This window comes from Notolabrus celidotus, chromosome 17 (assembly GCF_009762535.1).
Source record: "Notolabrus celidotus isolate fNotCel1 chromosome 17, fNotCel1.pri, whole genome shotgun sequence".
Taxonomy (NCBI): Eukaryota; Metazoa; Chordata; class Actinopteri; order Labriformes; family Labridae; genus Notolabrus; species Notolabrus celidotus.
Genome location: NC_048288.1, coordinates 17540279 through 17667266, shown reverse-complemented (window position 1 = coordinate 17667266; position 126988 = coordinate 17540279). Strand labels below are relative to the sequence as shown.

Here is a 126988-nt window from a genome sequence, read left to right as displayed (position 1 = left end):
AACCCTAAACCTACTCATAACCCTAACCCTAATCATAACCCTAACCGTAACCCTAAACATAACCCTAATCCTAACCCTAACCCTAACCCTAACAATAATCATAACCCTAATCCTAACCCTAATCATAACCTTAACCCTAACCCGAACCCTAACCCTAATCATAACCCTAACCCTGATCCTGACACTAACCCTAACCCTAATCCTAACCCTAACCCAAATCATAACCCTAAACCTAACCCTAACCCTAACCCTAATCCTAACCCTAACCCTAACCCTAATCATAACCCTAAACCTAACCCTAATCCTAACCCTAACCCTAACCCTAATCATAACCCTAACCCTAATCATAACCTTAACCCTAACCCTGTCCTTAACCCGAACCCTAACCCTAATCCTAACCCTAATCATAACCCTAACCCTAATCATAACCCTAACCCTACTTCTAACCCTAACCCTACTCATAACCCTAACCCTAATCATAACCCTAACCCTAATTCTAACCCTAACCCTACTCATAACCCTAACCCTAACCCTAATCATAACCCTAACCCTAACCCTTAACCCTAACCCTAATCATAACCCGGTCCCTAACCCTAACCCTAACCCTACTCATAACCCTAACCCTAATCATAACCCTAACCGTAACCCTAAACATAACCCTAACCCTAATCATAACCTTAACCCTAACCCAACCCTAACCCTAACCCTACTCCTAACCCTAACCCTAACCCTAACCCTAATCCTAATCATAACCCTAACCCTAATCCTAATCATAACCCTAACCCTAACACTAATGGGCTGGGCACCTCAAGGTGCACGACACGATGAATAATAAATAATCTTAACTGAACTAAACTATAAGAAAAAGAACCATGAGAAAATAAATGGCATGGCAGATGTCACCCGGCTTTTACTTTGAAAGTCCAAAGCGGATGTGTTGTGGCACAGGCGCATTGATGCTAGCCAGATTCCAAATCAAGTAACGGAACCGGGCAGCGGCGGCCGGTTGGCAGAAAGTTGTTTTGACGAAACTGTTCAGACACCACGAGACGTTTTTGAGTGTTTAAAGTAAAGAGGACAGATTAAACCTGTGTCCTCGAGGAGGGACGGCTGTTTTTGACTTGTAGACTGAAGTTTATTTCACTGTGCGTCATGATCTCCAAACACAGGCCGACTGACAGAGGGAAAGTTCTGGACCGGGTCAGACTAACTGAAATGAATGGAGCCGGACTCACTCTCTAAATGCCGAGATGAATTTCGGTGTCCCCGCAAATTCCCTGCTGCTCTTCCGTGCCTGCGACGAAGGGGACTATGACACCGCCCGGGGGATCCTGGAGCCCGGAGCCCCGAAAGAGTCCGGGCGGCAGAGCAGGCTGCGGTCCGAGGCTGGTTCGGAGTGCAGCCCCGCGGACATGTTGTCTCTGGTCCCCGTGGACTGTACGGACGAGGAGGGGAACACAGCACTACAGTTCGCTTCGGCGAGTGGTCATGAGAACCTGGTCCGGTTTCTGCTACGAAAAGGGGCTTCGGTGGACAGCCGCAATAACTACGGCTGGACCCCGCTGATGCAGGCTGCTAGGTGGGGCTGCAGGCTGGAGCTCACCGCACACCAGAGTCCATTCAGAAATCTATCAATTTAATATTACACTCTACAGATGATTGTGAACCCCATGACAATACAACTCAGGGACTATTAGAACACACTCTCATATTCGTCTCACAGAAACACACAACTAGGGGAAAATACCCTGTAGGGTTTGTAAGTTTTAATCACGAGCATTTCATATTTTTTGATGTCAAATGTTTTTTCCTTGTGTGAGAGAGTGTGAAAATCCCTGGCTTTTACTTTTGGCCTGTAAATCAACCAATTGAATGTAGAATATTTTGTTATTCTCTAAAATAAGATCTATACGGAAGATTATTAGGGCCACTAGAAAAAATAAAATAAATTAAGGTCAATTTTTCTTTAAATTATTAATATTCTGAGAAAAAAGTCAGAATTCTCAGATAAAGAAACTCAGACTTTTTTCTAAGAATTCTGACTTTAATCTCAGAACTCTCACTTTAATCTCAGAATTCTGACTTTAATCTAAGAATTGACTTTAATCTCAGAATTCTGACTTTAATCTCAGAACTCTGACTTTAATCTGTCTTTAATCTGAGAACTCTGACTTTAATCTCAGAATTCTCACTTTAATCTCAGAACTCTCACTTTAATTTCAGAATTCTGACTTTAATCTCCAGTGGCGGTTCTGGGGAGGGGCCAACAGGGGCCAGTGCCCCTGTAAAACTGAACCTGGACCCCCCTGTGCCCCCCCCACGCCAAACAAATGTTATACAATAAAAAAAAAAGCTTCGGTATCACGCCGATGTTACAGGCGGAACACATGCGTGTGGCACTTGGTTCCAGTCCCTTCGAGCGCTAAGGGACTCATGTTGAGTGTAAACAGCCAAACAGCTGCTGTCAGTATTCATTTTGATATAGTACACAGTAGTATATATGTCTAGTATATAGGGATGCACTGATGTTTTGCCAGTTTGTTCTCAGAACAATAATAATAATAAAAAAAAAATTGGACCTTAATTATTATTATTTTTTTCAGTGGCCCTAATCCTCTTCCGTACGTCTACTTATGTTGACTGTTATGAAAATATTAGATCCCTTCACTTCCTACATGATCATCAACACAAGGTTAAAGCAAGGGTCTGTATTTTATTCCTGTCTGCAGCTGTGTAGTATGTGTGTGTGAGGTTTAAATTTGAGGATACATCTCCCAAGGACTATAAAACCTCATCCAGTCAAGAGTTGATTCATGTCAGAGAAGACTCCCCGAATGTTCTATCTCTGCATCATTCTTTTTTTTTCTGTGTTTCTCCACCCAGGTTCGGTCACCTGACTGTTGCTCACATCCTGCTGGAGAATGGAGCGGAGATAAACGGGCGTAACAGGCTGGGAGCGAGTGTCCTAAGTATGGCCGCTCGTGGGGGGCACGCTCATGTTGTGAAGCTGCTCCTAGAGAGCGGTGCTTATGTGGATGACTACGATCACCTGGCTGTTGCTGCAGACTCGGTCTCTAATGGCAACAACAACAACAGCTGCAGGTTAGACTCTAAGCATTACACTCAATCTTTATCATTTCTATAACATCACTAGTCTGTTTTAAATCCTCATCCTGGTTCATCTCGGCCCACAGTGGGTCTGGTTTTGGAGCTGCTGAAGGCTGTCCAGGAGGAGGAGGCAGAGAGTTCATGGACATAATAGCGCTGATGGTGGCTGCTCAGTTTGGACACGAGGCCACAGTGCGTCTGCTGCTGGAGTGGGGCTCTGATGTCAACTTCTCCCAGAAGACCACTGGTTGGGGACCACTGATGATTGCAACACTTAGTGGGAAGGTGGGCTCAATGGATGGCTAAAATTATATTACATCTTGAACATGAATGTAATGGTGCTTTGCAAGAAAGTTAAACATGGGTACAGATAGGGAAATTAATTAATCCTTTTCTAGTAGCAGTTTGACACAGCAGGCGGCAGCATGTGAAGATGAGGATGCTCCGCCAGTGTTTCCCACACCTAGACGATACCTGGGCGGCCCGACGAGGGAGATTAGACCAGCTTTAACTTTTTCTTTTTCTTTTTATTTTATCCATATATGACTGACATTAGGGTTGCAAAGGGGTGGAAAATTTCCGGAAAGTTTCCGGTAAATTTCCATAGGAAGTTAAGCTGGGGAATTTTGGAAATATTCCAAATTGGAAACTTTCCATGGGAATTTATCCAAATTAACTGGGAATTGAGGGTAATTTAATGGAAAGGTATCATATCCAAGCATAAATATTTGTTTTGTTATAAGCAGACATCCATCCAAAATAATACAATTAAAACAGATTTACTTGTAAGTAGAACTTTATCAAGTGTTAAATATTTTTTTGAACAATCAGTTATTTCATTGAAGAACAAAAACATGAATGTTGAGTTAAATATTACTCATCCCTCCGACCCAACCCATTCAAAAATTAACAAAAATGCAAGCCCAACAAAGTCCCATTCAACATGCAAATAAAAAAGCATCTTCCCTCAAGCTTCTCAGGCCTCTGGAGGGTTGTAGAGATCATCTGTGCATGTGATGGAGGAATGCACAGTGCATGTAGGGGGTGTGGTCTCAATAGCCCTGCAGTAAGCAGTCTGCTATGTGCATGTGATTTAGGAATAGCATAGGTATTCAACTGTACTTGCATGAAATCTTGTTGTTTTAGTCAGGATTATGCTAAAATATATTTTCCCCAACTGTACTGAAGTTCCCTAATAAGAGATAACCTTCAATTTGGTAAATTCCTGGTTTATTCCCATAAATTCCCATTAATTCCCATGGAAAGTTTCCAACTTTGAAAATTCCCAGAATTTTGCATCCCTAACTGACATACATTGGTAACTTAGTGGATGATCTCTTTCTCTCTTCTCCTGGTGTGCGTGTGGCTAGTAGTGTCTGTAAAACTGCTCCACAGATAACAGAGAGATTGTTAGAGAGAGAGCAAGAGAGCGTGAGGGAGAGATGTAACATACAACTTTAAAGTGTGTCTCTACAAGTGTCATCAATGCAACATTTTCTACTGCTGATGATTCTTTGACCTGTTTTCATTTGCTCCTGCTACTTTACTGTATAGCAGATGGACTTTTTCTGTCCTTTCAAAATCAAAGCAAGTTTGTTAAGTAGGTAAACTGGATCACTTGCATCCTTATTTTGAACCCAGCATCAAGAGTCTGTATCTCTTATCTTGACGCATCAGTTTGTTTAAAAACACAACTCCAGCTAAATGACATATGGAGTGATTGGTGGTTGAAAAGCAGCTGACACATGAAGTAATGTGTTTTTGAAGGTGGCCGTGGCTCAGCAGCTGGTGGAGCGAGGAGCTGACCCTGATCGAATCAACGTCCTGTCAAAGACGGCATTTGAGCTCGCCATGCAGCTGAAACAGAGAGACATCAAGGCCTACCTGGACTCCATCACCACCGTCCGACCTCAGACAGGTCAGACTCCCCTCTGTGTGAAAGTCAAGTTTGCTTTATTGATGATGATGATGATGATAGTAACAAAATACACTACAGCTTAAACTTCTTAAAAATGGTGAACGATGTAGGTGGGATGACTTTTGTGGTACAGAGAAAGAAGCATCTTGAGCAGTTTGTAATCTGTGTGAGAAAGTTTTCTTAAACTAAGGTAAAAAGAGAATGTTGATCTCTGCCTTGTTTTCTGTAACAACAGTCTGTCTCTGTCTCTGTGGGTGTGGGCGTCTCTGCACTGCAATTAACACTCATGTGAGAGTGAAACCAACAGTGGTGGCTCTCAGCCTTTTTCATGTTTGTTGGCTCTTCTCACCAGTACTTTAGATTTAAGCTAGGTGTTCCTGCAGAAATCAGGTGGAGCTTTGTTTGAAAAGTGCTCTGTTTGTTGTTTTTGAACTCTCTTCCCATCGTCGTCTAAGTGAGACCTGAGTTTTCACATATGCAGCTCAGCGAGTAGTTTCACGTACATATTACACCCATACCTGCCAACATTGAACTGTGAAAACTAGGGAGATTTTCTGGAGTATCGTAAAATCAGCCTATATCCAGCAACCCTGTCCTTATATAACCCTAAACTGCAGATTAATACATTTAATAAACAGATATGTAAGTCAAATACTTTAAATGTCTCTTAATTTCATGGTTTGCAGTAAAACATGGCAATGAAAACATGCTAAATTTAAAAAATCCACGTCTTAAAAATATGACAAAAGTCATAAACATGTTAAAGAGTGAGAGTAGAGTGAGCCACTGCAGTGAGGACTAACCATAGGGAGTAACACACACATGTTCCAGGTAGAGTGGTTTGTGTTGACACCATACTTTGATGTTAATACCATTATAGTATTATGTCAATACAGTTTTGAATGCAGGAGTCTCTGTAACATTAATCTACATCTCTTTGTGCTTTTGAAAGTAATTTATCTGGGTCCTTTAAATCATATTTATTACCTACAGCTAAATGTTATCTGACCTAAAGTAACCTCTGCATCCTCAGCCTCAGCTGCTTTCTGCTCTTTATTTAAAGAAGGAAGATATTTCCTCTGCATCTCCACCTGAGGTTATCAGGTAGAGTTTAGTGATGTAATAACTTCACCTGTGATATTGTGATAGTTACACTGTCAGCACTCTGTCATCACATTCACACAGCTCTAAACTCTCCTTATGAACTTTGAGGAAGATGCTGTGTTATTGCACGTCACAACTTGAGTTAGCTAACAAGAACGGGGCTAAACCACTTTAATGAGGGATCGATCAAATGTTTAAACAGTGCAGAAGTTTGTTGAACTCAGAACAACTCGTCTAATGAACACTTCAGCTCCCGGTGTCACACAGCTACCTGTCGCTCGGTGTCTCTGTTTACCTGCTGTCAGAAACCATCTCATGCAGTGTCTTTTGGATCAAACCATCTACAGGGAGGGGCACTGGTGGCCTAGCGGTCTAAGCACCCCACATACAGAGGCTTCAGTCCTCGTTGCAGTGGTCGCCGGTTTGATTCCCGGCCGGTCGAGCATTTCCTGCATGTCTTCCCCCACTTTCTACTCCCCATATTTCCTGTCTCTCTTCAGCTGTCGTATCAAATAGGCAAAAAGTAAGTAGGCAAAAAGGCCCAAACTACAACTTAAAAAAACCCAACATCTACAGGGAGAGGAGGGCTGGACGTTTAGAGGGGTTTGAATATCAGGCTCAAGTAGAGTGCTTCTTGAAAAAGAAGTTGAGGGACACTCATTTGATTGACATCAACGTGAAATAGGGAGATTGTCGGGGGAAACAACAACTCGGGAGTACAGCGGGAGAATAAGTTAAAAAGCCGTAGACTCCTGCCTAAATCAGGAGTGTTGGCAGGTCTGTACACCAGAACTGGAAATATGAAAGGGCCTACCTACCCCCATCGTGGAAATGGCAATAATTCTAATACAGTTCAATCTTCTTTGATAAAAAAATCCCTCCATTCTTTCTAACTGAGTTTCTGGAGTCTGTCTTCAGAGTGTTGTAGTTACAGCAGTGTTTCTCATTTTTCTCACAGATCTCTGCTTCGTCTGGTTTCTTCTTTCTGTTCACAGTACTCTGTTATTAGAGCGAGTGTGATCCCCACAGTGATTATTTACACAACCCCTCCACTCTAACAGATGATACTGGGCTGCAGTATGTGGAGTCTTTCCAAGTAGGACTGTTGTTTCAGAGAATATCAGAAGTCCTCTGTACTCAGACTTCTTCTTTTCCTCACAGATGATGAGAGAAGAAGACCGGATGTGTTTAGTGCCCTGAAGCTGGGTGAGTTTGATTATTATATGTCAACATTCACCAAAACTACAAGAACATCCTGATTGATTCCACTGATTCAATCAAATCACAATAGAGTTGCATTTGAAAGTATCCTTTGTCTTATATGAGTGTGTGTTTTTGTTTCAGGAAACTCCCAGCTGGTCAAAGAGATCCTGGAAGAGGATCCGACTCAGGTGAATTCATCCAATCAGGAGGGAGCGTCCCCTCTCATGATAGCGGCAGTGAGCGGTCAGTTGGAGGTGGTGCAGCTGATGGTGGAGAAGAAAGCAGACATAGACAAACAAGATGGCGTCCATGGGTGGACCGCTTTAATGCAGGCCACCTATCACGGGTCAGAAAGAGATGATGTTTTACATGAAGTGGGATTGATTTCTTTTCCAGTCTGAAATGATAAAAACACATCTGATGATTTGTTTTCTCTTCTTCTCTACCTTGTACAGCAACAAAGACATCGTGAAGTACCTGCTGAGTCAGGGAGCGGATGTCAACCTCCGAGCCAAGAACGGATACACAGCATTTGATTTGGTGATGTTACTGAACGACCCAGGTACACCAAATATTATCACCCTGTTTAAAGTCCTTTAGGGAAAAACACTCTCTTCTTAATGCAGTGACAAACAAGTCCAGACTTTTTATTTTAATCAATATAATTTCAGTAGACGATTTTTTAAAAAATAGGTTCAAACTCTTCTAAAATCAAATCCTTAAGATTTAACTTTGACTTTGAATTAAAGGGCTGTAACAAACTCATCTAAAAATTTGACCAAAATTGAGTTTTTCATGATTTTAGATTATCATAAGTGGTGTAAATAATTTACTCTTTAAGTTTAATTCATAACTATGATCACTTTGGTAGTTCATTATTGTGATTTTGCCACTTTCTAAGGAAGTTAAATAAGTGAAGTAAGTTGTTGAAGGATTTTTTGATTTGATTTGATGTCTTTATTTCGAACATGTAAAAGTAAAATAGAAAAAAAAAACATACAAGTAGAAAAGAAGAAATAGTTATGCAAAAGAAACAAAATCAGTCAGTTCCATTAGCAAGCACTGAAACATTTTACTTTACATGTGCAAAAAGGAGTAGGAAGAAGTTAGAACTGATCTAATCCTACCCCTTTATTCACTATTATCTGGCATTATACTAGTGCACTCCCACAAGTCAAATCTTCATATTTACACCTACAATCAAAAGTAAACCCCTCGTGATTATCAACACTAGTCTTCCTCCTTGTACCTCATGAAAATCATTTCTTTATACCTCTTCTTGAACTGGATTATGTTCTGACATTGCTGTAGCTCCATATTGAGTCTGTTCCACAGTTTTACACCACAGACTGAAATACAAAAACTTCTCCTTGTGGTCCGAACACTCATCATCTTTAATGTTAACTTCCCTCTTAAGTTATAACCCCCCTCTCTTTCAAAGAACAATCTTTGAATGTTTCCTGGAAGGAGATTTTTCCTTGCCTTATACACAATTTGTGCAGTTTTAAAATCCACAAGGTCACATAATTTCAATATTTTGGATTTGAGGAACAATGAATTTATGTGTTAACGGTAATCAACATTGTGAACTTTTCTGATGGCTCTTTTCTGAAGTACTGACAGTGGTTGTTGTGAGGAGATTCTGTTTATGTGTGTTTGTGTCTTCTCTGGACTTCTGTCTCACAGACACAGAGCTGGTGCGTCTGTTAGCTTCAGTCTGTATGCAGGTCGACAAAGACAAGTCGAAACACCGCGGCAGAGCTTCAGTGACTCGCTCCAAAAGCCGACAGTCCCTAAACAATGTCCCCGTACCGCCTGATGACAAGGGAGGACTAAGGGTAAAGGAGAGACCAAACTTTAAATGATTACATCCATACCATGTCGCTCTGTTCCATTATTTGTGTATGATCAAACTGCAGTGTGATTAAAAATGATATATGACATAATTATAATGACTGGAATATATATACATTTCTTACTCCATAATCACCCAGGACCTCATTGTTTGATTTCACCTCATTCTAGTCCTGGTGGAGTCGGATGTCGAACCGTTTCCGGCGGCTGAAGTTGACTCACACCCTGAGACACGGCCTCTCGTCCAATCGCCTCGCTCCGTTTCCTGATGACGCTGAAACCTTGTTAGACGCAACAATGAAAGCAGAGAGGAAACCTGCAGCTGGGTCCAACGGGGCACTGGCACCAAGTCCAGCTCTGGGAGGGAGCGACATCAACACTGCCTGGGCAGTGAAGAGCAAAGATTCTGGTGAGAGTGATACATCATGTGCTTGTCTTCAAGGGAAACACTGCTGTTTGTACACATCCAAAAGCTCTTATGTGAAAAAAGTTGCGTATGGCTCCGGAGGAAGACGTTCCTCTGATTGTTTTTATAAATTCTTCAGAAACAGTCGGTGAGAGGGTCCGATTTTTCAAATATACAGGCTGATCATGTAAGAAAGATATTAAGGCGTTTTTCCACCGCAGGGACTTTACCCCTGAACTTTGTGCGTTCCGGCCGGAGGAACCAGGGTCTAAATTTAGTTCAGGGGTAGATAATCTCCCCCCTGAAAAGCCCCTGCTTGGGGGGTAGTACTTTTCAAAGGTCCTGGGACTTTCAGTTGAACGTAACGGTGTTTGTGGAGTTTACACAGTTGTTGAAACACAGAGGGAGTTCCTGGGAATGCATCCTAGTTTAGTTATTTATTAAGATTTCAAAATATTATTTAATATATATATATTTTCTCCATACGTCACTGGCCTGATTTGCACAATCTACCTATCAGCCTGCAGTTGAAGCGCAGACAACAATGGGGGCACAGGAACCTTTTAGTTCCGGGGAAAGTAGTTCTGGGGGCCAAAAGACCCAGGAACGCTTGGTCGAAATGCACCTTTAGTGGTTCCAGAGTTTTTGTGACTCCCTAATTAGTTCTGGATCAAATCAAGGAGATTTAGCTCATAAATTGTCTCCAGTTAAAGAGTTTGAAGCTGATGGGTACTTGTCCTAGAAATCTGGTTCTGTTTATGCCAGCCAACAGGTCTACAGAGAAGTATTCTGGTGGTCAGTTACTTGCAAGGATGGCGTAACGTGCACAGGGGTCTGAAGTTTGGCTTCAAGTTACCAAAGCAAAAGATAAGGAGGAGGAGAAATGCAATCCATGTTGTTGAATAGTTTCTTGCAGTGAGGGGACACCGCCTCCATGACCAAGATCATCAGCATTGTGCATCATATTTAACCAAAATGCAACTTTAACTGTCTTGGTGTTGAAATAACTCAAGCCAACACTGTCAACTCAAGCTGCTGTGGGACAGCCCTCCTCCTCCTCCTTTTCCTCCTCCTCCTCCTCCTCCTCAGCCGTGGTTATCACACCCACACTATTTATACAGTCTTGTTAGTTAAAAATAGTAATCGGATGTTAAAATGTGAGTTGAAATTAGCAGGATAAAAGCTGGTTAGCTAACTAAATAAGGTAACATTATGATATATTTAAAGTCAGGTCAGCAAAATCAGTGTTAGGCAAAGGTAAATAAAAAAAATCATCAAAGCATGCAAAGTTCTGAAAATGCATCTCTGTCTCGTCTTCTCACCAAGTAAGAGGAAAGTGTCAGTAGAGGAATGAATAAAGACTGGGATTGTTCAGGAGGCTCGATGATGATATCAATCAATGAAAATGCACAATCCCCACCCCTACTAGTCCGGCACGGGTTTCTCTGGTTTATAGAGTGGTGAACTCCTAAACATTTATGTTGTGTTAAAAAGTAGTAATACACAGAACATATTTTTATCTTTTTGACTAGGAACGAGCTGTTTTAAGCACACTAATCGTTAGGCTTATGAGTATGCATGGACTGCTCTCTTGGTTACTACTTTCAATGAAAAATGTACATCACTGTTAGCTTTCAATAATAATGAAAAGCTAAGTTTTGTTCTCCCAAGTCGGACACTTCTTTCAAAGACACTGTTTTAACCTTCGTCATGATTTTTAAAAACATTGAATGTGGGGCGCTGGTGGCTTAGCGGTCTAAGCGCCCCACGTACAGAGGCTACAGTCCTCGTTGCAGAGGTCGCTGGTTCGATTCCCGACCGGTCGACCATTTCCTGCATGTCTTCCCCTGCTCTCTGCTCCCCACATTTCCTGTCTCTCTTCAGCTGTCCTATATAATAAAGGCAAAAAGCCCCAAAAATATAACTTAAAAAAAAACAAAAAAACAAAAAAAAAACATTGAATGTGCCTCTAAAAATGATGCAAAAAACAAAATTTGTTAAGAAGAAAATGTAAATGTGACTTCATTTCCATTTCCAGGTCTTTGCAGAACATCCTCAGAAAAGGAGGACTTTCTTATAACCACTATGGTAAGACTATTTGATTTAATGTTAATAGTGTTAGGGGTGTTAGTTACTGAATTTATGAGCAGATTCACTCAGTGCTGTATAAATTGGTTTGTTGTTTCTACTTGTGTTGTGAGGATTCTGTTTTCCATCTCCTGTAGCTCAGAAGTGGTGCACCTTTGACCCGGCTGCCCAATGACAAGCTCAAAGCAGTGATTCCTCCCTTCCTGCCTCCATCCAACTTTGAGCCGTGGAACTCTGATCGCTCACGCCTCCTCAGAGAGGGAAAGAGTGAAGTCCCCCGCCTGCCGATGCCCCCCCAGAGGAAGCTCAACAGCAGTGGAAACTCAGATATTGTGAGTGAGAGGGAGGAAAAGTTTGTATTTAGGGTGAAACCTCCCTATATGATTTCAATCATTTTACACTTCTTTGCTCTCTTTTCCTCTTGGCTCTTTATTCAGACGTCTATCAGTCGTGTAGTCAGCAGGTCCATTAAGTTTCCCAGCATTCCTAAGGGGCCTTCATCCTCCTCGCCATCAAACTCTGGTCACTACCACTCCCCACACTCCTCAGGAGGCTCCAATGGAGTCGCCGGGATCAACCGGGATTCCCACAACCGATCAGGTTAACACAACGACTGATATGAAAATACCCTGAAACAACAGGAACACCAGAAAGGAGATTAAACACTCATACCTCTTTCTCTCACCAGGGGGCAGTGCAGACAGCGTTCTCTCTCAGATAGCAGCTCAGAGAAAACGAGCAGCAGGTCTAATCGATGTGAAGGCTCAGACTCCGGAGAAACAGCCGAGTCAGACACAGAACCAACCCTCCCTGCCTCCCTCAGCCCCCATCCTGCCACTGCCTGATATCAACCTCCCTGACATCCACTCCCACCCCAGCCTGGTTGCCTCTGACATCCACTCCAGAAGGGTATGTGTGTTCTTTCTGTCATGAAATGTATAACTGCCTCCTGTCATGTCATTGAACTGGTTTCACCGTTCTCTCTCATTTCTCTGTAGAAGATGGACCTGAAGAAGAGACCTCAGTCAGGGAACTCCTCCACCTCAAAGAGCACGTCGCCCACTCTCACCCCTTCCCCATCCCCAACACCTAAACCTCCCACTGGGCCTGGAGACTCCCTGTCCTCAGCCTCTTCTCATCCTCGCTCCAAGAGCAGCGGGGGCTCCAGCAGTGGAACCATTACTGATGAAGGTGATTCAATGTGAAAATGAAGCATTTCACTCCACGAAAAAGCTTGAATTCCAAATGAATTAAATGAACTTGTTTTGAAGATTTTAAGATGCAGTTATTAGGCCATGTAGCTCTTCCATCCATATTGCTTGAAATGCTCTCAAACATGCAACTGTTCCTTTGTATAATGATGACTGACGGATGACTTTCTCATACTTTTATGTTGTCCTATTTTTCAGACGAGCTGTCTGGTATCTTAAAGAAACTGTCACTCGAGAAGTACCAGCCTATATTTGAGGAGCAGGAGGTATACATACTTTGACCATATTCATTTAATTCCGCATTTTTCATCAGTGTTTCGTTTTTTTGTTTTTGCTTTGCTGCCTGACTTTGAGACACGTATCAAACAATAGAATTATGAAGTGATGACATTCCTTATTCAAGGTTTTAAATTATAGATACTGAATGTGAAGGAAACCACTTTTCCACACATGCATCACTCTGGTCTTCAAAGCTAAAAGGACATTACACTTCTGTCCCTTTTCTCTCTTCCTCCTCCAGGTGGACATGGAGGCTTTCCTGACTCTGACAGATGGAGACCTGAAAGAGCTGGGCATCAAAACAGACGGACCCAGACAACAGATCCTGGCTGCAATATCAGAGCTCAATGCTGGAAAGGTGTGTTTGGTTTATCATATATAAAACATCGCCCGTATGAAGTTTACTTTAGTTTGGTGTGTTTGGTTTATACTTTACTTACATTTGGAGTGTCTCCAGGGATGGCAGGGTTTGAGCTGTATTTTTACACTTCTTCTTCCACTCTACAATCTTACATTGTGTCTTGATAAAATGTTAACATTGTGAGCCTACAACATTTACATCGGTTACCAGAGGGACATGTGGAAGTTAAGTATGAGGAGCTGTTTTGTCAGAAAGTGTTTCTTGGTTTCTAAGAGTCATTGTCTGATGTTATCAGGGCAGAGAGAGGCAGATCCTTCAGGAGACAATTCACAACTTCCAGTCTTCCTTCGGTAGCAGCGCCAGTAACCCACGGCAACCAGGTGAACCACGATGTAAGTGTCAGAGGTCAAAACTCAGAAATCAACTCTCAGTTGCTGTACAGGTTCACACAAGACAATGTTGCAATCTTCAAGTGTTTTCTCTGTCTCCAATCTGTCTCCATCAGCGCCAACAGGTTGGATGAGACACCAGGTACGATCAGCCAACAAAAGGTAACCCAGCAGCACCTGATGCCAACCAGGAAGTCCACCAAAGGTACCGAGACTAAGAGTAAAATGCAGGTGACCTCTAGCCAAGGCACCAATAATACGGAGTGTTCTGGACGCCAGTGCCACAGGCCACTGACAGTTAGTGCAGGAGGAAGCTGCAGCACCACCAACCAGGCCAAGAACTGCTTCTGCAGGTCCCTCCACAACTGCCTCAAGTTTTCCTCTTATGGATCTTAAAGCAGGGTGTGTGTGTGTGTGTGTGTGTGTGTGGCAAGGCCGGTTGAGTCCAGGACCCTACTGCTGTTTGACAAAGCATGTGATGTGTGGCAAATTATATATTCTTTTGCCATTGTGGTACAGTTACATGGCTCTATGGTTATATCTACTGCTAATGCAGCACATGGGATAGAAAGAGAGATTAAGAGCAAAGAAGGACAAGATTGTTGAATAAGTGTGAGCAAAAAGAGAGATTATTTGTATTTTATTCAAACAAATGTGAGAAGTAGAGCAGATATATTGAAAGTAAGGACAATTAAGGTGTTTCTGTGTTTTTCATACAAGTCTATTTTTACATATACTGTGGTCTGAATTACTTGAGGGTACCAAAAGTTTTGTAACCGCTTGTTTCTGTAACTGCATTTTGCCCCCTTTTATGTTATTTTTGGGGCTTTGTTGCCTTTATTGTACAGGACAGCTGAAAAAAGACAGGAGGTGTGGGGAGTGGAGAGTTAAGGAAGTCATGCAGCAAATGACCGTGGCTGGGAGTCGAACCAGCGACTGCTGCAACGAGAACTATAGCCTCTGTACATGGGGCGTGCACTTAAATCGCTAGGCATGTCGCATTATTTAGCCAGAAACTGATGTGACATCGCTCACCTCAAAGCCACCAGATTTAATACAGTCTACAGTCTTCAACTCATGAAACACAGGAGTTACTGCTTTACCCATGTCTCAATCAGTCAAATTATATCATATCATGTGTCACACAAATATGTTTAATCTGAATCATTTAAAAAACAAAGTCTTCATCAAGTTAAAGACAAGCCTCTGTTGCCTCACTGTCTGTGTAAAAAGCACAGAGGCAGAATGGTGGGTAGAGTCGTTCAGCAGCTGAGTAGGTATGTGAGGTCTTAACAGGTGTGAAACAAAGGCAAAACTACTCCTCTGCAAACAGTGGAGAGACATTTGTTTACCTGTCTGCAACACTGTAAAGCAGGGGTGTCAAACTCATTTCAGTTCAGGGGCCACATACAGCCCAAGTTGATCTGAAGTGGGCCGGACCAGTAAAATCATGACATAATAACCTATAAATAATGACAACTCTAAATGTTTCCCTTTGTTTTAGTGCAAAAAAAGTACAAGTACATTCTGAAAATGTTCACATTTAATGAACTATCTTTGAACAAAAACAGCTGTTGTATTTTTTGCCATGATAAGTCTCATAGTGGGAAGAATATTTTACTCGTTAAGCCCTGAAACCTGCTGCCAACACACCAAACACACAGGTTACCCATTCACCTGACACAGAGTGTAATGTTTACAGCAAAAGAACAGAGATTATAATAATGAAGAAGGTAAAGTTGATTATTTTGGACCCCTGAGCTCCAGCATGAACAGTCTGCTTGCTGGGCAGTGTTGTATGCAGGGGTGTTGTGCTAGTGTTAGTAGTTAGTGGATCATCTTATTGTGCTCTCAAAAGTTTTTAGCAATCTCAACCGGACTATGCAAACAGCAAGTAATCTATTATCTCACATGGAGAAAAAAAGTCCCTGAAAAAAAAGCACTGTTATGGTGCGCTTCGTCAGCACTATGATTTTATGCGACCCCCAGAGGACAGATTTGAAATAGTAGATATTTTTATTGAAAAATTCCAGTTAATGTCTTCTCTGTAATTTTTTCACTGGCTGGATGTTTGACACCCCTGCTGTAAAGTCAATGTGTAAAATCACACACTGCGATACTAATATAACGCCCATACAAGGTGCAGTTTGAAAGTATGAAGGCCGTGTAATTGCAGAGCTTCATAACAGCACTGTGGTGAAATCTCTATGTAAAAAAGGCGCTAAAGTTGAAACTGTTCATCAAAATAACAGAAACAGTAGTGGACCAGTAACTCTAGTGTTCTGTGAGGTCAAACTTCCAGATTCTGATGCATTTGAAGAGTGATGTAATATTTGTTTCTGTTCGGTAATTTTTCTAAGGCTTTATGATCTGAGCTTGTTACTGACTATAAGAAGTTTCTTCTAATTAACATACTTTGATCTGGGACATTTGCTCCAAAGAATTACCTGGCAGCCATCACAGCTGGTTTGGCTACTGCCAGCTGAAGCAGTCTTCTGAAGCAATCCTAAACTTTTATACCAATTAGCAAATCAAACTACAAAATATTTAAAAACAGGGCCCAGCCAGGATGAAAGAAAAACGAACAGCATTTCCCTGCAAGACAGAGCTGGAGAGAGAGAGAGAGAGAGAGAGAGAGAGAGAGAGAGAGAGAGAGAGAGAGAGAGAGGATGAGAATGTAATAAAATAGGTAGAAGTTTTAAAGCGGTTGTGACTTTAAAGGTGCACTGATGAGGGAAGTAAAGGAAGGAGACAGGGGTATTGGTAAACTCCTGCGGTCTCTTGGACCACTTTCACTGGTGTGTCCATGTCTTTTGTCTCTGGCGCTTTGAGTAAACAGACTGAGCTGTCACGTTGTAAATAAACATTACAGTGATGCAATAACGTAATTCTTTGTAACATCTTATTGGATTTGGGATGAGAGGACATTGGCAAAAACATATGAGCAATATAAATTTATTTTGAAAGAGCTACATTGAGCAACAGTTTCCACTGATCCGCGTCTTTGTTTTTGTGTGTGTCTCCATTATTAAACAGGCAATCTGCCTGCAGACTGATGGAACGCTATAACATTTCAAAATATCAGGTACTTATGGTCCAAATCTGAAATCCAGAGTATGAGTTGTGAGTCCTCAGGTCAGAGATTATATACAATCGAATTCATTCATGTGCTGTGCAAGGACATGACTACACACACTGCACTCTGTTCAAAGAAGAAATCTGGATGATGAGTGAATCAAAGGGAAATAATACACGTCCAAAATGAAGCTGGTTCTTAGATTTAAAAGTTAGGAACAAGTCCAGCTCCAGCTTCCTTTGTTTAACCTAACCTTGAAGACTTCCTTCCATCCTTCTTTCTTCAATCTTCCACAAGATGGCGGTGAACTTCTGTTGATGTAATGCAGAGTTACAGTCCAGCTATTATGTAGGTTATGTTATTTAAAGGTCATGTTAGCCCTTTGACTCAGGTCTCTTCTTGAACTACAGAAGACACAGTAACACCAAACTGTGTTACCTTTAAAGGAAGAAATGTGATTTTGTTTTACCAATGAAAAGCAGAATGTTTGTGCAGTAAAACTTGAGCACATGTAGACGTTTGGCTGATTATAAAATGATGATACAAAATTAAAAAAACCAATGATGATGCAATAACACTTTAGGGACTTTCACACTGTGTGGTACAAATGACCTTGTAAAGGCAGCAAGGCTAAAAAGACACGTCCTATAATCATTGAGTTCTAAAGGAAATGATTACCAAGCTCTCTTACAATGGTGATTCATTGTAAACATCAGAAGTGACGCAGAGACAACTTGATCACATGTCCTATCAAATCAATCCATGTGAAAGAGTCTGGCAGATTTTTCCCTTTACCTGTTGACACTATGGTAAAAAAATTAGTGTCAGTCTCAGGCTGGTGATGAGAGTGGGGAATAATGACAGTGGAGCAACATCTTGTCCTGCAATCCAGGCAATGCTAGCAGAGCTGGTGAGCGCCATAGACATATAAAGAGTAGACGCCGCATTGGCTGCTGGGGCGCAAGAAATACGGCCGCCATCTTGGTCCGGTCATCCTACCTGTAAACGTAAACTGAAGCAGCAGAGACTTCAATATGCCAGAGCACTGTGCAGCAAAATACTTATCATACACCATATATATCACATATCAGAATATTCTATTACTCTTAAGCCCACTATGAATATTAAAATACACCCGAACCATGTGTCCTGTATCATACCTACATGTATGATGTTTGCAGAAAAAAAAACAAACGCTTGAAAATCAGTTTAGTGTTCAGCGAGTTATGATTGATTAAATGCGCTGACACTTAATTGCGCCTGCCAAACAGATTACACTCAGTGGAGCAGGTGACCGGACCAAGATGGCGGCCCCACAGCTCGTCAGCGCCTATACATAGTAGCAGTCAATGCAGCGTCTACTCTATATATGTCTATGGTGAGAGCATCTCTACAAAGTAGCTTAACCCATAAGCGGTAATGATGATAGCAACAATGTTAAATGTTCTCAGAAGGAGAGCTGAATGAGGCCCGAAATGTCATCACAAATATTCTTGCAGAAGTCCCACTCACCTTGTTTAACGTTACCTTCAATGGAAATGTTCACTTTAATGTGAATTATAACAAAGAAGCAGGGTCATGTTTCAACTTGTTTTTTTAATGTGAATTTATCCCACAAGGAGGCTGATAAGAATACAGCCATGAAATCAGAGGGACCGTGTTTTTTTTTTTACAGGTGTATAAATAAATAATTTCTAAATGAATAAAAACATCTTTGAATAAATATTTTGTGTCAGCTTGTTTGTCTTTAGAGCATAGCTATAGGCCGGATAATGTATAGTGAATAGGAGGTTGTGAGGAGTAGAATACCTTCAGGGTGAGACAGGATCCCTCCGCTTTGTGTCAGGTTATTGGATTTTTTTATTCTCTCAACCACCTGCTCACTTAACATTAACCCTTACTGAGATATAGCCTACTTCCACAGGTGCACTGGAAAAAATGGCCCACCCCCAAAAAGAAAAAAAAAAAAAAACATATTTCAAGGTACTTTTACCTTGAAGTAAGCAAAAAAATCTGCCAATAGAACAAGTGAAAATTTGCTCGGTAAGATTTCTTAAAATAAGACGTAATATTTAGAAAACTGTGATCTTAAAATCAGCAGGGAGAACTTCTTTTAAGCAATATTTTACCAGTATTTTAAATCTTAGTGTCTCAGAATAAGCCAGGAATGCTAACAATTAGTATTTTTTCACTCAAAAAATGATTTTTGCACTAATACATTTCATGTCAACTTCTTCATTTGAGATATATTCACCTTAATTTGAGTTGTATTATAGCAGCACTAAATAAGATTACAAAGTTTAATTTGAGCATTTTGAGATATAATGTCTTCTCATAGTGAACTGGATATACTAATATTCAGTCATGTTGTTTTTTAGGATAAGCCAGCTATGCTCAAAAGTAGGTGTTTCATTGTGTGTGTGTAGTTTGAGGATGTATATTTTTATCTTATTTAGAAGAAACTGCCTGAAAACTGTAACCCAGGCTTCTTTCTTTCTTTCTTTCTTTCTTTCTTTCTTTCTTTCTTTCTTTCTTTCTTTCTTTCTTTCTTTCTTTCTTTCTTTCTTTCTTTCATCAATGGAGCTGTTTTCTGATAGATTCTCCAATAAAATGCATTTACTTAAATCAATTGAAGAGTTTGTCTTAAATCAAGATTATCCGTCTTCTACAAATAAGATCTCAGCTTAAAAAAATGTATGAAATGTAAAATAAACCTTATTTCTTCTAAATTACAACTCAAAACAAGATCATTTAAGATTGTTTGACTTAACAAGATGCATTGTCTTAAAACAAGTCCCTCTATTTTGCTCAAATGTTACTTGTTAAGTAAATGTATCTTAAATCAAGTGGGATAAGACATTTTGACTAAAAAAGAGACAATTTCACTTGGTAAGATTTTGAGTTTTTGCAATGTACTGATATAGTGCTGTTGATATTATGAAATAAAAGCTTTAAAGATGAAATTGTACACTTTCCACTTTTCAGCTGTTGACACTAAATGATGCATGTACCGAACATTTGTCTTCACAGTACAGCTCAAACATTCAAGCAAAATAACAACAAAGGAAACACATTTTTAACAAGAGGGGGCTTAACAAAAACACATTTGGTGTTTACATCACAGTCACTGTATTGCTTTTGTTTTGTGAAGTCTCCATGTGAGCATGATGAGCTGAAAATTGTGTTTAGAGTGACACATACGTCAAACCACTTCCACCAAAGTTTAGAGCACAGACCATCCCCCCCAAACACGACCAAATAGCAACACAGCACGGGCGTTGTTGAAATGATTATTGATGACCTGGATCTGGACTGGGCCGACAGGCAGGCGACAGGGTTCCTGTAGAGTTTAATGAAAAGCATCACTCAGTGGAGGAAAGCTTTGCTCTCCAGACTTTGTGGCAGATTGAGTGCTCAGATTTTCAGTCTCATGTTAGGAACTGCAAGAGAGGGGGATACATTTGGAATATATTATCATCGCTGTGGCATGTGGGCAGCAAATGGAGTGACTCATTCAATTTCCTCCTAATTGATTTCACTCACAGAAGGTTTTGATGGATCGAATAATAATAACACTGTTTGTGTCTGTCAACACAGTAGTCATGCAGTAGGTAGAAACAACAGGCATAGATCATGGGTTCAAAGAGGTCACAAAAACAGTGACAGTTACTCAGAGAGAATGAATTATTTTCTTTCAAACTATGTTAAACTCCTCCTGCTGCTCTCGAGTCCGCACAGCCTCAGCCAAGATGTCTGCCTCGTGGGCTGAAAGCGGTCTCATGTCTGCGGTGAAACCAGCTGAGTGAAGAACCTGAGGAGTCTGTTTGAGGTAAAGCCAGGGTTAACATCCACAGGGGAGATTCATCTTCCCTATGTGCCAATTTTCCAGTCTTTATCCTTGTTTTCTTCTTCTCTTTATTTCATTTTAATTGCAAAAAAATATTTTACAAGGTAAATAAAAAAAAAACAGAAAGGAAGAACAAGTAACAAAAAGGAGCTGACAGAGATATTGAGACTTTTAAACGTAAACTAAAAACATATTTATTCAGTCTGGCTTTTATGTAGGGTTTAACAATCTTATTACTTACCTTTTGCTGTAATATTGATTTAAATGTTGCTTTATTATTTTAGTAATTTTAACTGTTATCTTATTCTATTTGTATTTATTTATTCATTAATTAATTAATTTTATTTATCTACTCAGTTTTATTAATATTTTTAGCCTTAGTTTTATTTTCAACTCTTATCCCTACACTTTTTAAATCTATTCATTTTAACTATTTGTATTCTTAATTTTGATGTTTTAACTTTTTTATCTACACATATTTAATTTTTTGTGTGCATTAGTCTCTATTTTATTTTATGTTAATTTTAATTATTATTATTATTAGTATTATTATTGTTATTATTATGATTATTATTATTATTATTATTATTATTATTATTATTATTATTATTATGTCTTGCCATTGTTTTATTTCTGCTTCTTTCTTGTTTTTAAATTGCTGTAAAGCACTTTGGGTTGCATTTGACTTGTATGAAAGGTGCTATATAAATAAAGCTTGATTGATTGATTGAAAAAATGGACAGGGATACACTACCAGGGGTTTGGTGAGAACAAAATATACACTGAACATATAAATAACTGGTAAAAGAAAATTAGCATAAATAAAATCAAGCAAATAAATCAAAATTAGAGCATATCTTAAGGTTTTAATTGCTTTCTGATACAGTCTTTATCCTTGTCCTATTTTAATAAATTCTGTTAACTTGACGTCACACCCCAGTCAGCCGCGGTACTAGCCGCCATTCTTATGTTGCTTCCGCTTCCGCTCACCGGTGGGTAGGGTGATACGACTTCCGCTATCTTGTGCGTAAGGATGGCTTGGATATCAGCTGTAAGACACACCAGCATCCCAAGGTCGCTATAAGTGTGCTGCAGACACTTTCATTACAGTAAGTGTCAAAAACGTAAAATAAATATGCTGTTCTAAAGCAGGTCACATTTTAGCAAATGCTTGGTTTGTTCTGTTCTCATGTGCAGAGGTGTAATGCTACATTCAGGCTGTGTTAGCAATTAGAAAAGTAATAATCACATGGTGGATGCATATTAACATTACAAGAGAAGAATGCTAATTCTAAAGCAACCTAAAGAAAAGATATGTAACTCATATCATTATGTATGATGTTTTACAGAGATTACTGTTGGATTAAAAATGCCACAAGATGATAGTACCATACTCGTTTTTTCAATAGCAATAGCAATAGCAATTTTATTTATAAAGCACATTTCATTTCATGTAGTTTTAATGTGCTTTATATGAAGAATTAAAAAAAAACAAAAAACATTTTTTCAAATAGAATAAATAAAAACAGGAAAACAATAAATACACCCAACATACATCAGACACAGCAATCAAACAAACAGAATTGTTGCAGCACATGCATCCAGTTGCAACAGTCATTATATATCATTCATATGCTTGAGAAAATAAATATGTTTTCTGTCTTTTTTTTAAAAGTGGACACAGTTGTGATGGACCTGAGGTCAATAGGCAGTTTGTTCCAAAAAGATGGACCACAGTAACTAAAGGCCCCTTCACCGGACCTTGATTTGACTCTGGGTACATTTAAAAGACTTCCAAGGTGATATATTACAACTTTTATGGGATGCTTTTTTCAGAGGCTTAAATGTTCATTGTATTAATGTTAGCACTACATGCTCAGTTAAAGCTCAGTATATTTTGTTCCAATGCAAAAAAAATAAATCACAAGAGCCAGTGTTCACTATTTTTTTTTTTTGCATTGGAAGCATTTATTTACTTAAACTCAATACAGTTCAGTGTTTTCAGTGCTCAGCGTCCTAGGCGTCAAAACGCCTACAGCGTCAGCTCCTTAATGCTGCTGCGCTCTCAGTTGAAAAAGGATGAATTTTGGAAGATATTCAAAATTAAGTCTTACTTTTTGGACAAAAATTCAAATAATTTTCAATGTCATTTATTCTTTAAAAAATAGTTTTAGTCTAGTTTTCAATTAAAAGTTGTTACATTTTAGTCATTACTTTTAGTCTTTTAGATGAATAAACTAACCGATCAGACATTGATTTTAGGATTGTATCAAGTGTTTAATTGTGCAACATTTCTCTCTCCTAACACATTTGCTTGTGTAATTTCTTGATTCCATATCTTAGTTGGATAATTTCCTCTAGACTCTCCCACGATATAATGCTGCTGTGCTGTCCTCGCTTATCTCCTAAGGTAAGGAAATGCATTATACACAGATTCAAGTGATGCTATAGAGAATAGATTCATACTCAAAATAAAAATAATACTTCCTTTGGCCAATTTATTTGACAACAGTAAGCGCTCGTGAGAAGCTCTGAAATTAAGGTTGTGGGTGTTGCAAGTAGGGTTGCAAAGGGATGGAAAGTTTCCAGTAAATTTCCATGGGAAGCTAAGCTGGGGAATTTTGGAAATATCCCAAATAGGAAATTATGGGAATTTATGCAAATTAACTGTGAATTTAATGCAAAGATATCATATCCAAGCATAAATATTTGTTTTGTTATAAGCAGACATCCATCCAAAATAATAAATTTAAAACTGATTTATTTGTAAGTAGAACTTTATCAAGTGTTATATTTGAACAATCAATTCTTTCATTGAAGACCAAAACATGAATCTTGAGTTAAATATTACTCATCCCCCCGATCCAAACCATTCAAAAATTAACAAAAAAGCAATCCCAACAAAGTTCCATTCAAAATGTTAAATGAAAAGTGCATGTAGGGGGCGTGGTCTCAATAGCTCTGCAGTAAGCAGTGCGCTATGTGCATGTGATTGAGGAATAGCATAGATATTCAACTGTACTTGCATGAAATCTGGTTGTTTTAGTCAGGATTATGCTAAAAAATATATTTTCCCCAAATTTATTTAAGTTCCCTATTAAGAGTCAACCTTCAATTTAGTAAATCCCTGGTTTATACCCATAAATTCCTGTTAATTCCCATGGAAAGTTTCCAACTTTGAAATTCCAAGAATTTTGCAACCCTAGTTGCCAGCACAAAAATGCTGCCAGTGGACACTGGCCCTAAGAGATGCAATTTGCTTCTGCTTTCAAATGTAGAACCTTTAATTCACAAATGTGCTGCAAAATCTGGACAGGTTAGTTGATAGATAATTTACAGAAAGTAAGAAAAAAACAATTTCAAAGTCTCACCTGTTTTCAAAAGTATTTGAATAACTAACAACCTCAGCACAGGGCAGAATCTGGGAATCCATCAATATCAGTCAGGATAACTGGCTGCTACGACTGATCTTGCATTAAAAAAACAAATTCTCACATAAAGAATTTGACTTGTTTAAAGAAAAACATGATTTCAGGATTGAAGCACTTGACTAATGTGGAGTTGAAAACTATGCGTTCCGATGCTGTTGTCTGTCCAGTGTGTGAAGATATTTAAGGTTGTAGTTATGTGTATTTTCTTAGTATTTTTGGTGTCTCTGTAAATGCTTGGCGCTGTTTCCAGGAAACTCAGTTTGTGGCCATTGGCCTCTGGCTGTACAAGCCAATGCGGTTTTCACATGTACATCACCTAGGGCTATGGCTTTACTTCAGTGCACGTGTGTGTACATGCGTGTGTGTGAGTGTGTGTGTGTGTGTGCTGTGATGCCTAGTAATGTTCAGACTGGGATTTGGTGTGTAGCAGAGATTGCAGAATTGAGCCCTCTGGAGCTTTTCACTCTGAGCACACTGACCACATATTTTACGCTCTCTCTCTCTCTCTCTCTCTCAGTTTATTTCTCTTACCCACTCTGCCCTCTCTGGCTGCAGACCCATCATCCATCACACTGAACAAGCTTTAAACAGCTGTTAATTAAACCTAAAGCAGGGCACATAACTGTCATAGCCCTGTGTATTGTTTGTGCAAATGATGTCCAAACAAGCAGTTGCTGCCTGACCTCACATCAGCATTCCTCTGTCAACATTCATCCTCGCTGAAGTGACTCAGATGCTCATTTCCCAGCATCCTCAGGGTTTCACAACACACTGCCTCTCTGCCTTCCTCTCCTTCTCCACATAAGCACAGACAGCATGGAGCAGTTAACAGACACACTGAGGGGATCACTGGGGGAGGACAACCGCCATCTGACCCTGAAATGACCCTTGGAAAAGCACAAATCCAAATGTCAACAGAAGATTATCCCTGCAGAATGCCAAGACAGTTTTCCCTCTCTCAGTGATTGACACAGCTCTTGATGCTTGAATCTTTTACAACGTGGGCTGTCAAATGATTGCTTTTTAAAATCATGATAAATGTTTGTATTTCAACAGCTAATCAAGATTAATCACATTTTAAATTGCATGTTTAAAACTACATTATTTTGCATTTCAAAACAGCTTTTAAATCCATATTAACAATGTAAAGCAACTCTTACCAGTGTAGATAGTTCTCATTACTTTGATGCAAAGTGATCCCTGGTTAATACAACAACATTTGCACTTTTCAGGAGTTCCAGTTATCTCTGTTTTATACAGGTCCTGTATGCGTGACAGTAAGACATATGACTGGTCACAACATGCCAACCTGAGGATGACCCATAGACTCAAGTCTTTCAGTTTTGACTGGTCTGCAGTCAGTTTATACCCATTTAGCAAGCACTGTAGTTAACTTTAATTTACTTTCATCCACAGGTCTGTGGTGATTCACACACTATAAAAGTAGCGCCCTGCAGGCTTTTGTGATGCAGTTACTTGCTGATATCAGTCTGATAAGCTGCTCCTGTCTGCTTACCTCATAGATGGTAGCTCAAACTCAAAGTACTTTGGTGATATATTAATTCTGTTCGACACAAAGTGCACATTACTCTTGATCTGTCAACTGAGCTGTCTGAGAGGTTTTTTTTAAAGTGAAATGTGCTGTTAAAAAGGGCAGTTCACTGTAATTTTACTGTATACTGTAATTTTAGACTGGCAGATCTAAACATTACAATGGCAAAGCACATGGTTGAAGTGGATTTTTTGTAGCATTTGAACGCTTCCCTGAATTCTTCTGAAAAGGAACGAAACAATCTTCATGTTACTCTCATCCATAATTGGTTGAAAAACTCTTGAATATGTCAGACTTACTTCATTTTTACGATTTAGAAAAAAGGGAGTATTGATGCTCTGATCATCCAGTTTATTGCCTCCCAGAATCATATGTCAAAAATTATATTTTTTATTCATTGCACATAATCCAGGGTAAGCACTGATTTAAAGCCCTGGTAAAACTGAGCTTAGAGAAAATAAGAGAAGCTAATGATCAGAGTCACGTTTTTACATATTTTGTGGTCTAAATGACTCTAAAATTTTGAATTTTCTTCAGTAGATTGGCTCTGCAGCTGTGAAACAAGCTGTCATTGCTGCAACCCAATCAATGCAAGATGCATGCAATTAAAGTTCAGCCCCTAAATGTTCTTGTTTTTTCCCTTTTGACCAGAGCTAGCTGTTGAATAAGCACTAGACCCTAAAAAGTCATGAATGTAACCTTCCATGTTGGAGTTACTTGGAGATGCCAGTACATCAGGTGGAGGCAAGGATTGGTAAAGAATGCTGTATGAGTGAGTAGATGGCCTGATTGTTAAGTCATGACTCAGTTTACTCAGGTTTTTTTTGGATACTTTGCTCACCATCTTCAGAGATACTCTGAGGTTGACATTTTACCTTTCACGAGAAGAAACAATATCACGCCTGGTGTTGTGGAAGTGATTTCTGGTGCTTAACCTTGAAGAGAAGAAATGCACTCATCTAAGAAACAGCTGTAAAAACCCTTTAGTCATTTATCTTGCAGAACTTTGGAGTTGTTGGTCTAACTGCTGCTTCCTTTGTTTAGTTAGCTTGTCTGTGCTTCTGTGTGGCCTGGGTATTTTGAAGATGTTGTGAGGAAGTGTCGATATTTGGTGCCTTCTGTGGGCAAAGATGTACATCTTATCACTCCTGATCTAGCCCTGAACATGCCAAGTGTGTCAGTATTTTCTGACACATACCTGCATGCAAAGTGCAGCTAGATTGTTCCAGATCAAAAAGTTCAACTTCAACATTTTCAGGCTCATACTGCTGAAGTAAGCCAGATTAAATCCTCTGTGTTACATAACGTCCACTGTTAAACTGAGGCCTCCTTGAAACGGATGAACAGGCAGTACTACGAGGGATTTAATGGACCAAGAAATGATGGGTGGTGTTTTTGTTGCAGATGCAACTGAGCACTGAAAATAAAGTCTTGGCTGGAAATTGTTTAATGCTAACTGGCTACACTTGAATAACTAAAAAGTTGGCATCTGTGCCCAGAGGCATATATGGCATGGTGTCTTCAGACAATGATTGCGGATGGGATGCAAGATTGGTTTAAAATGGATCAAACACAATATATGTTTACCAAACAAAATACCATCACATGCTTGTATTGCATACTTCTACTTCAAGGATTACGTAACAGTTTTTATAGGCAGTTTTTATTGGAGCAATTTGATTTTTGTAGTCAATAAGTCCCCAAAATATGTAAATCAAAGTATTGGATCCAGGTCTAAAACATCAGAATTAGCTTCTCAGAGTTGTACAATTCTCAAACCCTTATGAGTTCCAAAATGACATCATTTGTATATCCCCGTGGATAACTGGTGGATTTAAAATTTGTATAGTGATCATATTTTGTTTGCAAACTGTTTTTCTGCACAGCAGCTTTGTACCTCTTGAATTCATCATCTAATTTGTTCCAGGATTGAACTTTGATGGTCCCATGAGCTCAGAGCCGAGCTGTCCCTCGTCTCCAATAAAAACAATCTCTTTAAATGTGGAATTAAACACTTTGGGGTCACTGTGTCGATGTTGGCCGTAGCATTTGTAAAGTGGATGAGCGGGAACAGTAGCACTATTGTTGTAGTATGATAGGAAGTGTGTTCATGTACATGTATGTTCACAGTATTTCCTGACTGACCTTACAGGACCTCCTGAGCTGGTCTTGTCCATTAAGAACTTTGTGCTGTCATGGATTATACTCCAGCTTTACTAATCCTCCCAACACCATTCCTGCTTTACAACCACACCAGTGACGACAGTGAACTCATGGCCATTATTCACAGGCCTCCATCATACAGGTCAAATGTATACATGCTGACAGAGAAAGCATTGCACTTTTATGAAATATTTCCCTGTATTTTTTTTTATAAATTCAGACTTAAGTCATGTGTTTAATGCAAATGCTTGTGTTGCAACAATGATGAAACCACAGTTTATTGTGCAGTCCGACAATGAAGCTGTCTCTCCAATATCGACCACCCCATCAATAATGAACGTCCATTAGAATCAGACATGTCACAGCTCTGCACAGACATCTCAATCAATGAAAACCACACTATTGCACCTGCCAGATGGCTCTCAGAGAGGCCTGATGGGCTCTGTGGTCATTATTCTGAAATGTGTATTAGGCCACACACACACACGCGCACACACACACGCACACGCACACGCACACGCACACACTAACTGGTAGTGGACATGGGCATGCTCTCACCCACACATACATGGTTGCGTGCGAAGGTCTGCCCCCGCAGCGTTAGCACGGCTTTAAGCCCAGGCTAATCTGGATGGCAGCTTGGATAGGGTTTCTGGTGGATTTGCATTGATACCAAAGCTCCCTGTGGCTTTAATGGCAGCCACTGACAGTGTTAACGGGACCCCAGGACCGCTGCAGATCTTCGGCTCCACCTGTCACAACAAACAAACACATCACCCCTGATGGACGCCTTTAAACTAGCATAATCTTATTGGTCGACCTAATTTAAGGAGCTGCACTACATCTTGGACATGCCACTCCTCACTGTCTGTATGAGTGAGATTTAGTGGATGGAAACAGCATGTGGTAACTACAGTTAATCAAAAACATGTAATCATCCAGATATTGCCTTTGCTTAATCTATAATCAGATGAATTGCAGTTTTGGATGTGTTTAATCCTTAAATAGAATTATATTTATTTAATCTGCTGTAGTGTAATTGTAATTAGGGTTGCCCCTATTTGTTTTTGTTCAGAGATCTATCTTTATCATCAAATTAGAAATTACATTCAGCAAAAAAAAGGAGTTTATTTCTTTATTTTGATCCAAGTAGCCACATCCAAGGTAGCCACTACTGTTTCTGTACTTTTTTTTGGTGAGTAAAACATTCATACAGATCCTTTGATCATCCCCCTCCTTTACCTCCATTAAAGGTGTTTTCTTCTTACTTTGTTTGTAGATATCTGTGTTCACGTGTAACACACGACATCCCTGAGAGGATTCTCCTCTACTATGTCATCTTTATTTAAAGAAGAAGACGAAGTGAATCCCAGCCAAGAGCCTGCATGATTAAGTACATATAAATACACAATAAGCGTGTGCTCACTTGGGGAACACTTGATTGTTTGTAGTGTGTAAATTTGTACACTAGGGGGCGGTACATTAAATTGTCACACTCACTAAATGCTGTGCAGATATTCTCAGACATTACAGCAATGACAGGACACAGGGTATGAAAGTGGCATACTTTATTATTATATTAGAATGCACAAGAGAATACAACATGAACAATTGAAATTCAAAACAGTACAATTAAATCGTTCTCAAACTTTACAGAGGTAATATTTTAAAATCATGCATTTGCTTTAAAATTATTTAAATGCCATATCTGATTAGACATAAGCCAATCCTGCATTCTCCATGTAACACAATTTATTATAGTAAAAGTAGAATCATGTGGACATCATGAAAATATGCTGCTGATCATTTTTGCAGCTACAGATGATGTACTATACTGCACATAATACACTGATCCGCTATAGCTTGCATTTTTTAACCTGTATATATGAGCATTTACATATGTCGTTGTATGTAAAGTGACTATAATCCATGTTTTTCTTTGAACTATGTAGACAAACATTTCAATCGTTTCTCCTGAGGATTCAAACTCACCTTAAATGTAACCTACTTACACCTTTGTTTTCCACAGTGATGCTAAGCATGCTTTACTGTATAACCAATCGCTTTATTAGTCGATCAATAATTAAATGTAGTGTAAAATATTGAACAGTACCACAATCCAATCGTTCACCTGACTGTAGCAGCATTTCCTGTTGTAACTTTCAAAATAAAGCCGAGCACGTGAAGATTTAGCAGGTACACTTTATATTTTAAATTTAGCACAAATCTCTTTAAACAGATCTTCTTAATCCTCTGGATGACTAACAAAGCAGTGTGTGGCACACTCAACACCCAATGAAGCGTTTTTAGCTTGCCAGCTCACATGCGCCTTTTTATTCGGCTATAATAATAAGAATACATTTTATTTATAGGCGCCTTTCTGGACGCTCAAGGTCACCTTACAACATAGCAATAATTAAAGCAACACTCAACAGTGTATATGAAGGGCTGATCTGTTCACACTCACGATTGTGTTACAATTTATTCCAGTATGAAGAGATATGAATCCAACTACAATGCTCACATTAGATCCTTGAAATATTCATGCTTTAAGCTATTTAAAGGTGTATTTCCGGAGTATGTGCGTAATTTGACGCAGTTTAAAATATTTTTCCACCAAGCCAGCTTGATTTTCGAGAACTACAATCCATCGAGGTGGTTTCAAAGAATCTAATTCCCGTCCCAGGCAGTGAAATATTCAAGATAGAGAACCCTCCGGTCCGCGAGCTCCGTGTGCAGCGTGCAGCAGCCTCGGTGTAGGAACAAGGAGATTTGAGCCTCAGCTGCCCTTCGCGTGTGATCCCTCCTTCTCCCTCCTCCTCCTCCTCCTCTTCCTCCACTCGGGTCGGGCTGGGCTACAGCTGCTTTCAAGTTCCCCTCGTAAATACCAAAATGTATTATGAATTAAACGAGGCAGCGTTTAAAACATTATACAGGCAAAGGCAGTTTATATTGAGAGTGACATTATGCAAAGAGAAATTAAAATTGATGTACACAGTGAAAGAGGGATCATTAAGATAATCAAGATTAAAATCTTAAGCAAAAAAGACATTAGGTATTTTATAAAACTTATGAAAATAGAACATTCATTTAGTAGAAATAATAATTAATTTGGTCCAATCCAAACAGTGCAACAATTTATACTTACACTGAAGTCTCCTTTTCATTATATAAGTATAAAATCAGTTAACCTGCAATCTAATTTATTTTTCAGACATTCCAGAATTCTAATTGAAAGTGATAATAATAGTTATTGACAAAAAATAGTTTTAAGTTAAAGCTGCTGTGAGGAACTTCTGGTTTGTATCGACTCTTGCGCCCCCTTGTGGACAAAGTGATACCTCTTATCTCTTGTCCTGTAAATGCAAAATTAGTGTCATCAGACAATAACCTCATCCTGTTGTCTCTTAACATTTAGATTTATCACACAATGTGATTATTTGCCATGAAAACAGCCAAAAAAGGGTGTTTCTAAAGCAAGATGTCAATCATCTGTTCTGACACCTACCCCCTCGGAACAGTTTCAGGCATTAAAAATGACAACAGAGGAGGTCTCAGTGTTGTTGTGGATGGTCTTGTTTGCTTTTGAGGGTCATAAAGATGCATCAGTATCAATTTCAGTCTGTTTCTCAGCCAGTTAAAAACTCCTCATAGTGCCTTTAACTGGAACAGACTGTAGTGTCACAGTAAAGACAGAATTCCTTATAATTTTGTGTCTGGCTGATATTTGTGCGCAACAATAAATACAGGAAATTACAATTATTGTAATCATCTGTTTATTATAGAGCTACGGCAAATTGAAAGCACTATGAGGAGTTTTTCACCAGCTGAGAAACATACTGAAACCAACACTGATGCCTCTTTATGACCTTCAAAAAGCAAACAAAACCATAAACAACAACACTGATACCTTCTCTGTTGTCATTTTTAATGCCTTATACCACTCAGTTGGGGTAGGTGTCAGACCACATGATTGACATTTGACTTTAGAAACATCCTTTTTTGTCTGTTTTCATGGCAAATAATCACATTGAGTGATACATCTGGCTGTTAAAGTACAGCAGGGTGAGGTTTTTGTTGAAAACACTACGTTTGCATGTACAGAACAAGAGATAAGAGGTATCACTTTTTCCACGATGGGGCACCAAAATTGATATAAATCAAAAGTTCCTCACAGCAGCTTTAAATACTACAAATATTTAGGTCTAATGCATCCATGTCAAAATAATAATATGGCAACTCAGTTGAACAGGAAGTCCCTGAAAGCAGCACAGGCTAAGCCTCGCTTGTGTGTGTATGCCTGTGTGTGTGGTGAATGTGTGTGTGTGTGTGTGTGTGTGCATGTGTGTGTGTGCATGTGTATGTGTGTGTGTGAGAGAGAGCCGCTCCGCTGTTTGTGAGGCACAGAGTTGCGTGCGAAGAGCTCGACATGTCATTCAGAGGAATCCGCCACCTGAAACGCGAGGAAGTGAAGGCGACTCAATTGGGTATAAAGCATCAGCCAACATCTGCCCCGAGCAGAGCAAAGCTGATGAAAACATCAGCTCGGAGCTCGTACAGGACCTCTGCGCTTTATTTTATTTCTCTTGGATTTATCATTTGGCTTCACCGAGCCGGTGCACCGGGGAAGACGCATCTCTTTTTGTGCAACTTCAAATAAGTGTGACTCTACAGCAGCTCTATACTGGAATTAACTGGTAACCACCGAGATTTCGGGTCAGTGTTTTTCATTATTTGAAGCTTTATTTATGAAATAAATCACATTATTATTTTCGGGGATACAGCATTCCCAAAATATTGATTGGAGAAGTTGCAGCATGCCGAATTTGCTTTTTAAATTTGTAACTTTTCTTATAATTTTTAAGTTCTGTTGTGGGTTTCATTTGAATATTTTTCTAAATCACATGCTATATTGTTTACATTTAAACTGCAGATTTTTTTTGTAAAGAAAAAGGTGCACTTGCATGTCACTCTTAAACAACATAAGGTGCGCAAATCATTGTGTGAGTGTTTCATTCTTACATGCGTAAAGTTTGCTGTCATTAAAGCGAACGTGCTCTGTGTGTCTCCCCTGCAGGAGCGCACCTGTTACCTCCACGGAGCGCAGGATCATGATCCCTCCTGGAGACTGCATGTATGCGGGCAGGAAGAGGAGGAAGCCCATCCAAAAGCAGTTAAGAAACGCTGCTCATTATGACTGTTAAAGCAGTGCATGGTTATTATTGATGCAAGGGGAAACCTATACATTATATATTATCTAGAATATGAGGAGTGACTAAAGTTTGTAAGTGGCAGCAGCACTAAGGTGTGAGAATAACGGTGTAAGCCAGCAAGTTTTTAAAGTAGTGTGTGATATTTGCAAGAGTCACATACACCTTATCACAGAATGTATCCTTGCTTTTGCATTTAGCAGTACCAGTTATTTTTATTTATTTAACTTTGTATGTGTGTGTTTACAGTCAGAGTAAACAGCGAGTGTGCGTTTGATGGTGTTTTAGGTGTCTACACTTTTACAGGGCGACTTTTTTGGGGCAGTCTTGTCAGCTGATGTGATGAATAATAAATGGTTGGTTATATAAGATTTTAAAGGAGGTCGAGGTAATTTAACAAAGTCTGTGGCATTTATAAAGTTTTCATGTTTTTTTTTTACCTTTGCTGCTAATGTGAGAGGAAATCATCAAATTGTGTGTTTGCACTACACAGAAATCTATAATTGAAATTGTAGTGTGCCATTTTTGCAGATATTATAGGACTTACAGCCTCTAGTTAAACATTGATCATTCTTTATTAAGCATGCCATGGATTTTTTTGCTTGTTGATTTGCACAAGAAGTAAACTTGAGTTCCTGCAGAAGAAAATCTAAGCAAACGCTGAAACTCTACTTAATAGTTTTTCGAACTAGCAGATAAAATATTACCATATGAATAAAACGAAGTATGAAAGTCACTGTGATGGGCAGAACCACTCAACTGTGGAAACTGGAGCTGATCATTACGTGTACGGATCATGTTAGGTTCAGCTGACGAGCTGTGGAACAACTTATTAAAATACACAAATAACTCTGAATGTCAGAGGGCAGTTTAAAGTCTGTAGCGCCAAGATGAATAAACATATAATATATGAAATAACTCATATTATGAGTTTGTTAGAAGAAGTTAACAGCCACAAAGTATCATGTAGACACAGGTATAATATTTTATAAATGTGTGGAGATGTATCCTGTAAGTTATACAAATAAATGATTGTTTTTTTTCTTATGTGAAAGACAGAAATCATGTAAGGAGACATGTTATTATAAGAAATGTAAATCAGTGTGGTGCATGGTGTACAGTTTACAGAGTGAGGTTTATTTGGTTATATGTCTTTGTGCCAAACTTAGCACGAGTCACACAGAATGTGTTGCTTTGGTTATAAAGATGAGTTAATAATGACAGGCGTCTGTTTGGAAATTCTCTGAATTTTTTTGACTAGAAATACTGAAACTTTAACTACTTTGAATTTGCTCAATAATTACTATTATAATTATTTTTTCAATTAACTCTATTATTGAATGCTTGTCTTCTGTAAGTCATCTTTGAGAGTCGTAAAGTGGCCATCATGATGTTACAACTTTAAGAATAATCACACATATTCTACATCATGTTTATCACATTTTATAAATCTTGCCTCATGGACCAAACTTTATGTGGGATAGAGAGGTTTTAGTTTCTTGTGTCTTGGCACTGTTGTCCCAAATTGTTAACCCTTTTTTTGGAGTACCTGTGGTCTGGTAGATTTTGGCAGGTTGATAGTTTGAAGTCCTTTTTTTCAGAAATAAATAAAGAAGCATACATGCAGAGTCTTTGCCAGGGTTTGAATTCATTTGGGAAATTGATATGGCTGAAAATATTATCTTTTGGGCCTGGTGCGTTAAGGGTCTCAGAGCAGACTTTGTAAGAGTTTTAAAAAGTTTTTATTGCAGTTTGTAAGAATTTGAAATGAACCTTAAGATGAACAGAAGCTCCCAAAAGTAAAATAAAACAAGTAAATCCTTGTCCTTGTGCTGCTGTCACTTACAACCGGCTGTGGTTGTAAAATATGTGAAGGGAGAACTAAAAAGAGTTACGCTGAGGCCTCTTAGCTCAAACGATTCTTATTTTTACTGCTGAAAGCATGACTTCTGACTATCACGACTGTGTGTGTCTGTGTCTGTGTCGCTATCAGGAAGCCGTCCTCTGCCAACGAGAAAACCAACCCGTCCAAGCGGCACAGAGACAGGCTGAACGCTGAGCTGGACCGGCTGGCCAGCCTGCTGCCATTCCCCCCGGATGTCATCTCAAAACTGGACAAGCTGTCGGTGCTGCGCCTCGCCGTTTCCTACCTCCGCGTCAAGAGCTTCTTCCAAGGTAAAAGCCCAAATTTACCTTTTATCATTACAAATAAAGTCATAACAGATAGATGATGTTTATAGAGGCAGGTGAAAAAAGCTGTGAGGGGGGCTCAGAGTTACGTGTGTGTCTGTGTGTGTAACTGAAGAGAGTTGCTGACTTGATTTCAGTTGTCACATGTGTTGGGCTGATGTCGTGACTGTAAAGCTACATTAACACTCACAGGCTACCTCATTAGATACACCTGTACATTGTTTTGTGATCCTGTGCCCTGAATGCTTCTTTTAGGAAGCTTTTAATTTTTCAGTTTTGGTTGGAACACTCCTATTTCGGTTCATACTCCTACTCCAGCTCATACTCCTACTTCGTGTTTACTGTTGAGGTTGTGGCCAGTGTGAAATGTTGTACAGGACAGCATTGGATTGAAAGATGTTGGGTGATTGAAATTGGGTTGACAGCCCATTAGGTTATCCATGTGTTGGCCTTTTCTTGTGCATTAACTGTAAAACAGAACTTCTAGTTGCCTGTAATACATGTACGTTTGATTTTAAGACAAGATGCAACATAAATTTGGGAAAAAATATCTTTGTCTATATAGTGAGCAAGGCAGAACTGTGCATTTGGAGTCATAATAGCTCTAGATGTGTTAAAATCAAGATTTCATCTATTCATATTTTGCAATTAATCATACGTTTTTCATTTAAGGAAAATTACTTTTATGCTTTGCTTATTCGTATTCTTTAAAGGTCAAACCCTACTGTTGTGAATGAAGAGGTTTTTTAGGCTGATGTGTGTGGCGGTCAAAGACAATTAAGTTGTTGATATGAAAGGAGCATCTTTCAGTCTGCACTGTTCTAATTGTTGGTGGATAAAGGAGGGGACCTCTCAATTAGAAAGAGATTAAAGGGAGGAATAAGTCCTGGTCATACATCCCTGTTTAGTTATAATAATCTCTTGGAGTCTTAAATGATTATCGGATTCTCACTGACAGAACAGGTGCAAAAGACAAACAGCACAGTTTGTATGGTGTTTGTTGTGCAATTACATCTTTTCAGTCACGCCCAATTAACTTTAATTGCATAAAATGTGTGTTTAGTGATGTCTTAGTCTTCTGTGTTGTCCGCCTGCACTCTGTGGAGTGTCTCCTTGTTAAACTTTATAAGGTTATCAAAAACTGAAAAACAGTGTGATTCTTCTTGATGCTTTAAAACGAGACAGTCTCTGTTATTGTTACATTAGATAGTGAGCCAATGAGAGAGGGAAGCAGTGGTCGAAGTTCATTGAGATGAAGTAAAGAGAGCGGGTGCTGCTAATGAAAATGAAGCGGTGAAAAAGAAAGGAGGATGTGTGTCAAATATTGGTCTCTGTTGTATTGCTTTTTCTGAACTAGCACTCTCTGGAGTGTTGTAAGAAAAAAAGGATAACCCATTGTGGGTGGCTGTGAGTTTACATTTTGTTGCCATGGTATAAAACGGGTATCAATATTGTTTGATTTACTATCAATCAATCAATCAATCAATCAATCAATCAATCAATCTATCAATCTATCAATCAATCAATCAATCAATCAATCAATCAATCAATCAATCAAGCTTTATTTATATAGCACCTTTCATACAAATCAAATGCAACCCAAAGTGCTTTACAGCGATTGAAAACAAGTAAGAAGCAGAAATGAAAAATCTGAAAAATCTTGATCAGGAAGTTGTTGAAGGAAATTCCTTTTCAAGTTGTCGAGCATAATCAAGCAGAATAAGACACCAGTGAGTGCTTAATTATGACTAATAAAGAGTCAAATGCTTCTAATATTCATGCTAATCATCATCTATTTAATGGTGCAGTTTTTTATAATGAGAGTTGTATTCGTTTATTGACTATGATTTGAAAAAGTGTCTGTCAAAGCGTGTTGTTGGCCTATGAAACTTGAATCTCGATCGCCCCTTGTAGTCACATGTAATTAAGAGTCACAATGAAGCCCACACTTGTTTTCCCACCCTCCCGCCATCCGCTGAAAGCCTCCCTTCCTCTCCTCGTGCTGCTCCACGGTCTACTTCAAATATTCATGGGTCGCTTTAAAGCATGTGTTGTAGTCCAGCGGGTGCTTTTTTCTTCACAGAGCCCACTAGCACAGCTGGATGTAGCAGCCGGAAAGAGAGACAAAAGGTGGATGTTTAATGAGAATGGAGCAACTGCATTATTTCTCAGTTTTGGTTGGACTATGAGGAGATGGTGCAGAAGTCCTGTGACCCTCACTGCCTTCCTCGTCCTCTACAAATCCTCATGTAGAACGGTTTTCTTGGAGAATTTGCTGAGGGATTTGGGAGGCTCTGAAAGGCTGAAAGTGTTGCCGCCATCTTCCTCTCGACACATGTGGCTCTCCTCTTTCACTTCCTCTGATTCCTGCAGCCCCCCCCTTAATCTTCGTCATCTGCTGCCCTGCCATGGCATGGTGCCAAACAACTGGCATCCTGTTGACCTGAGTCATGCGACATGCAAGAGTCATACACACACATGTTAACTTGTTTTACCCTGAATGCTCATTTAGCTTAGCCATCACGCAGAGTCACAGGTGCTAATCGGACTTATTAAAAGTGCCTTTCCTGGATGAGGGATCACGCAGAGATAAACTCCACAACTGCTGCGTCGATGAAGAGTGATGCTGAGGAGGCTCAGTGCCAAGAGAGCGCTGTTACAGTCTTCTATATTGGAAAACAGGAGGTTCAGTCATGTGTGTTAAACTGCTGAAAGTGTTGAAAGGCGTGTTGAAAGCGAGATGTGATGTTGCTTGTGTGTTGTTGGACAGTGCTAATAGCTTCCAGAGGTACAGGATGTTTTTAGGCACCTATTTAAGATGTTCTTCTCTGAATGCTTTACTTAATGCCAAAGCCCTATATTTGTGCGCTCCACCTCTGCTGGATGCCTTGTTATCAGTGGCAGTAGTGACCAGCTTAACTGCTCTTTGATGCTCTGCTAATGAGATTAATCAGAGTGGAACATGAGGGATTTTGGCATGTGCAATCTCTCCCTCCCTCTCTCTCTCTCTCTCTCTCTTCTCTCTCTCTCTCTGTTTGGTCAGCGCACTCACTCCACTCGCACAGTTGCAGATTTCCAGCTGATCTTTGGACACGTAGTGTGGCCAAAGCCTGTTATGATAAATCTAAGAGGAGCAGCGAGTACATTTCCACATCCGTCCTGCGGTTTGGAACAACAGTCATACTTTTCTTATTTTTTTTAAACAGTGAGTCATTCACAAGATCTAGCTACCAAACCACAAAACCAGCAACCTTTAGTTTCATTTGCATTGAGGAAGAGTGAAGATGTTCCCCCTTCTTTCGTATGCACTTCTTCTTGTTGTCCACCAGGGGGGACTGAGTGTAGTCTCTGTGTCCAGTTATGACACACAGGGTTTGGCTGCAGGTTGCATTGTGCCGTTTGTATTGTGCTTTTATAAAACATAGATTTACAGACGTAACGACTCCTTTATAAGACATTAATCTCATGCACAGTGCAGAGGAAGAGCTAAATCAGGTAGCAGGTGTTGTCAGAGAATCTACCTGTACCTGTCTCGGTTGCGTGACTGCTCAAGGGTGGAGCGCAGTGAACAGTGTGTACCTATGAACTGTATGCAAATATCCCCCCAGGCTGTGTGTATCTGCCTCTGTGTGTGTGTGTAAATAAAAAGCAACATCAGACAGAGATTCAGCTGGTTTTCCCTTATTCATCATATTCCACAGGAGTCAGTTGTGATGTGTTTACGAGTGCAGTGAGAAACACAATAAATGGGAGAGGTACTTTACATGCATCTGGAGTAGAAAATAACAGAAACAAAGCTGTTCATGCACAGAAAGGATCAGATGTCATGTCCTTATTTTATAGAATGTAGTTCAGTTTGCCTGCAGGGTGCAAATATCCACAAGTGTGACATACATACTTTTAATATACTTGACATGTAACAATTAATTCCATGGTTGTCAGCAATAAAATGAATGGGGCATTTTTTATAACCCCAGTCTGAGTAATAGTCTTAAGGAAAAAGTGTCTCAAGTGTGATTATTTCCTGATTTCTTCCTTTTTTGAGACTTTTTTGATGCTGCTGAAACTGTTGTTGTAAATGTTTCTTTACTTTCCACTGAAGCTGCAGTACAGCAGAAGTAGGCTTGATTAAAAACCTCAGCAGTGTCACTGTTTGAGCCACAATCAGCTGCCTTGAGAGTGTCAAAGCCTTTTTAAAGACATTTTTAGCAACTAAAATGTGTTAAAGACGTATTAATCTGCGCCACTTTGAAAAGCACTTTGTGTTTAAATGTTTTTCTTCTACTCAGTCATTTAAATTCTGACAAACTGACTCATCTAACTGTAAGTAAACTCAGTGTACAATAACAAAAACACTGAAAACTGATCACAATTCAATCAACATGACTAAACAAAGGATCACAGAGTCTGCAGGTAAACAATGTCAAATTGGTTTATGGAGAACATTAGCAGAGCTAGCCCCACCAACCTTTAGTCCTAATTCCAGGTTAACATCCACATGCCTGAACTAGTTAGTGTTATGTCAGGAGCCTTTGACTAGAGCTAAAGCCTCTGCTAGTGTCACCCATCTGTTCATGAGGGCTGTTTTGAAGCCAGTCGACAGCGGCAGCCATATTGGAAATGCGGAACTCAACCAGGCAGAGTGTGACGTAAAGAGGCGGAGTTTGAGCCTCCTAGCCAACAGCTATGAGTTCCCATCTGGGAGTCAAGGCAGTCATGTCCTTATTTGGGCAAAAACTAGTAATTTTAATATCTTCTGAACCGTTGCGTTAGAAAAAATAGAGAAAGATAGATAAATTAGCTACGTAGAGCCGAGCCGTTTTTTGAACCAGGCTGTAAACATGTTTATTAATGCTGCAAAGATCGTCATTTTTGAATTGGTGTCTATGTGGTTTCCGTTGTTTCTGCAGCCAGCCTCAAAAGGATTCTCGATGAACTACAGTTTATAACACTTCAGCATGGGCTTCATAGTTTGAGACCGGAGTTTGCCACTTGGATTCAACATATTTGCAGCATTTCGGGCATTAGTATGAAAAAATTCATAAACTGGGAATATTTTTTCCCTTTTCTGACATTTTCTAGACACAATAACTCGTCGCCTTGATGATTTTTTTTATATTAAAATAAAAATGCATAGTTATAGATGGAGTGGCATCAATTCAAACTTTTATTTAGTTATACTTGCAGATAAAACATGAAACTTTAATTAAGCTTAAAGAAAATCTTTCCAATATCTGTATCCTGTCAGAGTCAGAGTCTTATTGTCAAGTCAGTTTTACATTCCAAGATGTGTGCGTTTGGTTTTGTTATGTTGACAGTAAACACAGAGAAAATTACAGCTTTCACCTGCCATCATAGAATGATCAACAGACACACTTGGCATCATCCTTTTTGTATACAATAAAAGTGAAAGTAATCATGTTTGAAAATTACCATGTCTCAGGTAGTTAAGGCTGTGAAAATGGGTCACATGTCCAGAGGGGAAGGACCACTCCCTTAAAATGAAAAATAAAATAATGATAATAAAACAGAAATCCGAATCATCAGTTTGTAGCCTGCAGCCTGTGTGGAGCTCTTTGTCCTGAGTTTTATTTTAGGTCATGAGATCTATACTTTCAGCATTTTTGGGCAATTCCTTAAGCGAGTGTGTCCATATGTGTGTATGCATGTACATGTATGTGTGTGTTGACAGCCCCCTCTCTTCCAAGTTATAGGTTGTAATTGCTGAGCTTGTTAAATATTTACCCTAAGGATTAACTTCACCTCGTCCTCGGTCTTTCTGCCCCGATTCTCTTTATTTAATCCAGTGTGTGTTTTTTTTAAGTCTGTTTTTGAGTGATTGTGTTTCACTGCCCGGTCTCATTATTTGAAACTAGACTCAAGCTTTGTTTTATAATCAGGTTATGAGCGTATTTCAGACAGGATCAGGTAATGAAAGGCACAGCTTCAAGGGAATATTTCCTTTTTAATGAATTTGTTTTAATTCTGCTGATGTGCTGACAGGAGGATGTTTCTGGATTTCACTCACAATCACCTCTGCTTTTCTTTCTCTTCTTTATTTCTAATCCTGTGGAAGTTAAAACAACCTTATTAGCTGTATTTGTCAGGCTTGTGGTAGGAATCAGAAGAAGTTTAATAAACTGCCTGGGGCTTGAAAAGAAGTTTGCCCCTTATGAAAAACAACTTCTTGAGCTAAATGGAGGATAAGGAGTGTACCGTCATATTGATCCCTCACAGTGTAATGTTGATGTCCAAGTGTGTGAATTTACATTGTGTTACATATTGTGGAAGCTTTGCATACACACACACACACACACACACTCGGCCATGCACACACACACACACACAGCACTGTTCCCCCCTGCCTGCTCTGCCGGCTCACAGTCATCCCGTCTTGCCTCTGTTACGACCTCCCATGCTTGCACAGCAGTGGGACACCTCTAAGACATTCATATTGAAGGTGAGATGTACAGAGCGGTAAATATAGTGCCTTTAAATTGTAATATGATAAGGGCTTTTGTAAAAGTACAAAAGGATGATGACGGCGTGGACATGTCTCTGTTGCAGACGTCCAATGTAAAAAGGCCGAATGACAACGTGCAGGAGGAACATCAACAGAAGTCAAGTTAAAATCTGGAGTTTCTATAAAATGAAATGTTGCTATAAAAGGTAGTTTATATTAACTTTTGGCTTGCTAGCTACAGAGTTGCTGGTGTGAATGTTGTTCTGAGAACACTGATTGCGTGTCAAGCTTTTAAGGTTTTATGCACCCAGGCCTTTTAAAAATTATATAGCTAGCACACCTGAGCAGACCTGTAATGTGTCAAATCTTCCTCCAAGATATTATCATTAAATCCTGACAGGTAAATAAGAATATACAGTATATAATATGTTTGCCTGCAGTGTCTGTGCGTGTGTGTGTTTGTGTACTTGTCCTTGGTGCTTTTTTCAGACTGTCTGGACTGTATTTTTGACGAGGTGCGACCGAGGCTTATTTTGACGGCGTCTGTAACCGTATCAAGTCTTGACCCTCATGGCTCTGTGATCAGATTTCTCATTACACCCCTGGGAAAAACGCAGCATGGGCACATGGCCACATGTATTTCTTTTTGCTCGTATGTACTTCTGTCCATCCTCACCGCCATTCTTGGATCACATACAAGGAATTTATCCTTCAAGTCTTCCTGCGGAACATCCTCCACTTAACCCTCAGTATTGACTTACAGGCATATATTTTTTTAAGTTGATCTTTTGACCATATTGTTGTTGTTTTTTTGCAGGTTTTCAATCTAATACTATTGGAAATTTGAATTTAAGTTGACTGTCAGGTTTCATAGAAGTTTTTCTCTTGAAGTTCATCAGATTGATTTAAGACAATGTTTCCTGTTGTCTTAATCTTGGGACATTATGTTACCAACATTGAGTTTTAGTGGTTGCAGAAAGATAATTAGATTTTAGAAGTGAAAAATGACTGTAATCTACAGTAAAAGCTTGTTTTTTCCAGTTTTTGTTTTTGTAAGTGCTACTTTGAAAACTTATGTGCTCAATGACCACCTTTTAGTTTTTTTTAAAGGGTTGTTATTTGAGATATCTGAAAACCCCCTAAGAATGTTCATTTGGAGCCTACAATCGTGCACGAGTTACATTTTAATTCAGAAAAATGTAGGGCCTGTGTCTTTAAACAATGCTTTCGTGCAGGCAGCGCCCACAACCTCAGTTTCAGAGCTCCTCTCACCGGCTGCTACGGTTGCAAGGTTATGAAAGTTGTCTTACTGAACTTCTATTTCCTGTGTAGTTACCGTTTAGTCTGTTTTAAAAATGCTCAGTATGCTTCAACTTTGCTTTTTTGCAACAAAATATATATATAGAAATTTTGTGGTAATGTTAGCAGCAGCTCTACATGTGAAAATTTTGAAAACTTTTGGAACTATTTTAAACTGATAGCACTGTTAATATAGCAACAAAAAAGGGGCTGAAGCTGAGGGTGTTTTGCACTTTTGACAGTGACTCAGACTCAGAAAACCATGAGCTGCAGCTGTTGTACAAAAGTGCCTAAAAAGACGTCAGTGGACACAGGTCCTAAGTTCTTACTTTTGTGGGATTGTTGTTTCACTGTTTTCATTTCTAGTTCTTTCTTACGGCATCTTTTTTTTTTTTTTAAGTTATATTTTTGGCCTTTTTGCCTTTATTTTATAGGACAGCTAAAGAGAGACAGGAAATGTGGGGAGTAGAGAGTGGGGGAAGACATGCAGGAAATGGTCGACTGGCCGGGAATCGAATCGGCGACCCCTGCGACGAGGACTGTAGCCTATGTATGTGGGGCACTTAGACTGCTAGGCCACCAGTGCCCTGTCTTTGGTTAAATGAAAGTGACCTTTAAATCTGTTTTGACTTATCATAATGTAATTCCTACATGTAAAAATGTGTTTGAAACATGTAGAACTTTTAAACAGGTACATCTCTACCACTTAGCCATTCTGAGTCAATTTTAAAACAGCTGCCAAAGCACATTACCTGTAGCACAACATCACAACAACAACGAACTGAAAACCATCTATGTAACTTTGTCTGCGTTGTTTTCAGTAAATAATCTACTCTGAAAAATCATAATATCTTGCAGAACACCACAACATCTTTTAAAGTTACCACCAAAACAAAACTCATGCCCAGAGATGCTTGTGGTGTGAATGAGCCCACATCACAGAGAGGTGTATTTATAAGTGTGTGTGTGTGTGTCTTGGAGCTCTCATTAAAGCTCCACCTTCCCTCATAGCTGTCAGGACAGTCAGGGTGATGACAGCGAGCGAGAACACACACACTGACGTGATGAGAAACTTCAGTATAAGTGTACTCATCCACGCCAAGTTACTGCTGCACACAATCCATACAGAAGTGTTTAAATCTACACTTTGCATTGGCAGAGCTAATCTGTGGACGCGTGCCAGCCACTTTCAATACATGTGTTGTTGTCTGCTTCTAACTGCTGTCTGAGCTATAATAAAAGAGGAAGAGAAAGACCACAGAGCCACAGACTCACGCCAGGCGTACGCCACTCGTGACGTCAGCTGGTAGACAGGAGACGGTTTTGAAACTAACCCTTCATCGTGCAATAGAGGAAGAAGGCAACACGACAACATGCAGTCTTCATCATTACTCTCTCATCTTTGAATTTTATGGGACTTCATAGATTTGAGCTGCCTCTCTCTGACTATTTGGGTTAATCCTTTTCATGTCAAATCTGTATCTAATCGAGTCAATACAAAGTTCAAGCCGTTGGATTTCCCAGAGAGGGAAGTGCTGCTGCGTGATAGCTGTTTCTGAATGGAGTCTTTGCTCAGGGGTGAAAATGGGTATCAGGTCACATTATAGTCGGACTTTGTGTTTACTAAACTCTAAGTGACCCCACTCTTTTTCCTTCCCCATACTGAGCAACCCAAAGGCAGACAAGACGGCAGGGCAGAGGCCAAGAAAAATCAGCAGGCTGCATACAGACCATAAATGAAGTGAAAAGGTTCAGCAGGAGAAAGGTCACCATGTGGTCAACGCTCCGTTGTTTTCCAAACAAATGTCTGAATCATTGCCTGCAACCCACAGTGTTCATATTCTTCAGACTCGGTCACCTTCTCTTAGACTTACACTCCAGTACAGATCCCTGCATGTTGTTGTCCTGAGTCATATTTTGGACACTCCTTAAGGAAAAATGTTCTTATTTATTCAGCTCTCCTTTTCTGAGCTTTGCTGTTGACACACCTTCAAACATAAATGAGGCAAATGTCACGACTTTGAACACTGTTGCTATTATCACTGTACTGCTCTCACTAGCTCTGCTGCCATTGCCTGGATTGCAGGACAGGATGTTGCTCTACTTTTCCCTATCAGAGATGGTTGGGGACAGGAGCTCCTCAGGCTGCTCTCACATCTGTGCCTGCTAACTGTCATTACTTCCCCACACTCAAGACCAGCCTTAGACGAACACTAACATTTTTGCCACAGTGTCAACAGGCAAAGAAAGGACAAATGTGATCAGGTTGGCTTTGGCATCACTTTTGCTGTTGAGAATGAATGACCGTTGTTGTAGGGGTTTGACCAATCAGAACCAGGTATGTAACACAGCTGGGTTTAAACCAAGCGGCAAACTCCGGTCTCAAACTATGAAGCCCATGCGCAAGTGCTGTAAACTGCAATACATTGAGAATCCGCTTGAGGCTGGCTGCAGAAACACAGGAAACCACATAGACATGAATGGGAAAAAGATGATCTTTGTAGCATTAATAAACATGTTTACTGCCTGGTTCAAAAAACGGCTTGGCTCTACATTGCTAATTTCTCTATCAGCACATACTGTACAGGGGGTGAATTTATTTCTAATGCAACGGTTCAGAAGATATTAAGATTACGAGTTTTTGCCCAAATAATGACATGACTGACTTGACTCCCTGTCGGGAACACATAGCTGTTGGCTAGGAGGCTCAAACTCTGCCCCTGTACGTCACACTCTGCCTGGTTGAGTTCCGCATTTCCAATATGGCTGCCGCCGTCGATTGGCTTCAAAACAGCGCTCAGGAACAGATGGGTGACGTCATGGATACTACGTCCATATTTTATACAGTCTATGGTTTAAACGTAGATATAGTTAGTAAGGATGTGATGGTAAACATCCTTCCATCACACTGCTGGATTCTCAAAACATGCTTCTTCTTGTTTTAGATTGTAAAGTAATCCAGTTTATGTTAAAGCTTTGAAGAGATTGCCTCTTATGAGTGTGGATTGTCACTCCCTGATGGTACCAAACGTGTACCAATATTCGACTGTCTTCCAATGAACTGTTTCATCCTTAATAGTTTGTGGTGCTGGTTTTTAGGGTTGGGTTCTTCCAGTTTTATGTCTTAGCTAAACTAAATTGAGCTAAACTTTGCTAAGCTAATTGTTTGTTTGCTTTAGAGTGGAATCAATCTTCTAACCTCTTACTAACTTTCTCCTGAAATGTGTATCCAACCTACCTGTTGACAGTGTAATTTTGGCCTGGGTGGCAGTTTGAGAAACACCTTTGTTGGCTCCATTAAAGTGATTAGCCACTGTTTCAATATTTATGTTTGCAATATGTTTGGACAGAGGGCAGAGCAGTAAGAGCATCATTAAAAATTCTTCATTGGTTTTAAACGACGTCATGAGTCCTAATAAAGATGTCATGAGTCCTAAATTAGGTTTAACACTGATATCAATCTTCTTAGTATTTGTTATGACATTGGTCCTGTCAGTTGGCCTGTAAATCTGCTGACCCATCTCTTTGCACCACTTATTTGCATCAGTTTGAATGCTAACAATGAAGGCTTTGCAGACATTTCAGCATTTATTTATAGACAATCATGAGGTCAAGTTATTTCTTTATCCAATATCTACTAAACTGCTGATGTTTCTCTTTGAGGTCTTTCAGGAAAACCCTTTAAGTTGACCTGTGGCACCAGTATCATCATAAGCTCTCAGGTTGTGACTACACACTGAGAGATTGACTGCACGGCTCATTAACCCATTTGTTACATCTGTCTATACCTTTTTTGAAGTGAACACTCAAACTCAGCGCGGGTCAGAACCTTTAACCTTTCCCTTCGCCCCCGTTGTTTGACTCAATCACAGTGTCAGAGAGAAGAATCAGTTAAACTTCTGGGGTAATTAGTCTCAACTAGGGGAGCGCCTAAATCAATGCTTACATGCTGATTTCTAATGCCGGACAATTGCATATTTGAGTCCTGCAGCACGCAATGCATCAGAGCCCAAAGGATGCTGGGACTTCAACTCACTCATCAGCCCATCATATCACTTAAATGTCATGTGTCACAACAAGCCTGGAGACGGATACAAGCAGACTGGCCAGCGCTTTTCTGGTGTTGGTGGCACGACATCTGCAGTTCACCCTGAGCTCTTACATTACTTTAACATTATGAGTACTACAAGGTGATGCTATGAATGACATTTAATGTAGCAGTATTCACCGCAGGTCTTATTTTACTGATTTCTTTTGACTATCAATATGATAGTTTTCATTTTCTTACCACCAAATACTCATTAGACCTTTGGATGCATATTGATTACGAGCATGCAGCCAGATGATGACTCCCAACGTCTCAGTCTGTGCGTGATGCTACTGAAGCAGATCAAATTTGCTCTTATGCATGATTATCATCTCCAAATGGCGGTACAGCATCACCCTGTCACCCCATTTAATACATTTCTTTCCCCCTCCTCCTCCTCCTTTTCCCATCTCCCTCCCTATGGGGTTCTGCCCTTCTGTTTGTTTCACTGACCCCTGTAGAAGAAAAAAAATCACCTCTCATCTCCATGTGCTTCATGAAGACTGCGTGATCAGGCTAAATGCCAGCGCTCAGGCTTTTCTCCTTCCTCTTTTCTACACATGCGATGTCTGTAATTCCGTGCAGCCAGTTCTGTATACAAAGGTAGATGTATGGCTGCTTAATACTTTTCCATTGTAAATGTTAATGTGTTCTCGTTGTTATGACTATAAGCTAATGCCAGTGCTCAGGGTCTTATCATTCCTTTCCTGTATTTTGGCATGTAAAAGCCCAGCTCATTTGTTGTCACTGGGGTTAGACAGGAATGGGTTAGTACGCTGCAGTAATGCAGATACTTATGATTGAAACCAAAGACAGTTAGTGCATAAATAACGTACATTTACCATTTTTATACTAAAATCACATGTTATGCTTGGCTGTTTTTCCCTGCATCGATGGATAAACCATTGGGTTACTAACCAGTCATTACTTAGAGCAGTGGTTTTCAACCTTTTTGAGCCAAGGCACATTTCATACATTAAAAAAATCCTGAGTCACACCACCAACCAAAAGTTTTACAAAATGACACATTTAGTCTCTCAATTAATTAATCTCTACTTATCTGAGAGAGGGACTTTGGCTACTTCTTTAACTGTGTCAGGGCGAAGCATCTTATTTACAATGGCTTTTGCAGGTAGTATTAATGTCTCCGCCACAATGTGTGGCTTTTTGGATTTGGCTACAAGTTCAGCTACTAACTAGCCAGCTTTGAGAGCTCCCTCAGACACCATTGTAGTTTTTCTCATAAAATTTGCCTTTTCCACCACACATATTACACTCTTCATTCAGGTTAGAATTTATCCAGGGCTCAGTTTGGAGTTTTCATTTTTCCTTTTTGAATATTTATCCATCGCTGTTGTAAGCCTACGTCTTGTCACATACAGTACATGGTCAGTACATGGACGAGTATTTAATTACTCTGACGGTCACTACACTGCACAGACGCACTCCATGGCAAATTATTTGCAGTATATGAATAATGTTTTTTGGGGAATAATTAAGTGAAATTCGATAATGTCCCACGGCATACCTGATGATCTGTCACAGCACACTAGTGTGCCATGGCACAGTGGTTGAAAATCACTGACTTAGAGAAACACTGGGTGGTTCCAATCCAATGGTTGTGTTATTTTTAAAGGCATAGTATGGATTTATCATCATCAAGACAAAGTTACACTGAAAATCTCAACATTTCATAAGCTGGTACCAGAAAAGTCTGACATTTTAGCTTGGAAATAGCTGACGCAAGCGTTCATAACTAAAAGGGGAGACAATCAATTTTCTTTAGTTGTCTAATAGATTGAACTACTAATTGTTGCATCTCTAACTCACAGTGAGTGATAAAAGTTCCTAAAGTAAGTCATCACAACCTTATAAATGAGCTCTAATTAGGACCCAATTGTTTTTCTACCTGTGGGTGTTTAGTAAAGATTACCAAGTGGGGAAGTTATGTTATTTGGATTAGAATTTAGGACTAGACTTTAAGACTCTTTTATGTCAAATTTGATCAAATTTTCCAGTCAGTCAAAAGCTGGCTTCAGCTGCTTGTATATTTGCGACTCAAATGTTGCATTATATTGTATGTCACAGCTAACATACAGTTATTACCCGCCTAATGATTCGTGCCAAATTACACATTAGTTGCATGTTGGCTCAGTCTCCCACCCTCTTGCATGTATGTTGGCCCCCTGCTGTAATGAGTCACACAATAGCTGTTAACTAGTGCGACAGGCCAGCCATGCAAATCCCTTGTATGTGTCGAGAAGCATGAATGGTGGAGCCGCCTTATGCGTTTAGGATCCTCACAGCTAACTCATTAGTTGCTTGAATCAAAGGCATGACACTGGCTTTGTCCCTGCCTGGCCTCTCGTGCCACAGACACTGAACTCGCTTGAGTGGAGTTGGACTGTGTTGGCCTGGGGGGCCTGTAGAGCCCCCTGGGATCACAAAAGGCCATAAGTGAATTACTCAAATCAGTGCTGAGGGGGGCCCACCGTTAGACGCTAACTGTAACAGCTAGTGGCGGCAGAGCGGCAACGGGAGGTGTGTTTGTGTGCAAGAGTGTGTGTGAACAGACGGGTAGAGTGTGTGTTTGAGTTTGAGTGAGTGTGAATAGACAGCCAGGACTCATGCGGAGGGAGCAGAAGCCTTTGTTGGCCCAACACTATTGTTGGAAGCTGTCTAGTGTAATTACTGCCACAGCTACCGCCTAGCGCGCTGCTCTGCGTGCACAGAGCACACAGGGACGGGGAGGGGAGCTACCAGCACTGAAAAGCCCCTGGAGTTTAACTTGAAAATTATATCATGGAAGCACTTTGAGCCCTCAGCAGTGCTACAAACACACTGACAAATCCCAGAGGATGTTTTACACTGTTTTTAATATCACTGAGTTTGGTTAAGAAAGCACAGATGCAGCTCTATAGTCGAATATATTTGTTGTCAGGCCTTAGAGATGATATGCCAAATGCTGATATAGACAATTACTTTTTTTACTCAATATGAACAGAAGGCTGACCCAGCCATTGGATGTCTTGATCTCAATCTGAGGGACAGTACGCGACAGCTCAGTGTGTAGCCCCCGAAGCCCCATCAGCTAGCGTCGGAGAGATTAATATATTCATTATGAACTACTTAATTGATTGTGTTCACTGGTTTTATCCTCTTGATCCCTTTGTTTTGGACAGGAGGAGACCATTGTGGATAAATTGGCTGCTGTCAGAATCACACTGAATTTCAAACACTGATCTTAAAGCCTAAAAACTGAGCTAATGTCAAAATTAGTAGCCCAGCATGAAGCTCCCTGGACTGTGAGGAGTTTTTATTAGGTTACGGGATGGACTAAATGGTAGTAGTTTTGCCTTGCCCTCTTTACAAGACCATCAGTGACAAGACTGCAAACAAGACCATCAGTGACAAGGCTGATTGTTCATTCATAGTTATTAGTGATGTCTAAAACTGGTGGCCGGGGGTAGGTGTCAGTCAAGCTAATGAACTGAAACTGAAACAGCCTAATTGTACATTTCCCATGGCCTAGATGTCCAATGTGTGATGGATTTTAGCGTTCAGATAATTCAGGGTGAGATTTCTATGTTAGAAAACATGACTTACACATGTACAGGACCACATCAACAAATAGAGAAGAGGTACATCTTTGACCAGAAGGGGCACCAGAATCAACACACAAACTGAAAGTTCCTCACAGGAGCTCTAATGGAAGAGAGGACCTCTGGGGATAATTCACAAGGAAACCCCAAAGCCCCCAACCTGAAAACTGTTTTATGGCAGCTCAACTTGCAGCCCCTCATGGTGGCTGTGTTCACCAAAAGCTAAGTGTTTTTATTCTATTGAAATACCCTTAAAACCTTAAAACCCTAAAAATAAATTGCAACCAACAACTTTAGCGCATGCAAGGTAATTCTAAAGTTTAACTAAATGATCCAGTGGTTTCTTTAGGCATTCTTCAAACTGGCATCATTATCATATGTTTTGTAATAAATATTGGTTATGATAAATAGACTAAATAGACCATGACCACAAATTTTAACTTCATACAGAGTGTGCACAAACTGTAGTCATTGGGTATTGGATGGAGCTGCTACAGTCCGACATATTTCCTACAACAAACATTTGTTCAGCTTCTGGTTTGCAGTGAAGCTGTTCTATTTTTAAAAGCACATCAATCCAGAATGCTTAAAGCCAACTACAGCCCTTTTGACTTAGATAAACTAATTTCACATTTATTCTAATTCCCCCTCACAACAAACAAATATACTTTGTTGATCTCCATGCGAACATGCAATATGGCTTGCAGATCCAGCTCCGCCCAAAGCCACATGTTGAGAGCACATTTGATAACTCATTAAGCCTCAGAACAGTAATTTTCTTTATTTGTTGTGACATGCAGGCAAAGAAACAGCTCCCTGAGCTTAGGGAACGTTTTTTGGGTCTGTTTATTGTGGGATTACTGAATATGAGAAAAGTGAATCCTTTTTTCAACAGAGCTGGAATGCAAATGAACAGCGGCTTATAATGTGCCTTGATTGGAATTTAGCATTGCAGAGCTAACCTAATCAATAGCAGCATCCAAGAAGTAGACTTTCTTTTCGCCAGGCCTGTCTGTGGCCCTCTGTTGTCCTGCTTGCATGCTTTAGAGACTGAACACAATGAGCTGATTGATAAAAGATTCACTCTCCTGAACCGAGCATTGGCTGTCATCCTGGCTCAAATGGCCACCAGTTTCCTCCCAGTGAACACCCAGGGCCTATTAGCTACAGCACAACCAATTTAACATGGCCACCCGCATAAAAAGCTCACTGGTGTCAGTAATGCGATCTGTTGATGGCTAAACCGAGTGGATGGAGAGACTATTCACAGTGGCTGATGAGTGAACCCAGTGACACTGCTGCTTTGACACAATGTGGATCAACACCACACACTGGCCACCAGTAGGGAGTTTAAAAGGGAATTCCTGTATTTTTAAGTTTGCAACCTATTATATAATCCAACTAAACATTTAGAACTGGTCCAGTAGATTACTTTAGCTAACAGCTGGAAAATTAGCTGTATTGGCTGCAGTGTATGTTGCAAAAACCTCAAATCTTTCCAAGAGTATTTGTCCAATTATTGGTCAAAATATCTCAATACTATTGATACCAGCTACCTTCACTTCCAGGTCAGATATTACATCTTATTTTAAGGTACTATGAGCATAAATTAAGACCTGAGTTGCGTGTGATGGGTATTCTTTAAATATCTGCCAGTGCAACAAGAACTCCAACTTACTGTTAAAAGTCAGTTTTACTTGTTGCACTGGCAGCTATTTAACTCATTACAAGCAGCCTAAGTGATCTTTTTCACTCAGAGTGTCTTGAAATAAGATGTTCTATCTGGGCTTGTGAAGTGAGGGCGGCTTATGTTCAGAGTAATGAGATATTTTGACTAGAAATTAAATGAGTACACGTTTTAAGATTTGAGTTTTTAGCAGTGTAACCTGAAAGTGTGTCCACTAAAAGCACTTATATTTTCACAGAAAGGTTCAGATTGTTATCCCAAGTGTCTAACATCTTAAAATAAAGGATTTTTACAGAGATAGACCTTGCAAATTAAGAGTATACTGCTTTATTTAATCAGAAACAGCTGTTACATCACTCTCTTGAGTGCTACCAAACTCCATTAACATAATCTGTAATTTTGCCTCTTAGTACACAGGAGTTGTTGCTCTACCCCTGCAGCATTTGGTTGGCTTTTAGGTATTTTGGTGGATTACAAAAACAATTTTTTTGAACTGGCATATTACAACACTAGTGTTACAGTAGACCAGCAACTCCTTTGTACTGCAAGGTTGAATTACCTTTACTGTCAGTGGAGTCTGGTGGCTTCAAAGATGTGATGTAACAACAGTTTCTGGTTTCAAAAAAAGGGAACACATAAACCCCAATCTGCAGCCTCACTGAAATGCATCATGATACTGCAACCTAACACCATCAGCTTAGCGAAAAAAATGTGCTAAGTCCTGAAGAAATCATGTCTTGTATTCACCTGTAGTTAGTGTTCACCTACGAACAACTGACAGATTGTATAATAGGATCATAGGAATCAGGTCATGGTTGTTCTCTGAAGGGTTACTCATGTACAACAAGTCTCAGTGTGTGCCTGCATTGACTACATGTTCTTACTGTACATCAGACCATTTGTTAACTCTGTCGCCTCCATTTATCTTAATTGCCACATGCCTCAGTGTGCAGCAGCAGCAGCAGCCGGTCTCTGCTGCTGTATCCTAATGTAAATCGATACGTTTCCATGTGGTTGGAAAGATCACTAAGCAAAGGTGGCATCTGACCCGATCCAGCTCGATACGCTAACTACTGTCAGCCAGATGAGGTCCCCTTTCATCAGTACTTGATATGGGAAAACAGGAGCGTGTTACTCGCCTGAGTAAAAATAGCTCCTTGGATCATGTCATACAAAGTTAGGGTTATTTAGAGCAGCTTTGTGAGGGGCGTTCTTTTTTATATTGGACAGAGTGCCTTGTTAATCCACTAAACATATTCTTACAGGTATTACCTAAAATATAATGATTTATTTCAGTGACAGAAGAGCTAATAAATGAGGACTTGAGGATGTGAGGCAAGCGTTTTTTAAAAGGGTTGGTGTGGTTTTATTGGCTGGCGGTTTCCGCTGCACCCGCCGCTCAGTCTGAACTTTGATTGAACCCCTGCTCTCCGCTGAATTATGATCGAATGAGTGAGTCTGACATTTTTTTAGGATGGAGGGAGATGCAAGCATAGGGTATACAACAGGAGGTAGAGAAAGTAAAGACAGTCCTTCCTTATGGTACATAAAGGCTTAAACTCAGGCACCACGGACAAAGACACAGTGAGGCCAAACATCAGTACGCAGCACGATGCTCTCTGACTTGACAGCGTCCAGGCACATTGTTAAAGAGGAGCGGCTCTGCAGGGCCAAATGTCTCACCCAGGCAGCCAGGTACCGAGTGAGTCAGGATGGAGAGAGGGAGTGTGTGTTTGTGTGGAGAGGAGACTGACTAAGACATGGAGAGAGAGAGGGAGAGAGAGAGAGAGACGGTTGCGTGACTTGTGCTTGGCTCAGCCCTTCAGCCCCCCCAGGCTTTGTTTGTTAGCCAGGAGAAAGGAAGGTATATCTTAAGTGTTCAACAGTAAATAGAGCCATGGCAGAGTCCTAACCCTAACTCAGATTTATTTGAGGTGTGTGTGTGTGTGTGTGTGTGTGTGCGTGTGCGTGTGCGTGTGCGTGTGCGTGTGCGTGTGCATGTGAATGTGTGTGTGTGTGTGCATCTGTTTGTGGGAAATGCGAAAAATAATGTTGGGACACAATCAAGCATTTGATATTGCACCACATTGTTTAATTTTGTGAGAAAAAAAACTCCTGTGGGGAGCAATGATTTAGAATAACCCCATATGTTTACACTGCATACACACTAACGCATTAAAGTAAGATCAGCAAAATGCTATTCAGCCATGAAACTCACTTTTGGAGTATTTCCTGTATTTATAAACGTGTTGATACTAGTTTATTCTGCTGAAAAAAACTTAGCGACAAACAGTTTTCATGATAATAATTAAAGTTTGTTATTTGTGTGTGTGTGGGGTTGTGTGTTGGATTGCTGGCCCTCTCTGGAGGGTTTCACAAACATCACCAGCAGCACTAAATGCTCTCTGGGGGAGTTTGTGGTAAAAGCTCTCTGAGGATTTCTAAGTGGCTTAAACTGTTAAAATAAAGGAGGAAAAAGAAGGAAAAAGATGCAGAGGGTGAATAATAGAGAAAAAAAACTTTTTAAAAGTTTAGCTGCAGCCCATTTATCTTGTGGTCGTTATTTGTGTCTGTTTGCAACATTTGGGGGCAGATTTCAGGCCCCAATGAGAGAAATCTGCACGAAACATGAAACACCTCAGTGAAGACATTTAACTTTTCCATGATGAGGTATTTAACTGATCGACTGTGACATCTATTTTAACATCTTAAACACAAACACACAGTTTCCAGTGCATTTTAGTATTATATTGGAAGTGTTCTAGTTACCATCTGTAACACTGGAAACATCATCTTCTTGCATTGTAGCGGCCATTTAGGTGGTACACAGGAGAACAGCCTGTGTGCAAAGCAAATGGGGCTGAACACAATCCAGCGTTACGCAAACCTAAAAACCTGTTAGCGCTCATCTGACTGCAATTCACCCTTAACCAATCTCTATCAGGTATCTGTGTGCAAGTACAGCTAACTCTGAACCACATCTCCATCCTCGCCTCTGAAGTTGCAAGTCAGACTGTAAACAAAGGCAACACACAGAAAATGATGTATTGGCTGGAAGTCTTTTTCCCTTAAGTTCTGGCTACACAAGAAGCTTTGAAAAGTTGTACCCATAGGGTATCGGAAAGATGATGGGTTCCAGGACTGAGATAGCACCAGGGGCAGCACCCAACTTTTTTGACAGGGGTGGCCCAGCTGGGGCATGACTTTTGCAGAGGTGGCATGAAATATGTGAGCACACATGCAGTTGGATGTAATTTATTTACCCTTTTAACTCCACTAATTGTATCTACTTTGACTTAGATGACTCAGATGTTATATTTACAGTGTTTTTCAGCTTTACAGGGTAACACAACAGACAGGCAATATTTAATTCTTAAAGGGCTAAGAAGAAAATGTTTGTCCAAAGTTTAAGACAACTTTAAGACAAAATAAAAAAAAAGATTTGCTACATTGACATGCAAAGAAGGCTACAAGCTGCCTGTTGAACACTGCACAAGTAGTTCTAACACAAGTCCAGCCGTGGCAAAGAAAATAGCCAATCACAGTTCAGGATTTTAGGATGGCCAAATCAGATTTTACGAGGGCATGGCCCGCCCTGTTTTCTCCCCTGGATACCCTTTTTCAGACTCAAACTTTATCCACCCCACTTATCCAGCCACACTAGTTGACATGTCCTCTACTTTCATGGCATGAAATTAAATCAGTCTTTAACTTGATTTAGTGCCAAGACACTTACACTTCAGCTGCTACCAGTCTTTTTGTTTTTATCTCCATCTCACCTCAACTCAAACTCCAGCTATCTTTACCATTGCAGCGTGTTACAGCTAAATATAACTTCTCTATTGCCAAAAAAGCTCCAAAAATGTCCAAGAGTTTCTTCCATTTGTCTGCAGGGATCTGTTGTCTGTCACCGAGGCTCTTTGTGTTTGTGACCTTATTAGAAAAGAAGCCTCAGGCACCGAGCCTCCGGACCTTTCAGAGACGAGCTCAGCGCTGATCTAATGACTTATTCATGGGGCACAATGGCACGACCTCTTAAAGACGCTACATGACAGGGAGCACAGGGATCCAGTCAGATCATCATATCAGGTGTGGGAGCTCATCACGGCTAATGCAACAAGATAAGTGAGCTTCTGTGCAGGCTGGGTGATGGATAACCTGGTGTTTGTTGAATTCAGAGGCAATGTAGCGGATATTTTTCAACAAAAGGAAGCAGAAATAGAGAGAGAGGGAGAAGTGGAGAAAATGACAGAAAGAGGTGGTGAAGAGAAGTGTCAGACTGTGTTTCTGTCCCAGAGGATCGTGTTTAAATTGGCATGTTGCAGGGAGAGCACTGTTAGACTGAATTTAAACAGCTGCCGGCTTCACCCACAGCAACGCACACACTAACTCACTCATGCACACATACACACACACATTCACTCATGCACACGCACACTGGGGCCCTCCCCTGCTCTAAGTTTGCGTGCGGAGCTGGGAAATTCTCCATGCTAATGTGCCAGGGTTTGTTTTCATCATCAAATTGCAAATGTTTTAAATATGCATCACACACACACTCTCACACACACACACGCACACACATACACACACACACTGACTCTACCCGCATTTATCCAGTCAGGGCATTGACAGTCTAATACTTGTTTTTGTACAGTTTTGTCTGTCAAATAAAAAGTTGAAGTGGCTTCCACCCATATTTATTTTTCAGACACCACTCCCATCATTTTCAGTCATATTTAATCTCCAACGCAGCACTTCCTCAATCTTTAGTGCATCTCAGTTCTTTCCCTTCTGGCGTAGTCTTCAGATTAACATGTGTGAGGGCTTTTCACAGAACAATGAGGGAACAGGGAGATTAAAGGAGAGTCTTAGTATGTTTGTACATGGACACAGTACAACATAGGTTTATAAAGCTTTCAAATGCAGGAATACACAAAAAGTAAAACTAAAAAAGGAGCAGTCATCACAATGCCATCTGGTGTTTTTAAAACAAGGCTGATTTTTTATATTTTTGGAACTGTGCAAGAGAGTAGAGGGGTCTTGTCTCACCCTTGTCTACCATCTAATAACATTCACAAGTTTACTCATAATACTGATTATCTCTCCTGTTATGTTGCGGGTCAAATTGACCCTTTCTAAAGTCTATTTTAGGCAATATATGCCTTCCAAACCAGCTAAATGCAGCATACAAATCTGGGCAGCATGTGACAGAAGAGGTTGTTAATTTATCAACATCACTTCATAAAAAAAAAATTCAAAATGTAAAATAAAATAAAATAAAATCTATGTCATGTAAAACTATTGTATTCATATTTAGCTCTTTCCAATGTACATTGAAAAAGTTTTAACATTAATTTTAATGAAAAAGGAGTGAGTTATCCTCATTGAACCATGATCTGTGAGAGTTAAAGAACACCAATGAACTAAATCTTGATTTAAATGGTTAGTAATGAAATTAAAAATTAGATTTAAAAAAATGTGTATTGGGATTTTTTGGGGTTCCGACACTTTTGGATAATTGAATTTGCCCCGGGTCAAATTGACCCAGGAACATTATTGATTTTCCAGAGAAACGAACATAACAGGAGGGTTAAAATATGCTTTAAATATACAGCTAAAGATAAAATAGTCCCCTAGTCAGTAATGCTTTCATGGCACAAAAATCATCCTCCTTAACATTAAGTTGAACATTTCCATCAAAGATAAGATAAACAGGACTTCTGTAGGAATATTGATGCTGACATTTCTGTCCTCATTCAGCTCCTCTTCTTCTCATAGCTTTGCAGTTGACACACCTTTAAACATAAATGAGGCAAATGTCACAACTTTGCACATTGTTGATATCACTACTGCTTATGGTTTGTAGAAATCAGAAACACAGAGATGCTGAAACCCCCCAGTTTCTGATCAATTGAATCCAACTCCCTCTCCATCTGTCTCTTCATCCACCCGAATGGTGTTATTTTCCTTTTATGAGTTTTATTCATCTGAAATACAAGATTTCCTAAATGTTTCTGGAATTAAAAATACACAGTCTCAAAAAAAATATGGCAGTGTTCATGTGGAACAATCCTCACCTCCATTGGCTCAAAAAATAAAAATAAAAATAAAAATAAAGTGCTGTTCAAAATCAGTCGTGATAATCTGACAAATTAAAAGTGATAAAATTGTCACTCTGGAGTCTAACCCAGTTTCTCTCTGTCAAAAGTTAGCGCTGGCCCAGCAAACACAGTGACACTGAAAAGATGTTGATGTGACAGCCTGTTCCGATGTTGAAAGGCGAGGTAAATATAGCAGCAAAATCAAACCTGAGTCACATCCACTCGTCGTCCATACAGCTGCCACCTGCGTCATTTTCACAAACCAGGACTTCGATATCTGTCTGATTTAGTTCAAAAAGCTGTTTCACATTTTTCCACTGTGCTGTACCATCATATTGTACAAACTTTGGGTTTGCAGGGATGATGCTGAACTTTGCTACCTCTTGCTGTCAAATATTCGCTGGGAGCTTTTTTTTTGATTTTCTGGGGAGAAACAGCAAATCTTGGCTTCAAGTTATGGATAACCCAGTTTAGGATGAAGGAGTGTGAAACGTTTGTTTGCCCAGGGTTTATAAAGTCCATGTAGAGTTATCACTACAAAAGTATTATAAGTCCATAAGTGTGGAGGCACTTCAGAGCTTTCTTACGCCCTGCAGATTAATCATTTTTTCCTTCCTTTCAAAAAACAAAGAATCATTTCTGCTTCCTGTCCTGAAAACAACACAACAACACGACAACTCCATCCTATGGCAGTTTTAAAAATATACAAAAAAATAAAACACAACAGCGAAGCACATTAAGCAGCTGCTATGTTGTAAACACATTACTGTACCTATTTGCAGTGCAGCTGGTCGCCTGCTTCTGGCCGCGCTACGATCTCTGTTTACTTTTCCACAGCGATTCAGAGCGTGTTATGTTAATCTACAGTTGATACATGTTGCTGTTTATCATACAGACATGATTACATGAAGAATAGAGAGGAGGAGATGAAATGAGCGAGGATCCTGGAAGAGATGTAAATGCGGGAAACACAATGCTGACGAGCAGACCAATCACAGGGCTTGCGGTCTGTGTCGATTCTACTGGTAGTTACATTTTGGAGGAGGTGCACGTGTGTAGGCCTCTGCGTAGGTACGGGAGCTATGCGTACCTCCGGCATAGGCTACACCGTCGATTGGACGCAGAAGTATAAATCAGCCTTTATGTTAATGAAACCGCCAGCTCATAATAACTACAACCACAACCTGATTTAGACTTCAGAGTGAGTATGACTTGAGTGAGTTCTTGCTCACCCTGTCGCGGATTTAATCTGCATAACCACCCGCTCACTATACATTATCCCTTCCATGGATAACACTGTGAATCTTCATAGCTTGGTGAAGTGTTGACAGAAACATCTTGACTGTGTTGTGAAACAAGATCTAGTTTTCTTGGTTATCCTATCCTATGTAAGTACTTACATGAGCTTACTCATTTTGTGCTACGTTACGCTACCTTCCTGATAAAGATATGTTACTCATGCTTGACTTTTGGTCTTGCACGGGTACAGTTCTTGTTTTTTTTTTGTTTTTTTTTTAGATATATTTTTGGGCTTTTTTAGCCTTATTGGAAAGGACAGCTTAAGAGAGACAGGAAATGTGGGGAGTAGAGAGCAGGGAAGACATACAGTAAATGGTCGACTGGCCGGGAGTCGAACCTACGACCTCTGCGACGAGGACTATAGCCTCTGTACGTGGCATGCTTAGACCCCTAGGCCACCAGCGCCCCAGTTCTTGTTTTTGTTTGACCCATTAATCATCTGCAGTCACCCCAGTACAGGTATGAAATATTTCAAATTTCAATACCATGCATACATTTAAAATATCTGCAGACTTTCATCAGTTAAAGGAGATATATGTGCTCATATATATTTAATAACAATAAGAACTACTAACAGGTGATGACTAATGTTTTCTTGTCATTGCACTCGGTAATGTTTAAGCCTTCGTCAGCTTCACTTTCAACAGAGTAAACTTAGGTAATGATAGCTTTTTGAGGAGGTGATAACAGAAAACATCTTCTGTAAACTGAAATAGACTCAGTGATTCCTACCATGAGTAATACGAGGGTAAACAACAGATCACTGGAGACTCCTTCCTTGTGACTCATGAGCAACAAGTTCTGAGAAAGGAGAGAGAGAGGAAGGGGAGGGGGGGGATCATAATAACATCATTGTGGCTGTTTGAAGTCGCATCAGGCCTATTTCCCAGATACAGTAAGTACAGGCTGTCTGCATGTCTGCTGGCCTCTCGCCACTCAAAGGCCACATTCATGGAGGCGCTGCCGCCCTCACAGAGGGCAATTGGATCCACCGGATACCCTTCCCTTCTCACGCAATGTTGTGTAAACCCAGGGAAAATGACCTCAATATGTCCTAAACGAGTTAAGGATGAAGATGCCGCACCCGCTCACATGTCTCAGGCATGATAATGTGCTGATAGTTTTATAAATACTCACTCTCATACACACACAGGAGCAGCGGATCAAGTGTGTCAATGTCGCACTTCAGCTGATGTTGGATCTCTTTATAGGCTGACAGATCATCTGCACCATCTGTTCAATCCTTTATGTTTCAACACAAGAGTCATCTGTATTCTCTTATAGAAAACACACAGTACAACTTACAGGCTCAACAGGTTGTGATAGATTTTCTTCATGCTCTTGTGAGGAGCTTTTAGCCAGTTATGAAATAGACTGAAATTTGAGATGCATGGTACAGATTTTGTGTTATGCATCGTACTTGACACTGGAATAAGGTCTGAAGTCCATGTGTCTGTGGTCAATCTATGTGACTGACAATGTTGTGGATCACACTGTGAATGTGTGCAGAGATGCTAGCTACAGCTGCTTTGTATTCCTTGAGTATGTCTCAGTTGTGATGACGATGTTCAGGTGACTGCTCATGTTCTCATTCTCTTTATGTAATGGCAGATCACATACCATAACCTACTGTGTCAGAATATGTAGAAAGAAAAGGTACTGCTTTGTCCACAGGGGGCGCCAAAATTGACACATGCCGAAAGTTCCTAACAGGAGCTTTAAATAACAAAGAGTATTGGGTGGGATTGCAGATTGTGTGCTCTCATGAAGCTTTACTGGAAACCTGATTTATAGTCTTAGCTTTCAAATCAAGTTCAAACACATTAATGTCATTAAAATTACCTGACGTAAATCAGCTGTTAAATCTTGCAGAGCACCTAAATTCAATCACAACTTTACAGTCTTTATTTGATTACTCTTATAGGATCTGCTCTCCTCTCTCTGCATGTTTTTTTCTGATCAATCATTTCATTGTCGTTGTACTTAGACCTCAGGGCAGCTGGGTATTTGATTTTATTTGTTTGGCCATTGCTGGCGCTTGTTAATCTTCCGTTTAATCCTTCCTCTCATGTGGAGCCACCACTCCTCGGCCTGCAGGCCTGGACAGCATCAACCTGAGGACCTGTGGGTGTGGCCTCGGCCTGATTTTAACTCCTTCTCTTACAGTCATTTTTATTCAAGTGGTTTATTTCTGATGCTATTTATGTCATGCATTCTCCCTTTTTCACCTTACCTCTACCAATGAAATGCCTCTGTAAATAGTCACATCACAAAGACCATCTTTTTTGCAATGAGGTCAAGATGTCATGCTATAATTAATGTATGATTCCTTGAATGATTTTAACATAGCGCTCTGGGTGACGGGGGGTTGCAAAAGGCAGAAAAAGGGCATAATACAGAAGGAGAGAAAACCATGTTGCATAATTTATCCTAAGCATCACAATACAGAATCCTTTGTTAAAATGTCAGATGGGCCACTTCATGTAGAAACTCTCTTTGACCTAATTGGCCACAGAGTAATGTGACCATTGTAAGACTGCTGTGGTTTGGGATTAAATACAGTTCTGATTTCACACAAAAACGATCATCGGGACACGTGGTTGAATTTTTATCCACTCAGTTTTTATGATTCTCCGAAATTTTCAAAAGAGCAACAGATTACAGAGATTACCGCCTGTCTGTTCAGCTAATAGATTCTCATGTAACACCTCCCGTGGTTTTAGTCAGCAGCTGGATGGATAACAGAGTTAAACACCTGCCAAAATCCTTCAGGCCTGAGCCTTTTCTCTTGGCAGGCCGCTCCTCTCTGCTACTTCAGGTCCCTTTCCTTCTCATGCAACCTCTGCGGGCCAAATTCTCCGTCAATTTCCAGCCCATATTGAGCCTGTTCTGCGGCCTTCCCCTCCCCGGTCGGTGATGTCATGACAAAAAACACAAACTGAGATTTCATGAGCTGGAAAATCTCATTCCAGCTTGTAAAGGATTATTGTCCACTCTGTGTAGAGTGAGTGTCAAAATGTCAGCTGTGATTATACAGCTTGAGAGCAGGTAATGATATTTGAAAAGGTTTGTGTTTACTCATTTATATTCATCCATAGGTTCATATTGTTTGTGCTAATGCTTCTGCTTTACCTCCCCTTACAAAAGCTGCAAACGTCAGCATGTCCAGCTAGCCTTCTGTCCGTCATAATAAGCTCACAGATCTGTACTTTCAGGGGTCCTTTTACTTTAATTAGAGTCACACCTTTTGTGAATACCTGCAGTTTTCCCTCACAGTAGAAGAAAAGGTATCCAATGCTACGGTTGTAGTAGAAGAGAGTTAGTCACTGATAGCTGATCAGTCTAACTTGGATTTGGCAGAGTTTAAACTCCAGTTCCTGCTGCCAAAACTGTCACCTGAGATACACTTATGTTCGCCAAACACATCGTTAAGCCTTAATCCAACCAGCTTTATCCCTCGTTATGTAAAAGTGAAAGATTAAATCTAGACACTTAACGTAAGCTTTGTTTACATGCGCAATTTTTCTTACACCAGATTAATGTCACACTGATCAGATATCCCAACTTCACTGTTTACGTGGACGCTAAATAAAGCAAGCCGATTTAGCCGTGGATGGACATGCAGCAAGCATTTAATCTGAATAAAACTATTTTCACTGTCGGTCCAATGTGCCATAAATAGCAGAAGAAGATGTTCCTTTCGCTCGTTCCTGTTGTTGACAAATATCACTCTCGCTGGGACATAATGTGCTACAAATAAAGTTTAAAAAAGGAACACTTGAGTGGCTGCACACGTTGCACCACTATTTCTTTTTTAGATGTTCTGGCAATGAAGTTGTGTTGACTAAAGATTATCTATTTTTTTATGATTTACAATTGTATTGCTTTTTTCATCTTTTTGCAACATTCATAAACAGATATTCATAAACGCACATAACAGAAAACAATTGTGTATCTGCTTCAGTCAGCAAACATAATTTTTTTCTTATATATATAATAATAATAATAATAGACGAATAAAATTGCAACAAAATAGTGATAATGAAAATAAAGAAAAGCACAAATAGATGAAATAATAAAATAAAAAACGAACAAACATGTTAATAAAAGGTATACTGTGTCCTTGTTAGTTAGTAATGAAGGTCTGGTAACTCTTCCACTTTAAAAGATAATCGTTCCACCTGTTAGTCTGTCTATAGAAAAGTTGTTCATATGAGGCCACCCTGCCTAGTTCAAGGAACCACTCTCTATGTGAAGGGGATTCTGTTTTTCTCCATCCTCTTAATAGAGTCTGTCTGCCCACCATTATGGCTGTTTGAATCAGTTCTGCATTTCTGCAGCCTCTCACTATAGATGGGTCACCCAATACATACACTAAAGCACTAAAGATTATCTTTGTTAGCTACCACAAAGTTTCCACCCATTCCACTAAACTAATGTCATGTGGGGCAGATGTAGACAGCAAGAATTATTTCTGAGTGGGCCAGATCGGGCTGGTCTCTTCCAACTGAGTTGAGGCGTTTTATTCTGATTAGGATGTTAAACTGGTTATTAATACTCAAACGTAGCTGTTCATTTTGTGATTTATAATGAATACATGTTCTACTTTTTGCGTTTTCAATTCCAAGCATTATTTCTTTAAATGTGTTGAATCCTTATAGTCATTAAAATCTACAGGTTAATTTTATGTCGATTAGAAAATTCAAGAAATTCAAAAAAAATTCTAAAAAAATCTAAATCTATAAAAAAAACTGACAATTTTTACAACACATTTTACTACATAAACACACTCATTTCTGAATGTTGCAAACATGAGGAAAACTTTTCTGAAACTTGGGAAACTTTTAGAGTAAGTTCAACTTTTAAAGTTTTTGACATATTTTGATTTTTGTGCCAAGATGTTTTGATGTGCGCTTGAAATTCTGAACGTTTGTTGATATGTTTACAGGTTTTATTTATTGGCAAGGATATAAGACAATCCCCCTTTTTTAGATGTATTTTAAAAGGGGAAAAAAAAGATTATATTTGGGCAAATATGGTAATTTCTTGACATTTATTTAATTGTTTTTTATATTCAATCTTTAAATCTTTGCAACATAGGCTGTTGATATTTTATTGTAAATATAAAATTGGTGCACGGTTGTGTTACTAAATGTTGTGACACCATCAACTTGCAACCTGAGCTGAAATCTTGATGACATGAAAAATGCAAACCTCAGCTTTCAGTGTCAACAAAATAATTTTCTTGATGTTGTTTTGTTTAAGATTAATTGAAACACTTCTTTTCAAACTATGATTTCCTACGGGGTAAACAGTTTTATTTAGTAAAGGCTTAAATCGTGTCTTGAAACCTCAAATAAGAAGTCAGAGGTCTTTAGGTTGGACTGTAGAAAAGGAAGTGATTTGAATTTTTTGTGCCCATCATGTCAACGTCTCCCTCGTACTGTATGTGAGACACCCCACAAACCCAACCTCTGCAGGAATGTATGAGTGTTTTAAAAAGTCAGCAATTTGAAAGATCCCTTTGTTTTCATGCCTTCATGAACCCGTTCACTTTCCCTCTGCCCGCTGTCTTCTCCCTCTGGTCCTCTGTCATCCTCGGTTACTGCATATTTCTCCCCGGGCTCTCCTGGTGGTGGGGAGGTGATGAGAGGACAGAGAGGTGTTAGGACAGACAGAAACAAGAGGACAGGGAGGAGGAAGATGGAAAGGCCAGGTCAGGGCAGGATAATGTTGGGCTCTGTCTACTGGACGCTCAAAGAATTGAACTGCTCCAGAGAAACAGAGAGAAGTCCTGCTCATATGACCGTCAGGGAGTAAGAGAAATGGTCTCAGTCCTCACCAGCGCTCTCTACCTCTCTCTTGCATTACTCACTGGCATTGTTCGGTATGTTTGTGCTCCCTTGGGATTTAGCAGCCTTAAAAAGAGATTGTTTTTCTGATACCCTAGAACAGAAAGTCACCAAACATGTACTTTTTCCTGCTCAGTAAAAACATACAACCAGGATTTATTTAAAAGTGCATGTAGAGTTAGATATCTGAAACCTTTCAAGTCAAAGTCTAACCTGTAAATTAGCTTTAGTGGGTGTTGTGTTCCCCCTCGCAGCTACAGGTTGCATGTTGTGATTCCTGCAGCGGAGGAATGCTTTGAGCACAGAGAGCCAAAAATAGACCTGCCGACCCTTTAAAGCAGAGTGTGTTAACATGTTGTGGCTGCAGGGGAGAGCCACACACTGCCTCTTTAAGGCCAGCTCTTGTGTCGTGCAGTGTAGTATTTCTGTAGTAGTGTATGTGTGCATATACTGTGAGTGTGTGTTTAAGCATGTAACGCTGACTGAGCAGGCGAGGGGTTGCGTGACTACTGCAGACGAGGCTGTGACCTCAGAAAAGTGGTTATGAAAACGATCTGTCGAAGCGAGCGGAGAAAGAGAGAGTGAGTGTAAGAGGAAAAAGAGTGAGAGACATAAAAACAGAGAGAAGAAAGAGAGAGAGAGACCAGGCCTGCAGAAATGAGCTCATTTGCACTATACTATCACTGAATGACACTGGAGAGCTGCCACACACTCATATTCCTTAAGGTATTCAATGCATATGCACACAAACACACACGCGCATGCTCTGCTCCACCCTGCACACACACTCTCTCTGTACTATACTTAAACAGAGCTGTGAGAGAGGACACTGTAAAGGCCACAGGGAGCATGTAGTGTTCACAAACAGAAGCATAAAATCAGAGATAAAAGATGAGAGAGTTAAGGAAAGGATTTTTTTTTGTGACTGATTGAGAAAAGGAGAGAAATGTCAGATATTACATTCCTGCATAAATGAGAGACTCCTGGGGAAAAGCACATTTAAGAAGCATGGGACAGCCAAAAAAATCAGAGAACAGTTTACAATACATACATTCTAGACAATAAAAAAGCTGCTTAATGTTAATTTTTTTTTTACATTTTATTTTAAACTCTTGTGTGTGTAGAAAATCAAATTAAGGAATTTCAGAAACACATTTTTTTTTTTTTTACTAATTTAGAAGAGTTATTGCATCTTAATTCTCTTCATGTCTGCAGCAGCATTCAATAATATTTACAGGATGAGTTTATCTTTTCACTAGAAGAGAAATCAGTAAAATCCCCTCTTCACAACGGTAAAAAGGATTAGAACCAGCAAATGTGAAAAGTTTAAATATTTCTGAAGGTCCACCAGCTCTGCCTTTAAAAAGAGCTTTAATATAATGAAGAAGGGATAAAGATGGAGGGAGAGAGGGAGAGAGAGAGGGAGAGACGTATCGGTGTTGGTTGAGGGTTGCGTGTGAGCAGTAATGCTAGCCTTCAAAGAGCACAGAGGAGCACATTGTATCCATGCATGAGTCGCTCAACAGGGACAGCAGCATGACGGAGGGAGGGAGGGCACACCAGGACAACAGCCCAGAGAAAGATGGAGAGAGGAGAGGAGAACGAGTGAACGGCTCTCTGACATGACAATTGTGATCTTTGTTTTGAGCAAGGGCTGCCAACTCTCACGCTTTTGGCGTGAGATACACACTTTTCCGCTCAGATTTCCCCAGAGTCTGGGGATCTACGTACAGGTCAAACTGCAAAGGACAGTGAAACAAGGCTGGACTGTGCAAAAACATACACTCAATATAACATAGCTTACAGCTGATACTGTTCAATACTGTCTGTTGCTAGAGAGAAGCAGCATCAAATGAACACCGTCAATATATATGATTGTAACTTTATGCAACTGAAACACTAAAATAGTTTTACTTTCTACATAATAAAGTCAGAGTTTTTTTCTTTATTTACAATAAAAACACAAACTCAAAGATATATATTAAGCCAATGTGAAAGGCACATAGCCAACTTTTGTGTAGGAATGTCAATAAACTTATCTTTTAGTGCCGGCATTAAGACTTTTTTTCTCAATACGAGTGATGTAGGCCTCCTTTTTATGGCTTGGTATCTTGAAATAAGATGTTTAACTGGACAAATCAGGTGAATGTGGCTTATGTTAAGTCTAATAAAATATGTTTACTAGAAATAAGACAAATAAACTTGCTAATATTCAAACTATGCTGTGCATTTTCTTAAATTAAAGGAGCAGCAAAGATTTTTTGCCACAATTATTTTTTTTTTTACTTCAGGGACTCACTGAAAATGGCTCTGCAACCCACTAATGGGTCCTGACCATGGTACTCAAATGGCTCATATCCACCAAGCGGTCTGGTATTGATCAGTACAGTTTGGTATGGGTCAATTTGGTAATCCTGTTTGCATTTCCACAGACAACAGTGCCCTACTTAGTGGGTGGCGAGTAAGCCGGACGCCGATAGCCGCGTCAGCTACGTAATAGCATGACATCATGGCAGCGTGACACACTGTACCCCGCTAATAAATTCAACAAAGAAGAGAAACGCGAGGAAAGTCTGCACCTCCGCGGTCGACCATGAACACTGTTTCTTTGACGCCATTTTCCAAACAAAAAAAAATCTTCCCAAAGTCCACTGGAGATTTAAACATGGTGGGGTTATGTGTTGTTCTTTATTACCGCTGTCGCACGGGAAGTGACGATTCTGTCGACCAATCAACGGACTGCAGTGTTTCTAGCTCCACCTTCTGGGGTTGGATCGGTATGTCTGGCACCCCAACAGAAGGGTACCAAAAAATGGGACGGCACGGCTCGGTAATTTGGGGACCTGTCCCGGTTTTAGTCAATGGAAACGCCACAAAATGCATGCCGTACAGAGACGAACCGAACTGAACCACTTGGTGGAAACGGGGCTAAAGACACAGAGGAGTTGCTGGTCTTTGTGTTTAAAGCCTGTTATTTGTGCCGGTAAAATATCTGCATCAAATTCAATATCATAGTAACTCTTAGCTATGCATGCATCTTATGCACTACTTGTTAACGCAGAGTTTGCTAAGCCCTCTACCCTTTTGAGCTCCACCCTTTCTTCCATATATGGTCACTTCTGGCTGTAAGGCAAGATGAAAAGATCCAGAATGACAGATCTAAGGCTTTTAAACAGTTGTTAAAAACCAAGGGGAGATTTCATAATGGCTGGATCCTCCTTTTATTTAAACTCATTTAAATGGAGGCCTCAGTAATATCTATGTTATGGGTTGCATACTAATAACAACATGAGCAACAGACAGTTGTAAATGGACAGGAAGCAAAAAAAAACAGCAACATAAACCAAAAATGGAAGAAAACAGTAAAAATGTAAGGGTTATTTTAGAACACAGATGTCACACCGCTTGTCACGCAAGCAGAGAGGCCTTATCGTCTTCTTTCTTTCTTATCCACTCTTCATATCAGCTGATAAAATGATGTGTGTGTGTGTGCATTTGTGTGTGTGTGTGTATTTTAAGGGTTTGTCCTGAATCTTTTGAGAGACTTTTCCATGTCTTAAAAGATCGTTAGAAAATCTGCTCTGAAACAAGAAGTGAAGCCTCTGGGCCGGTTCAAAAACCAGCGTAATGTTTATCTCCACTCAATAAGAGTCATAGCTGCTGCATTTTCCAGACCAGTGGAGGACTTGTACTTTGTTTGTTTGTGTGTGTGCAGTATTGTGTATGCAGTATTGTGTGTGATAATGTCCCCCCGCTGGTAGGGGGGAAACAATACTACACACAAACACACGCACAATACTACACACACATTGTGCCCTCCTCTGCAGGGTCAATATTTACAGTTCATCTTCTTCTGCAAAATCATTCTGTCACAAAGCCTTACCATCTCCACCTCCCCTCCCCCCGTTCCCCTCTCTGCTCTGCCTGTCACTTTTACTGTATGTTCCAATGGCTGAGCGTGATCATGGCCAATTATGGCTTGTTTTGAGCGTGCAGGGCATCCTGTGGAAGCAATACATTACTGGCAACTCGTGCCAATCCACCTCTCCCTCCATATGTGCATCCCTCCATCCCTCGTGCTAGTACTACATGTAGTCATTCATCCTCCACACAGCTGTTGCATCGACTCTGAATGGAGGTAAATGTGAGTTTAATGGTTTAGCATGTACATTGAAGCGTTCTGGGGCACACTGGAGGATGTTCGATACCCCCGCTCATGCTCTCCAAAGAGGATTCTTGTGTTTCCGTGTCTCGCACGACAAAGCGTGGATCTGGTGAGCAGACCTGATAGAGATGCACCTTTTGTAGATTTCCTCCCTGGATTGTGAAGCAGAGTGCTGTATCAAAGTCACATGAGACGAGTAAGAGAAACATCTCACACTCAGTGTTGGAAACACCTGGAGTTTGATCCCCACACATGAGCCTAGTGTTGTTGTGAAAGCAGACTGGATGTCATAAAGCAGCAGGGTGTTAAGATATAGATTGTAGATGATACTTGGCAGTAACTTACACTGTAAGAAAAATTCAGTGCCGCCATGTGGGAAACATGCCTTCATGTTCTCAACTTGAATCGAACAGCTCCTTCTGTTTGTCAATTTTGGCGCCCCCTGTGGACAAAGCCATACCTCTTATCTCTTTGCTGACGTGTACTGTACGTGTGAGCAGTGTTTTCAAGGAAAAATGCCATCTTGCTTTCTTTTATCAGACAGAGGCATCACTCAATTTGAATATTTGCCGCAGATAAAAAGTCTGCTTCCTCAGCATGCTGGTGGTCTTGTTTGTTATAGTAGGTCATAAAAAGGCATCACTGTTATGATCAGTCCATTTCATCAGCAGGTAAACACTCCTCAAAGGGGCTTCAAGTTTCATTCATTGCTTGTCTGTAGTAGCTGTTCATTTTAGCGGAGACCAATCAATTAATTATCAATCACCATTAAATTAACTTATTTAGTAAAATAATTTAACTTGACATTTTTTTCACAAATAATGCCTGCTGAAAAACCTAAAGCCATTTCTTTCATAACTTCTCCACTTCTGCTATACTTACTAGTTACCTTCTCTCACTTTTACAGATGTTACAAGTCATGATTTTGGCCCCTCGAATGTTGTCAGGTGCTGTTGAACATCTGTTAAAATAAATTAAAACTCCAGGAAGGAAGGAATCGAGGAATAGGGTTTCTAATAATGCTTGTGTTGTGATTTCAAACATTACAAGGCATACCCTTAAGAAAGGTGGTGAAGAGGTTCAAAAGAAAACCCACTTCCTCCTGTTGCGTGTCCATTAAGGTGGAGGTGCTGGTGAGGAAGGAGGTGTCGAAACACACCGACACAATGGTGCGGTTTCCCTCTGCTGCTCCACAGGAAGCTGTCTGCATGTACGCACACGTTCAACACATAAACACACACAGAACAATGGACAATTTACTGCTTCTCTTGTAAACAAAACGCGGTCCATTAATCCAGATCAACTCCTAAAACTGTTCTCAAACTCCACAGGTTAAGTTTCAAAAAGTGGAGGTAATTGTAATTTCTTCACTCCTCACTTTGTGAGTTATAGATATTTTGAAGTATTTTCATTTGACCTCCATTCATCTCATCTTTATATTTCACTTTAAACATTCAAATCAGGCCATTAAGGTGGATTAAATCTACGTCAACTCCTTTCAGTCATATTCTCTCTCTACTACAACCCTAATTAGGACCAAACGTCACATCTAATTTCTTCTAGTTACCATCCTCTGGGTATTTTAGAGGAATCACTGCTGAAAATTGGAGATGGAATGCTTACAAAATTGTATAATAAAACTAGGCTCCAAAGATTAGTATAATCAAATCAATCAGAAAACCACATTTTCACCATTAACAGCTCTTTGAGCCCCGGCACCAACCCCTAACACAAACCGGCTTCGAGCAACACTCAGTGCCTTTAAGGAGAACTCTATTGTAGGTCTATTTTTAAACAATTTGTGGTCTGAATGACTTAATATGAAGGTTTTGGAACCGTTCCAGGGGATTGTTTCAACAAGCAGTTGTGGAGTGAGCTGTAATGGCTACATCTTAAGAGCAAATATGCTGACGAAAGTGAGTCCACTGAAAGTTCTTGTTATTGTCCATGACAATATTGTCCCTGATCCCATAGGATCCCTACAGAGATAGACCTTTACGTCAAGTGGCAACCTTCTGTGTTGAAAATGAAGCCAATGCAAAAGTGAAAAAAACTGCAGTTCCTTGAGTGTCCACTTGAGGCTGTCAGATCAGCCAGATGTTAATAGAAGTCAGTATTTCCAATATGGTGACCACCATCTGTGGGCTTTATTACAACTCGTCAGAAACCAATGGGTGACATCACCGAGGTATGTCAACGTTTTAAGAGTCTCTGGTTGGAGTCACCTTTAACCAGAAACAGCTATTACATCAGTCTGTTCAAGCCATAGACTGTATAAATACTGGACGTAGTATCCGTGACGTCACCCATATGTTTCTGGAGCACTGTTTTGAAGCCAATCGTCGGAGGGAACCATATTGGAAATGTTGAACTCGACATAACTCCTGTCGAGCGAGTGTGGCGTAAAAATTCAGCCCCCATAGCGTGTGCCGATCGAGAAATGAGATATCCAGACTACACTCGTCTTTTGTACCAGACTGTAAACATGTTTATTTCTGCTGCAAAGATCGTCTTTTTTGAATTTGTGTGTATGTGGTTTAGGCTACTTCCGGAGCCAGCCTCAAGCGGACACTCGATGAACTGCAGCTTTTAACACTTTGGCTCCAATTCTTGTGGCCTGAGGTTGGCGCTTGGTTCAAAAACACCAGACTCCCCAGACACAACAGTGATTTTTCCTCAGAGACGCTGGTTGTTCCTGGTCTTGCATAGGTTAATAATTTTCGGTTACTGTTTTTTCTGCATTCACATACAAATGCAGAGTTACACTCAATAAAAGAGGCAGCGTCAGACCTGCAACTCCCATGTTCTGCAGGATTGCAATGCTGTTTTTGTGAATGGAGTCTGGTGGCTGTGAAGAGATTGATGTAGCAACTGTTTTTGGATTCAAAAAGGTATCTTAACCTTTGGAAAAAAGTTATGTCTTTGCAGGAATCCTTTCTGTAATGTTGTTAGAGTCTTAGAATAACAATCTGAGCCTGTCAGTGACAAAAAACTTCTTTGAGTATTACCCCTAAAAGTTTATGTTGCAGCCATCACAGCCTGAGTGCTGATGGCTGAAATATTCCATTTAATTTATAGAAATGTAAAAATTATGGGCACCTTTTTGTCATCCACACAAAAATGATGGGCAAAAAGACAGATGCAGGTCCAAAATATCAAAATGATCCCAAAAAGCTGAAACTTATTTTTCATAATGTCACAATGTTTGGGGGATTCGTGCTATTTGAAGATGTTTTTAGACAAAGAGAGAAATAGTTTCAATTATTCAAGCTGAGGTGCACTCATGGGCTTATAAAATTTCAGAACGACCTTCTCTGTAGTAGGATTACATGAATATTACACAGCATGCAGCTCCTCAAACAAGCTGCCACATATTTCTTATCAACCGTGAAGAACTCACTTTGGCTCAGTCCTGTCAGATAATCACAATTGGTGCTGTTTAATTCTATTACATTGTCATTTTTTGGTCCTTTTCCTGTTCATTCCTGCACATCTCTCCTGTTCTCATCAATGGCTCTAAAAGTGGAAGACATCGCGTGTCCCTCTGCAGCGTTAAGTCTATTTAAGGCCTAAACTTATGTCAGGAAAAACTCAGTGGCTTGATGCTGAGCTAATAACGTCTGACCGCTTTCCCTGTGAGCTGCACAAGTGCTCCTCGGGGGATAAGAGAGAGAGCGGGCGAGCGCGGTTCAGAGGGAGTGAGGAGAGAGAGTGGAGCAGTGTATGAAATGACCTCGCTGCCGTTGCGTGCCACGGTTTGTTTTCAATACTGGCCACATGTTTGAACATTGCATAACTTCTCAGATGCGGTTTGTAAATCATGAAGTATTTTGGGGGTATGGAGGTGTATGTGAGGGTATGTGTGTGTGTGTGTGTGTGTGTGTGTGTGCTGACAGCCACCTTACCTAACAGCCTCAGCTTACTTTTCTCCATGTAAATATCCTCCTTTATTAAAAGCGTCTGCGTCATAATGCAGTTTAAAAGCTGCTGATCACACCATTGAAAACGATGATTACTGAGTGGGAAAAGTAATTTTACGTCCTTTCAGACAGTTAATCTCTCCTCTCTGCTCCACAGCTGCCTGCCTCAGTCTCACTGTCCTCACTGTGGGAGCTCTGGCCCAATTAAAGGCTAATTAAAGGGCCAGTCCGTGAAAACAGGGCTGGTCTTTGTAGTGCTGTTTGCACAGGTGTTGTTCATCGCATGTTGTCATGGTGTTAGGTTTAAACATCAAGGCTGCACACATAGACACACATCACTGCTTACGCACTGTACACTAAAGACAGGCAGGTTGCATGGTGTAAGAAGCATCATTTCTTTTTCCTTAATGGTTTTAATTTCCAGACAAGAATTGTTTAACCAATCGGTCAAAGTTATGAACAAAACAAAGCAGTAAATCCGTCTGACAACAGGTTAGTTTCTGAAGAGGGATTGTGACGCACATATCATAAATGCTGTCTCAATCTGACTTCCAGCTAATCGATCAACAGGCAACGAGGTGGAGCTGATGTCCACGCCCACCTGTCGGTCAACTCAACGCTCCAAATTGTGCAAATGCAAGTAACTCCTCCTCCTTTTATCATCTGTATGGAAGCGTTATAAGAAATTTCATCCCCTGCACAATATGTCATAGACACCAAAAAATGTTTTTCATACCAGGAACTGCAGTATTTTGCACATTCACATTGGCTTCACTTTTCAAAACCAGAGATTGCTGCTTGGTTTCTTCATATTATGCAGTGTTTTTTTGTTAGGGTGCTGAATTTTATTATAAATACATATTTCATTTTAATTACCAGAAACTGCTGGCATGGCTCTCATAAAAGCTACCAGACTCTGCCCACTGAAACAGACATCTCTCACAGAAAACAAGAGTTACTGGTAGACTGAACCATGCCAAGACCACAGAACTTTAGAGAGAAAAATACCTTTATTTTTAAAGACATATTTTAAGAACAGCTGCCATTTATCTCAAGATTTGCAGCTTTTTGGAAAGGAAACTGACGGACCAACAAGAGATGCATTTGTTAAACTAGTAATGCATGATTTTTGTTGAGATTTTAGCTGCAATGATGGATTGATTGATTAGTTCACTGAAAGTAAATCACATGCCATGTGTTATGATAACGGATGTACCATTTCAGTAATTTTTTGATTGGAAATGCCAAAATAATCAGATTAAACCTTCTTAGATGTTTCAGTTGATAAAATGTCTCTGGAGTTTGAGCAGTTGGTTCGACATAAAGGAGCTCTTTGAAGACACACTTTTGGCTCTGGGAGGACAACTTTTCATGTATATCTTGATTACACAAATAACTGATTCCTCGTGAGAGTAATCTCCAGATTATTCATAATAAAATGTTTGTTCAGTTGGATCCCTCGTCCTGATTTTGGAGGGTGAGAATGACTTTTGGTCTTGACTTTGCTGCACGTTTTTAAACATAGTTTGTGTGCAAAGACTGGATCACTCCTCAGGCTTGGTAAGCCTGCAGCTTGTTAGGTTTCATTACAGTCCTGTTGAAAGATAGTTCTCTTACAGCAGGTCTCCTTGATGCAAAAATAATCCACCCATATATTAGCTTCACAGGAACGTTCCCTCTACAAACCCAGAGATTTTAACACCCTTCAAGTATAAAACAAAGCTTCAGTGGTACAAAAAACCTTCAATGATCCCAGGAGGAAACAGACTATTTATCTGCTCATTTACAGTAGACTCCGCTCTTCAGTATGAAAATAAGCCAGAGGTAAAGAGCCAACCATTTCTCAGCAATGACATGTTTTGGTTCAGTCGACCATAATAGGCTGCACTCTCACCCTCTGACACACACCCACCACACACAACTGGTTTTTCTTGTCAGTGCTGGGATCTCTTGCAGACTGACCACCCACACAGCAACTGAAACCTCCTCAGCATGTGAGACTCATCAGACAAAAAAACACTCAACGTCAGAAACCGTTTTTTTTTCCTCTCAGGTGTGACAGCCATGAAGAAAAAATAAATGTCAGAGGGATTTTCTTTTTGTACAGTCAGGTAAATAGGATCATGCAACATGCAATAAGTAAGATTCTGTGTTCCCAGCGGCCCTGCCCGAGCTTACATGGGATGTGCATTTCCGCTGACACACACGTTGAGGTTGAGGTTAACCAGACGGGGCTGTTACAGATATAAGAGGTCTCATTTGGTCACGGAACGACCAGAGGTGGATTTAATGGAGATGACAGGTGAATAAATGGTCGAAATCCATTAACCCTCCCACGACACCAGCTTACACCGGCCTCTGTGCGAGCTGTTGTCTACTGTATATGTATATGTGTGTGTGTGTGTGTGTGTGTGTTTGTGTGTATGTATATATGTATATGCGGGGCGTGGTTTAACTTGGGAGTCCCACCCTGCTGCACGCGATGCCTGGGAATCCGTGCTGGTTGAGGATTTACTGAACACGCTTTAGGGAATCCCAGCTCTGTTTCCCTCCCACACACACATGTACACACATGCACGCACACACACACACACACACACACACACACACACACACACACACACACACACACACACACACACACACAGTCACCTTTAGGATATAGAGCTGACAAGGTTCACGCTGATCAGGTGGAATAACTCATACACACTCCATAACACACATGAACACACACACAGAGCTGTCGTACATGGCACTGATCAAATGAGATCACACACAATACAGCTGCACCTGAGTCCACCAATCAGAAGCTGTGCTCCTTTTCTTTTCGTTTTTTATTCCCCGCCTCATAAAAAAAACACTTGTAATGGTGTGTGATTGCATGGCAGATTAAAATTTACACTTGGTTGTATGTGATTGAAGTTGGAGTAAAAAAAGAGAGTACAATGAAAGAAGTGTAACGGTTTATGTTCCTGTTGGCAGCTTTTCAACCAGCCTGTTTGGCTCAGAGTCAAGAAAAATATGAGGTATATAAAAACAGCTATGGCTTATTAACTCTAGCAGTCTTTCATCAATCTGACAGACTCTCTGAAACAAACATGTGATCAGATACACTTAACACAGTTAGTGTTAAGGGCAGCAAATGGTTTTGTCCAAAGTTTTGGATGCATTTGTTGCTGCACAAAAAAACAAATAAATGTACTTAAAACTATTTAACATGTGTCTCAAGGGAGGCACATTTGACCAAAAGTCCATCTGAATGAGAGGATGATGAAAGTAGGTTGTAGTTGATGCTAGATTTGTTATCACAACCAGAGGTATGATCGAATCACTCCTATTTTTACGTTGTTTTTTTTTTACATCAACTCCTGGTTTGTTTAGGGGTTGTTTCATCCCCTTAAAGGCAGTTAAAGACATGACTCCAAATTATATTTTGCCGTTTTAAATCCCCTGTAAACTTTTGTACTGTTTTTTTCCCTTGGCGGAGGTTGTCTGTCTTTTCCAGCTTGAGAACTTTTCCTTCTCAAGGAAATAAGTGAGTGAATGAGTCTGTGTTTTCTCAAAGTCTGCTCATATAATACTTTAATTGGAAAGCATTTCCTGATTTTCATCTGAGTTGCATATTTTGTTTTATTGTTTTTTAATTTCTTGTTTATTATTTTACCTTTTTATTTTTCCTGTTGTTGATTTCATGATTCATTCTGGTTCTTTGCCGAAAAAAAAGTTTCTTGTGCAGTCTGGTTTGATAAGTTGTTTTTCTTTTAATATTGAGCTCTATGTGAGCTCTTTATTCATTAATCACATCATAATCGTTCAGATGATTGAAACATGCAGAGAATAAACTATGCTCCCAAAATAACAGCACACAGGGCCTTATCACCCCGCCCCCCCCCTCTCTTTGTCACGACCTCTCGCTGCCTCAGTGATTCAGCACTGCTGATCAGAGGTGAAATTCTCTATTGTGGCACAATGAGAGTAAATGTTTAGACAGGGAGAAGCTGTGACTGTCAAACGAGCAAAGGAGAGGAGGAGGATAAGGGGGGAGGAAAGGAGGGAGGAAGACAGGAAAGGAGAGGTGATGTCAGGCTGACTTTCACATCGGGGAAGTGTTGAAATGAGGGATGTGTTACAATATCCTCTCCATGTGCTGATGTGTTTTTCCTAAAATATGTGGGTACCTAAACAGCACAAATATAGAGCAAATAAATGCATTTTACTTTTTATGTTTGCACTTGTGATCATCCCAAAAAGAGGTGCAATAAGGAGGTGACAAAGCCCCAAATGGCTGTAATTAATACTTCTAAGTGTGCATGGTTAATGAGGACTTCAGATCTCAGAGATTTGGTGAGGTAAAGTTTCACTCATCATCCTTCAGTAGCTCTGAAATAAATGAAAAGTACTCAGTTGTTTAGAAGATGGTGTCTACTAATGTCTTTTAAAAGATAACTCTATATTCAAGGCCCAAACTGTCGCTATCTCTCTCATCTGTGACCCATCTGTCTCTGCTGAACACCAGCCAGACGTGATCAGGTTTAATACCGATCCAGGTCTGCCTCAGTAAGACTCTGTTGGTCCTACAGTGAAACTTGAGGCATGTTTGAGACACATCTGGATCTGTGTGAGTCTCCTTCACAGCAGAGCGGAGCCACAGAGGATTTCTGCTTCCTCCTAACACATACTTTTTCATGTTTTATTGTCCGGTGGGAAAAAGACTTTGAATCTCATTCTCTGCTGGTTTTATGACAGTTCCCACCCTGGATTCTCTTTATCTTTCCCCCTCTCTTTCCAAATTTCTTTTTTTTCCACAGAAAGGAATCTATCTTTTCCCTCTTTAACCTCTTCTTTGTTAGCCAGGGTCTCACGGGGATTGATGCTTGAATTGCAATACTGTATTTAACAACCCTTAAATGGTAATAAACACGTTTTCTGAAGACTGTTGTACAAAGCCAAACTGTTAGAATGATTTTCATTCCATGTCAACATTGATTAGAAACACTGAGTTGGGTTTGGAAACAGTGTACCATTTACTTTTGGTTCTGCACAAGATCAAATCATCAGGCAACTTTTCCCACTTATATTAGAGGAATATTTTGGAATGTTTTTTAACCTGGGTCATGTTTTTGTATGTGTCTATGTTGTATACAAAACTGGCCTATCTTTCAAGAGTAAGATGCTTCTTTGCAAGCCAGAAACAGAACATACAAACAACACTCGCCAGTCTTCATTCACAAAAACAAGGCATTTTCACTCATTGAAAAAAAAAAAAAAACTTGAGGAGAGATGAATGTAAGTGCTGTTAAATGATAGATCACAATTAATCACTGATTTCAAAAGTTAATTCCTACTAATCCCCCTTTTGATTGCTTGTCCAAAAATCCTTTAATTTGTATTTTAAAGCAGTTTTTTAAGTTCCTGTTAAGACAAGATAAGATAAGATAAGATACTCCTTTATTCGTCCCACAACAGGGAAATTCATGGTGTTACAGCAGCAAACAAGAAGGTGTACAGTACAAGAATTTCAACAAGAATATATATAGAAAAGAAATGTTCATCAAAGATGACAGCTTGGCCATAATTTTCCTGTCAGCCACCACCTCCACAGGGTCCAGGACTGAGCTGGCCTTCTTCACCAGTTAGTTCAGTCTTGCTCTCCTGTATCCTGTCCGCTCACAGCAGGTGAAATCCTTCTAATGTGGCGTTCGTGTCCGGTGTTAGCTCTGTTAGCATGATGCTACTCTGGTGCTGGGTTAGCTCATCCACCTTATTGTAGATAGATCAACAACAAAGTGAAACAATACATGCCAACCTGAGACGTAATCTTCCACAGTTCTGACTGGCCTGTAGTTAGTTCCCACCTACTTCGCAAGCACTGTAGTTAAACTCTTGATTTACTTTAATTCACAGGTCTGTGGTCATCCACACACTCCAGGAATAGTGCTTTGCAGGCTTTAGTGATGCGGTTGTTTGCTGACATCTTTGTGATTAGCTGCACCTGTGTGCTTGGCTCGTTCGGTGGACGCTCAAACTCAAAGTACTTCATTAATATTTGAATTATGTTTGACACAAAGTGCAGATTACTTTTGACTCATCAGCTGAGCCATTCAGGAGTTGGTGAAGTGAGATGTGGCGTTCAAAGTGCAGTGGTGTTCATATGTTCCATCACAGTGACAGGACTACAGTGTGCAGAAAATTTAACGCCTTACTTTCTGACCTTAATTGCATTGTGATACATGCGTTAACGCTGACAGCTCTCATGTATGTGCCACCTTTAAGGCTCCATAATCTCATGATACCACCTGTGATAGTTAAAATAAACAGCATGTTACACAAGCAGAAAAAAGCTTGGTGAAAAATCCACTGATTACACACCTTTCAACTTAAGCTTAAATATCAATACTGCCTCATTACAGTAATACAGTATATTAATGAAGCCAAAGTGGACAAAACCATACTTTTCCCAAAAGATTTAAGATAACATTTGAGTGTTTGAGGATACAAAGAATATTTCCACCCAAACTATATATTTAAATATATAAAAGCCAGAGCCTCATTTTAAAAATACCAGATAACCTTTAAGGCTCCATCGTCTCATGCACACTGCTGAACCATTCAGATCAGTGGGTTTCAAACTGCACCGTGCACTATAAAATTTGGTCTGAAACTGGATGTGTGTGTGCTTGAATGGACAGATTATAGCCGGCTATTTAAAGATGAGAGGCCGCAGTGGAAACAAAGGCTGAATGACGAGACCACACACTGTTATGGGAAGAGAATGGTGGAGTGTGTGTGTCCGTGTGTGTGTGTGTGTGTGTGTGTGTGTGTGTGTGTGTGTGTGAGGGAGACAGAGATCTCCTCTGCATCAGTATGTCTGGTCCTGTGTGTGTGTGTGTGTGTGTGTGTGTGTGTGTGTGTTTGTGCAGATTCAGGCATGCATGTGTGTGATTTGTCACTGATAATTCGGTTATCTGGCTCTGTATTCCTCCAGAGGCAGTGATATCATCAGCTCTGTTTAAACATCCCCGCTGTGAGCGCAGTAGGAAGCTGTCCGTCTTAAGTTACGCTCCAGGTGTCCTCTGGGCTCATCCTAACCGCTTTGGACAGAGACAAAGGTGTTTTGGCAGCCCTAAATGGCTTTGCAGTGCTCCTAATAATCACTGGTGTCACTGAGGAAACAAATCGGCTGACTGCAGAGCTTCCTTTAAGCTCTTTCTGCAGCAATAAGATTTGGATAAGGAGAGAAGACAAAGCATTAGATTGACCCGTGACCTGTTCTTAATATCTTTTATGAATCGTAATATGTCAGGAAAATACCCACTGTTGTTTTGTCTTCATCCCATTGGGCTGCACTCTCATTTTCTGTCCTTTTTCTCCCCATCTCTCCTCTCCTGCACAATGGAAAAAGCAGTCACAGTAATTAGTAATTATAAGCTGTGGCAGGCCATAAAAAGAATCATGGGGGGTGAAAAAAAGAAGAAACAGGTTTCTCTTTCTCCCTGTGCCGTTCTTTTTGACATGTAAAGCGTGTAAACTTGGCAGGACCAAATTTGTTGATTGCGGGCTACTGATGTGACCCATCTGGGGCTGAAACCTTGTATTAAGTCTTCGCACGCTATTCCATGCCCCTCCCTCCTCTGCTCACAGCTCCCCCCCCCCCCCCCTCCTCTGTCACATGAGAAACAGTTGCAGCACTGTTGTTGGGTGAGGAGGATGTGGGTATTTGGTGTGTTTATTTTGTGTATGTGTGTGCAGTGAGTGTGTAACTGGAGACTGGCCCTCATACGGACGGTCCAGACCCTGCAGCAGCTGTGAGTGCTGCTGAAGTGTCCTTGAGCAAGACGACACATTCCTCAACTACTGAGTTGTGCACATACTGTAATTCAATTGTGTCAGAGTACGAGTGTGTGTGCGTGCATTCCTTACTTGAAGCGGACCAGGCTTTGGAGTGATATGTGGTGGTTTCTCTTTGGTGGAACTCTGTCTCTCTTTCCCTCTTTTCTATTTTCAGGCATCAGCTTGTTTTCTTGATGAGAGGAGCAAGACGCACAAAGATGAACATAAATCACATTTTACAACTTTTACAGCTGCTCAGTCTAATTTTCATGTGACTACAATTGTGATTTTCCAAAGCCTACTAAGAGGGCCTTAAAGTATATATATTTTAAGTTTTCAGTGAACTGACAGTAAACTAATTTGTATTGACACTGTCAACAATTCGAAGCATTGATATTAATACTATTTGAATATTTTGGTGAATATTTGTTCATGTTCTACTTGGAGAGGTATACAAAATACTGGACATTTCAACCACTAATGGATTACACTAGGCTAAATAAAGATTGATTGATTAATTGATTGAATTATTTTGCAACGCAGGAAATTAATGTTTTGGGAAAAGGTGATTCCAAAATAATTTGTTCTCGATCCAAAACTTTTTCTGTTGGGCTTGTACCCTGAGAAACACAGTTACAGTAAACATGAACAAACATCCACAAACTGGTTTGCTTTATGCCAAAAAGTTCACTGCATTGTTATGGAAAAGTGTTCACAGACCGAGCAGCGCTCAGTGGATAAAACAGATGTTATGAAGCCTTCCATTAGAGAGGATAACTGACACATTAAAGGCTGAAAAGCAGAGGTTTGAGGATATATCAAGGCCATTTAATAATCATGTTAAGGATTTAGATTTAACAGATGATCACGTTAGCAGCTTCCAAGGGACTTTGATTTTTTTCCATGTACTTATAAACGCTATTTATGGCAACTACTGTATATACTCAAGGATGACAATTTTCGTTTTGTTTATTGATTGTCTTTGTTTTTATATTTGTTTGTTTAATGTGTTGGTCAATGTACCTTTCTGCCCAAACATTATATGCTAGTGGAAAAAGCAATATCTCATGTCGCTAAAACTCCAGTAAAAAGATTGTGGAGAAGAAAACGGTTACACCTGTTAATTCAACCTTTGAACTCATCATTTGAACTTTTATTTTATAACTTTTGTGTACTTTTCCTAAACTTAGAGCGTACAATTTCATGCATCCATCTGTTACGCTCAGCAAACTTTATTTACTGGATGTAGGTGTGCAGTGTGTTTGTTTGTGCAAGCACATTGTGTTTAAAGAGACGACTCGTCTCCAAACTGACGGTCCAAATAAAATGTAGTGTATTACCCAAAATGCACCTATTTTAAATATTTCAAACCATCTATGCAGCATTCAGCTGCCCATTTTTCATCACTTTTATTTAACTTTTTTAACTGCTCAGTCAATACTATCAGTTTTTTGGACTGTTTGTTTTCGGGAACAATGCCAACTGCACATCCAGTGTTTTTATCGAACTCTACCAGCTGTTTAAATACAAATCAATGTGTGTCACAATAGTTGGGCTGTTCTACGATCTTTGAAGCACACATGGTAAGTACAGAGGGACCTTGGGAATCATTAAATATGCATTTAAAACGCATAAAAACAGAATTAAGATTGACGGGCACAAAAATTCTCGATTAAAATCTTGCAAAAAAAAATACATTCATCCCATACAACCACTTTAAATGATGTCAGCACACTAAAATCAATAAATCAGCCAAACCAGGTCATTCTTCTCCTCTATTCAGCTGGCAGCTGTGGACAGTGATCCCATCAGATTTCACTATAGAGAAAAAAAAGGGGAAAGTAAGCCACAGTTTACATTGTCCTCATGAAACACAGAGGGGAGAGAGTCATGCATGCCTCGCGTGACTCGGTCACAGCGACACTGCGCTGCTTTTAAGCTGGTAATACTTTCCCAAATCAGAGATATTGCTTTTATTCCAGAGACATCCTGAAGCTATTCCGGAGGAATTTCTGTGGTCCTGCTAATAAATCAAACCTAAGCGGTGAGCAGAAAATCCTGAAGGACGAGCCTGCATGCTGACACACAGAGCAGAGCAGAGCAGAGCAGAGCAGATCTAGATAAACTGCTGTGGAAGCAGCATGTTCTTCACCTCACACATTTGCTCTGATGTGATGGATTTTATCAGCCTGGGAAACACATGCTGGAAAGAATTATACAGATCTTTGAATACTTTTCTATTTTTCTTTTGAACGATTTTCTGGGCTGCCTTTATTCAGAGGAGAGGACAGTGGGTAGAGCAGGAAACTGAAAAGAGAGAGTGGGGAATGTCCAAGCAGCAACTCTCAGTCTGGAGAAATTAAGCCCATCTTTCATTTATTTAAAGATTTCTCTCAGACACATTTGGTATACATGTGATTCATTACGTTAACTATTCGGTAAACCAGGACGTGATAGTTGACTTTGGAGCTGGAAGCAACTTCTGCATTTTCTGGATTTGCTGGGTGCAAAACCACAAACATGTTTCCAAAATATTTCTGTCTCATAAAAGTTGACGTGTCACATTTCAGACAGCAGTGTGGATTTGATTAGATACAACTTTGCAGATTTTTTTGTAACATCTAATAATAATGAGAGATCCTATATCGTATCCTATCCTATCATATCCTTTTGTAGATATTTTAAGGTGATCCCCCTAATTTAGGTCCACAGGTCTTAAAGTACAGCGTCTCCACTACTACAGGAAAATAATTTAGTTTTTTTGCATGATACAATATCAGAAAATCAGCATGAATATCCGGACTTTCAGCCCAGTCAGACAGAATCCCTTCAGAATTGGAGTCAGCATTGAAACAGGCAGAAGTGGAGTCACAGAGAGGCAGATGTGGGCACTAGTCCAGCGGTGTTTCCCGCAGGTCTCAGCTGCAGGGCGACACCAAAGAGCCAACAGGGAGGTTTATAAGCTGCACAGCCCGATGTTGGTTTGCTGACACAGGTTGTAATGTGAGGTTCATTAGTGTGGAGGCGATAATTGTAAGGTTAGTTTTTAAAAGCGTGCCATGCGTTAGGCCTTTAGCCTTCCAACATATCAGAAGCTGTAAATCTCAACCTTTGACTTCCCTTGGTGAATATTTTTGAAGTGCAAACCCTCCAGAAGTCACGTCAGGAATCTGTGCCCTAACCATTGTTGGTTTTTAATCCTTTAGCAGAAACATGGAGGCATTTCTGTTTGATTACATTCCTGTCTCCAGCTTGGAAACAAATGTCACATGCTCATGATCTCATCTTGCATTTCTTCCAGGATTTCTCTAAGCAGCTGTCTTTATAAGTAACGTAAATCCTAACAAATCAAATTATATAATGACTGCATATTACCTACTGCTTGCATAAATCAAATTAGCTTGTGATATTTCCTCTGAAACTTTTTCCACATTTATTTCTGCCTCAGCATTGAAGAGCTGCTCTTCACCAGCTGCAGATTTGAGCAAAGTATGAGAAGATAAATTCAACATCTAAACACCAGATCAATTTTATAAACCTAAACATTTCCACAGTGCAGGATGAATGTATTTCCAAAACTAGCATCATATTTTGAGTTAAAAAGCATCCAAAAACAAGAGTACTATACTTACTTGCACTGCACAGACTGATGTAAAGCTCTACTGTGGGTTAAAGGCAGTGAAACTTACACTTGATTGTTTGCGTTTGTGATTCAGGGACACAGAAACTTTTGGGTCAATTGACGGAGAAACTCGATTCTGTCTGCTGACCCCGGTGTGCCTGACTGCCTCGCTGTCTAAAACAATCCCCCTTTTCTTCACTGATGCACACAAAAACACACACTCTCTGACCACTGCTTCTGACTTTGCTTTCGTGACAAGCACAGCCCTGTTTTGGTGATAAAAGTGGAGTCAACCACAGGGTGATGAGATCACCGACAGGTTGGAGCAAACTTACGAGCGAGAATGGAAATAAATACAGTGGGTCCTCATGAGCCTGCACTCAGGGAGTGCAAAAATAATTCTGAGCTACTCATTGATGCAAATACACTCACAAAACCACACGTGATGCATGCAGAGAATCTTTTCGATTTGCTTACGGTAGTTCCTTTCACCAAAACCCCCCAATACCACCAGAATAGCTTTAGCGCTAGCTTTTTCTGTTGCATAAGTTTCCAGCCTGGCAGCTACAGTAACACCTCTGTGAACTTTGTATTGAGTAACCTGTTATGAAATGGCTGTAGACACTGCAGCTTAAAGAACGGAGGGATGGTTTCTTTTATTAACCTGCCAAGCTTGTTTTGGGTATTTGTTCATTGAATAATAGTTATGTCATGTAAAGGCAGAAGATCTGTGTGGACCAAAACATCTTTCTTCTGTTTGATTTAAACTGGAGAGAAAATGTAAGTCTTGTGCAGGTCATATCTTAAGGACATTTAAAACATTTACAAGCTTCATAGTGTCGAACAGATTTACACTAGATATCCCAATGATTATGTTATGCACTGTAATTACTTATCAGAGACTAATATGATGTAAAAAGATCATATCATGGCTTTAGAGGCAAGGCACCCTTACTATTTCACTCTGTATTATGACTTGCTTCAAATCCATAGATCACAAATGTCCCACAATGCATTAAAAGTCATCATTGGCTTTGACGCTGGCTCTGCCCAATCAAATGTTACAGTCTTATTCCTGCCCTACCTTGAATACCTTATTGGCAGCCAGCAAGGTAATTTTTCCTTTTAACTTTATCAACAACACAAGCAGCAATTAACAATGTTCAATAAAGATGGACACAAAATACAAGACATCAGTAGAAGTACATGAATAAATACAAATACAGAACACCCCTCAAGCAGATAAAGTCACTTTAAGTCAAGAGGAACTTAATAAATAAGATAAGATAAGATATCCTTTATTTGTCCCACAACGGGGAAATTTAAGTGTTACAGCAGCAAAGTAGACAGTGCAAAACAGTATAAAACAAACAACAGCATATAAAATAGTAGTTATTAAAAAGCTATTAGCAATTAAAATTAAAGAAGTAAAAATAAGCACATCTTCCGACGTATATACACAACGTACATACACAACTAAATAAGTAAATTTACAAATATTTCCAAAACCAATGACGCGGTGAAAATGTGCACAGACTTGTAGCCTAGGTATAAACAATGTACAGAACATAACTGTGAAGATGGGTAGAAATGAAATATAAATGAATTTAAAAGGAGTGTTTTTTTAACCTGCATACTATGTACAGAGGCTATAGTCCTCATGGCAGTGGATTCCCGGCCTTGAGCCTTTGCTGCGTGTCTTCTCTCACTCTCTACTCATCGCTTTTCCTGTCTGACTTCAGCTGTCACATAAATAAAGAAAAAACACACCCGAAAACACAACTTTTAAAAAAAGTCTTATCTTATAACTTGTTTTATGTTCAACTCATAATCAGTCTTTGGGTTGGAAAAATAAAACAAAAGTCTCTTTCTGTAATGTGCTATTTATCTCCTGGTCTGAAACATGCCCTGCAGCAGCAGATACAAAAAAATAACTTTTTTAAATAATCAGTCCTTTCTCTGATGGTCTAGTTTGCTGTTTTAGATCATAAAGAGGCTTCTGTTCAGTTCAATCAGTTTTATAACCAGATAAAATATCTTCACACAAGTTTTAAAGAGGCAGAGGTTTGCCAACACAAAGTTAAGAAAGGACTGCATGCATGTTCCTTCTTATTAACGTTTACAGAGCTGTGTTAAGATGTTGTACTACAATCAGCTGGTGATCAGTCAAGAAATATTATAGAGACTAGAGACCTCCAAAAGGTTGGTTCTCTGTTTGTTGATGCCATGAAGGCCGTCTTTAAATTCTATGAACAGACCATGGATTCAGTACTAAACTGAATGGATTCTTAACGTGAGGTAACAAAAAATCCTCCGTGCAGGGTTGGATGGAAAAGTTTGACTTTGGGCGTGTGCAGGGTTTCTTGAATGTTGTGTTTTGTTGTTGCATTTGTTCAGACTTTTGCACCTGTATTTGGAATTGCATTGCTTCTGCTTCTAATGCAGGTTGTTTGTTTGGGCTGTGACAGATCAGCTGTCTTTGTCAGCCAATGTAGTTTTCCCACGATATTCAGGGACTTGTCTTATATTTTCTTGCACCACAGACATCAAGCTTTCCTGCAGTGTATTTATTATTACCTCTAATAGAAGCAGGGTGCTGCAGTTAGCAGCTTCACACGTCCGGTCTAAAAAAATAGTCTTCCTATTCAGAGCGACAGGCTGTTTGGAGCAGGCAGACGATGTGTCGGTGTTTGTTTACACTCTGGAAATCTCTCTGGTTGGTTGGGAATTAAACATAACACACACAAACACACACACACACACACACACACACACACACACACACACACACACACACACACACACACACACTCACACACGCATACACAAACATACATATACAGTTGTAGCATCACGCTAACACCAGATGCCAGGAAGTGGCGACAGAGTGGCATCCACAGAAAAGCCTCGCCATGCGTGACTCTCTCCTGACTCTGCCTCTTTTAGCGAGCTTGCGTGATTCCACCATCACTCCCATCATGCCCCCGCCCCCTATATCCTCCACACACACACACACACACACACACACACAAACACCCATGCACGCACACACACACACACACACACACACACACACACACACAAACACACACACACACACACACACACACACACACACACACACGCACAAACACAGGGCCTGCTGGGCCATAGCACAGGGGTATATGTCCTCCCTCCCTGAGCCAAATGAAGTGATCAGAGGAGCAGTGTTTGTATAAACAGGCCTGGATTAGAGTGATGACATGCGAGGGGGGCACAGATGGAGAATATGAAGTGGATGGTCACGACACATCCAAACCTGACAAAAAGAGGTCTGACTGGACTCACCTGACTTCATCTCACCTGTCCAACATGACTAAAAACTGAACATATGTCATGCAGCTCTAAAAGTCGGCTTCTTTAAGCTTGCCTACAGAAAGACAATTTCTACTTTTTTTTCTAATTCTTAGTTAAATTAAAGGCATGATAGGAAGGGATCCCATTTTTAAAATTGGATCCAAAAATGTGATCACATGAAATCAGACCCATATCTCTGCTCTGCAGAATCTGTCCACAGCTTCGGATAGCAGTTGGATTTACCTACTTAGACAGGTTTTAAGTTCATTATGCTGCATCTGTTTAACGCATGTATATTCTGTTATTTATTTCATCTGCATCTCAAATTTTGTGGCTCATGTGACCACCTTATTTATATTTTATTTTCTGAATGTAAAGCCCGTTGTGAGTCATATTTGTGAAAAGTGCTTTACACGGTAGTTTAAATATTAACCACACTGGTTGGGAGGGGGACATTTTTGTACGATGAAAAGTCAAGTTTCACTTTCTAATCATCAGGATGATCTGGTCTTTCCTTTCTTGACGGATGAAGAAGCTTGCACTTTTATTTGTTGCAGCAAGCAAGACATTTTCAAGATTAAATAAGTAGAACACTGCTGCAATGGGCAGCAATTTGATCACTGATCAAAGTTCCCATCGCTAACTAAAGCTGTTTGTTGAATACTTCCTAACCCATGTTTTTTAAAGAGATAACGCTGTGTTAATAAACTCAAACCCTTCATAAGACAGACCTTTACTTTTAAATCCTAAAGCTGGCCCCATCCTCAGCATCATGTTTAAATATTAAATCAGCTGATGTTTCTGTGAGCTCTCCGTGTTCTCCTACAGCTGCTCCTGACGCTCTAACACCGGGTCAAGGTGTGAAGAGAAACATAATCAAATTAATGTCGGGTTAGCTTGTTGCTTAATGAATTAGCACCGTCACAGGCCGTGATGTTGTGTGATATTGTTGGTGAGAACCCCTGATGGGGGATGTGAGATGAAATCAAATTAGGATTTAATGTTAGATTGTGCATTAAGAGTGTTTAGTGTGTTTAAATTTGGTTTTGCAAAACGCTGATTCATTTGACTTCGCAACATTGCATAGAAAAGTGATGCATTCATGAAAACTATTGTGATGACAGCTTTTTTGTTGGGTAGTTTTGCTTTTATTAGATTGGATAGCTTAGGAGAAACAGGAAGCATGCGCAGTAGAGAGTGGGGGGATGACATGCAGTAAGGGGTCGAAGCCGAGAGTTGAACTGGTGACCTTTGTGACGAGAACTATAACCTCAGCATGAGGCACGCACGTACACATCAAGGCCAACTTACGCCTATATTATGATTATAATTTTATAACTACATGAAGAGTCTCAGCTCTAAAATCATAATGTATTCAAATATATAAAGGAAAATGTGAAATAAATAAAAAGGAAATTAAGCCAGATAAATCTGTGATAATTAAAAAAAGATGCTTTTAATACTTCGGGGAGAGAGGGAGAGACCTTAAAAAGTGCATCATGCTATGACTCCAGCCGTGCTCTCTCTCTCTCCTACACACACACACATCCACACAGAGGCTACATGACACCTCTGGCAGTGTGTATTCTGACTGATAGCTTAATGACTTTCATGCATAAAGCATGATCAGCATCATGGCCATCACTTGATTCCTCTCAACACGTTAACCGCCTCACACCCATTTAATTACACATCGGACGACCTGAAGAAAAAAAACAACCCTGCAGGATTAAGTGTTCCTCAACGTGTTGACAGCAACCTCCCTCTTCTTTGACTGAGTAAACATTTAAAACCCTGTCAGATTATCTCAAAATGCTCCGTCAAAGAGATGGAAAACAAGCGTGTTGTCCAAGCTCATGAGAAGCTGATAAATTGTTTTAAAGAACAAAGATGTTTTCCACTGTAGATTAACAGCAAAGAACGATAATCTGAGGGATGCAGTTTCTTCTTTTGAGCTAGTTTAATATTTTCCATGTGTGCCTGGTGTTCCTGTTTGTTGTGTTTTATTTCATTTCTGAGTCAAACTACATCTTACAGACTGTTTGGACATAAAATGTCTTAATCTGAAAGGACTTCTGGTTAAAGAAAGAATAAATAAGATAATTAAATAATAATGCTGTGGCTGCATTACAATGCTCCTGCATTCATCATCATGTCAGACACTTCGTTCTGGCTTTCTCTTCACCAAAACGATTCCTTCTTGAGTCTAATCTCCGCAAATTGAACACAACTTGTTGAGGTTGTAAAGTCCCCCTCAGTCACTCAGCGGTTAGCAGTTGTTTAGCATTGCGTGCTACAGGAGCATTAGTGTAGTTTCCCTCCCATATGGATTCAGCCTGAGGGACCATCTGCCCATTATTATTTGCCTCAATGGGCCGAAAAGGCACCATAATCTTTTTAACAGATTAGCCTCTTGTTATGGAGAAGCATTGTGGGTAAGGAAAAAAAAGAAAAGCTAACAGGATCATTGATGAATTACATGAAAGGTGTGGATCTGTTCCAGAAACCTGCTGACTGTTTACAGCGACCACAAAAGAGGCGAGAAAATGAGCGGGATAATCTGATGCTGTTGTGCCTCTCTCTCTCTGTTATTTAGAATAATGTGAGGGACACCAGTTGGCACGCAACACAGCCTGTGTTTTGCTGAGGTGGAGGTGAATATAGCCCTGCAGACCGCGTTCTCCTCTCAGGCAGGAATGCAGAAAATACAGGGGGGGAAAAAAGTAATAATTAATCCCCCAGTCGTCTCGCTTAAACATTTCCTTTTTCAGTCTGAATGAGCGGCAAAGCGCTGCTGTGTTTTCTGAGGACAATGTCAAGGGTAAATAATGCAGGACCAGAGAAATGAGTGAGATGAATTATAAACACTTAAATGATACTTCTATACATTATAAGTCAACATTTGCTGGAGTCTGCATTCAAATACATTCACTTTGTGGACCGAGGCCTGAATCTTAAGAATTCCACTTGTGACAAAAATAATGTCCTGTCAGTCTTTCTCAGGTAGTCTCCATCTGACTTCCATCTTTAACGAATTTAAAACACTCCCTTCACCTCTCCCTGCACATCTGTTTCCATGCTTCTTGTTTGTTTACAAAGAACGAGAGGTTTTCATTTCAAATTTACCTCTAATTAAACTCAAAATCAGTCTGAGAAACGTGGACATAAACTGTACACACCGGCTTCACAACAAGCTCTTCACTCTCAGGGTGCTCGTGAAAACAGAGACTGTGTGAGCACAGAAATAGATTGTACTTTATTGTGGCCAGGTGGGGTTCCTGAATGCAACTTTTATTAAGCAGCAGCTCCTTTAGAGAGCAACAAGCTGCAGAGACATCCTCAGCAAAACAGGAATCCAAAGGAGGAGCTATTTATAGAGGAGCCAGCAAACACACACAGGCATGCAGGAGCTGAGGGGTTTTATGATGGGAATGTTGCACTCCTCTGCATGCATATTGAAGGACTCTATTACCAGTTTACTACGGAAAATACTCCAAAAGTGTACAAAGAAAGTCTATGAGAGAATATGTTTCCTTTAATGCAAAATAAAGGTAGAAATGTTTTCCTCTGCAGAGAAAAGTTTCACAAAATAATTCAATATTTTTATAGACTCTTAAGCCCCTCAAAAGAGGCAAATTACATTACTACTGGACAAGACTGAATGTGAGTTAAGTATATACACAAAGAAGAAAAACTTAATCTGAATTCATACACACACAAATTGTCAGGATGAGCTAAATGTGTGAACGCAAACTACCAAAATTTCACCCAAACTTCACCAGATTTTTTCCTGGTAGCCCCTCAATATAACGTCTGGAGGAAGTCGGGGCTGAGTTGATGTGAGAACGCAGTAGGAAAATTTCAAGTTATATCATGCAACTCGTGCAAACCCGCAAGAGTGACACATGACAGGATGAATAAAAACATCCGAGATAGAAGAAAGAGAATAATTTTTAAGAGGAGAACAGCGATGATGTCCGCATATCCGTCTGTTTACACGTAGCATTGATATAATAATAAAAATAATAATAATATTTTTTATTTATATAGCGCTTTTCAGGAACTCAAAGACACTGTACAACTGTTAAAATCAATTCAAGCAATGAACAAGGAACACAGATCAAACAAAACAAAACAACAACACAATTACAAATTAAGAGCTAACTTAAAAAGGTGAGTTTTTAAAAGAGATTTAAATGCTGAATATAAAATCTGTCATCTTAGTGTAGGTCTCTGTTGCCTCGTCCTATATCATGCTATAAAAATTACAGAGTGCATGATTTTGAAGTAGAACATCTACTTCCTAAGACTCATTTTTAAGACTCATACACTCCTAAACAATTCTAAAAAATTGTGTGTTCATGTGTGAAAGAGGCAGAAGAGGGCGGGGAAGTGATACTCTTTGAAAATGATCAGTTATTTAGACAGGTAACCTGATTCAGACGAAACAACACAAATCCACAAACAGTGGTTGAAGTGACAAAGTGGAACACAAATCATAAAATCAAGAAGTGAAAAAGTGATGAGTAGTGGACAGATTTTAAAATACATTAACAGGAACAAACCCCTACATATTCTCTCTAAAGCTTTTGCTAAAGTGTGCCCTCAACTTCCTCACACTGTATGTTGGATTTTACGTTTGTTTCTGCAAGCTGTACACATGCAATCTTCAGAGTAGCGTACACAGCGTTGTCATGCAGCCTGCAGGCGGGGTTACTGCTGGGATAAATGTGACTCAGGGGGGAGTTAGTGTCCTGATCTCACCCCTGCTGAGCCGAGGGTGGACGCCTGGCTGGTGGGACAGATCCCTGGTTGCTGCAGGAAAAACTGGAGCGTCTTGTTGTCTTCAATTAGAAAACACACACTGCTGCATTCATTTGGTTAAATTCAAATTAAAACCTCTCCTGTGTAACTGTCTCAGCTCACGCAACGCATGCCTGATTGCAGCCTGTGTGTCAGAGGCTGCATCATTTTACACTGAAGCTCTCTCTCCACTTGCCTCAGTCCATGTGCGTCCTGTTAGTTTTTCTAATTGTCTGTATAAATCTTGCAGCACATCGGCTGTGAGTTGTGTTTAATATTCCTGAGCTGCACAAAAGGCTGTTAAGACATGTTTTAACGGCTCTGAATCTTTTTCAGCGACTCCATCAGAAAAGCAGTTTCTCTCTGCAGATAAACATCATGCTCATATAACACATGTGCGCCACTATCCCTCTATTCTCTATTTTTAGAAGCAATTAGATGACTCTCACATTATGATGTCTATAATAGGCCTTCAGAGTGTGTGTGTATGTGTGTGTATGCGAGTGTATATGATTGTGTGGCGCCACTCTTCTGTGTAGCATACAGTAGCAGCACAGAGAAGTTGCTGCACAGGTCTGTTTTGCTGAAGGGCTCATGTATGTCTGCTGCTGCTGAACACGGTGACGAGCGTCTGCCTGCCAACCAAAACACACAAGTGAAAACAATCGAGTTTACATCTCGACCTCCAATCTGTGTGATCCCATTTGCTTTGTCATAATATCACTTCCCTTTAATTCTGTACCTCGGCCCACATAGCTTTGTTTTTGCTCTATTCAGGAATCTTTTTTTTTGTTCTCAGAAATCGACTTCCCCAAGTGGCTCCAGAGTCCCTCCCTCACTCTCTCGCTCACTTCATAATCTCCTCTGAAAGATGAATATTTGTGATTCCTTGCGTGCCTCCAACTAAAGTACTTTTTGTAGATGTTGTTTTGTTAACACACAAAAAGGAATTGCTCTTAATCCTTCAAATGTAATCTTATACAGTATGTCAGAGTGGAAACAAAACACTCAAAATAATATCAGAGAGATTAGAGACTCAATCCGATGTTAATGTTGTTATCAAAGATGATTGAAGATCGAATCAGGGGAGAATATATTTGTCCATCATCTGCAGCAAAGTTAGAGGAGTGGAAAAAGCTTCTGTTTTTGTTCACAAAGTTTAAAAAAGTGACAAAAACTTTCTGTTCTCTTTCTGCCACATTAGAAGAACAAGAAACTGTAAGTCTTGGATTTGGCCAGGGCGAGATCCGGACATTTGATCTGTGGCATAATGAAGTATTAGCTTCCATTACAGCGCAGGCTTAACCTTTTTGCGGAGCACCATTGAGCGCTTGCCAGCAGTCATCAATATTTAACAGCTGTTGCTATTATGAAATTCTTTATGGGCTAATGTGGCTCGCCGGCTTGCACGCAAGGCCTTGGCTGGCCGCCAGCACCCTGTCAGGAGGAAGGGGGGGGAGATTGACAGACGGCTCGCTCGCGTGACAACCAGCCCTTGATCAGCCAGCCTCTCTCTCTCTCTCTCTCCCTCTCTCTCTCTCTCGCTCTCTGTCTCTCTGTGCTGTGGATTTCCTGCCTGCAGAGAGAGAGAGAGAGAGAGAAGAAGAAGAAGAAGAGCGCTGAGGGAAGGGGGCGGGGACACGCAAAGGAAGTGGCTGTAAGCCAACCCAACCTCAACACACACACATGCACACACACACAGTTTTCTCTACTCACGCAACCCTTGTGGGAGGGGAGGGGCCTGCTGTGCTGCTCAGCGCTTGCTTGCATGTTCAGCTCTGAGAGTCAAACACACAGTGAGAGCGTCAGCTGCCAAGAGATGGCACCCACGCTGCTCCAATCAGAGATCACACAGATGTGTTTGGTGTCACTCACATCTTTGAGACATTTAAAAAAACTTCAGTCCTGTGATGGAGGAAATCAAACAACACCTCAGTTTGGACTTCATTTATTTCTTGCAGTCATGGAGAAAATATTCATTTTTCAGTTAAACATAATACTTCAATACAAATATTAACTTACAAGTGAAAGTCCTACCTTATTTATTTTTTTTAAGTTATATTTTTGGCCCTTTTTTTATAGGACAGCTGAAGAGAGACAGGAAATGTGGGGAAAGACATGCAGGAAATTGTCGACAGGCCGGGACTCGAACCGGCGACCCCTGCAATGAGGACTGTAGCCTCTGAACATGGGGCACTTAGACCGCTAGGCCACCAGTGCCCCTACATTAGGTATTTGGCTTAAGTTAAATGGTAGAATGGGAAAAACTATCCAAAATAACAGACAGTAAAAGTGTAACACTTGCACAAAGATACATATTACAGTTATTGGACTACTAAAGATAAATGTGTAAGAAGTTTTTCTGTAGTTTGTTAATGCTGTGACATAATGTTAGTAACTACAGCTATCAAAAACATAGTTCAGTTCAATACTTAAACTGCATTGATTAGTTTTATGACAATGACTACTCCTGCTTTATTGCTTTAACTATTTGAATAGTGATCCAACTTGTTAAAGTAAGAATGTTTTTCTTTATTTCCCCATTGCTCTCCTTTTTTATTGACCCCTGTTAAACAAGCCATAAATTGTGTTAGCATTAGTATTATTTGTTCACAGATATTGAGGGTCTTGCCAACCTTTAAGAATACTCTGGGCTAATTAAGTAATCCTGCATGGTCATGGTGGTCACTGACTGCATGTGAATATGGACATTATGCCGCCATCCATCTCCTCCCTCTGTGTGATGTTAAAACTAAAACACTGCCTCAGTGGAAGCTGACATATTGCGCTAGTAGAGTCAAGACACAAATCAGCATGATACGAACTATACTGATCAAAGTCGTGTTTGAGAAACATAAATGTAACCTGTGTTTGGATTTTATAGTTTGACCAGTGCTCCATTTGTCAATATGGAGGAGGCAGGGTTTTTGACCTTTACTGCAGACAGCCAGTAGTGATCGGCCTGTTTGTTTTGGCTTCACTCAGGGTAGCTGTTGTGCCTTCCATGATTTCATAAAGTCTATTGTGGTGGTTTTTCTGCTTGCGTTCGACATTTTTGAATAATACTTTGTTATCATTTCATTTCACATGCACATTATCAGTTAATCACTTTTTGCAAAAACGTTTTGAGTTTCATTTTCCGCACGACTTTGGTTAACCAAGATTTATCATCGCTGTCGTTAAACATCTAAAGGTTACACTACAGCAGTGGTGACTTGTTGAAATTACTCATATCTCCAAGTAGAAGAAACCTCACTTGACTTGAAACGGACAGAGTATGTAGGTGATGAAACAAAAAGCTGCTGCAGCACTAAACATGCTTGCCTTAGGGTCCTGGGTTAAACCCTTAGAGCAGTAGCAGCTGGCGTTGTGTCTCTGAGCAGCCATGTATGAACAGTGAACCTGCTCTAAGAGGAGGAGCATGAGCTAAAGACCTGAACCTGGAGTAAAAACCACCATTCAGCTCAAGACGCGTGCTTCTCCATTCCTCACGAGTAATGAAGTGCTCCCAGTCATGCAACACTCTTTAGATAAACGTCACCACACGCCATCTTTGAATCTGGTGTACATGATCATATTTAAGTATTCACCTTTGCCATTATCATCATTTTGTGTGACATTCCTTGTGTTTTACCTCCATTATGTTCAGAGTAAAAGCCTGTTAGTGACACTATGAGGCCCACAGAGACATCCTCTCTGAGGACAGGTTTCCTCTCTCTCCTCTCTGTTCCCTCGATATGTTTCTCTTTCTCAGCTGTTAGCGGTCGCATGTCAGCAGCAGCGGCTCTAAAACAGACACAGACTCACTTCACCCCCTAGAGGCTGCAGAGATTAGCACCTGGTTGATAGTGTACTGAAAGAAGCACAAATTAACTTGCTTTGTCTCCCTAGCAGGACACTTAATAAATAGATAAATAACTTTAGCCCACAGGACTCTTAGACATAAATCTTGTCTTTCTTTCCTCACTTTTCCAAATGTTTTCTGTCATTCTCTTTTGGTAGTATGACCCTAAATTCCTGTGATGTCTTTTTAGGCTGCATATTTGCTGCACAAGGTGTTCTCTAAGAAGTCTCAATTAGAGCTTGAATTGTGCAAGAAGGAGGCTCACTGAAGCCTAAATATTTGGCGGGTGGTCCTAATTTCACTGGAAATGGAAGGGACATACTTGGTTGACTAAAGGAGCGAGACACTTTGAGGCCTCACCCTTTGGCATCATCTGTATCCCCCTCTACTTGTCACTTTGTTCTTAACACCCCGTCTTGCTCAGACCACATAAACGCCTCACCATTACCTCCTCTGTTTTCCTTTTTCGACTAGAGAGGAGGGCAAAGAAAAGCAGAGACGCGAGTGAATAAAGGCCTGTATTGTTGGCGGAGGAAGTGCCGGTGCCGATAATTAATCATGCCGAGTGTTTGTCTTTCCTGACGCTGCATCCTCTCCAAGAGCTGCCGTAAGAGAGAAAACAAAAATACGTGAGGCGATGAAGGAGGGAAATAAAGAGGCTCATTAGATTAATTTCCCTCTGCGCTAGTTTCCACTGATGGTGGAGAACAGTTTTGTGTGTGGCTGTCTGAGAGTGTTTGTTTGTGTGTGTGGAGGTGATGACAAAATACTTAAAGTTTTTACTGGCATTTATGAGTGTACGAAGCTGCCTGTCAAAAGTCGTCACATTACAGCCTTTATTTTCAGCCGTATAGCCTGAATAAACGCGCTGTAGCTGCACAGGAAATAAATGATTAAACCGAGTTAATCCAGACAAAATGTATGGACGGGTGCATTAGCTTTGCGTGCTCAAGAGTGGATTTAAGAGAAGCGAGAGACTCTCGGCGTCACGATATCGGTCGTCGATCGCCTGCGATGCCAAGTTGAACAAAGAAAGGGTGGAGGAGGAGGAGGAGGAGGACGAGGACGAAGGGTTGATGGGGGAGGGATGGACCTGGTACAAGGTTAAAGGGGGGAGGCATTAATGGGGTTATTCCGTGGGGGGTGGAGGAAGCATTGGAAGATACATACATCCATACTTAGATAGTTTTTCATAATGAGGCTATAGTGTGTGTGTGGTGTGTCTGGTGAGTGTGTGTGTGTGTGTGTGTTGCGTGACTAATCTGTGCCTGCTACAATGAGTGACTGAGCGTAGGGCTGATCTCTTGGAGTGAGCCACATGCCCCCTGACAGCACACCCATAAGAGAAACACGCAAACATGCCTCCAACACGCAACTCACACGTCACCAATGCACATGTGACAGTTCTGCACGCCACACTTCTATAGGCTAATTGCATGTATACACACACACACACACACACACATTCACACACACATGTAGAGTAGTAGGAGAGCCTAGGATGTCATGAATGTGTAGAATGTGGTGGAGTGTGACATGCATGTGATATTTTTACAACTTTTCTTCTTTGTTGGTGGAGAGGGCCGCTGTAGAGTGTGCAGAGATCACAGATATAAGCCTCCATCTTTACATTGTTTAAGTGGGATCATCCCTGCTGGACTGAAATAAAGGAAAATTAAGTATCCTAAATTCACTTTGTGGCCCTTAAGGAGCCTTCAGAGGCCACTCCTTTGAGCTCCATATGTGAAGTTTCCTCATGTGTTGGCTCCCTTCACAGAGAGGTCAGAGGTCATTGCTGCAGCCAGAGCGGGGATGGAGCGTCTTCTGCCGTTTTTTGCAGTGTCCTTTTTATTTTAAAACCTTTATTATTCCAAACAACTTTTGTTTCTGCAACAACTGCAGCTCAAAAGCTAAACTGAAAAATAATTGTTGGATAAATTGATCATTTGAGGGTGTATCCAGACTTTTTTTTACCTGGGTGGTCTAACGAGGACACGGACTCATGCAGGGGGAGCATGGATTACGTGTGCACACACATGTGAATGAATATCATTGGTTTACTCTATCTGTCTCCTCTAATCATCTCACCTTTAACTAACATTAAAGCATCATACAGATGTTATATTCCTGTGTATGTTTTTTAAAAAGTTCCACAAGAGTGGAGACACATAAATCTTCTTAGCTGAATTCTTTAAGGATTATGCAAGAACAAGTTTATCCACAGTGACAAGTTAAAGTAGCAAACAAATACATTTCATAACCAAAGCGTTGCCATTTAATGTATTTTTAATCTTATTTGGGGCTTTTATGCTTTCATTGATTTAGTTGGGACAATAAACAGAGAAGAGAAAGAGGACAATGGTGTGGGACATGTGATGCTTTGATTCATCTTATATTCCTCATTTAAAAACATGTGCTCAGTTTTAGAAGGATTTCATACTGAGTTAAACTTTTTCCAATGTTTGCATCAGCATTTGTGTTTATATAAAACTTTTTGTTTGCATTTTGGAAATGCAGCAAGGAAAGACAGAACTCTTTGAGAGTTTTCAGAAGTTCCTTAAAGTGATAGTGTGTTTTTTTTCTGTTGAGTCTCGTCCTTCTTCTGTAAACTCTGGTTCATAGAGGTGTCCTCTTTTGTCAACAGTAAACAGCCTGTCATCATCTCTGTCAGAATCACAATTTTTTTTTAAGTTTGGTTGTATTTTTGTCTCTTCCAACCCAAACCGCTGATCAATACACTGCAGGCTGAATATGTGATATGTGTTGGAGTTTCTTAAAATGAACTAAATTGGGTGGTAGAGCTGACCACGTCTGCAGCAGTTGCTAGCCGAGTATCTTTTCTGGTCTCTGGCCACTTTCTTAACAAAGGGGCTTGGGTGACCAGGATCGCATGTGAGTAATACCCTAACTATTATCAGGTACCTCAACCACACTTAAGAAAAAGAAGAAAAACTATCCCTTAAGTTAACCCTCCTGTTATGTTCGTTTCTCTGGAACAGCAATGATGTTCCTGGGTCAATTTGACCTGGGACATATTCAATTATCCATAAGTGTCAGAACCCTAAAAAATCCCAATACACATTTTTTTTAAATCTAACTCCATTACTAACCATTTAAATCAAGATTTAGTCCATTTGTGTTCTATAATTCTCACAGATCATGGTTCAATGAGGATAACTCACTTGTTTTTCATTAAAATGCATGTTAAAACTTTTTTTAATGTACATTGGAAATCCCTAAATATAAATACAATAGTTTTACATGACAAAGATTTTTGTTTATTTTATTTTAAATTCTTTATTTTCTTATTTTTATGAAGTGATGTTGATAAATTAACAGGAGACACCTCTTCTGTCACATGCTGCCCAGATTTTTATGCTGCATTTAGCTGGTTATATATCACCTAAAACAGACTTTAAAAAGGGTCAATTTGACCCGCAACATAACAGGAGGGTTAAAGCTGTTCATCAGCAATCATAAAGATATGTTTCAGATATTTTAGCACAAACCTATGCTGCACAAATGTCTACATATTCCCTTTATTTCTTTATCTTTTTGGTAAACAGGTTCAAATGTCCCAGTGCACAGCTTCACCCTTTCTGTTTGTGTAAATGATCTTTGCGTGTGCAAGTGTCCATATCGTGTGAGCAGAATCCTGTAAAGTCATGAAATCCTCCTCTGTTTGTCTTGTTAGACCGGCCCACCATGCAGACTAATACCTGGAGTTAGCAGCATGAGGAAAAAAAGAATAATACAGCTAATGTGTAGACCACATGTGAGGGTGTCGGTCCAACTCTCTGACTGCTGCTATCAGACAAACTATCAGCATGTTTTTGTTGTCATCCTCAACTTTTCTCTCAACTTTTCTCTACACATTCCCAGACCTTCAAAAAGAATAAATAGGCACATGACACTGCTTTTAAAGGGTGACAGCCTTTGTGATTTTCTTCTCTTGATTTTAGATGTTTTTATCCCTGTTCAAAAGACTTGATTAAATATATAGAATAAGTATGGCAAACAAGCAGGATAAATAGAAAACACCAACACCGTCCTTTAACACGTGTTGCCGAAACCTTTTTGTTTTTTTAAGTTCATAATCCCCCTGGTAACATCCCACTCACACTTCTCTTTTTCTATTTTACAGTGACCCATGAGAAGCCCTCCAGGAAGCAGATCATCAGCGCGGCATCCTCTAACCCTGAACCCAGGAAAGAGAGCCTTCCACTGGGCCCCGCCGTCAACGAGAGTGGCCTCCTGCTGGAGGTGAGAAACCGCACGGCTGTTACTGTGTGTTTTCAAGTGCCTGCTTCCTGGGCACCCATGAAATGACCACTAGCTTCTAAATTGAGGAGACTGTTTCTGTCTGAGCCAGGGGGGGAGAATTGGGGTGGGACGTTATTTTTCTTTTATTTGTGTGTGAGTGCGTGTCTGTGTGTGTGCTTGTGTGCCCTTCGCCCTCTGCCCTGACCTCCTTTGCAGAACGGTGGTGTTGCGTGACATCAGGGTGAGACAGGAGTGTCAGAGCTGATGAAGGAGGTGGGGATTCACACACGCTGGCGGCTTCAGAAGCCAGTCATGTGTGTGTGTATTTGTGTGAGTGTGTGTGTGTGTTTGTGTGTCTGCATGTATGAGTGCCTCTCTGTCTGAATGCATGTGGCCGTTGTGTGAAAGTGAGCAGAAGAGAGTGAGAAGAGCACACCGAGCCTGTCAACACCAATCAGAGCATGGAGGAGATTGGCGTTCTGTTGGCTGACCTCTGACCTCTCATTAGATTCTAATCAGGGATTAATTATACATACAAATATTTCATGATATCACACAACCTTTTTATTTATTTTGACATGAAATCAGTACACCCAGTTTAACTTGGCACACATACACATGATGCATCCTTTGGATTTAAAGTTGTGAAGAAATTTCTGGAAAGTGAAATGTTTCTGTTGGAGGCATCAGAGCAATTGGACGACGTGAGAACTGTGAGAGAATCAGATCATTGCTGCACACTCGACATCCTGAAAGCTGTCTTTAAAACACGATATAATGGCACTGGTCAGTGCACACACACACACACACAGTTGCACAGTCACACAGAGGCGAGGCGATCCACTGATGCTTCTGTTAACGTGTCAGGTTGTCTCAAAGGGCCTCTGAACAAAAGGAGAGATTGACCGTAGTGTTGAGCCGCCTCCCGTTGCGTGACTCGACCTGCAGCAGGGGCCTCACAGCAAACTGTGCATTAGTCGTTATGGCGACGGGATCCCAAGAGAGAAAAGAGATGGATACATGTGTGTATGTGTGCATGTGTATGCTTGTGTCTTTGGTTGCGAGCTGTAGCAGGGTCTGTGCATGTTTGTTTGTTTGTTTGTATTTAGTGTTTGTGTGTGCACATGTGACCTCTTCAGATTTCAGGAGGTTGATTTAGATTATGTATTGAAAGAGATACAGTATCCCACAGTATTGAATTTTATACTGTATACTGTATATTATTATAATGTATGATGCATGAATTATGGAGCATCTAGATAACAATAGTCTGCAGCCACGCTAGCAGCTTTTTGCGGCTGCAGGTAGGGAAGGTATTGCTTTGAACCTAGTACAATCACTTGATTTATCCAGAGCTCAGCCAGCTTCAAAACACTTTAATTGAATTACCAGGAATTTAGTGTGACAGAGTCAGGAACTTCTGGAGGGAGATGATCAATAAAGTCAGTACTATTTTGTCAGTAACCATTCCAGTAGACTCTAAGATGATCTTGTTACACATGTATCCGAGTGGTCTTAATTTGAGAACCAAGCAACGCAAGTTTATTGATTTTGCTATAATTCAAGAAAAACAAACATTGGCCTTTAAGTGGAAGAAAACTGATGCACCTACCATCGGTGCTTGGATTAGAAATATGGCACACTCACTGTATGTCAATGGAGAGAATAACATATACCTTGAAGAACAAATTAACTGTTTATGAGGGAATCTGGAAATCATTTAATGATTATATTAAGAGTGGAGATATAGGAGGGCTTTTACAGGCTGAAAACCAAGACTGAGATACTTATATGGACTTGTGGTAGATCCCAGAAAAAAAGACGAAGACACTGAGAACCTGTGTAACTTACATTTTTTGTATATGTGGATGTACATTTCACTTTATTTATGGTACCTTTAAATGTAATAGAGATTCTGTCTTGTGTGTTTAACAGAATTTGAGAGAGAGATGAATGTGGGTGGGTGGGGGGGGGTTTGTTTGTTTGTTTGGGAGAAAATAACAAAAAATGACTTTTGTATTGTACAAAATGTTAATATAGTATTTTTGTCTGTGTAATGCACATTGTACATGGAAAATATATTGTAAAAAAAAAAAAGAAATACCAGGAATTTAAGTAAAATTGCACATTTCCAGAAAGGGTATTTTCAAAGCGTAATTCCAAGAACTGGACAGATAAGACCTCACGAAACAAAAAAATAGCATCCTCTTTTTAGTTTTCTTTGTGATGGATGATGGATCCTTGGAAATGGTGTCACACAAACTTTTTTTACTCTTCATGTATTAATGGGAAGTCACAGAAGCAGACATTATCAACTTTATCTTTAAGAAGTAGCTTATGTCCTTTTTTTGTTTATCATGTCAACAAAGTAACACTGTGACACTGATAGTATAGGAGAAACTTCACCAACTGGTTTCCCATCCTTTGCTGATATCCAACATTTTTCATTAAGTAGATCAGATTCCCATGTTATTCAGACATCTTCACATGTGTGTGTAGGATGTGTGTGTGAAGGTTACGTGTTTGTCATGACCTCATCGTCCCAGCTTTCATCTCAGACAGAATAAAAACCAAAGAAACCGTGTAGAAACAATGAGACAGCAGCACAGCTCCCCTCCCCCCCTCTCCGCTGCTTCCAGATTCAGTGAACCAATATTTTATTTTGGGCTCTGCGTGCAAAGCGCCTCTTAAGTTTTGTAAGTCAAAGCTTTTAGTCTCCCAGGGGCGGTTATGGGAGCCGGGGGCGACGTAGCAGCAGATATGTGGCGGAGCTGGCCAGCAGCAGGTGCCTGTTTCCATTACCTAAAGACTTCAGTATGTGAGGAACGGAGGAAACGTGATGGAGAAGACGTACAGAAACAGAGTGAGACACTGCTCTACAGTTTATCAGACAGTATGTGAGGAGCAGAGGGAACATGATGAAGAAGACAGAAGGAAGAGTGAAACAGTGCTGATATCATACAGTGTGTCTGTCTTTATGTCCATCTTTCTTTCTTTCTTTCTTTCTTTCTTTTTCTCTCAGTCTCCCTTCTTTCTTACTGTCTTTCTTTCTTTCTTGCTTGCTTTCTTTCTCTTTCTTTTTTCTCTGGCTCAGTTTTTTTATCTTTCTTCCTTGCATTCTCTCTCATTATCTCTCTTTGTTTTTCACCGTTCTTTCTCTCCTTATTTCTCTTTTCTTTTCTTTTCTTTTCTTTTCTTGTCTTTTCTTTATTTCATTCCTTTTTCACCCAGTCTCCCTTCTTTTTTTTTTCTTTCTCTATTCTACTTTATCTTTGTTTGATTGTTTGTTTGTTTCTCTATTTTACTTTTTCTTCCTTTCTTTCTTTCTTTCTTTCTTTCTTTCTTTCTTTCTTTCTTTCTTTCTTTCTTTCTTTCTTTCTTTCTTTCTTTTGTTTGTTTCTTTCTTTCTTTCTTTTGTTTGTTTGTTTCTTTCTTTCTTTCTTTCTCCTAATGTTTCCTTTTCTTTCTTTTTTCTCTGTCTCAGTTTTTTTCTCTTTCTTCCTTGCATTATCTCTCATTATCTCTCTTTGTTTTTCACTGTCTCCCTTTCTCTTTCTAACTTCCTCTCTTTTTCTTCTTTCTCTCCTTCTTTCTCTTTTCTTGTCTTTTCCTTATTTCATTCCTTTTTCACTCAGTCTCCCTTCTTTCGTTCTTCCTTTCTGTCGTTCTGTCTTTCTGTCTTTCTTTCTCTATTTTACTTTTTCTTTCTTTTTTTCTTTCATTGTTTCTTTCATTGTTTCTTTCATTGTTTCTTACTCTTTCTTTCTTTCTTTCTTTCTTTCTTTCTTTCTTTCTTTCTTTCTTTCTTTCTTTCTTTCTTTCTTTCTTTCTTTCATTCTTTCTTTCTTTTTCTTTTCCTTTCTATTTCAGTTAGCTTCTTCTGTATAACAGATTTTGAATATGAACAACATTATTCATGACACATTTTTATTATAAAGTCACCATTTTCTCTTCTGTGGTATCTGTGAAATTAATACAATTTAAATGAGTTATTTATTAGAAATTGGCGTCACTATAAGCCTTCACGACATGAGAAATATAAAACCAATTTATCCAGATGTAGTTCTTTTTGCCAAGTTTTCTATTTTGAAAGTCAATTACAGCAATCAACATACAAAATATACAGCTCTGACCTCTTTCACATATCTAGTCCAAGGCCTTTTTGTTCCAGGAGAATAAAAATGTCATTCTTTAAATGGAAGATTTACTCTAGTAATTCAATAACCTGGAAAAGAAGTGGAGAGAACTTATTGCTAAATAAACCAACATGAACTCAACATGTAAATGTGGCCTTTTTATGGCCGTGGACGACCTGCTGAAGGGGACGTAACAGTCCAGTGTATTCATGCTGTTTTTGTGGGCACTGTTTAGACAGATTCCAGGTCACTGAGTTAGAGTACATGCAGAGGGCTTCTCTTGTTGAAGAAAACTGTGCAACTGGACGGAAATTTTTAAGGCACTCTACTGTGTGTTAATGAATTTAGATGAAAATAATAATAAACTAATGAAACAAATTAGACTTTGTAAAACCTGTACCAACATTATTCCTGATATCCCTGGACACATGGCTTGGTCTAAACATCACTTACTTTCATATTTTCCTGGTCAACGTGTTGACTAGAATGCAATGTTTTCTTAAATATTTTACATTTTGACCTGACATGCTGTAACCAGATGTTTGTGCATCCTCAAGTGACCAAGGCGTTGTTCAGGCTGCACGCAAATCAGATTTGTTTTACAAATCAGGTCTCGAAGACAGACTTTCCACACATTCATTTACAGGTGGACGGATCAGATTTGTGTCTCCAAACTACCTGCAGAGGTTGCTTTGGAAATTATGTAGGTGCTACTATGACTGATGAAGCAGAAGCGAGAGAAATCAAGATCCAATCAATCAGAACTCCTCTGTTACATTAAACAAAGGTTAAACAAAACTGTCCAGGCCCCAAAGATCTTCAAAGATCTTGTAGATTTTTTGCTGTTGTAACCCAAAACTCATACAGTCCAGAAGAGGGTCTCAATCGGACTTTCTGCAGACATCTAGAGTCCACCTGAGCTGCTGAATACACCAGACTTCAATGATTGAATTACCACCAGTACATTGAAAATACAGTGTGACATGTTTATTTTTTCAATTTTCATTGCATTCCAAAGAGCATGTAGTTTAATTGAAGCTGTACTGAGCTATTTTAAACACAAGTACCTTATTAAGCATGAACATTACTCAAAGCGTGATGCAAACCTGGATATTCAAATCATTTTGCTGAGTGCTGAGTCAGGTTTCAAGGATAAGTGGCAGGAATGTGAGTCACTGTAGGTGTCCAATAAACTTAAAAACACCTGCAGCCCATGTGCTATTAATCAGAATTTTAACCAACCACACATCTTGGACAGCTTGTTGAGTCACTTTAGTTTCCAACATTACCGTTAGCTTTCTAACTGTAACATTATAACAATCCAAGACTAACTTGAGCATACCTCTGACTTTTCTGAATTCTTTTTGGACAGATATCTTTTAAAGTTTGAGTTTGTCCTGGTCTTCTTTGTGCCTCTTTTACCTACCCAACATGTAGCACTGCTCTTGTTGCATTTGCTGTAAAAATCGCTAAAAGAAATACATGATTTGTGGTGCATCTTTAAGCCCAAGATCCAAACTAAATAAATTATAAAGGCTTGTTGTACAAAAATGAACAAAAGCATTAAATCAGTCATTTTCCAAGTCTTAATTTAGTCAATGCTCAAGTCCAAGACTGAGTCCTGAAAATATTAACTTTCAGAAGGATGATACTGGAGCCAGGCGGCTATGCTGTCTCTCTCTTTAACTGTTCACCTCTATGGGACACCAAAGGGACAGTACAAATGTCAGTATTTGATTGAGAGCAGTCCATTGTTTCATGGCTGTGTAAGTCTGCTGATGTGTCAGAGTCACACAGCAGGTAACACAAAGTGCAGTTTCAGCAGCTTTGCCATCAAACAATGTGAAAATAATGTAATAATCATTGTTTCACAGTTTGGTTTTCATTAGCAGCGCTCGCACTGTGTTGTTTTGAAGTATTCAAAATTTGACAACCTTACCTTTCTCTGAAGGGGTTGCATCATCTACTTTAAAGAGCGTGCAGTGTTTGTGTCCCTTTGAGTGTGCATACAGGGGTCACACTCCCTCCTGCATGTTATGAATATGTGCAGGTTGTCCTTGTCAAACAGCATCTTCATCCTCAACACAAAATACCTGAGTCATTCTCCTCTCTCTGCTCCCAGCTCATCATATATGTTTCTCACATGCTGTCATGTCAGGGTGAAGATATGTTCCTGTCACTGTGCTGCTGTGTCACAACATGACTCACACACCGCTGGGGCTCAGGACACACACTCAGAAACACGCGTGCACAAACACACACAGGTATCAGAAAGCCTCATGCAGCGCTCTGCTCGCTGAGGCAATCAGATCACTGTGAGGAGAGAGAGTGGGAGGGAGGCACGCAGGCAAAGAGTGTATGAGTGTGAATTTAGAGGCCACAGGGACATGTTAAAACACTCACACACACACACAGACGCATGCACACACCCAAAAAAGTACACACACACACACACCGGGGAAGACCTGCAAAGTCTCGCAGTAAAACAGAGGTGACAGACTCTGGCAGCAGCAGTCACGCAAGTCAAGTAGCCTTGCAGTTGTCACGCTATCACAGCTGTACACACACACAGACACACGCACACGCTCTTCCTCGTCTCCTTCCTGTGTTTTCTTCTCTCACACTCTCCATCTGTCCATCCTCCTCTTTTCTCTGGAGCTGGTTATGAATTTATTTAAATTTTCTTTTCATCAACACTTTACTCTAAAAGCTGCAGTGTGTGTGTGCGTGTTTCTCTCTCTCTCTCTCTGTGTGTGTGTGTGTGTGTGTGGGTGTGTGTGTGTGTGTGTGTGTGTGTGTAAAGACGAAAAAGTGGGAAGCAGTCTGTGTTTGTGTCTGGAGCTTCTCTCCTTTTAATCAATGTGTTTGGTATCAGAATCAAAGCATGTTTCCAGTCAAACAGACTGAATTATCAAAGTTCAAACTTACGAATATGCACATTTAAAAGAGAGCAAATTGTCACTCTCATCTTTGCTGCTTGAAAAAAAAAAACATGAATCTAAATTTCAACTGAAAGTGTTCAAAAAAGAAGTTCAAAAATAATATTTTGTTAGTTTGATTTGGCTCTTTTACTTCCTTGCCCATCTGTGTTTCATTCCCTCTCCCGTGTTGTGTTATTCTATCTTTTGTTCCGTTTTTACTGTTATTTGTTCTTCTCAGAATCGTGGAAAGAATGATTTGAATTAAATATTTTGCTAAAAAGAGTCTGGCTAGAGTCAGCTCTGGCTGCGTACATTAAAGGCTGTAACCACAGTTTTTTTCTGCAGATAAACCGTTTGACTCTGTTTCAGTGTGGGTCTGTCGGGTGTAATCATGCTGGCTAAAGTTAGCTTTGCAAAGACCGAACACAATAAATGCAGTTGTTTGTGTTTGTCAATTATGTATCTGCTGCACTTGAGCTTATTTGCTGCATGAGCTGCTCTGAGTCACCACTTAATTCTATCTTCCTGTGTGTGTGTTTGTGTGTGTGTGTGTGTGTGTGTGTGTGTGTGTGTGTGTGTGTGTGTGTGTGTGTGTGTGTGTGTGTGTGTGTGTGTGTGTGGTGTGTGTGTGTGTGTGTGTGTGTATGTGCGCGTGCAGTCTCTGACAGGCTTTGCGTTGGTGGTGAGCAGTGATGGCATGGTCTTTTATGCCTCCTCGACCATAGTAGACTATCTGGGGTTCCATCAGGTGAGTTGATTGTTTCAGTTATATTTTACCTGTATCATTATGTAAGCAACATGCTGTATGATGACACTGTTTAATGAACATATCAACTGACAGACCAGTTTGCAGTGTCATCTTTTGGGCTAATGCGCAGTTTCTTTAAGATGTGTATAGTTACTCACTCCCTCTTTACACCTTCACCTTTGTAAAAACAGACGTGATTTGCATAGACCACATAATGTTACGGACAAAAGTTCAGAAAGTAGAAATAACACTCAAACTTTATTTTTTTATTTTTTTATTTATTGCATATATAAAAGAACAAAACAAACATTGCATGTTCAATAACACGAGCCAAGATATAACAGATAAAATTCAATAGTAAAATGAACCACTAACATGTTATGTGCAGGAGGAGCCAAAAAACCCCTAACAGCTTGTCGAGTGGCCCTCCAAAGGAAATGATCAACACAAAGACAAAGTATCAATGTAGAAACAGAAAATCAACATACAAAACAAAAAAAAGATTAATAAGAAGGATTCATATTTAAAACAATGATGAAAAGAAAAGAAGGGAAAGTTAAAAAACAAACAAAACAAAAAAGAACAGAATATTTATAAGTTAGGAAAGTGGGGAGATTATGTGTTTGTAAATATGCATTAGAAATTGTATCATGTTGCATTACTTAACTCACCTAATAGAAATGTTATGGTTTGTTTCTTCAAACTTCAAACTTTTCTTCAAGCCATTCAGAGACATGCTGTTGTAACCGCAGCTGCAACACTTCAATAGTTGCCTCCTAATATTTGGGGTCAGATTCTGTAATCATAGGTGTATGGTGTAGTGTGGGTTCTTCTGAGGCGCTCACTGTGATCGTTTTGGTGTTTTTCCGCCTCTGCATCCTTCTGCACTGGTCTGCACCCTCCCCCTTTAAAGAACATTCAGACAGCCAATCAGCATAGTGTCTCATTATCATAGCATCCCTGCCCATCCAGATTACTGCATGGGTAATGAGGTTAGAAACTGAGAGGCTGTTGATGCTCCACAGAGTAGTGTTGTAGTCAAGACCACATTGACCGAGACCAAGACATGACAGAGACCAGAGTGCAACGAGACCAAGACAAGACCAAGACATTTAGGGATCAAGACCGAGTCAAGACCAAGACCGAGGCGGGGCAAGACCAAGACAAGACCAAGACCAAAAATATCAATGAAAAATCATCATGATGAGAGTTAACAAAATAAAATACTTCTCTTTATTCTTCTCTTATCACAGTAATGACGGGGACACAAAGTGCATCAGTTGTGGTCTTGACCGGTCTTCATTTAAAATATGGAGTTCGCCCAGTCCGAGACCGAGGAAAAATGCTTTCAATTCCGAGACGAGACCGAGACCTTAATTAAGTCCGACCTCGAGTACTACAACACTACCACAGAGGTTGAATTTGCAACTGAATTCAGAACCTTGCTTAAAAGGAAAAATAGAAGCTTATCTTGAGCTTCCTAAATCAGCTACCTGAATCTTTTTGTAGGACACACTTTGTTTCTAGATAACACTCGTGAGCACAGCATGGTCAAAATGATGACTTCCAGAAACAAGGTTTGTTTTTAAAATAAATTAACGTCCTTGAAGATTACCATCTAAAAAAAGTAATTCTCCAGAACTTACTGTCACCTACTGATCACATCTTTTTGTATTTGCTGTAAACCACAGAACTACAACTTGTTGTGGAGTTGCCTCTAGCAAAATCTAAAGTGATGCAGCACAACATTAGTGTTCTTCATCACCCAGCAAGACTTTATCTGCCAAAGCGGTTAGGCAAAGCTGAAATAAAACACATGGTTGAGTGTTTGGGAGTCGCCTCAAACACCCGTGAAGAACACAGTGTTAATATCATCAAGAAATAAAAATAAGAAGAGCTAACTAACAACTGGCTTATTTTACGAAGCCACAGTGTTTGGAGCTCTGGGAAGTGAGGTCAAGTGAAGTGCAAAAAACACATCTGTAGTCAACGCCATAGATTCTACTGGATAGTATGAAACAGAAATTTAGCAATTGTTACCTAAACACATTAAATAAGAAGCTTCATTCATAAAAACTCCACAAAACTCCACAACATTTTCAGGGTGAGCTGCGTGAGTGTAACCTGACATGCTGGATAGGCACCCCAACAGCCCATTGACAATGTTTGGGAACCTCATAAAATACAACTGTAGAGGGTGAATCAACTGTCACATTCACCATGGGCCAATTAGAGCAAACAAACATATGCATTGTAGGCATGCACTGCTGCCAGAGGTGTCAAAAGCATTCACATTCATTACTCAAGTAGAAGAATTAATATTAGGGTTTAAAAAGACTTCTGTAGAAGTTGAAGTACCAACTCACGCTTTTTACTCAAGTAAAAGTGTAAAAGTAATGTAAGTGGAAAAAAATGTCATTAAGGACAAGAGCTTAGGCTGCGCCACAGAGGCCTATAGTGCACTACCCCACCTCCCAAAAAAAACATGTGTTTAAAGGCCATAATGACTATAATGTTATATTAATATGTCAATGTATCATATTTATACTTCTCATCCAACCACAATCAAATTCACGCTATCCGGATGGCGCGTTTTATCTGGATAGGTTTTTGTTTTTTTGTGTTTTTCTGAACGATGACAAGCCGGAATGAAAACAAGCCAAAGTGAAACAGGAGTAATGAGGCTATTTTTAAAATGTAAGTAGTAGAAAAGTACAGATAATTGCGTGAGAAATTAAGGAGTAGAATTAAAAAGTCAGCTGAAAAATAATTACTCCAGTAAAGTATAGATACCCAAAATTTCTACTTAAGTAAGGTAACAAAGTATTTGTACTTCGTTGCTTGACACCTCTGACTGCTGCCAAGGAGGAAACTGCAAAATTCAAGCTGGAAAGGCAGTCATCCATATGTTCACTGTTAGCTTCAACTAAATTTAAATCCAGTTACCACTTGTATGTGACGTGAACCTCATTAACAACAACCCCCTACGTGTTCACGATACACCTCTGAAGAGAGCACATAAAACTGCCGCTAATCTCTTCATGGGCCACCATTGTTTACAGATGCTTGTAGCTACCACTACTCTCTCCTTAGCTTTGCAAAATGGATCCCCCTAAAAACAGATATAGAAACTTGCGAAACCATCTGTTTTGCAAGGTTTAAATGGGCAGAAAGCAAAAAAACAAAATTTCACCCATAAAAGTGAAATTTTCCCCCCATTTCAGGGTTACATATCTGAAAGAGGCTGTAGTCTCTGGTGTCTGTGGTTCATGAGAGCAATGGTCATCTCATGATAACCTCAGAAAGAGGTTGAAGAAACTGAAAGTTGTCTGAGGATGATAAAGTGCTCCTCCAAACCTGTTAAATTAAATTAAATGTTATCTTAAATTTCTTCAAGGCCTTTTCCCTCATTTGATAGGCCAACTTAGGAGAGACATGAAATTAGACGAGGGGAGAGTTGGCATGCACCAAAGAGCCACAGGTAGCAGTCAAACCCTCAGCTGATGCATCAAGGGCTTTTCCTTGTACAAGGGGCAACTGTTAGACTGACTGAGCTGCACCAGCCCCCCCCCCCCCCCCCCCAATAAAAGGTTAATCATATGTGATGTGGGCAGCTTCTATATATTCCTGATTTCTCAGTCAAGCTAATAAATCCTCCCTGCAGCCTCTCACACAGCCCTCCTGTCAGTTTTGAACTCAACAAGTTGTTCAGATCTCTGACATTATTCAGCGAGTTCACCCTCAGCTGATCCTTTCTGTTCTCCTCCATCCCTCTTTTTCTACTCTCTTTCATCTTACGTCTAATGAGCTGCAATAACAGTCTCCCTCTCAGCCTGTCTGATAACTGTATCTCGACGGCAGGGTGAACCCACTAAGTCACAGCTGAGAGGCCACAGGAAGGTGAAGACCTCTGTTTCACCCTGAGACACACTCTGTGGGTGTCTGTGTGTGTGCGTGTGTGGGCGCTGATAAGTCACCAACGGTTGAGCTTCCTTCCTCTCGGGCGGCTGAACCAGCCGGTCTTTAATTATGGATGATATCAACACGGGCTCGCCTGTCCTGTCGCGCTGAAATCATCCCTCTCCTTCAAAACCATGAATAAAGTGCTTTTTACTGTTCAAATCCCTTCTTTAACCTCATGTCTGCCCAAACACTCAGATACACACACACAAACACACACAAAAAATACTGCACACTGACACTTTGAGGTAAAAATTCTTCCGCTTCAGCTCTCCCACTTGGCTTACAAGCAGACGAGGGCAGTAACCCAGCGCCATGAAATCGACATGAAAACCAGAGCGGTCTGAGAGATCCTGCCAGTGTGTGTGTGTGTGTGTGTGTGTGTGTGTGTCTCTGTGTGTGTGATTGTAGATGCATATGAGCTGGGTGGCACTGGAGGCAGAATGGACAAAGGAGAATCAATGCGTATTGTGCATAAAATGAGTGGTAGCAGGAAAATCAATATGTCCAACCAAATGAAGGAAACCTGAAAGAAAACTGCGATTCACGTCCACAAACAGCCCTGCTTCTTTTAACCAAATCCAAAAATTTGAGTGTTGGTAGAGAACCCTGCCTTCATCTGTCATCTCCTCTGTCATGATGTGTGCTACAGAAGAAGCCAGGCACTAAAGTCTAAATGCCAGCTAGCCAGCTGATTACTGAGTCTTCTTCTGTTGCTGCATCTTCTTCTTCGTCTTCCCTCCATTTTGTTGCAGGTGGCAGAAACTATGAACCAATTAGATACACGGTCTGACATATGCTTATTTTAAGGACAATAGCAATATTGTTTCAATACCAAGCGGCAACCTCTGGTCTCAAACTATGAAGCCCATGCGGAAGTGCTGTAAACTGCAGTTCATTGAGAATCCGCTTGAGGCTGGCTGCAGAAACACCGGAAACCACATAGACATGAATGGGAAAAAGACGATCTTTGCAGCATTAATAAACATGTTTACAGCCTGGTTCAAAAAATGTCTTGGCCCTAAGTAGCTAATTTCTCTATCAGCACACACTGTACAGGGGGTGAATTTTTTTCTAATGCAACGGTTCAGAAGATATTAAGATTATGAGTTTTTGTCCAAATAAGGACATGACTGACTTTACTCCCGGTCAGGAACACATAGCTGTTGGCTAGGAGGCTCAAACTCCGCCCCTTTACGTCACACTTTCCCTGGTTGAGTTCCGCATTTCCAATATGGCTGCCGCCGTCGATTGGCTTCAAAACAGTGCTCATGAACAGATGGGTTACGTCACGGATACTACGTCCATATTTTATACAGTCTTTGGTCAGTACCAGTCATTGTCAAACCGATAATATTGCGACAGCCTTAGTTATAACATTTTCTATCTTCACCATTTAAGCTTAGCAGGGTGGGATGCTAACTTTGCTAATTGGAACAAAACATTCTGATAGGTGTATGGGAATGTTGCACATGGAAAAGAGAAGTTGATGGAGCCATCTTGACTTCGCCCATTGGTTTTTAGACTACCTCTACAAGGTTCAAGTTTGGCACACAGACAGTGCATAAAGATAGACGACATGTCTCCTCCTTCTCCTGATGTGTAAAAATGAATCCAAGATACCCTCAGTGACAGGGGCTGACACATTACACAAAGTCTATGCACATCTTTAAGAGTATAAACAAAAATAAAGATTCTCCTACATTTTACAGTTTCCTCTAGGGTGAAACTAAATTCCTTGCTTCAGTGATGTTTATGTATTGTTCCCAGAGCCGAACAAAGTCTTTCCGCTTGCCATCAGCAATGTAGGTTAGTTTTTCCAGAGTTATACAGCCCGGAAATTCCTTTATCCACATTCCTGATGATGGAGCATCCATACTCTGCCAACACTGTACTGCTCTCCTTACTTGAAATAGTCCAAAAGCTTGCAAATCGCAGGAAACTGCTGGTGTTCTATGCACAACATCAACTTCAGATCATTTCTCTGTACTAGTGAAAGTCGTCAGTTCTCCGAACCAAGAGCAAAAAATAGAGGTGGCTCTTGTGAAAACTAAAAATGAACCTGTTGTTGACAGTAAACTTTTCTGTCCGTACATAAAAATAAAACAGAATATGAAGTTATATTTCAAAAAAACTGTCATAAAAACAATCCTTTAATCTTTCCCACATGTTCAATTACTGAAAAGCATTTCAAATATTGGTTGTTTTTAAGTCACATTGTTTGCCCCTAAGGCCTTGACAACATGTCACGTAATTTTGAGCCCACAATTGTAGTCAGAAGGACACTTATCCTTAATGTACCACAGAGCAAAAAAGAAAAAGCTTCACTCTGCAGCACCACAAGAAAGCTCTGCAGAAGAGCAGAAAACCTCCACTGGCCTTTGATCCCATTTGTTAGCAGGGCTGTTAGCCTTTGAAGGTCAGCAAAAATATCACTTATTCTCCATTTTTCCCTCCTCTTTTCCTCTCTGCGTTTTTTACGAGAAACATAAACAATAGTCACTCGATCCGTCTGCCTGACTGCCGGTAGGGAACCAAACCACAGGCCGAAGACGGTGGGAACAGATTGTGTTTTCAGAGGCAGGCGATCAAAAACCCTCGCGTGCCACCAGTGTGGAAATTATGGAGAGAGAGCACGGGAGGAGGGAGAGAGGGAAGAGGAGAAGGTTGAACGTTTCAGAGAGGAATCTGTCATGGAATGACAGAAAGCAAAGCTATTGCTGGAAAAGAGAGAGAGGCATGACGAGAGTGGGCTGGAACCCGACTCTCTTTATACATGTGTGTGTGTGTTAGACTGAGTGTCTGTGTGGATAGGGATAGGGAGGGTTTGCTGGGCTGGACCGCTGTTCAGGAGCTGGTGTCACGCGATGTTTGACAAACACAGCTGCCCTCACTGGCCCTACAGCTGCCCCAAGACTCTCACTGTACTGGCTAAATGCTCCTGTATGTGTGCATATAGCAACTTTAGATGTATAAATTCATGTTTCTGTGACTTTGTGAGTACAGTAAGGTCATTGTGTGTGTGTGATGAAGGAAATTAGCACGCTCCCTGTGAATCCTGAGGCAGGCTGAGTGTATCTGAGCAGCAACAACAGGACTCTCCTCCAAACTGTAGCTACCAGCTGCACTAATGGCAGCAAAGTCCAAAGTCAGAGAGAGATGATGCTGTGAACATGCAACGTCAAGTTGCTTAACACGTGTAAGAAACAACACGATGATAAAGACAGTCTGAAGCATAAAGAAAATGACGTGAAAAGGCCTTGGATCTGCCTTCTTTTGGATATCTTGTGGCTGTGCACTGGTTTCAAACAAAGACTAAACAAATAGAGGCATGAAATGAGCCATCAAATAAGCCATGAAGTCGTTCACCTGTTTGTGCACTGCTGATTTGAAACTTTAAGGTCCGCGTTTTTCATCTCTCTGTGTTGGCTTTCTCGGGCAAGAGGTGAGCAGCTTTGAGGGAGGAGCTTGAGAGTGGCAAGAGGCCACGCTAACTCATCAAAGCTTGATAGTGTACACAATAGCAAATCATTTGCATCATTTTCAGAGACTAATTAGAAGGTTAACAGCAGTGTTTAAATCACAAAAGCTGCGTTGACATGCAATATGATCCAAATGGGACATGCGTGTACATACAGTATATCAAGTATTTAATCCAAATAAAAGCGTTTTGACATGCACAGAGTTGTTTCATGATCTCATATAAAATGCCAAAAATAGCACAGGAAACTGTTACCTGAATAAGAAACATGTTATTTCTTGTTACAGTGCTTTGTAATTGGATCTCATCAAATAAATCAACCTATGGGTACAAATAATGCAACCTGAGCCCCTCCGCTGTGGAATAAAATTTCTTTCAGAATGAGGTTTTCACATGAAGCATATCTATTATGATCAGACAAATCTTTTGATTATTACTGCTCTATGTTAACATTGCTAGTGAAATTATATTACTGGTAGTAGCTAACTGTAGTTGTTTATAAAATAGACATTTGTTTAAGGAGTAATGATTTATGGAAACTAGCTGTTTTTTTTACCTTACTGTGAACATTCTTATTTCTGCTGTAAAGTTGGACATTTTAACATTCGGCTTTATGGTGACTGACTCACTTCAGGAGCTAGTCTCAAGTGGACACTTGAAAAACTGCAGTTTTGGCACTTTAGTGTTGGCTTCATTTTCCAGACTCAGAGATTGCCACAGTCTGGTTAAAAATAAGAATTACCTCTCAGTTGAGTTATTTCCTCAGTAAACAGTTTTCTAATGAGTTTATGGTCTCAATCTCTAATTTCAAGTCTTCTTCAATACAGCATGATTTCCATTTTCTAAATTATGGTCCTGTTTGGACTCAAATAGATCAAAAAGGGAACCCTTATGTCTGAAATCACCACATCGACCTCTGGACCAGGATTGAAGTGCAGCAATGCACAACCACCCTGTCATCCAAATATGGTCAGGTATAACTGAAAAAAACAAGATTATATGGATGAAAATGACAAACTTTGGGGTTCAAGACAGCAGTCCAGAAACCAAAGGGTGACGTCACAGTGGCTAATACCGCTTATTATAGTCTTTGCATACAATTTATTAGCTTTGGAAATCTTCAGGAACTCCTGATTGAGTCTAAAATTGCATGATTTCATGCAAACACAGTCAGGATGAAAACACAAAGCACAGCTAATATTCCTCCCTCATTGCTGTTTTTTAGTCTCTGTTGTCAGTTCTAGGATTTCTCCTTTCACCAGGGACTTCCGTCTTGCAGGTTCCTCTGTATCATATCTGCAGTCCATGGAACTAAAATAAAATGAATGATGTTGCATTGGCCACGTCAGCTTCTCATGTTCTACGTGTAATGCTCTAAAACTTGAAATAGGGCCAACTGATCTCCTCTACAAATTCCTTTAAATGTTCCCCTGCAGACTGACGTGATGCACCAGAACGTGTTCGACTACATCCACATAGACGACCGTCAGGAGTTCAGACGTCAGCTGCACTGGTCCATGTGTCCTCCACAGCACCAGGGGGCGTCAGCACACCAGGACGGCCAGATACCAGCAGGGACAGGTGGGGAAAATTGTGCAGGGATGATCAAGTTCTGCCAGCAATTCTCAATAATGATAGGATGCATACAAAACTTTGCACAAGTAGAAAAATCTGAGTATTTTTAGCAAGTTGTCAGTTGTCAGTTTACAGCATGTCTATCATCAGCACACTGTCTGTAAATACAGCAATTGGGTGAATTATTATTTAATTTGTCAACTAATTACCAACTCAGCCTTGTTAAAGTGGGAAATATGTTTTACTTTGTAACCTTGCCTCGTATCTAATCTTTTCTCTTCCCCCATACATTCTTTTCTCGTACATCTCAGGTGAGGACTTCGTAGTAAGCAGCCTCTTCCACTCTCCGGAGGCCGGGGGAGTTTCTCCTGAGCTCTCTTGCTTCCTCAACAGATGCTTCATTGCCAGAGTGCGGTGCCTCTTGGACAGCACCTCCGGCTTCCTGGTGAGTGGTCTGAGCTGAATGCGCCAACTGAACTCAACAGTAACTTCAGCTCTCATACACAAGAAACAGAAAAGAGCAGAACATGCATTAGAATAAATCTCAGAGTAATCATGCCTGCTCTCTGGGAGAAGGCCAAGGCCTGTAAAAAGTATTATGACCCCGCTGGTGCAGAGAAAGTTGTGTACAGTTATTTATAGTTGCATTGGAAGTCATTATGAGGGAGCCTGGACACAGCAGCTGGTTCATCCCTCATGGCTGTGACTGCAGTGGTTTGGAGAGGAGCAGTGGAAAAACTGGAGGCCCTGGTGATTGAGAAAAAAGAATATGTTATGGTTACACTTGGTTTTTTCATCAGGGTCATCTGAGTTTTCAACTATTCACCTTGGCTGCACAACAGAAGCTTTGGTTGACACTTCTCTGACATCATGATAGAGGCACATGGCCAAGATTCTTCATGCTTCATTGAAAACAATGTAGTAAAGACAGAAAAATCAGAATCTGCGCATTTAAATCTAACTTTATCTTAGTGTAGGAGCGTCCTGGACTTAAAATGAATACGTCTCAGGTGCTCTTTTGGTTTGGTTACATAAAGATATCAAATAACAGCCTTCACACTGAGACAATAAGACTGTACTGACTCACAGCAGGGCTTTAAGCTAATGCTAAAACCAGATTAGAGCAGCTGTAACTGACTAGGTTAACCATCTCAGCTCAGCTTGTTATTAACACTTCAACGAAAGCTACTCTTATATTGATTGGTCACCCTTGCTACTAGACACCATAATTAATAGTCAATTAAACAAATTATTTATACTTTTATTATTGTGGTCGGCCTGATGCTAGTAATATGTTGTGTCTAAGCTTTAGTGCAGCCACCCTCCACTAACAGGGGCTGTAGCTCCGGTTAATGGCTACTGCCGTAGTGCTAGAATCAGAATCAGAACCAGAATCAGAAATACTTTACTCATACCGGGCGGGGAAATATGAGCATTACAGAGCTCTTATAAAGAGTATTTAAGAAAGTTAGATATTAATAGAAGAAGGAATAAGATAAGATAAAGATACAAATAAAATAAAGATCAAATAAATTAGAATAAAATAATAGTAAAGAAGTGCAGAATAGTTAGAGTTAGCTATGGACAGAAGCACTGGGAATGAAGGAGATATATATAAGTATACAAGGATGTTAAAGTGGCAGGGATATTGCACGGTGTATTGTATGGTTATTGCACAGAGTACATGATATTGTTAAGTGATCAGAGGGAGGAGTTGTACAGGCAGGAATGACTCCCTGTGGCATTCTGTGGTGCATTTAGGGGGAATGCTCTACTACCAGGATGTAAACAAGCCCAGCTGACTGATGGCATCTCGTAATGAGGTGTGGTTTGTCAGTATTTTTATCTGGAAAATGGAGATTAAAGTGGCATATAACCACTTAACCAGCACATGATGTGGACATTAACACTTAGATATCTTCAAACCTGTAATTTCTTCCTCTCCTCCCTCTCAGACGATGCAGTTCCAGGGTCGGCTGAAATTCCTCCAGGGTCAGAAAAAGAAGTCGGCCTCCGGGGCTCTTGTTCCTCCTCAGCTGGCTCTCTTCTGCATAGGTGTCCCCCTCTTGCTGCCCTCCATCACTGAGATGAAGATGAAGAACATGTTAATGAGGGGGAAGACCAAAGGAGGAGCGGGAGGGATGATGTCTGCACTGGAGCGCGGGTAAGAAGAAATAAAACTTCATAAGTAAGGAACTTCAACTGAAGTTAGATGGATGATGAATAACCACATCAGACTTTTGAATCCACTGATTGCTTTAATAGAGGTGCTTCTCTGTAATTAAAGGTCAAGCTTTTTCACACACACTTTATGTCCAAACACCATCAGACTGGTTTGAGGTTTGATGCATGTTGGCACCCTGTTATGTTGTTGTTTTTTGCCCTCAAAGATCACACAGAAATGGGGGAGCTTGAAGTAAAGGTCAAAACACATCTACATCATCAGTAAAGTTTTGTGAAAGCCTGCAGTTATGATGTACATAGTTATGGTACCTGCAAAATGTTTGAGTACATCATTTTAACTTTGGGTATTATGCATTTTATATGTGGAAACACACTCTGTGACTGCTTTGAGCACAGGAAAACACGATAAAAACTGTGTTGGATGGCCAAAAAAGTGCCTTTGCATCTGTTCCAGTGTTGCAGTTATTCATTTTCAGCTTTGTTTTCTAAAGAAACTGAGCTATTCCCCAGCAACAGATCCATAAAACAAACAAGCGTTTACCCTGAGACTTGTGTTAGCAACACAAACATCAGGCCTGTCCTCACATAGGGGACTCTGACACAGAACCAAACGAGTGCTGGACGTCTCACCTGTGGTCTATTAGGAGCAAATATATGTCTGGGCCTGGAAAAGGTCCTTCTGTGCTTCATGCATCAGTGACAGGCTGACAGCGGGTTCAGGAGCTGAGCTGCAGTCAGGGAGCAGAGACCAACCACCCCCTCTGCTGTTCACTCTGCATCATGCAAGACAGCATGGATCGTGTTTTTTTCTGTAGAAAAATACAGATCATAGAGTGCAGGTCTGTCAGGTTTCACCTTCAGTAAAATCACGGCCATGTACAGTAAAGATGGCACATGATTTAACAGAAAGGATTGCAGCATATGCCATAATTATAGGACCCAAGTTGTTCATGGGATGCAACAAGAGATAGCTGAAACTTGAAGCCTGTATGTATTTTTGTATGTTCTGCTGCAGAAAAGACACAAAGTACCTCCTGTGTGAAAACAGGATCTACCAAGAGATGTTGTTGTGCAGTTTTTTACACCTGGCTTAAATTACTTTATATCCTGAACTGACCTAACTGAAGATACATAGACCCATAGATCAGAACATTTTAACTCTCCACTGGTTGCACACAAGCTTCAGTTGTACTCAAAGTTTCCTATTCCCCTCGAAAAGAAGAAAACTGTCACTAATGAGAACAAAGCCAAGATGTTACTGGAATAAACTCAGGATTTTAGCCTGTGTGTTATTTTAAAGGGAATATTAGAGGAGCAGCCAGTTATATGCACCAAAAGGAGGAACATGGAGTATATTGTGAAGTTAAACTTCAGTATACATTTCACAAATAATTATTTGTATGAATCAGTTCCTTGCACAATCTTTTCAGAGTCCTGATATTTATCACACTGCAGTGCTGATGTATGACTTAGTTCCTCTGAATCGACATTTTTTTCTCTTAAGATTTTATTCTCATGATAATTACCACTGTTCTCGTAACACTACGACTGAACTCTCTTCAAAATGTAACTTTTTTCTCATAAAATGAAAAAATTATTTGTGTGTATTTTCAATTTTGTTCTCAAAATACAACTTGATCTTGTAAAAGCACAACTTTGTTACGTTATGACATCATTATCCTAAATGCATAATGTATGTAAAACTTTATTCTTGTGAATTTCAACTTTAGTCTTTCATTATCAAGAATTCATCCTCCTACATTTACTCATTTGTCCTCTGAAGACCTAATTCTAATATCATTTTCATGTAAATGTATGTCTTTATTCTCATGCCTAGTTGCATATCAAAACCTTTTCTTGTAAATTTACAACTTGTTTCCTGTGTTATGACTTTGTTATTGTAAGTTTACAACTTTTCTCTTGTAAATTCGGACTGTAGTCTTGAAATAATATAAGTGAGTCTCCTAAATTTACAACCTACAACTTTAAGAATAGTCAAAACATAAAGTTACAACTTTATTCTTGTAAACTGAAAACATGTACTCGTGAAATTATAACCTTATACTGGAAATCACAGTTTTTCTTTCTATAGGCGGCCCTAATCCTCTGTCATATCATCATTATTCTCCATAAATAAAATCTTTGCCTGGCACAGATCTCTTGGAGTGACCACACAATGCCTCCAGTATATATAAAAAATGTGAAATGTATTATTCTACCTGAAGCAACTCTAACCACATCATCACAACTTGATCCATAGTTTAATGATTTAAAGTCAGATACATGTAGAAGCAAAAGACAGTCAAAAAGTGCAAAATAAAGATCTGTTATTGCAACCATATCCAATAATATAAACGCCAAAGCTTGAGAACCTCAATAAAAGTAGGAGTCACGTTGAAAAATACGGTTTTGCCGTGTTTAGACATCATTTTTATTGAAAAAAATCTTCAAACATCATAAAAAAATGTTCTTTATTGGCTTACTTCAAGAAACTAAGCAGTAAAGTACAATTTAAAAAGCATTAGCCATAAAACCCAATCACTAAAAAAATGAATCAGACCACATGAAAACAAAACAGAATGAAATAAAATTAAAATGAAATGTTTTAAGGAGATAAAAAAGAACACATTCATACCATGGTGCTACATTGTGCGTTACAACAGAGGGAATAACATTCAGTAAAGAAAACAATCATTTGAAGCGTCTGGAGAACAGATGGTAAATTAATCCACCAAAATCAGGAGATCAGAAAAAACAATTTAAAGAGATTACCACATTATTTTAAAAAGAAGAAGGGTTAAACACATTAGATGTTAGTGACTGCAGAGTTTTAAGAGGAAATGAGAATGTACGGCATTGTTCTGCCTTTAAACGCAGAGCTCTGGCCGTCATTGATCTCTGGGTCCAGGCTTTGGAAAAGATGAGTCACTTTTGGAACAATGCTCTCTTGAACTTAAATGAACCAAACATACGTAGATGCTTGAGCTCTGAGTCATCAATCAGCAGGAAAACATTCAGTCTGTGGACATTCCCGTCCTCAAAGAGACCACCTCCTCTTACATGTCCCAGAGGACGACACAAACTTTGTATAATCTGCACTGACTGATCTGTTTCCTAATGATCTCACTCTCATCTTTCTTCTCCCCCTCACAACAGAGAGCGAGGGGAGCATCTCCGCAGACACTCCTTCAGCGGAGGGATGGGAGACATCACAGACCCCCTCCTCCTCTCCTGTCCTACCCCTGGTGTCAATCAGCGAGGTCACCACACACCCTGGACCCCACTCTCCAAAGACAACCTCAAGTATCGCTCTGACGGCTACTACAACCAGGAGGAGCCACTCAACTACTGCAAGTCCTCAATGGGTCCACATAAAGTTGTGAGTCCAGGTCTGGGCGGTGGCTGGCCTCTGCGTCCAAACTCAGGTCCAATCAGAGGAGGTCAGGGCGTCGGCTACAACCCTCAAAACCGCCTGAATAAAGTTGGCCCTTATGGTAAGCCATACCGCCTATCTCCAGGCTGTCACAGCGGCCGAGGAGGCGAGGTGTTCGTCTCTAAGCTCTACGGAAACGTCCAGCTCCCCTCAGACCCTGATGCGTACTGCGTGGACCTGGTGAAGAGTGAGAATGGATATGGGGAATGCTACGAAGGCCATCTAATGCCGCCCATCAAGGTGGAGCACGACTCCGACTCTGAGAACGGCTGTGATGCATACGGGCAACCCTGGGCTGGTCGTGACCCAGACTCTATCGACCGCCGCTATGCCAATGGGATCTACGACCACACCTCAGGCCTCCATCTCAAATCTGAGGCAGAATACTACGACACTCAGTACTCGCCCTGCCAGCGAGGGAAGGCAGGAATCAGCCCATCGTACAACAACGGCAACTATCAGAACTATGCCGTCAACAATGGTGGCAACACAAGCGGCCGTCTGTTGAAATGTGACAAAGACTTGGGCAACAACAACGACAACAACAACCAGTTCAGTCCTCAGAGACTCTCTCACTCAGACTCTCTATGCAGCAACCAACCCGTCAACCTCATGGACTCACACCTTTATCAGCAGGACCCCCACAAGGCCTACATGCACCCAGACTACAACAAGCATGGCACTTATGAGTTCAAAGGTCATGGGCTGATCCACTCAATCAAGCGGGAGCCCATGGACTCCCCGCCGTGGTCCGAGAACACTCACGACATCGGCCAGGCCATGATGGTCGGTCAGAGGAACGTTATGCCGTGTGTGATGAGCACAGGACACCACAAGTCCAGCCCCTACATTTACATGCCGTAAGAGAGATCAGCTGATGATTTTAAACATCTCAAACACACACACACACACATCGCAAACAGTCAGTGTGCATTACTTTCAGTGCACCACAGGCACCAGCATCACAAACAGACAAACTTTACTCACAAGGATTCCTAGGATGTCAACATTCAGATCACTTCCTCTGCTGATGAAGAGGTAACAAACAGGCTCAGGTTTAGCGTCAGTGTCGTGACAATCACAAATAAAACTTTGAATCCAGTTTATGGAGAGATGATTTTGTTTTTAAAGAGTACTTTTTTTTTGTAGTTGGTTCCAAGCACTTTTGGATTTTAGTGACAATGAGACGAATTATGTGTAGAGACACAGTTTCATTTTGTTGTTTGTGATGTGCTCACCTGGCTTTCTGGGAAGAATTTGCTGTATAAAAAAAAAAAAGACTATTTTTGAAAATGTTCACAGGAGACGCTCACACCTACTGCTGGATTTATTGAGAGAAATGTCTGATCATGGGAGCGAGTTAGTGATAAAAGTTAGGAGGGTCATCTGAAGGATAATCTGCCTTTATTGTGGTTCTCCATGTTTTAATGCTTTAACTGTAAAAAATATCCCTTTTTCATCACTGCTCTGAGATTTCTAAGTGGGCTCCTGGTTTTTATGCATTTAAAATAGCATCAAATTAGTTTGCAGAAGCTTGAAACAATCAAATTTAGTAAAAATGGTTTGGTCTAAGTGGCATCATTTTGTTACCAGGGTCAGTTTTGGAAACATGCATGATCCCCATATTCAAGTACTTTAATGTCTGAAGCTGCAGAAAATCTGTCTTTCATTTTCCAAGAGAAAACATGACAATCCTCTGTTTTTATCAGAGCAACACTGTGTCCACTTCAGAGTCATTCTGATGGTTCATTATCAGACTGACTTTAACGTATGTTGAGCTATAAATGACTTGAGGCATTGGAATTGCTGCAGTGACCTGCTGCAGCTTACGGCCATGATAATGACTCTGTTGGTTGCATAATCCTTTAGAGTGAAATACGCCTGTTCAAAAAATGTCTCTTTTAATACTTGCTTTTGTTTGACAAGAGTTTTTGATTTCACCAAGAAGAATAAATTAGTTGCTGGTCCACTGCTGCCTCAGTTGTTTACTCTACTTTACTTTAGATGTTGTTTTAAGAGTATAACATTTAAAGCAACAAATTTCACAAATAATACATAAGCATCCAAAGCAGCAGTAGACCAACAGCTCATGTGTTCTGCAAGATGGATTACAGTTTTTGTCAATGGTGTTTTGAGGCTTCAAAAATAAAAAAGAGTGATGTTTCTGATAAAAAACAAATTAAGTTCTTTAGTTAAAGCTGGGGTTGGTAGTCAGATTTAGATACACTTTTTGTTATACTGGTTAAAATGATCTTTATGTCCCGATGGCAATCAATAAATAATGCGTTCTGAAAAAAGAGTGAAAAAAAGCCGCTATCTACAGCCGGAGTAAACCTGGGAAAACACCAACCAATCCCTGCATCAGGAGCCAAATTGTGAAACCAATCAAATCCTGTCCTGCCATTCTGCCCGCCTCCTGCGCGTACATTTCATGTTTGTTCGTGTTTTTAACTTTCACTATGATAATGTTTTGGTGTTTTCTTACCGCTGAGTGAGACATGAGTTGATGTAGTGCAAAACACAAACGATGTGCTGAGGACCGGTTTTGAATCAGTCACCATCATATGGTTGCGAATCAGCGCCACTCATGCATGTGAGCGGGGGCGTCGTTTTGGAGGAGCTCTGAGGGGAGGGGTTAGACAGAGTCCCAAGAAAATGCTACATTCAAATTCATGCTAGTTTTTCGTGACTACCAACCCTAGCTTTAAGCTGCAATTCCAAAACTTTTTGTACCCGAGAGTCATTAAGACGCCAAAATATGACATGACGAAGTTGATGCAAAATATTCACTTAGCAATAAAAATAGTATCTCTGATTCCACGGTTGGTAAATACTTCCATGGCAACAGATTCTTATCAGCCTCCTTGCTGGATGATTTCACAATAAACCAACATTCTTTTCAGACAAGGTGAATGGGACATCTGCAGGAATATTTACGTTGGCATTTCTATCCTGATTCAATTCTCCTTCCTTGAGCGCTGCAGTCA

General features: G+C 40.2%; 2 protein-coding genes across 2 annotated transcripts; both read left to right on the top strand.

Annotated features, from left to right (window-relative positions):
- The first annotated feature begins 948 nt into the window (after nt 1-948).
- On the top strand, nt 949-16546 carry LOC117829413 (ankyrin repeat and SAM domain-containing protein 6-like). The gene is made up of 18 exons (XM_034707070.1): nt 949-1579; nt 2884-3102; nt 3195-3393; nt 4876-5026; nt 7292-7336; nt 7475-7679; nt 7789-7895; nt 9020-9171; nt 9359-9596; nt 11632-11681; nt 11819-12013; nt 12119-12281; nt 12370-12590; nt 12680-12872; nt 13091-13158; nt 13413-13529; nt 13828-13924; nt 14038-16546. Exons 1-18 carry the CDS (start codon nt 1251-1253, stop codon nt 14085-14087), a joined length of 2799 nt encoding a protein of 932 aa, XP_034562961.1. The 5' UTR covers nt 949-1250; the 3' UTR covers nt 14088-16546.
- Nucleotides 16547-32955: 16409 nt separating this feature from the next.
- Nucleotides 32956-125102, top strand: LOC117828620. Its single transcript, XM_034705801.1, has 9 exons — nt 32956-32977; nt 33068-33163; nt 35194-35375; nt 101445-101563; nt 109279-109368; nt 118246-118390; nt 118696-118829; nt 120340-120548; nt 123725-125102. The coding sequence occupies exons 2-9, from the start codon at nt 33102-33104 to the stop codon at nt 124863-124865; spliced, it is 2082 nt and encodes a 693-aa protein (XP_034561692.1). The 5' UTR covers nt 32956-32977; nt 33068-33101; the 3' UTR covers nt 124866-125102.
- The last annotated feature ends 1886 nt before the right edge of the window (nt 125103-126988 follow it).

Bases quoted from the DNA above. Each gene is read 5' to 3' on its own strand.
- LOC117828620 (XM_034705801.1), top strand. From the start codon at position 33,102: ATGATCCCTCCTGGAGACTGCATGTATGCGGGCAGGAAGAGGAGGAAG. The intron at 101,564-109,278 runs GTGAGAAACCGC...GTGCGCGTGCAG, and splicing joins AGAGTGGCCTCCTGCTGGAG to TCTCTGACAGGCTTTGCGTT. The intron at 118,391-118,695 runs GTGGGGAAAATT...CGTACATCTCAG, and splicing joins CCAGATACCAGCAGGGACAG to GTGAGGACTTCGTAGTAAGC.
- LOC117829413 (XM_034707070.1), top strand. From the start codon at position 1,251: ATGAATTTCGGTGTCCCCGCAAATTCCCTGCTGCTCTTCCGTGCCTGC. The intron at 1,580-2,883 runs GTGGGGCTGCAG...TTCTCCACCCAG, and splicing joins CCGCTGATGCAGGCTGCTAG to GTTCGGTCACCTGACTGTTG. The intron at 13,530-13,827 runs GTGTGTTTGGTT...TGATGTTATCAG, and splicing joins CAGAGCTCAATGCTGGAAAG to GGCAGAGAGAGGCAGATCCT.